Source organism: Gossypium hirsutum, chromosome A13, assembly GCF_007990345.1.
Source record: "Gossypium hirsutum isolate 1008001.06 chromosome A13, Gossypium_hirsutum_v2.1, whole genome shotgun sequence".
Lineage (NCBI taxonomy): Eukaryota > Viridiplantae > Streptophyta > Magnoliopsida > Malvales > Malvaceae > Gossypium > Gossypium hirsutum.
The window spans coordinates 49,006,887-49,151,065 of NC_053436.1; the positions used below are offsets into that span (position 1 = coordinate 49,006,887).

General features: G+C 34.3%; 2 protein-coding genes, 1 long non-coding RNA gene, 1 other non-coding gene and 1 pseudogene across 6 annotated transcripts in view; 3 read left to right on the forward strand and 2 right to left on the reverse strand.

The window, feature by feature from the left end:
• The first annotated feature begins 44,052 nt into the window (after positions 1-44,052).
• On the forward strand, positions 44,053-73,646 carry LOC107921472 (uncharacterized). The gene is made up of 4 exons (XM_041084759.1): positions 44,053-44,223; positions 44,313-44,382; positions 44,534-44,916; positions 73,506-73,646. The coding sequence occupies exons 1-4, from the start codon at positions 44,053-44,055 to the stop codon at positions 73,644-73,646; spliced, it is 765 nt and encodes a 254-aa protein (XP_040940693.1).
• LOC121212947 (small nucleolar RNA R71) lies at positions 69,961-70,066 on the reverse strand. The gene has a single exon (XR_005908318.1). It is a non-coding gene; the product is annotated as a small nucleolar RNA R71 (small nucleolar RNA).
• An 11,967-nt stretch (positions 73,647-85,613) lies between the features above and the next one.
• On the forward strand, positions 85,614-86,786 carry LOC107921390 (uncharacterized). Its single transcript, XR_001691050.2, has 2 exons — positions 85,614-85,987; positions 86,594-86,786. It is a non-coding gene; the product is annotated as an uncharacterized lncRNA (long non-coding RNA).
• A 43,548-nt stretch (positions 86,787-130,334) lies between these two features.
• Positions 130,335-135,023, reverse strand: LOC107922434 (probable protein phosphatase 2C 33; annotated as a pseudogene).
• Positions 135,024-142,789: 7,766 nt separating this feature from the next.
• The window catches only part of LOC107922580 (5-amino-6-(5-phospho-D-ribitylamino)uracil phosphatase, chloroplastic), a 2,445-nt gene continuing 1,055 nt past the window's right edge, over positions 142,790-144,179 (forward strand). The window contains exons 1-2 of one of the 3 annotated variants that reach the window (XM_016852672.2): positions 142,790-142,954; positions 143,400-144,179. The exon at positions 143,400-144,179 is cut by the window's right edge and continues 443 nt beyond it. In XM_016852672.2, the coding sequence (XP_016708161.1) occupies positions 143,484-144,179 (696 nt within the window). In that variant the 5' untranslated portion in view covers positions 142,790-142,954; positions 143,400-143,483. Of the gene's footprint in view, positions 142,955-143,291 lie in introns of all 3 variants that reach the window. The other 2 variants (XM_016852670.2, XM_016852671.2) reach the window with 2 other exon arrangements.

Genomic DNA, 144,179 nt, shown 5'->3' on the forward strand with positions numbered 1-144,179 from the left:
CGTGTGACCTATACTTCTTTGAAAAATGTTTAAGTTTTGAAAAAAAAATTGTATGTGTTCGGTTTAGTCCCGACCTATTTTTCAAGCATGTTTAAGGTTTCGATGACCTATATAAGGGACTCTATATTGATGTTGATCTCTGATGCTTTGATGATTATGAAATAAAAGTTAAATGTTTCGATTTGTCTAGTAATGCCTTTAACCCTAGTCCGGTGACGGATACGGGTTAGGGGTGTTACATGGATATTTTTGTTGAGTGATATGTATGATATGTAAGTGGGATGTATTAGGTAAATGGTTATGATTTGAATTATTGGTATTTGGTTATGTGATGAAGTAAATATGGATAATGATTATAAGTTTTTAATCATTAGTTATAAATGATGTGCATTCATATTCGGCTAATGATAGATAAATTAAATATGTGTGCATGTAACATGTTTGTTTGTGGTTTGATATTTAAAGGTCAAGATGATTAGTTTAATGTTTGATTCTTGTTATATGTATAAACAGTTAACGGTAAATTATAGAAATAATATGGCTATTTTGATTCGGTACTTATTAGTAAATAAAGAATATGTATGAGGTATGCTTTGTTAGCTAAACAGATAGTCATTAAGTGACAAGTTAATATTTGTATCGGATATGCAAATGGTAAATTTTAACTTAAGATTGAATGGTGGAATTGGTATGACTTTAATGGTTAATTTTTAATAGCCGAATAGGTGAGCAAATGAATTGATTATGTATTTGTAATTTTGTCATGATGTTAGTATATAAATTTTGGTATGTTTAGATTTGATAATTATGCTTAGAAATGGTTCGTAGATTCTTTGATAATATGATGGTTAGACATGCTATTTAGCTTGTGTATTAAGTGAGATTATCATGTTTAAATTTGGCATTCACACTTTATAGCATTAGACAAGAGTATGTTATGCTATATGTATAAATACAAACTTGTGATGTGTTTGATGAGAAAAGTAAATTTTGATTGACATATTGGTTTGGTTATATGAAATGTTATATGCGTGTATAGTAATAGAGAAAAATGAAAGTTGACATTGAATAAAGTATATGTATTTAGTATGTATTAATATTCAGTTATTGTATTGGAAATTGACCATATGAATAGTAATTCATGTAATAAGATACAAAATGGTTATATGTGAGTTTAATAAAATTGTTTTATGCTTTATGTATTAATGATTCAAGAATTGATAAACTGAAGTTACAAAAGTATACCTTCGAATATGATCTGAGTAATTGTTTGAATGTATGAAAGTTGTATCTTTTCCAGTAATGCCTCGTAACCCTATTTCGGCGGCGGATATGGGTTAGGGTGTTACAGCAATGGTCTCACACTATATAGCCTTCAGAATGCCATGGTAATTTTCTTTTAGATATTCATCTTTTTTATTCCCAATGAACCCCTTTACACAACTCTGAAGACATACACAGACATTTCATATAGACTCATACTTGGCAAACTCATTCACATCTAAATTATTCATGGTAGACTCTTTCACAACAGACTTGTTCATATAATCAAAACACACATATACACATTTTACTCATTCAGGCACATTATCCTCAAAGATCATATCCATATTTTGTACGAATCATTAATGCAAGTTCATCATATATACATTTCTCATAGAATCATCACATCATGCATTTCTTAGCTTATTTTCACAGAAGGTTCTAACATGCATAAAACATTTGCAGTAGTCAGCTTAAAGACTCACCTTATAACCTTAAAGACAGCTTAAACTTCAGATCTAGCCCTTTCTTCTTGAAATCAATAACTTAAGCACCAGATCCTTCATTCAACCAGATGTTATGGCTTCCTCACCTCGTCAAATAGAAACACTTTGTTATAGCTTATTCAAGTAAGCTTTCACCACTACTTTAACATAAACATATCACTAAGCCCTATTTCTTTAAGTATACTTACAGATCTGCGTTTCTTTAGCACACAGAGTCATGAAATGTACCTTGTTGAGAGGGAGCTTCTAGCAGAAATTAGAGGTTTCAGACTTATCTGATGAGAGGCATCCCTCATCTGCTCATCCTCCTCTTCCTTAAGAAGGAAGATAACCCCTTTAACTTAACTTGAGTGTCCTTTTAACTTAACCCAAGTGTTTATGGGAACTTGGTAAATATCACGTCAAGATTGAGTGGCTTATCAGAATCTGTCACGTCTAAAAGACTTACCTGATAATCCTTCAACCTTTGACTCTTCTGGTTCACACTTGGTTAGTTACTGTAAACCCCTAACCCGTATCCGTCGCCAGAATGGGTTACGAGATATTATCAGAGGAGACATAGCTTTTAGACAATCACAAACATGCTCACATTCTAATTCCATTTCAAATCAAATATATATATCATATATATACAAGCTAACCCAAATATTTATAAAAAATTTTACCATTTCAATAAACAAACCGAATCACCAATCTATATATACAAGTTTTAACTACAATAAGTGACACACCTTTCACTACTTACAATAAGTAATAATCACATCTAATTATACACATACATATTTCATAACCAAATATGCCAAACACATCTAAATATTTAGACCACATCATTTAATCAAAACATAAACCCATATTTAGCAAATGAACAAGCCATAGATAGCTCAAACAGAATTATTCATATCTCTTAACACATAATCGAATGACCTTACTTCATTTACAGATATTTAACTAACATACATACTTTCATATTAATAGTATATATATTTCCACATCAATTAAAAGCCATATCATGACAGAATTATTTCATGTTCAAACATAATAATCAACCTGTAAGCATTGAAACAATTTTAATTCATTGACTTAAAATAACCACCTCAATCACTTATAACATATTCTATAAATACCTTAGCTGAATCACTCATATATTCATTCAAGATCATTAACCATTTCCAAAACATAAAATACCTATAATGAACAACATCATTTTATATCACATAGTAATATAACCAAAACAGTTTCAAGTCATAACCAAACATAACTGAAATAAAGCATAGAAAATTAAGCCATTTTCGCATGGCCTTTATACAAGTTCAAATCAACACTTCAAAAGTATGTTCCAGCCTATACATGCCATAAGTTTGAATTTAAAACTTTGAAACATACCGAGAATAAACGATAGTGCGATTGACTTCACTAACGATCACTGAGCATGTAACGATCTCCAAAATCTATAAAACAAAGACAAATATATACACACAAAGTAAGCTAACTTAGCTTAGTAAGCTTTAAGCAAATTAAACAATTAGTGCAAAATAACATCTCAATTACTAATCATTTCAGTTAAATAAATCAATTTATGCATTTGTAATCACATTTAATTTCAAGCTTTTAACTCCATACATATTTAACATATTCTTTCATAGGACAATTTCTCCTTGGCCGAATATACATATATACATCATCAATATACCTCCAAATTTCGAAACCATGTTGTCTTATATAATCGAATATACATATATATTTATATACATATATTCATAACTCAAACTTTAACATTACATCATATACAACTATAAGGCCAAATATATTTCTCATATTAACACATATACAACAACAACTTCATATATCCTTTTTCATCACATATCAAGAAATTATTTCACTTTATTTTCAAATAAGTAACCAAATATCACGTACCTAATCATTTTAGCTCATTTAACGTATTCAATTACCACATCAGCATAAAGTCTTTTATGCATAAACTTATAATAATTCACCGGCATAAAGCCTGCTAGGCCTAAGCCTGTATCACACACCGACACAAGGCCTGCTAGACTCAAAGTCTGATTTCATACACTGGCAATAAGCCTGCAAGGCATAAAACCCGATCTAATTCACCAGCACAAAGCTTCCTAGGCTCAAAGCCTGAATATCACTATTATAAAGCTGTCTCTACATAATTCATATAACGAAAATTCTAGATATTCCATATAGTTCATATGGACTTTCAAACGTTATAACTCAGTTGAATTAAACTCAAATACATTATTTTCATGCTTAATCATATTCGGATAACTCTACTATAAATATATAAATTCCAAATCATCATATTAAATTAAATTACATTCAGAATTAACGATGTTTAATTGCTTAAAGACTTACCTCAGATATCGACGAACGATGTAAATCAACTATTCGACTATTTTTGCTTTTCCCCGATCCAAGTCTGATTTCTTTTGTTCTTGATCTATATAATTTCAAATTAATCTCATTCAAACACAATTTTATTCAATTTAATCCAACAACACATAAATGGGCAAATTACCATTTTACCCCTGATATTTCATACTTCTACAAATTAGTCCTAATTGCATAAAACACAAAATACACAAAATCTCCAAGCAACATGCTTAGGCCGAATGTTCCTTTGGTACATACAAATATACACATTTCATTTGTTTTTTATTTTATTCCTTCAATTTATTATTTTTACAATTTAGCCCTAATTACTCAAATTAGCAAAAATTCCAACACAAAACATATTAATCCAAAGCATATCTTTCATAATTTATCATCAAACATCATAAAACACAAATATTCATCAATGGCATAACTCAAAACATTCATCAAAATTAGAAATTCTAGCATGGGTCAGAAAGTATTCAAAGCAACGATCTCAAAAACATAAAAATTATCAAAAAAACGTAACCAAACTAACCTTGAATTTGAACCAACAATAGCTGAGTACCTAGCTTGTTATTTCTTTTCTTTCTAATTTTTATTTCGGTCAAAAGATGAACATTTAACATGGCTTTTTAATTGGTATAATAATATAACATATATATCACTTATTATTTTACACATTTAACCTTTCAAAATTAATTAGTAAACAATATCTATCATGTCCAAAACCGTCCACTTATTTATGAAATGGTCTAATATCACTTTAAATGCTTCATATTAATAAGACAAGTTCAATTCGGTCCCTACATATTTAACCACCAAATTTTTCACTTTACGTGATTAAGTCCTTTTATTTAATCGGGCACCTAAACGACAAAATTAAATCACGAAAATTTCACACATACTAATTCACACATAATAAACACAAAAAATAATATTTAAATATTTTTTTTACTCGGATTCGTGGTCTCGAAATCACCGTTCCAACTAGGGTCTAAATCGGGCTGTTACAGTTACCAACCAACTTTCCTTACAAATCAACTGGTATGGAATCACATTGGTCACTAGAGGTATTATGCCTTCTAGCGTGGCCTCATACCTCATAACCATCCTTTTTTGTAACCATCATTTTCGCTTCACTTATCATCCTAATCTGAATAGGAACCTTTGTCTACTTATTTCCACATCAGAGTCTGCCCATTCTATACGCCAAAAATGCATTTGGGCAACTACTACTATGTAACACCCCTAACCCGAATTCGTCACCAGAATAGGGTTATGGAGTATTATCAAAATTTACAGATTAAATACAGATATTTTATATTGTTTCCCGTTCATATCAGAAATTAATCAAAATCGTACGTGTAGTCCCTTACATGAGCCCTCGAGGCTCAAAACAAACATTAGAATTAGGTCGGGACTAAACCGGGTACTTAGAGAATTTTTCGCAAAATCTCAAAAAAAAATTCTAGGTGCACGGTTACATGCTTGTGTGGTCAGGTCGTGTGGCTCACATGGCCAAGGACACGCCTGTGTCTCAGGCCAACTAACTCTCTGACTTGGGTTACACTGCCAAGTGACACGCCCATGTGCTAGGCCATGTGATTAATTCTGAGCATTTTGTTTTGACATTTTAAAGATGCAAGGGACACACGGCCAAGTCACATGCCCATGTGCTAGGCGGTGTGTCACACACAGCTGAGACACATGCCCATGTGGAAAAAAATAGGTAATTTTCCAAGCCACATTTCTCACTCATTTTGTCTTCCTCCTACACCAATACTTTAACATATTCACAAGCCATTTTAAAACAATTAATTCAAGTCAAAACTGAGTCTCATGCATGACATATCATCACATGCAACCAATGTGCTCTTAAGCACCTCAGATGACACTTTACCATCATGTAACCAAATATACAAACTTACTTAACTTATCAAATTTTCCTATATGCATATTTTACCAAATATGCTAAAATTAATCATCAATATTGTAACAGCACGGTTTTTGTTTAAATCGGAATAGTGATTTTAGAACCACAAATCCAATGTTGGAAAATTATTTTAATATTATTTTAAGTGTTTACAACATGATAGCATGTATGTGTGAAAGTTTCATGATTTAATTTTATCTTTGGATGTTTAATTTGAAAAAAAAAGACTTAATCGCGTAAAATGCAAAAGTGGCATTCTATATGTTAAATATATTTATTTGTTATGGTTTATTAAACCAACGGTCCTTATGATGTTATTATGCCATTAATAATGTTGATGGACATTAATGGCCTTATATTTGATGATTAAATGGTTTAATAACCAAGGGTAAAATGGTAAACTATGTATTAATGTAATTAATAAATAAAACAAAAGCATTTTCATCTTATTTATCATCATCCATAACCGAAATAGAAGAAAGAAAAGAAGGTTGAGAGCATTTTAGGGTTTGGCTAGCATTTAGCTTGACTAAGTTATGTTTTGAGCTCAATTTTTAATGATTTCTATGTTTTTGTGATTGTTGCTTCGTGTTCTAACTAGCCCATGTCCTAATTTTTGAAATTGTTGATGATTCCATGAAGTGCCGTTGATGATAGCTTGATGTTTTTGAATGTTGATGATGGAAAATGAATAATTGTTGATAGATTTTCATGTTTTGTAAAGTGATTTTTGATGAAAATGCTTAAATAGGATTAAATTGTGAAATTTGTAAATTGAGGGATTGAAATGTGAAATAAATGTGAAATATGGACTACTGGGGCACTATGGTAATTCAGCTAAGCATGGACCTTACTGAAAGTTGTGAATTTTTTGTATTTATGAAAAAGGGACTAAATTGAATAAATGTGAAACTTTAGGGGCTAAAGTACAGTAATGCCCAATAGGTATTTTTGGGTGGAATTGAATGAATAGGTGATTAAATGAAGTAAATTTGAATTTATATAGATCAAGAAGGAAAGAAATCGGATTTAGATCGGGGGAACTCAAAAGTTGTCGAGTAGTCGATTCGATCCGTTCATTGTATATACGAGATAAGTTCATATGTAAATAAACGTCTTTAAATTGATTTATATATGTTTATTTGTTGTTGAATTGCTATGGATGTTGAACAAGCAATTACGAGTAAGAATCGATGAAGTTACGATATCCGAAAGTCCCATACGAACCTTAGGAAAAGTATAGGATACAAATGTCATGACATTAGGATTACTGAGATGTGATTACATGTAAGACCATGTCTGGGACAGTGGCATTGTATTGTATTACGTGTAAGACCATGTCTGGGACATTGGCATCGTTATATGATTTCGTGTAAGACCCTATGTGGGACAGTAGCATCGTGTAACACCCCTAACCCATATCCGTTGCCGGACTAGGGTTATGAGGCATTACCGGACATATCAGAACATTTAATAATCAATTCACTAGGCCATTTATGCACATCAAAACATTTCATTTTTTAACACAACTTATATACCAAAAACCATACCAAATAGCAACTTTAATCTAGCCATATCACATGGCATGATATACACTTCACAAATCATATTCAAATACTTCTAGCTTATACATGCCATACTTCAATATTCACATTTTCAAAAGGTACCAAAATAGAGTTCAATAGTGTGGTGATGACCCTCAACGATCCCCGAGCTCCCGGTAGCTTCGATATCTACAAATCAATTGTAAACACACACAAAGTAAGCTTTCAAAAGCTTAGTAAGCCATATACAAATAAACTTATCACATAACACATTTCTAAACCAATTCATTCATGTAGCTCATGGAAAAACACAATCACATATCCATATGTCTCATATAGCTTATTTGATCATGGTTCACTTACATATAACACATCTCATTCTCATGATAATTCATACATATATCATATATCCACAAATGTACATATACTTACCTTTCATTTTCAAACATGATATACATTTCAAACGTACCTACATTGGATACACATTCACTTAGCCATTTGTTTCTCGGAGTGCTAGTTGAACCGTACGGAATCAAATAGGATACGTGGATAGCTCGAAAAGCTCATACAATGCCAACTTCCCAAACGTGGTCTTACATATAATCAATTATTGATGCCACTATCCCAAACAGGGTCTTACACGTAAATCTCAAATCGATGCCAACATCTTAGACATGGTCTTATACGAAATCACATATCGAAATCCTATGTCATGACATATATATCCTAACTATTCCTATGGTTCATACGGGACTTTTCAGACGTCGTCACATTATCAGAACTTTCTCGGATTTCTCATATTCAACTCAAGTAGCCATTCATCACTATTCAATATCATATAAACAATAAAAATCAATTCAAAACACATTTATTAGTATATTGACTTACCTCGTACGGGAATGAACGGAAACAAACAGCTATTCAACTACGTTCAACTTTTCCTGATTTAATTCTATTTTCTTTGGTTCTTGATCTATACACATTCAAATTTAACTCTTTTATTCAACAATTCATTCAATTCAATCCAAAAACGTATAATTAGGGCATTTTACAATTTAGCCCTCACATTTTGACATTTTAGTCCCTAATGAACAAAATCACAAATTACACAAAATTTCCTTATACACATACTTAACCGAATATTGATGTAGTTCATATAATCTCATAACTTTCATTTATTTCACATTGTAGTCCCTCAATTTACAAATTTCATAATTTCGCCCATAATAATCAAATTCATCAAAAATCTCAATACAAAACATATTTATCTATCATCAAGCTTCCATATTTCATCAACTAACATTACAAAGCTCACAAAAGCATCAATGGCTCAACTCAAAATCTTCATCAATTTCTTAAATTGAGACATGGGCTTGATAGAATACTTGACAACGATTACGAAAACATAGAAATTATCAAAAATTAGCATAAATGGACTTACTAATGAATCATGCAATGGTCGAATGCTTCAAGGTATTTTAATGGCTTCTCCTTCTTCAATTTTTGGTCAAAAAAGATGAACAAATGAATATCATTTGTTTTGTTTTAATTTTATTAACTTAAATACCAAATTACCTACATAACCTTAATTATAAAACATGAAATCTATTTAATTCATGCCCATAATAGTCCACTCAAGCTAATAATGGTTTAATAACAACATAAGGACCTTTACTTTAATATCACATTGCATTTAAACACTTTAAACATGTAGAATGCAACTTTTACATTTTTTGTGATTAGGTCTTTTTTTATAATTCGACACACAAACGATAAATTTAAATCACAAAATTTTTACAGATATCAATTCACATATTATAAGCACGAAAAATAATATTAAAATATTTTTTAACTCATTTTGACTAGGGTCTAAACCAGGCTGTTACACATCGACATGTGATAACATGTAAGACCATATCTAGGATATGGCATTGTACGAGCTTTATGTGATTTTTAAGTATCTTTAACGAATCTGAATGTTTAATGGGTAAAGTCAAGTAAAGAAATAATGTGTGAATGAGTTAAGTGACTCAGGTACGTACGAGATTTATACAAGTATTTAAAAAGGAAGTATTTGATGAATTCACTTGTTATATTGAATATGTAAACATTGAGAAAGTTTGTGTATCTATATTTGCTTACTCATATTTTTCCTATTGTTGGAAATGACGTTGATTCATGTGGTTATTTATTTATGTCTGGTTTACTCAGCTTTTAAAGCTTAATTTGTGTGTTCTTTCTCTATTTTATAGATTATCGAATCTAGCTCGAACATCAGGGATCATCAAGAACATTGTCACACTATCAATTATCTTGTTGGTACTTTTGAAGTTTTATATATATGGTATATGGCATGTATAGGCTAGTGTTAAGATGATAAGTTGAGTTATGATTTTAGCCATGAGATTTGGCTTGCAAATGATGTAAATGTTGGTGTGAATTTGGCCATTTAAGTTGGCTTGAATTATGTGATGTATAGGTTTTCTTATGTTTTGGGCATGTTTGGTATGGTTTTATGATTGCTCTACTAGCCAGATGTTAATTGGTATATTATTGCTTGGAAGATGTATGTTATGGCTTGAGTTTGAGATGATGAAATGGTATGTTTTGAGGCATGAAATAGATGATAGATGATGAGAAAATGCATTTAGAAGTTACGTAAGTTTGATGATTTTGGGATATTGATTTGGTATGTTTTGGCTATAGAATTGAGTAGTTAAGAGAATGGTCTCTACATGGCATGAAATGTGGTGTTTTAGGTAAGCCTAAGGAGGGTAAGAAATGTGGCTTTAACCAAGCCTATTTTCACTCCACACGGCTGAGCACATGGGCATGTGGATCGATCGTGTGTGACACATGGCCTTAGTACACGGCTATGTGTCCCCTAGGGTTGCCCTTCGAATTAAGTTAGTATACCCTACAGGTTTGGCACGGCCTAGACACACGGGCATGTCTATCGGCCGTGTGACACACACGGGCTGGCACGTGGGCATGTGGTCAGCCGTGTGACCCAAGTTAGTAACCCCTCTAGTTTGCCCACGACCATGGCACATGGGCGTGTCTCCGGCCGTGTGGTGCAAGTCAGTATGTATGTCCTGTTTGCCCTGTTTTCACACGGCCTGTGACACGAGTGTGTCTGGTGGCCGTGTGCGGCACACGACTTGTTAACATAGGCATGTGACCATTAAATGCATGAAAATTTTTCTAAGTTTCCCAAAGTTTTCAAATGTTATCGATTTAGTCCCGAACCTCTTTTAATCATATTTTAAGGTCTCGCGGAGCCATATAAGGGACAATGTAAATGTGTTGGATGGATTTTAATTATGAATGCATAAATGTATGTGAATGATGTGTATTGATCGGTAATGCCTCATAATCCTATTCCGGCAATGGATACGAGTTAGGGGTGTTACAAATATGCCAACATGATTTTTATCAATCAACCATTTAAGCACACACCAAACATGTTATAGCCTCATTTATACATATCAAAACATATTCATCACAAGCCATTCCAATAGCTAGTTATAACCAGAACATTTACATGCCAACATTGGCTAATTAACCTATACATGCCATTATAACCATAATTGATTTACCATATATACCAAAATGGGCCGATGGACAGTGTGAGTTATCCCCGCCAAGCTTCCAATCCAATGAGCTCCTGAATTACTATAGAATAGAGGAAAATAAAACAGAGTAAGCATATAATGCTTAGTAAGTTCGTATAACCTGGTAATTTAATTACCACTAATTTAAATTCAATATGAACATACAAGGCACATTTAATCAATTTGATCACGAGCCCTAACACATATCCTCGTCACCTTTTTTAGTTATATATTTCATATAAAAACCAAGAGACATGTATGGGCTCAACAATAATTTGATTTCTATGTACATATACTTTCCACATTATGTATTCATATACCATATACAAATCATATCCTTGTATTTCAAGTACATTTTCATAATAATTCGTCTCAAGTTCAGATTATTTCATGTCGTAACTTTACTCATTAAATCATTTGAAATCTCAATGTCACACGGTAATACACTCAAGGTGTAACAGCCCGATTTTCGATCTAGTCAAAATAGTGGTTTTGGGACCACAAATCTGACGAAGAAATATTTGTTTTTATTATATTTTTATGGTCTACAATTTCCTGGAATAATTTTGTGAAAAATTTTTTCAAAATTTTTGACGTTTGGGCACTCAATTTAGTCAAAAGGACTAAATTATAATAAGTGCAAAATATGAATTCTATAGGTTAAAGGTGTCTAATTGTTATGAAATTTTAAATTGGACATTTGTAAATGGTAATTAGACCATTGGTTAAGTTGGTGGACAAAAATGGACATGGTTAGGTATGTTTCTAAAGTTTTTCATTAAGGGCATTTTAGTAATTTGGTAATTAAATGAATTAACAAGCCAAAATAAAAGCCAATTTTTGTCCATCTTCCTCCCATGGCCAAAATTTACAAGAGGAAACCTTGGCTAGGGTTTTTCAAGCTTCCAAGCTCAATTGTAAGTCCGTTCTAGCCCCATTTTTAATGATTTTTATGTTTTTGAAATCATTGTAACATGATCTGCCTATTTCTAGCACTAATTTGAGGACTGATTAAGGTCTAGGGTTTGAAAATGTTAGACATGTGTGTATTTTGATGTTTAAAGATATAAAATGCATATTAGTTGTTAGAAAAACGACTTTTGCTTAGTGATTTTCGATGAAAATGCCTAGAAGGACCTATTTGTAAAAAGTTGTAAAATGGGTGTTAAAGTGTGATTAAATGAAAATTTTGGGCTACTATAGGCATGTATAAGGTTTGGCTAGGCATGGGTATTGAACAAATTGAGTACATTTCATTTTACGAGCCTGGGGACTAAATTGTAAAAATGTGAAACTTTAGGAGCAAAAATGTAATTCTTGCCATAATCTGATTTTGAGCTGATTTGAATAGTATAATGATTAAATAAGTTAAATATGACATTATAGATCAAGAAAAACAAGGTTCAGAATTAGAACGGGGGAAAAACAAGTATTTGACGGTTTGGTTATTTTCTTCATTTTTATGCCGAGGTAAGTTCATATGTTTAATAAGCATTAAATTATATATGTATAAATGCTTAATCGATATAATTGTGGTAAACTCTATATTATTGAAATGAAATGTGAATGCTATTAAGTACGATACTACTAAAGTGACCGATAGAGATTCGATACAATGAAAGTCCCAGTTGAACCTTAGGAATAGATAGGATACAAATGTCATGACATTAAGGTTACTGAGATTGCGTGTAAGACCATATCTGGGATATGGCATCGATATGAGACTACGTGTAAGACCATAACTGGGCTATTAGCATCGATACGAGATGACATGTAAGACCATATCTAGGATATGGCCTTGGTACGGTATTGTGAGTACGAGATTCCCAAGTATCATTTAGTATTCCAAGTGGTTCAACGAGCAATTTAGTGGGTATCTCAAAGAAGAAAAAGAGCATATAAGTATTTCGAATTGGTACAGGTATGTACGTAAAGTTTATAAGCATTGACTTCATGAAATTGTGAGTTCATGATTTCCATGAGAATGATTTTGTGAAAACCATGTGATTATTGGTCTATATTTGTGATGTATAAAATTCATGATAAATTCGGTTGAAGATCATGTGATTAGCTTTTTCCAAATTGGGTTATGATATAACATGTTTTATTCACTTAAATTGTGATTTATCGGATATAAGAAAAAGAAAAGACTAGTATAATTGCCTATTAAAATGATTATGGGAAGATATGAGCTTTAAACAATTAAAAGATGTTAAAATATATGCTTGAAAGGTGAATACTAATAATTAATATGCATGCTTATTATGAGGTCTGAAATGATTTGTTTAATGTGGTAATCTATTATAATGGAGAGATTAAGGTTGTTAGGCTAATGTCAAGACATGTTATATTTTGCTTGCAAATTATTAGAGTAAACAATGTGACCGAATAAATTATAACTGTGAGTTTTATAGCAATTTATATTATCTTGTGTTTATATTGTTGGACTTAGTAAATGATTGGTAAGAGTTACTTATTATGTTCATACGGACTTACTAAGCTAAATAGCTTACCTCTTTCCTTTCCCATGTTTTATAGTGTCGTCAAGCTAGCTGGAGTTAGAGATCGCCAGAGATCCTATCACACTATCAAGCTATCATATGAGTATTGATGAATTCAAGTATTTTGAGTTTATGGCATGTATAGGGACTTGGTCTTTTAGTTATGTGCTTTAGCTTATAATGGTTCATGGTTCATTTTGTATATAGCCTTGGAAGTTGGCTAATGTTGGTTATTAGTGTATTTATATTAATGTCATTTGTGAACGTGAAATCTTGCATAATTTGATGTGGAAAGGTTGATGTTTTAAGTATGATTAATAATGGAATGAGAATGACATGTTAATTGTCTTGGTTGTGATTGTTTGGTTGCTCTTACATGCTTGAATTTGTGCCATGTGGTGTTGTGTGGATGTGTGCAAGTGAGGGTGGCAAAATGGCTTGGTAAATAGCCTTGTTTTTGTCCACACGGGTAGACAAATGGGCATGTGTCTAGGCCGTGTGTGACACACAGTCAACCACATGGGCGTGTGATCTGACCGTTTGTCCCCTGTACCTAACTTGTTGCAAAACAGAATGCTCAGTATCGAGCACACGAGTATGAGATACGACCGTGTGTCTCAGCTGTGTGAAGTACACGGCCTCAGGAGACGGGCGTGTGTCTTGGTCGTATGACTTCAATTTGTTCTTGAGTGACAAATAGAGAGTTACAAAGGTTAGGGACACAGGCATGGGTGACCACACGGCCTACCCATACGGGCGCGTGACCCTTAAAACATGAAAAAAAATTCTAAAGTTCACGGTTTAGTCCCGAATCACTTCCAAAGCATGTTTTAGGCCTCGTAGGCTCGATTTAGGGATGATACGATTGGTTGTTGAAAATTTTTAATTTAATGTCCAATTTATGACTCGAAATTGTATTTTTACTTGTGTTTAAGTCCGATAATGCCTCGTAAACTGTTCTGGTGTCGAATATGGGTAAGGGGTGTTATATTTAGTGGTATCAAAGCTATGATTTAGTCGATTCACAGACTAACCTACCATGTGTGAGAGTCTAGCTATACGTGTCATATATAACCTATGATAGTGTGATATCTCCTGACTCTGATGAAATTGTTTTGTTGAGACAGAGATGCTTTCCAACCGAGCTATTTTTTTTAAAACACTAAAAGTGATACTAAGATATTTAAAAATGTGTTTGCGATGAGTCGAAATTTGGAAAGGTATGAATAAGAGTTAATGATATGTATGTGATGATGTACAAAATGAAATAACCATAAGTTAAGAAATATGGGTAAAATGTCATTGTTCCGATTAAACGTTGTATTTCGATGGATTATGGTGATTTTGTTAAACGGATAAAATGTTATAAATGTTATGGATTGGATTTAGCTCGGACAGGTAATCCAGATAAAACTCTTTAGAGCATATGACATAAGAAGGATTTAGCCTGGACTGGCAATCCTATTAGATCATATGTGGCTCGGGAGTGTGCTCTATGAATATGTGCCAAAAGGGCACTTTCGAATATGAATTGATGGATTGTTGACATGTATACCTTGAGTATACTACCTGAATATCCATTGAAATTACACTGGTTCAATGGGAATTATTCTTGAAATATGGAAAAGTGAAACGAAATGAAAGTTTATATTGTGATAAGCATCCATGCTTGTTAGCATTCATATGATGTTATGTGCCTAACTTGTTTGATTAAGTGAATGCGATAAGTAAACTTACTCAAAATTTTGGAATGTATGTATAAGTGCACTTGTTTGAATAAGATAATCGGAAAGTTCGTGTAACATAGATATGTATGTTAATTTGCCAAAAGTAAATTGTATAACTGTGATGATATTATGATGATGATGAATGTTAAGTCACATATGTATATACGAAAGTCAAGTTAGAGGCTTTACGACCTCACCCCTTTACCAATATGGTATTTTATAACGAAATTTCACGAGATTTATGTTGAGTGAGCTCACAAGTGAGAGACTAAAGAGTTCAGTAGCGAAATACCTAATAATGTGGTAGAGTTGAGAATAGTTTGGCAAGTGAATACAGTTTTGGAAAAGAGGGCAGGTTAATCTAAAGATCATTCAGATTTCGCAATGTCACGGCTAAAGAAAAAGTTAATCTCAGCTAATTGACTCATTCAGGTATGATGTCTAAAGTATGTATTTCCTGGAATTTCTTCTGGATTGATTTTCGTTAGTGAATGGAATAATACGGGATTAGTGATGACAAAATTAGTCAGAGAAATGATGTTTGAATCATAAAGATGTTTGAGTGTAACAGTTGTAATTGAATAGATTATGATGATCTCTCCTAGATATTTTATATATTCATTTATCCTTATAGATATATGTGATTGTTCATTTTCTGATGAAATGGTTATCATATGAGAATGCTAGATGATTATAATGTTAGATGAAAACACTATTGGTCTGGTTGGTTGATGATCAGCATATCTTATCTCTCTTTTTGGGATTCTATTCTATTATGTTTGGAATAAAAGTTGATGGTGAAAATTTATATGCGGTTATTCTTCTGTTTCTATTGGATGTTGTTTTGTTTCATAGATATATTTGGAAAAATATATTATCTCTGTTACAATTGATTCCAGACGTGTTAGCATTGTTTTTCTTCTGGTTTTCTCTGAGGAATCATCAAGATCTTTATTAATTTCTTATAAGTTATGTTCTCAAACTTCTAGTATGGTTTTACATCTTAGATTTCTTTATCTCAGTCTTCTTATCATTTTTATTTCGTAAATTATCAATCATGGCTCATTTTTAAAGTGTGTTCTTTGGCTTGTGATAACTATGTCTATTATGGGTGTATTTCTGGTTCGATCATAGGAACATGGTGATTCTAGTATCAGGATTTCTCTAATTCTCGTGAAAGAAATTGACATCGAAAAAGGTATAGATAGTGGAAGCTCAAGCTAAAATTGTATGATGGTTCTCTTTTCTCAGGTAAGTTTGATTAAGGTCAATGAATTCAATCAGGATATTTTGTTTCCTTGAGCTGATGCAGTTGTAAAGATCTTCAATTAGCATGTTAAGGGAATTATAAAAGATTGTATGTTTAAGTTGTTTAACAGCATGAAGAAAGGAGTATTTTGATATGTTATTATTTGATAGTTGGGATCGACTCAGTTGTTTTGTTTTATCTGAGCAAGCTAGTCAATTGAAAGGTAATTTGAGTTATATGCATTTAAGTTTATCCTTAGGTAAGAAAATAAAATCTTGTAAATTCTTGGGATAGATAGACAGTTTGAAGGAATAATTCATATTCTAGAAAGTATGATACAGAGATATACTTATTAGATTTGTTCTAATCGAATGATGTCACTATGAGTTAAAGTTGATCCGATTGATAAAGTTATCACATTTGTGAAAGTTTGAATGGTCTATTGCATGTTAGCAAAGTTGAAAATAGTCGAGGGTGTTATTAACCGCAGCACTGGTTCTAGGATTCTGTTTGAATTGAGTAAAGAAATCGGGATTTTTCAGCGATGCACTATCGAACAGATTAGAATGTGTTTTAATACGAGAATGTAAAGTGACAGTTTATGCTTTCAGACGGTTAAAATCTCGTTAAAGAATTGTTCGACGAGAGACTTAGAGTTGGTCGCTAATATGTCGGTGTTGAGAAATTGATGACATCATTTGTTCGACGAAAAACGTCATATGCTTCTTGATTCCAAGAATATAAAGTATCTAATGTTATAGAAAAATCTAAAATTAAGACAATGTTGATGGCTTGAACTATTGAAAGACTATGATTAGTTAACGATTAACCTTTGGAAGAGTAAATACGGTACAGATGCTTGAATGTAAAGACTTTGTTCATTTTCTGAGTGTTGGTTACATGAATATCTTATTTGATGTAAGTCTAAATCTAGCTAAATTAAAAAGCTAAAGCGATGTTTTCTTTACAAGATTGAGAACCTCAGGAATGTTATAGTAAGTAATAAACTAAACGAGTACAGTGTAAGATGACCTTTGATTCTAATTTCTGTTATTACTACTCCGAGATAGATTTCCCGCAATGAATTATCCAGAGCTTATGCAGGAAATGTTGTACGAGACTCAATAGTAGCTTGTTTGTTATTCAGAGAGTATTCGAATCTTTGACGATATGCTCTGACACAGTGTTTCTGAGTTCAAAGGTGATTGGAAAGAGATGTACGAGGTGGAATTGATTTGTGATTTTGAGGAAAAAGGTGAAAGTGATTCATGAAAGTTGAAAGCAACTTCAAACTGACATTAGTAGTACATAGATTTGAATATTTTAGATATTGGATTCTAGATTAATGACAGAGTGCTTCTGGAAGTATTGCCCTCGAAGAGGACTCTTTGATGAGGTTTAGGAAACTACAAGAACATTACCCTAATCTTTTTTTGGTAAGATTTTCGGGGACGAAAATCCTTAAAGGGGGGAGAGTTGTAACAGCCCAATTTTGGGTCTAGTCGGAACAGTGGTTACGGGACCACAAATCTGACGTAGAAAAAAAATATTTTTATTATATTTTTATGGTCTACAATTTTATGGAATAATTCTGTGAAAATTTTATTCAAAAATTTTGACATTTGGGCACTTAATTTAGTCAAAATGATTAAATTATAATAAGTGCAAAATGTGAATTTTATAGGTTAAAGGAGTCTAATTGTTATGAAATTTTAAATTCGAGGTCCTTAAATGGTAATTAGACAATTGGTTAAGTTGGTGGACAAAAATGGACATGGTTAGATATGTTTCTAAAGTTTTTCATTGAAGGCATTTCAGTAATTTGGTAATTAAATGAATTAAAAAGCCAAAATAAAAGTCAATTTTTGTCCATCTTCCTCCCATGGCCAAAATTTACAAGAGGAAACCATGGCTAGGGTTTTTCAAGCTTCCAATCTCTATTGTAAGTCCGTTCTAGCCCTGTTTTTAATGATTTTTCTGTTTTTGAAATCCTTTTAACATGATCTACCTATTTATAATGCTAATTTGAGGAATGATTAAGGTCTAGGATTTGACCCATGTTAGGCATGTGTGTATTTTGATGTTTAATGATAGAAAATGCATGTTAGTTGTTAGATAAACGACTTTTGCTTAGTGATTTTCGATGAAAATGCCTAAAAGGACCTATTTGTAAAAAGTTGTAAAATGGGTGTTAAAGTGTGATTAAATGAAAAATGTGGGCTTCTATAAGCATGTATAAGGATCGGCTAGGCATGGGTGTTGAACAAATTGAGTACATTTCATTTTACGAGCCTAGGGACTAAATTGTAAAAATGTGAAACTTTAGGAGCAAAAATGTAATTCTTGCCATAATCTGATTTTGAGCTGATTTGAATAGTATAATGATTAAATAAGTTAAATGTGATATTATAGATCAAGAAAAACAAGGTTCAGAATTAGAACGGGAGAAAAACGAGTATTTGACGGTTTGGTCATTTTCTTCATTTTTATGCCGAAGTAAGTTCGTATGTTTAATAAGCATTAAATTATATATGTATAAATGCTTAATTGATATAATTGTGGTAAACTCTATATTATTGAAATGAAATGTGAACGCTATTGAGTACGATACTACTAAAGTGACCGATAGAGATTCGATACAATGAAAGTCCCAGTTGAACCTTAGGAATAGATAGGATATAAATGTCATGACATTAAGGTTATTGAGATTACGTGTAAGACCATATCTGGGATATGACATCGATATGAGACTTCATGTAAGAACATAGCTAGGTTATTGGCATCAATACAAGATTACATGTAAGACCATATCTGGAATATGGCCTTGGTACGGTACTATGAGTACGAGATTTCCGAGTATCCTTTAGTATTCCAAGTGGTTCAACGGGTAATTTAATGGATATGTCAAAGAAGAGAAAGAGCATGTACGTATTTCAAATTGGTATAGCTATGTACGTAAAGTTTATAAGCATTGACTTCATGAAATTGTGAGTTCATGATTTCCACGAGAATGATTTTGTGAAAACCTTGTAATTATTGGTCTATACTTGTGATGTATGAAATTCATGATAAATTCGATTGAAGATCATGTGATTGGCTTTTAGGCCAAATTGGGTTATGATATAGCGTGTTTTATTCATTTAAATTGAGATTTATCGAATATAAGAAAAAGGAAAGAGTGGTATAATTGTCTATTAAAATGATTATGGGAAGATATGAGCTTTAAACAGTTGAAAGATGTTAAAATATATGCTTGAAAGGTGAATACTAATAATTAATGTGCATGTTTATTATAAGGTCTGAAATGATTGGTTGAATGTGGTAATCTATTATAATGGAGAGATTAAGGTTGTTAGGCTAATGTCAAGACATGTTATATTTTGCTTGCAAATTATTAGAGTAAACAATGTGACCGAATAAATTATAACTGTGAGTTTTATAGCAATTTATATTATCTTGTATTTATATTGTTGGACTTAGTAAATGATTGGTAAGATTTGCTTATTATGTTCATACGAACTTACTAAGCTAAATAGGTTACCCCTTTCTTTTCCCATGTTTTACAGTGACATCAAACAAGCTCGGGTTGGAAATCGTCGGAGGTCCTATCACACTATCAAGCTATCATTTTGGGTATTGATGAATTCAAGTATTTTGAGTTTATGGCATGTATAGGGACTTGTTCTTTTGGTTATATGTGTTGGCTTATAATGGTTCATGGTTCATTTTGTATATAGCCTTGCAAGTTGGCTAATGTTGGTTATGAGTGTATTTATATTAATGTCATTTATGAATGTGGAATCTTGCATAATTTGATGTGGAGAGGTTGATGTTTTAAGTTTTATTAATAATGGAATGAGAATGACATGTTAATTGTCTTGGTTGTGATTGTTTGGTTGCTCTTACATGCTTGAATTTGTGCCATGTGGTGTTGTGGAGATGTGTGCAAGTGAGGGTGGAAAAATGGCTTGGTAAATAGTCTTGTTTTTGTCCACACGCGCATGTGTCTAAGCTGTGTGTGACACACGGTCAGCCCATGGGCATGTGATCTGGCCGTGTGTCCCCTGCACCTAACTTGTTGCAAAACAGAATGCTCAGTATCGAGCACACAGGTATGAGACATGGCCGTGTGTCTCAGCTACACGGGCATGTGTCTTGGCCGCGTGAATTCAATTTGCTCTCAAGTGACAAATAGAGAGTTACACGGTTTAGGGACACGAGCGTGTGTGACCACACGGCCTACCCACACGGGCGTGTCCCAAGCCACACAGGCGTGTCACCTTAAAGCATGAAAAAAATTTATAAAGTTCACGGTTTAGTCCCGAATCACTTCCAAAGCATGTTTTGGGCCTCGTAGGCTCGATTTAGGGATGATATGATTGGTTGTTGAAAAGTTTTAATTTGATACCAAATTTATGACTCGAAATTGTATGTTTACTTATGTTTAAGTCCGGTAATGCCTCGTACCCTGCTCTAGTGTCTAAAATGGGTAAGGGATGTTACACAAGGAGTACAAATCTATAATCATGGATGAACATATTCATCATACAAATTCCATGTTCATATATCATCATCTCATATTTCCATATATCATGTATCATCGTTTTCATGTATTTCAGGCAGATACGTGTAATAATTCATTTCGTGTTCATATCTTCTCATGTCAAGATTTTGCCCGTTGAATCATTGAAAAACATCAATGGCTACAAAAGTAGTACACTCGAAGTGTACAAATCAGAAACCATCAATTCATATTCGGGGGTGCTCATTAAAGCACATAATCGGCAAATCCTCTCTCGATCCATATAACAGGAAACTCATGTGAGTCATGTAATGGAAATCATATCTGGACTATATAACGGGAAGCTTATAAGAGAAATAATCAAAAAGTTCACGAAGAACTTTTAATCAGGAAGCTCACGAAGAGCCTATCGGGAAGCTCAAAATGTAACATCCCAATTTTGGGCCTAGTCAGAACAATGGTTTCGGGACCAAAAATTCGATGAGGAAAACTTTATTTTTATTATATTTTTATGGTCTACAATTTCACAGAATGATTTTCTGAAAATTTCGTTTGAAAATTTTGACGTTTGGACACTCAATTTAGTCAAAAGGACTAAATCATAAAAAATGCAAAAGTTGAGTTCTATATGCTAGAGGTGTCCAATTGTTATGAAATTTTAAATTGGAGGTTCTTATATGGTAATTAGACTATTGGTTCAGTTGGTGGACAAAAATGGACATGGTTAGGCATGTTTCCAAAGTTTTTCATTAAGGGTATTTTGGTCATTTAATTATTAAAATGAATTAAAAACAAAATTAAAAGCCAATTTTTGTCCATCTTCAACCTCTTGGCCGAAACTTGCATGGAGAAATCATGGCAAGGGTTTTTCAAGCTTCCAAGCTCGATTGTAAGTCCGTTCTATCCCCGTTTTTAATAATTTTTACGTTTTTGCAATCCACATAACAAGATCTATCTATTTCTACAATTAATTTGAGCTAGGGTTCATGTTTAAAAATTGACCGATGTGTGACATGCATGCATTTTTATGTCTAATCGTAGAAGATGAGTGTTAGGTGTTAAATAAACGACTTTTACAAAGTGATTTTCGATGAAAACGTCCGAAAGGACCATTTTGTAAAAGTTGTAAAAATGGAATAAAGGTGTTTTTTTATGAGAATTTTAGCTTTCTCTAGTTATGAAAATGATTCGGCTAGACTTAAAATGCAAGGAAATTGAATAAAAATCATTTTACGAGCCTAGGGGAAAAAGTGTAATTCTAACAAAGTTTAAGGGCAAAAATGTAATTTTTCCAAAATATGATTTTTGGGTCAATTTGAATAATGTGAGTCCTAAATGGGCTAAATTTTTAAATGATAGATCAAGGAAATTGAGATTCGGGCTTAAATCGAGAAAATACAAGGTTATGGACTAAATTGATAAATTTGTCATTTTCGTATTCGAGGTAAGTTCGTGTGATTTAATAAGCATGTTATTCATGTTGTTATCATTATACATAAAATATATCTTGCTATGATTGTGTTGAAATTGATGTTAATGGAAGTTTGATAGAACATGACATTTTAAATGAAATTAGTAAGTTGTATGGAAACAAGGTGCTATGCTATTTTCATTGTATAGTTTAATGCTTAATAAAAATGAAAATGAGTTGGTTTGAATGTACATTGCAAGGTCATATATAAATATTCTATACTTGATGAAAAGTGAAAACCCCGATTGAATGAAAGGAATATTCGATGGATCCGTAAAAAAGAATTGATGGAAAAAAGAATCTAGTTCGGACGGGTGTTCCTAAAGTGATCTAGCCTCCCGAAGAATAGGTGTGCAATATGGATTTAGCCCGGACGGGTGATACGTGATATTCGTGATAGGTTTTAAATATTTATAATGAATCGTTCTTGAAACTAACTTTTATCACGATGAAGGCAAGTGTACCTATCGAACAGTAGTATAGCTTTAGCAAGACCGAATTATCGAAACCAAAGGAACTAAAAGTACTAGCATCAACTTTCTTTTTATTATCTAGCCTAAAAAAATAAAAGGATTTTGTTTATCTAACTAATTAATTAAACTAAGAAATCACAGAAAATAAATTTGGGGAAAATACTTTTTGGAAAACTCGATTGATTGAGACAATACCTAAGGAAAAATCCACCGAGACTTCACTTGTTATTTGACTCTGAATCGGAAAATTATTCATCCAACTTGTTCCGTAGAGATCCCTAAGTTATACTATTATCTCTCTCGAGACTAACAACGTCTAACCCTAGATTGAATAATTGAAATCTCTTTCTAATTAACGCCCTAGGGTTGCATTAACTCGATCTATGGATCCCCTTATTAGGTTTCACCCTAATCTGGAAAAATCTTGTCACCCTATCTCTAGACGCGCAACCAACTCCGCTTAATTATGACAAATTTACTCTTAGACAGGGTCTATTCCTCCTCTGAATAAGAGCTTTAACTTGAATCAATATCCTGGAATATCAAAACAAGAATTAAGAACACATAATTAAGAACAAGTCAAATATTTATCATACAATTCAGATAATAATAACAAGATCCATCTTAGGTTTCATTCCCCTTAGGTATTTAGGGGTTTTAGTTCATACTAATGAAAGAAAACATCTCAAAAGAATAAAAATAACAAAACATAAGAAAACCCAAAACTCCTGAAAGAATTTAAAGGGAGATCTTCAGTCTTGATGGTGAATTCGGCTTCTGAGATGGATCGATCGGCTTTTCTTGAGCAATTCCTTGCTTCCTCCTGTGCGTCCCCTCTCTTCTCCTCTTCTAGGGTGTATTTATAGGCATTGGAATGCCTAAGAGCCCTGAAAAGTGGCCTTTTTCGAATAGGACTCTGCTTGGGCTCGACAGGGACACGCCCGTGTGCGATTACTCCAGGCCGTGGTCAAGCCTGTTAAAAAGGCACAGGCGTGTGGTCCACCGGTGTGAGTCGTGCTTCGACTCTGCCAAATTGACACGGTCGTGTGGTCTACCCATGTGAGGATGTAACATCCCGATTTTGGGCTTCGTTGGAACAGTGGTTTCAAGACCACAAATTTAATGAGAAAAATGCATTTTTATTATATTTTTGTGGTCTACGATTTCATGGAATGATTTTGTGAAAATTTCATTTGAAAATTTCGACATTTGGGCATTCAATTTGGTTAAAAGGACTAAATTATAAAAAGTGCAAAAGTTGAGTTCTACATGTTAGAAGTGTCTAATTGTTATGAGTTTTTAAATTAAAGGTCCTAAAATGGTAATTAGACCATTTTGAAGTTTGTGGACAAAAATGGACATGGTATGACAGGTTTTTAAAAGTTTTTCATTAAGGGCATTTTAGTAAATTGGTAATTAAATGAATTAAAAATGCCAAAATAAGCCAAATTTGCTCATCTTCTTTCTCATGGCCGAATTTTTCATGAAAAACACCATGGCTAGGGTTTTCAAGCTTTCCAAGCTCATTTGTAAGTGATTCCGAGCCCCGTTTTTAATGTTCTTTACATTTTTGAAGTCCCGGTAACATGTTCTAGCTATTTCTACCATTATTTTGAGCTAGGGTTTGTGTTTAAAAATTTACCCATGAATGATATGCATGTATTTTGATGTTTAATGGTAGAATATGAAGCTTGAAATTGTGTTAAACAACTTTTGCTAAGTGATTTTACGTGAAAACGAGTAAAACAGTATAATCGGTACAAATACCTAATGTTCATAAGTACATGTTAGAGTGAGAATTTGATGTTGCCATAGGAGGGAAAAATGATCAGCATGTCATAAAACATAAGAAAATAGGATGAAGTTTAATTTCTGAACCTTGGGGAAAAAGTGTAAATATGCAAAAGTTCAGGGGTCAAAATGAAAATTTGTAAAAATATGATTTTTGGACCCGTATGAATAATGCGACTAATTATTAGGCTAAATGTGATATTATAGATGAAGGAAATCGAGATTCGGGCTTAAATCGGGAAAATGCAAGATTACGGGCTAAAATGGTAAATTGCCGTTTCTGGATCGAGGTAAGTTCGTGTGTTAATAATAATGCAATACCATGCATGAATTGTAATTCTCTATTGATATGGCATAAATTGTATGATTTAATATGTTTAAGAGAAGTTGATGGATGGTATGTCTGATATGGAAAAATGTAATGTTTGTTGTGTCATGTGAAATTGAATGGCAAATTATTGTTACATGAATTGAGTGTTAAATTACTATTACCTGGGTTGTATGAATTGCTACACGGTTGTACCTGATGAGATTTCGACAAATTTGTACGTAAATAATTTATCGATTCTTTTTATTTTATTATATTTTGTTATCATATGAAATGTGGCTGCCTATAGAATAACTATTTGTTGTAAATTGCAAATTGAAGAAGGACTATGAATAAATTGTAACATGTTGGAAAGTAAGGAATTTCCCGGTTGAGCCTTCGGAATAGAAATGATACGAATGATCTATTGTGAGGTCACGTGTGTAGTACTAAGTGCAGGCTACTACGTGTACCAGATAATTGGTCGCATGTGTAGTACTAAGTGTAGGCTACTATGCGTACCCGATAACTTCGATCAAGTGTGTAGTACTAAGTGTAGGCTACTACGTGTATCAGATGGTTAGGTCACGTGTGTAGTACTAAGTGCAGGCTACTACGTGTACCGGATAATTGGTCGCATGTGTAGTACTAAGTGCAAGCTACTATACGTACCCGATAACTTCGATCACATGTGTAGTACTAAGTGCAGGCTACTATGTGTACCGGATAATTGGTCACATGTGTAGTACTAAGTGCAGGCTACTATGCGTACTAGATAGCCTTGTCTACAAGTGTGAAAATATGTGCAGGCAACTAAGTATCAGTTATTATTCCGAAGAGTTCAACGGGAAAATTGATTAAATAAAAATACATGTGAACATGATTATATGATGAATAAGTGCAGGTATATGCTTATGAAAATTATGAGCAATGTGCTCGATATTTGAGTGAACTTCGATAAGACAAAATGGATTAAGTGAAATTATGTAAGAGTGAATTTTAGTAGTAAAACAGTGTTGGACAGCAGCAGTTGCATGACTTTGAAAATTCACCAAAAATTGTGTAAGTTGAATTAAATTTCAAAAAAAATATGGAATTAAATATTAATTAGTCTATTTTCATATAAAATAAGCAGGGGGAGAAAAAAAGTTCTATATTATGTGATATTCTAATTTTTGTGAGACAGTGTCAGAATGAATTCAAGATCCCCTATTCTGACTTGAAAAAATTGTTAAAAATTGTACAAAAATAATAATGAGTTATAATTTATATGAATAGAATCTTAAATGAGTCTACTTTCATGAGGAATGGACAAGAACATCATCTGAGTCCTGAAATATGAGATAAATAATTTTTAGTGAAGAGAGGTCAAAATTGTTGGACAGCAAAATAGGGGAAACTTTAATGAATAAACTGTACTAATTGGCTAAACTACAAATTCTGGAAATTTTATTGGAGAAAATTATATGAATATAGTTTCAAGGAAAATTAACAAAACTAAATTTGGCGTTGTGTAGCTTCAGATATGAATGATTTAATAACTATAACTCGATAAAACAGTTTAACTTGAACATGTGTAATTATACAATTATAGTGTTTTATCTTGAAAAGCATGTTAGTGATTGCTTATTAATTTCATATGGACTTACTAAGCGTAAAGCTTACCCATCCTCTCCATTTCTTTAGTACTGGCAGGTCGGCTCGGGGTTGGAGATCGTCGGAGTCAAAATCACACTATCAAACTATCATTTTTAGGAGAATTAATTCAAATATTAGAAATATCAAGTGAGTGGCATGTATAGGAAGTTGGTTTGTGATATGTAGTATTATTATGATTTTGACCATACGTATCAGTCTGCATTGAGTTATCGTATATGATCATAAGATGTGGTCCTTACCCATTATGGTTTATAAGTTTAATTAATCATGCCATGTCCTATGTTTTGATGTGATGATATAGTTAGCTTTGTTTGTTATGCATGATTGGTAATACATCAGGTAAGTTAAATGCAGGCCAATGGATCATGAATTAAATGGAAATGAGTAATGTTTCCTTGAATATGGATGTTTAATGGACAAATTAGTAACTACGTTATGATGGTATAAAATGAGAATAAGATTTAGCATGTCTAGTTCTAGTTAATATAAGAATGTATATTATATACATGATGGTAAGCAAATATGTTCTAAGAATTTATATTATATACAGGATGGTAAGCAAATATGTTTAAAGTGAAAGACATGTTATTGCATGATTATGGATGTGTAAGTGCTCATTTATGCCACGTTATATGTCTTTAAATATAAGTCTATGCATGTGTTCGAAAAGTTTTGAATTAAATGTAATTTTATGGCCCGATTTTCGTCTATGTGTATGGTTAAGTCTGGTAATGCCTCGTACTCTGTTCCGGCCTTGGATTCGGGTAAGGGGTGTTACAGAGGAAGTCCAGGCCGTGTTGATTTCATATGTTGGCCCATTTTCTCCATTTTTGGCCCATTTCTCATTCCTTTCAGTCTCCTATGCTCACCTAAGTATAAAACATGAAATTAAGGCATTAGGAACATCGAATTCACCAAATCTAAGGAAAAATCATCCATAAAATGTGCTAAGCATGGGATAGAAATATGTATAAATTACGGTTTATCAACGGGTAATCTGATTAGGGTCTGAATTTAGCCTGGACTGGTAATTCAGATCTAAGCTCATGAGAGTAATTGTCGTTACAGGGGATTTAGCCTGGACTGGTAATCTCGACATTTACTCTATGAGTTTATACTACGGGGGATTTAGCCTGGACTGGTAATCCCGCCGTAAGATGCGAGGTTCGCAGGAGTGCGTACTTGAAATGATCACTTGTATGATTTGACGATACATGGGATATCCATTGAAAATTTCGAGAAAATTTAATGGGATTAATATGAGAAATGAATAAAAAGGGTTTTTGTCATGACAAACTTATTTATGTTATAAGATACTATTATGATGGATATGATTGTCACGTTTGGACGAGTGGTGGTGCTAAGAGATAACACAGGTATGTACTCGAAACCCATGAACATGTGTTGGACATGGGAAGTTAAATGGACTTGTGGTAAGAATGCAAATAAATGAGTGATACATATGAGAATAATTTTTATGGCAATCTTATGATGATTATCATTTTGTTGCTCTAAAACTGTCTGGACAGCAGCAATAGTCCAAATTTGAAAATCCACCAAAAATGGGGGAAATTAAGTTAGAGGTTGAATTAAATATGAAATTAAAGCTTATTGAGTCTAGTTTCATATAAATGAAACTTTGTAAGTAAAGGAATTTCATATTATGATATATTTGAATTTTTGTGAGATAGAGTCAGAATGAGTTCGGAATTGTTCTGATTTGGAAAAATCACTAGAAATTGTAAAAAAAAATAATTATGGGTTAGAATTCATATGACTAAGACCTTAATGAGTCTATTTTCAATAGAAACATACGGAACATTATCTGAATCCCGTACTAAGAGATAAATAATTTTTTGTGAAGAAAGGTCAAAGTTGTGAAACAGCAAAACAGGGGAGAATTTAAAGAATAAACTGTACTTATTGGCTAGACCAAAAATTCTAAAAATTTTATGGTAAGAAGATATGTGAGTCTAGTTTCAAGGAAAATTAGTGGATCTTAATTTGGAGTTCCGTAGCTCCAGATATAAATATATTGGTAAGTATGACTCGAGAAAACAACATGACCAGAATACTAGTAAAAGTATAATTATGGTTGTATTGTCTTAAGTAGCATGTTGGTATATGGCTTTGTAACACCCCTTACCCGAGACCGTCGCCGGAGTCGAGCACGAGGTATTACCTGACCTAACTTACTAATTCGGGGCATAAAATTTGCTTTTAAAATTAATTTATTTACATTCATTCAATATGTCCCTAAAATGACCCTCGAGACCCTAAAATATGCAATTGAAACGGTTCGGGACCAAACCGGGAACATTAAAAAAATTTCGAATTCTTAGACAAATCAAAACAATTTATTTCATTATTCCTTATAAAACTGTCCACCTACGTTATAGTCACTAAATAAATCATAACTCGAGTCACAAAATTCAAATTTTAAATTCGTGAATTTTCCCTAAAACCAGACTCATATATCTTCTTACTAATTTTTTTCCAGAATTTTTGGTCTAGCCAATTAGTACAGTTTATTAGTTAAAGTTTGTCCTATTGCACTATTCGACTACTCTGACCTCTCCTCACTACGAATCAATTTTCTCCCTGTACAAAATTCAAATAACCATGCTGTTTTTACTCTTCAAATCGGAATCTAGAAATATAAACTATAACTCCTAATTCTTTTTTGTACAATTTTTAGTGAATTTATAAATTCAGAATAGGGGATTCAGAAATTTCTTTGACCCTATCTCACTAAAATACAAATATCTCTTAATATACACATCTTTTGCTTACTCTATTTTTTTCATATGAAAATAGAATCAATAAGCTTTAATTCTATATCTCATTCATCAACTAATTTCATTTCTACTATTCTTGGTGATTTTTCAAGTTCACATCACTACTGTTGTTCAATACTGTTTTAATGCTAATTTCACTTTTTCATGATTTCTTTGTATTAACTACCATTTAGGCATACATAACACCGAAACATGTTCTTCATTAGCCATTTCAATAGCTAATAATTATCAAATATTTACATACCATTCTTTAGCCACATCATAAGGACATACACACAAAATGGCTAAGTCCCTATACATGCCATAAACTAGAATGTTTGTAAATGAAGATACCCATTTGGTAACTTAATAGTTGATAGTGTGAAGTGATCTCCGACGACCTCTAACCCGAGCTTGCTTTTAAGTACTCTGAATCATGGGAAAGTGAAAGAACTAAGCTTATAAAGCTTAGTAAGTTCACATGTAAAATAATAAACATTAGCAATCAATTTAGCTTACTACTATGCTGTCATAATTTGCTTAAATAATGTTTAGTTCTTACTTTCCCATCTTACTCATTGGTAACCTTACCAAATGCTCAAAATATAAAAGGCACCTTACTTAATAGCTTACTTGCATACCTGCAACATCTCACTTAACACATGAGTACTCTTTCATAATATAGCCATATTGTCAATCATGTCATAAAGTGTCACAAGCATAACTGAAAACTCATCACTTACTTAATACTTGATAATCTCAATTACTTACAATCTCAATACTAAATAAGCCTTAAATGCATACCTGTTCTCTTTCTTCATGTTCTCACCTTGTTGTTTCTTTAACTTATTCTTTGGATTACTCGGGAACCTTTTCCTTTTTGAACTTACCATTGCCATGTCTTGACATGGTCTTACGTGGTATCCTTGCCTTATGAACTCACCAATGCCATGCCATGCCAGCTGGTGTGTAGCGGATGGATAATTTGGATGGGTTTCTATTGCATGTTTGATGATTTTTCTTTGAATGCTTGTTTTTCATCGAGGGTTGTACACACTGAGTTTGCAAAAACTCACCCCCTCTTTTATTTTATTTTCAGGTGATGCTCAGTAGAAGGTTCGATGTTTAGAGGGACTCTGGGTGGTCAGCTAGCAAGATAATTCGGGCTTGGTTTTTTTTTAAGCATTTAAGTTTTTATTTTTTTTAGTGTGTTCAGACCAGATAGTAATAAGGTTTTAATTATGTTATTATTACTTGAATTATTATTATTATTATTATTATCATTGTAATCACGAGAGGTTGAACATGGATTTCTTAAATTATAATATGTTTTCTACGTTTCCGCAACTAATTTTTTTTTAGAAAATCAAATGTTTTAAACAAGGCTTTCGTAACAGAAAGGTTTTTTTTTAGTTAATTAGGGTTTCTTTTATTTTAAGAAGGGTTTTCAATGAAAACATGGTTTTCGCTAAAACACTTCAATATGACACACCAGATTCGGCCATAGCGTCTAGGCTGGGTTTGGGGTGTTATAGCTTGCTTACATACCTGCAACATCTCACTTAACACATGACTACTCTTTCATAATACAGGCATATTGCCAATCATGTCATAAAGTGTCACAAGCATAACTGAAAACTTATCACTTACTTAATACTTGATAATCTCAATTACTTACAATCTCAATATTAAATAAGTCTTAAATGCATACCTATACTCTTTCTTCATGTTCTCACCTTGTCGTTTCTTTGGCTTACTCTTTGGATTACTCGGGAACCTTTTCCTTTTTGAACTTACCATTGCCATGTCTTGACATGATCTTACGTGGTATCCTTGCCTTATGAACTCACCAATGCCATGCCTTGGCATGGTCTTACATGGGACCTTTGCCTTATAGTAACTCATCAATGCCATGTCTTGACATGGTCTTACATGATTTCCTTGCCTTATAGAACTTATCAATGTCATGCCTTGGCATGGTCTTACATGATATCCTTATCTTACCAAATGCCATGTTCCAAACATGGTCTTACATGGTATCCTTGTCTTACCAAATGACACGTTCCAAACATGGTCTTCCATGGTATCCTTGTCTTAGTTCCAATGCCACATCTTGATGTGGTCTTACATGGAGTCCTTAATCAATGCCGATGCCATGTCTTGACATGGTCTTACACGGGATCCTTGCCTTACCAATGCCATGTCTTGACATGGTCTTACATGGTATCCTTAACTGTCAATTCCTCCTTAATGCCATGTTATGTACATGGAATTTTTCGTCATTTCTTCCTTAATTTCCATGGTACAACCATGGACTTTGAGATATCAAAGTCTTATCAAGTCATAGCTGAAACATACTTGTTCAAAATTCTCAAGGTTAGTCACATAACTCAACAATAACAATACTAATAACAGTAATTGCATAATAATAAAATGCTACTCAACTTACATACTTACATTCTCAATCTCATCATATCATCAACTTAACTTATTCTCATCAAACTATGCTAGTCAATGCTTTCTTGTTATCGTACAAAGCCATAATACAAAATATGGTCTTACATATAAATTATACAAGTTCTCTTTTTAATATAGAATTATTATCGAACATTAATCATTATATCTGAAACTCAATACTAAATTATTTATGGCCAAAATATCAATCTACCATTCAAATATGCATAATTAAATGCTTATTAAACATATGAACTTACCTCGATACCAAAACGACCATTTTACCAACTTTCCCGATTTTCGATTTTTCTCTTGTTCTAGGTCCAAATCTCACTTTCTAAGATCTAAAATATCATATTTTACTTATTTAATTAATGTACTATTCAAAACATTCCCTAACTCAAATTTTAGAAAAATTACAATTTTGCCCCTAGGCTCGGAAATTGAAATTTATCCATTTTTCTTATGTTTTATGACACACTGAACATTTTTCCCTTCTATGGCAACATCAAATTCCCACTCTATCATGTACTTATGAACATTAGGTATTTTTACCGATTATGTCGTTTTACTCGTTTTCACTTAAAATCGCTTAGCAAAAGTTGTTTAACATAATTTCAAGCTTCATATTCTACCATAAAACATAAAAATAAACACATTTAACCTATGGGTATTTTTCCAAATATGAACCCTAGCATGAATTATTGCTAGAATAATCTAAATCAAGTTACCGGGACTCCAAAAACGTAAAGAACATTAAAAACAAGGCTAGAACGGACTTACTATTGAGCTTGGAAAGCTTGGAAACCCTAACAATGGCTTTCCCCCATGCTATATTTGGCCTCCATGAAGAAGATGGATAAATTTTGGCTTTATTTTCCCCTTTTAATTCTTTTAATTACTAAATGACCAAAATGCCCTTAAAGGTTTTTCTTTCAAATTTGTCCTACTTCCCATTTTTGTCCAAACTTCAATCTAATGGTCTAATTACTAAATAAGGACCTCCACTTTAAGAACCCATTTCAATTAAATCCCCTTTGTTATCTAGAACACACATTTTGCTAATTTTACAATTTAGTCCTAATTATCAAATTAGGCACTTATACATAAAATTTCTTCAAGAAATTTTCACACAATTATTCAATCAATGAATAAACCTTAAAACTTAATTGAAATAATTTTTTCACCTCAGATTCATGGTTTCACAACCACTATTCTATTTAGGCCCTATTTCGAGATGTTACATTTCTCTCCCCTTTAGGGATTTTCGTCCCCAAAAATCTTACCTACAAATGGATTCAAAATTGATTTCCAGCAACACTTTTAAATTCTACGAATTCCTCTTCCTCAATTTGACTATCAGTACAAAGGTGACATGCAGTAACTTTTAGCAATCTCATGGTCAAAACTTACTGTAGCTTTCTTCTGAAGTCACGGTGCAACCCTGGATTTCCAACCATAAAAACTAAAATTTACACTCTGAATGAATTGACAACATCAAAATGAATAACTCAGATAATCCTTCAATAGAAAAACTCATTCGTATTGAGAAGAATACACAATCTTCTTCGAGCAATCAACCATAGCTCATTTAACCTTTCGGTGATAATGCTAATTCTATTGCACAATTCTTCAAAATACCCTCACATTTTCACACAAACATCAATACTAACTGTAATAGCTTCTGAGATACTTGAAAATGAACTTTAACTCTCTAAAAGTTCAAGTATCGGATTCAAAGTCTGGTACATAACATTTCACACTCTTACTAGTATAACTAAATCTCTTGATTTCTTATTAACACATTTCTAGAAACCATAAACTCTTTATTCAAACCAAGCTGAATCGTAATGGATGCTTCAATTGTCAATATCTTCAACTTTTTATACTTTATTAGCATGAATTCAAGCCAAACTAAACTTCATACAATGAGAACTTTAACAATCAGACAACTTGGATTTGCAAAAATATACCTCTGATGCAACCATTCTGATATGCGTATACAACTCTGTACCATAACCTTTAGAATATTTACTATTTACTCAGGTCATTTATCCATTATACATGAAAAATCAGCATTTACCTCTGAAGCCATGAATAATTCAAACATACATATAACTCAATCAACTACTCAACTGAATTAGTCTCAACTAAAAGACAATAACTTTTCAAAAATTGTTCTTCTCTATGTTGTCATGATATCTCAAACATACATTCTATCGTGATTTCTTCAAAGAGCTAATCACAAATCATTATTACTACATATCTCGAAAGAACATAGCATTCGGTCTTTAACTCACTGATATATATATATCAAGATTATACGAAAAATGAAAATCAGTACACATGTCTGAACTGAACTACACTGAGGCCACAATACTCATACTACTCAAAAATAATAATGCCATAATAAGACTGACTTCTCAATTACTTTAGTAAATAATGTCCCGGGTGAAAATAAAACATCCTGATCATCTGAGAGATTTAAACACAAATTTCAATAACAACCAGTGAAAAAGTAGAATCTTTATACCTCTGATAACTATACCTCTGTACTTTCATTATCAGGTCTGAACTCGTAATCATCATAAACATACTCATAATAAGAAGAAACCATTTTCATCAATAGAGCATTTTCTGCTAATGTCTCATGGCTGATACTTTGAATAGTAATTTATTAATAAAATCGAGATAATAAAATCTCAGAACATGGAGCTGCACAGAATTCCTAGTAACCACATCTCATGTAGGACAGTTAAGGTTTCAATAGCGTCTCAGAAAATTTCCAAAAGGAAAGGATAATACTTACAAGCACTGGGAACAACTATGACAAAAGCTATAAAATTTTCCTTTACTTTCATAAAGAAATAGTTAACAATACAGATCACTAACATCATACAGATCTTACTGTCAACCTTCATCTGCACGTTGAAAAATAAAACTGGAATAGATAGAGCAATATCAATCACAGCTCAAACAAACTATAATGCTTTCATTTGTCTGTAAATTTAAATAACATTCTCATATTGCAGGAATTGTATCTATGATCTTGCATATATTTATATATATATCTGAAAGTAAATGTACACATATAATAGTCGTAAAAGATTTTTCTATGATTTCTCAACTATAAACTCTACATTCAACTATTAATACAGCTCAATTATCATTCCTCTGTTTAATTCTATCATTATTGAATTCACATTATCCCATTCACAATTGGAATTTATTCGAAAGAAAATTTAGCAATCATATACCTTACACATCATACTTGAATGAGTGCATTAGCTAAGCCTAACCTTTCTTTTACTGTGACATTCCAGTTATCCGAATGATTTTATTATTAACCTTGCATCTTTTCTGCAACTGTGTTCATTTGCTAAATCATTCTCGACTTTGATTACATCGTCAATAAATCTGTAACTGAACTATTTAGTTTTCCACTTTAGCCTATTCAATCTGAATATCATGAAATCTAATTCTGAATTACCTTGTTGATAAGGGGGATGAGGTTGTAACACCTCTGACTTACCTCTTACATACTTATGCATATAACTTAACACTCATCATATTAAAATATTATCACAATTATACAATTTGCTTCAAGCAACTTAACATGCATGTTCATAATACAATGACTTCATGATCATCTTATGCAAATTAGTGCACTTATACATGCATTCATAAATCTTGAGTAAAATTACTCATAGCATTCACTTAACTTCTCTAGTTATACATATAGCATCATACAAATGCCAATTTAACATGAACACTTATCTCAATATAAATTTTCCTTTCGTCTTATCACATCTTTCATATTTCCCGAACAATTCTTATTCACAATTTATTCATTATCACATAAACATCATGAACCATTATTCTTACATTTTATGAGCCTCAACTCATCATAAACATACTATTTGTACTATCAAACTTATCTCGATTGGAGTGCGCATCTGTCTGACAAAACATTTTATATCAGGGTCGAGAGTCGTCACACTATCAGAGTTCAATATGGCATGTATAGATAGACTCTTACTCATACTGAATATTTTTAGAATTGATTAAACCTTTGCTCTGATAACAATAAATGTAACACCCCTTACTAGAGACCGTCGCCGGAGTCGAGCACGAGGCGTTACCTGACTTAACTTACTAATTCGGGGCATAAAATTTGCTTTTAAAATTAATTTATTTAAATTCATTCAATATGTCCCTAAAAAGGGCCCTCGAGACCCTAAAACATGCAATTTAAATGGTTCGGGACCAAACCGGGAACATTAAAAATTTTCCGAATACTTAGACAAATCAAAACAATTTATTTCATTATTCCTTATAAAACTGTCCACCTGCATCATAGTCACTAAATAAATCATAACTTGAGTCACAAAACTCAAATTTTAAATTCGTGAACTTTTCCTGAAACTAGACTCATATACCTTCTTACTAATTTTTTTCCAAAATTTTTGGTCCAGCCAATTTGTACAGTTTTTTAGTTAAAGTTTCCCCTGTTGCACTATTCGACTACTCTGACCTCTCCTCACTATGAATCAATTTTCTCCCTGTACAGAATTCAACTAACCATGCTGTTTGTTTTTCTTCAAATTATATTCACTAAGGAATCTAGAAATATAAACTATGACTCATAATTCCTTTTTTTTACAATTTTTAGTGAATTTATAATTTCAAAGCAAGGGATTCAGAAATTTCTCTGACCCTATCTCACTAAAATTCAAATATCTCTTAATATACACTTCTTCTTCTTACTCTGTTTCTTTCACATGAAAATAAACTCAATAATATTTAATTCTATATCTCATTCATCAACTAATTCCATTTCTACTATTCTTGGTGATTTTTCAAGTTCACATCACTGCTGCTGTTCAATACTGTTTTAATGCTAATTTCACTTTTTCATGATTTCTTTGTATTAACTACCATTTAGGCATACATAACACCGAAACATGTTCTTCATTAGCCATTTCAATAGCTAATCATTGTCAAATATTTACATACCATTCTTTAGCCATATCATAAGGACATACACACAAAATGGCTAAGTCCCTATACATGCCATAAACTAGAATATTTGTAAACGAAGATACCCATTTGGTAAGTTGATAGTCGATAGTGTGAAGTGATCTCCGACGACCTCCAACCCGAGCTTGCTTTTAAGTACTCTGAAACATGGGAAAGTGAAAGAAGTAAGCTTATAAAGCTTAGTAAGTTCACATGTAAAATAATAAGCATTAGTAATCAATTTAGCTTACTACTATGCTGTCATAATTTAATTTGCTTAAATAATGTTTAGTTCTTACTTTCCTATCTTACTCATAGGTAACCTTACCAAAGGCTCAGAATATGAAAGGCACCTTACTTAATAGCTTGTGTAACACCCTAAAAAAATCCCGAAACCCAAAAATCCCGAAATCCTGAACTTTCTTTGTTTTCAATTTTGATAAAAATTGTGTTTTATATTCCTAGCCAGGTAATAATTATAGTAGGTCTTAATTTAGGTTTGAGTTCAGACCTAAGGGTAAATGAAATTATAGTTTAATAATTAATAGGACCTTGTTGGCAAGTAGTTGGGCTTCTAAATAAAGATAGGGGAAAATAGCATCAAAAAAGGCCTTGTGGATGAGTGGCTAAGTGACGCCACTTAGAGTGTAGGGAGGTGGCGTTAATAGCTAGCAAGGAGGTCCAAGGTTCGAATCCTAGCTTAGTGTTTTTAGAAGTTTAATTTTGGCCTTTTAGAAGGTTGGAAGTGGCGTGGAAATGAACTCCAAGGGAAGTGTTCAGGAGAGAAATCTGAGGAAAGGATCAAAGGGTTATCAGGGAGAAAAACAAGGAGATAAGAAGTGAGGAGCAAGTGGAGCCGAAATGGGGGCTTGGATCTGAGGAGTTCGGCCATAAGGTTATAAATAGGTACTGAATGTAAGGGTATGAGGCTAATGCCGAAATCTTTTTCTCACCTTGTTTCCAGAAACCTTCTTCAATAAAAGTCAAAAACCCTTTTGTTTTCTTCCTTTTCTTTCTGTCGATTTCTCCAAAAGCCAAAAACCCTTGTTCTCCTTTTTATTTTTCCTTGTGTCGATTTCTTTGTTTCACTTTTAGGTTTAGCTGATTCTTCTTCCTCTCTCCCTTGGTGCCGAATAAGCAATTGTTGCCATTCAAATCTCTAGAGCTGAATACTCTTTGACCGAATCTAGTGGAATTAGTATCGGATCTCAGATTTTAGCTCACTGCTAAATTGCTCCTTAGGTGTTGCAGTACTGATCTAGGGAGTACGTGTTCAAGGAAAGCTATTAAGGATTGGTGTTCAATGTTGGTGACTAAGGGAATTGTGGCAAGCTTGCTTACCAGGTGTTTACATACATTGCACACACACTATGAATTGGCAAAAGCCGAAATACCGAAATGCCGAAATGCCAAAATGCTGAAAAGCCGAAGGTTTGGCTACGGTAGTCTTGCGAGTGCGCGAACACTCGTAAAGGGGAGCCCAATAGCTTGCCTGAGACCCACGAGCGATTCCGTGGACTTGGGTTGTGATTTGGCCATACGGGCCAGAATCGGCTAAATGGGCCCGATGGGCTGTTGGGCCCATAATAGGCAAAAACTGAATATTGATGCTATGTGATAGGAATTTGTATGTGAGCATGAATATGAATGTGACTGGGCCTAACGGCCCATATAAATGTGATTTGGGCCTAATAAGCCATATGAATATGATTGGGCCTGATGGGCCAAATACAGGTATGTGAATTTGTTTGGGCTTTGTAAGGGGTTTTGGGCCTAGTATATGATAACTACATTAGACTGAATTAATATATTGCGACCGTGGACAAGTCAAAGGGTTAAGGGGTGGAAACGGGTATATGCATGTCTAGGATTGGATCTAGGGAGAGCTTGGTACTTAAGCGATCTTAATGGCCTACCTCCTCTTCTCTAGAATCCTACCTGGTGCATAGTATTCGTTCATCTTAGCTTGCGGGACTTGTTAATGGGTCAAGGCAAGTGAAATCCATAATTAAGGGAAAATCACTAAAATGCCCCTAAGGGCAAAAATAACCAAAATACCCTTAGGTGTTGAATGTAAGTTTTATGGATGTGACATGCATACATATGATGTTCTACTTAGGTTGCATATGGGGTGGGAACTATGGAACGGAGGAAGTATATGAGGATCGCATGGTTGCCTGACAATCGTGGATCCACCGATGGCTTTTAAAGCCTAATATGCAAATGAAGGTAGTTCCGCAACCGGGCTACCATTGGTGTGTGGGCTGGGTGGGTCGATATTTATATCCCCACATGGTGTGGCAGGGGACGGAGCTAGTGTGTAGCGGATGGATAATTTGGATGGGTTTGCATTGCATGCTTGATGATTTTTCTTTGAATGTTTGTTTTTCATCGAGGGTTGTACACACTGAGTTTGCAAAAACTCACCCCCTCTTTTATTTTATTTTCAGGTGATGCTCAGTAGAAGGTTCGATGTTTGGAGGGAGTCTGGGTGGCCAGCTAGCAAGATAATTCGAGCTTAGTTTTTTTTTAAGCATTTAAGTTTTTATTTTTTTTTAGTGTGTTCAGACCAGATTATAATAAGGTTTTCATTATGTTATTATTACTTGAATAATAATAATTATTATTATTATAATTATAATTATAATTATTATTATTATTATTATTATTATTATTTCCATTGTAATCACTAGAAGTTGAACATGGATTTCTTAAATTATAGTATGTTTTCTATGTTTCCGCAACTAATTTTTTAAAAAAAATAAAATTTTTTAAACAAGGCTTTCGTAACTAAAAGGTTTTTTTTAAGTAATTAGGGTTTCTTTTATTTTAAGAAGGGTTTTTGATGAAAACACGATTTTCGCTAAAACACTTCAATGTGACGCACTAAATTAGACCATAGCATGTGGACCAGGTTTGGGGTGTTACATTTAGTGGTATTAGAGCCCAAGTTGCAAAACTCGGGCTGTAAAGTGGGCCTTATTATTATTTGGTTTCTTTTTCTACTTATTACTTGGATTTTAAAATATTTTGAATCATAATCTTGCTGTGCAGCACACCGAGTCTCCGACGTCGAACCAAGTAAGTATTCTTATACTTAAGTTTGTTTAAATTGTTATATAGTAGATAGTTAGAGGGCTACAATATATGTTTTCGTTAGAATGGAACCAAAGCCCGTAGGAACTTGAAACTGTAGAGGATTTTCAAAAACAATCTTTTCTTTAAATATTTTCATAAAACATCGGTTTAATTATTAAACTAACTAAAACTTCATAAAAAATTTTAATCCAGAAAATGCGTGGATCGACGATGAGTGCTAGAAAAGGTATAAGAGGCCGTGGCCGAGGCCGTAAAAGTGTTAGGAATGAATCGTCGACATTGGGCCATATGCCCAATGTTGGAGTAGAAGAGGCTCCAGCCTCACCTGTGGCTGGGAATGGACCGTATGATCGGACCGTGGGAGAAGATGCATTGTCGCAGGTAATGCTGAGGATTTGGAAAGGGTCGTTAGGCCCAACAATGGCATTGGAAATTAGGGGTCCATTCCGGAGTGACTTCGATCGAACCGGTTGAGATCTTTAAGGGCGTGGCTGGCGTGGCTCCTAACGTGGCGGAATATTGGTTGGAGGCCACTGAAAGGATAATGGAGGACTTGGACTGCTCACCTGAGCAAAAGCTAAAATGGGCAGTGTCGCTAATTAGGGAAGAAGCCTACCAGTGGTGGCTGACAATGAAAGAGGGCACTCAACCCGAGCAGGTCACTTGGGAGTTCTTCAAAGCTGCATTCCAAGGGAAGTATGTGGGTGCAAGCTATGTGGATACTAGAGGGAAGGAGTTCCTGAACTTGACCTAGGGAAACAAATCTGTGGCGGAGTACGAGGTGGAATTTCTATTCTTTAGTAGGTATTCAAGAGTAATGGTGGCAACGGACTATGAGCGTTGCGTTTGGTTTGAGGACGGATTGAGAGATAGCCTTGATAGCTCCACAAAGGGAGAGAGTTTTCTCGGAATTGGTGGAGAAATCAAAGATAGCGGAGGAGGTAAAGCGCACTAAGCACTTAGATCGGGAGAAAAAAAAGAGGTAAGAATAAGAGGGAGGCTCAGAACCCAGTTATTGGACAGAGGCTTAGGGCTAGGGCTAGAAATAACGAGCCAGTTAAAGCAAGGCCCCTTGCTGCTAATCCAGGGGTGCCACCTTGTGCTGATTGTGGGAGAAGCACAGAGGTGGGTGTTGGAAGAGGATGGGAGCTTGTTTCGCTTGTGGGTCTATGGAGTATAAGATCAAGGATTGCCCCCGAACGCTAGGTCGAGAGCCAGTAGTGGGTCAAGGTGGTGCTCAGCTACCAAGGGGTAAACAGCTGCCACCAAGGGGTCGTAGGCAGGCCAGGGGCGGTAACGGCAATGGACGTGGACGTGGAGCTCCAGGCAAAAAATGCAGGCCATGCTGAGGTGAGACAGCCAACTTTGGTTTATGCTGCTCATCACTGAGAAGACGGAGATACCCCAGATGTGATAACGGGTATGTTCTTTATATATGAGTTACCTTACACAACATTGATTGATATTGGATCGACACATTCATATGTTGCATGCAATATGACTGAATCTTTGGGTGATATGTTTGAGATTACTGCGAATGAGATGACTGTGATAAGTCCGTTAGGTCAGTCTGTAGGAGTGAATAAGTTGTTTAAGGAGGTACCCTTAGTAGTCCATGGGGTTACCTTTTTAGCAGATTTGATGGAGCTGCTGTTCAGCGAGTTTGACTTAATCTTGTGTATGGATTGGCTGGTGAAGCATCGAGCCACCTTGGATTGCGCTGCAAAGCGAATGGTGTAAAGAACAGCAAAGGAAAAGGAGGTGGTGGTGATTGGTGAATGCCAGAATTATCTGTTGAATGTGATTTTGGCATTAAGAGTTGAGTGTTGAATGTGATTTCGGCATTAAGGGCTGAGAAGTTAGTACAAAAGGGATGCGAAGCCTTTTTGGCTTATATTAGTAATACGAAGGCTAAGAGCCCTAATGTTAAGAAGTTGAGAATAGTTAGAGAATTTCCAGATGTCTTTCCCGAGGAGCTGCCTGGGTTGCCACCCAGCAAAGAAGTGGAATTTGGAATAGATTTGTTACCTGGGACAGCTCCGATATCTATCGCTCATTATCGGATGGCACCAAAGGAGTTGGTGGAACTTAAGGCACAGATTCAGGAATTACTGGATCGAGGTTCCATATGACCAAGTGTGTCTCTATGGGGAGCACTGGTGTTATTCGTGAAGAAGATGGAACCTTGAGAATGTGCATCGACTATCAAAAGTTAAACAAGTTAACTGTTAAAAATAAGTACCCTTTACCGAGAATCGATGATTTTTTGATCAGTTTAGGGGAGCTTCTATTTTCTTGAAGATTGACCTGCGCTCGGGATATCACAAATTGAGGGTGAAGGAGGCGGATGTTCATAAGACGGCTTTCAGAACTCGTTATGGGCACTATGAGTTCTTGGTGATTTCATTCAGGCTGACGAACGCACCTGCCACTTTCATGGATCTCATAAATTGGGTCTTCCAGCCCTACTTAGATCGGTTCATGGTAGTCTTTATAGATGACATTTTGGTGTATTCAAAAGATGAGGATGAGCATGATGCACACTTAAGGATTGTGTTGCAGACTTTGAGGGAGAAACAGTTGTATTCCAAATTCAGTAAGTGTGAATTTTGGCTAAGGGAGGTTACTTTTCTAGGACATGTGGTGTCAGCCGAGGGGATCGAAGTGGATCTCCCGAAAATTGAAGCGGTGTTAGACTGGAAAACACCAAGTCAGTATCGAAAATCCGAAGTTATCTGGGCTTGGCAAGATACTGTAGGCCAGTTTTGGAGGGCTTTTTAGTAATTGCTGCACCCTTAACTAAGTTGTTGAGGAAGGGGGTACCGTTTGTTTGGACGGACAAGCAGGAAGAGAGTTTTGGAGAACTTAAGAAAGTTTTAACTGAGGCCCCTATGTTGGTTCAGCTATTGCCTGGGAAGGATTTTACGGTTTATAGTGACGTGTCGCATGTGGGCTTAGGTTGTGTATTGATGCAAGAAGGAAAGGTGGTTGCGTATGTGTCACAGCAACTTAAGACTCACAAGGTGAATTACCCAACCCATGATTTGGAGCTAGCTACGGTGGTTTTCACGCTTAAGATATGGAGGCATTACTTATACGGGGAGAAGTGCATAATTTATTCGGACCACAAGAGTTTGAAGTACGTCCTTACCCAAAAGGAGCTAAACCTTAGACAACGTAGGTGGGTGGAATTACTAAAGGATTATGACTGTACGATTGAATAGCACCCTGGCAAAGTGAATGTGGTAGCCGACGCGTTGAGTCGTAGGGCTAAGTCAGGCCTGAGGGCTATGCTCGCCCGTTTAAGCTTGTTGGATGATGGTAGCTTGTTAGTTGAGATTCAAGTAAAGCCGGTGTAGGTCAAGCAAATAAAGAGTAAGAAATTAGTGGATGAGACTTTGAGTGCTCATTTTAAACAAGTAGAGAGTGGGGAGACATCGAACTTTGGGATAAATAGTGAAGGAGTATTGTGTTTCCGTAGGAGGATGTGTATACCAAAGGACGATGGTCTAAGGCAGTCCATTCTGCAAGAAGCACATATTGGTCTCTACGCAATGCATCCTGGTGGAAACAAGATGTATCAAAATTTGCATGAGCTTTATTGGTGGCCTGGACTTAAGCGCGAGGTTATGGAGTTCGTAGGTAAATGCTTGGTTTGTCAAAAGGTGAAGGCGGAACATTAGTTGCCTTCGGGGTTGCTTCAGCCAGTAAAGATTCCACTCTAGAAGTGGGAAAGGATTACTATGGACTTTGTTAGTAGGCTACCCTTAACGCTTACTAAGAAAGACTCGATATGGGTTATAGTGTATCGGTTAACCAAGTCTACTCATTTTGTACCGCTTCGCACTGACTACTCGCTGCAAAAGCTGGCTAGGCTGTATGTGGCGGAGATTGCAAGATTGCATGGAGTGCCAGTATCCATAATATCTTATAGGGACCCACGTTTCACTTCGCAATTTTGGAAGAAGCTGTATGAGGCGTTGGGTACTAGGTTGAACTTCAGCACGGCATTCCACCCTCAAACTGGTGGGCGGTCAGAAAGGGTGATCCAAGTGTTGGAAGATATGTTAAGGGTATGCGTGATTGAGTTTCGAGGTAGTTAGGAGGACTATTTACCATTAACTGAATTCGCGTACAATAACAGTTATCAAGCAAGTATTGGGATGGCTCCATCCGAGGCACTATAGTATGGGCGAAGGTGTCGAACTCTAGCATGTTGGACAGAGTTGGGCGAACGAAGAGTTTTGGGCCCTGAGTTAGTAGCAGATACAGAGGATAAGGTAAGATTGATACGAGATCGGTTGAAGGAGGCCTCAGATAGGCAGAATTCGTATGCTGACCTTAAGCGTCGTGAAATAGAGTATGCAGTGGGTGACTTAGTTTTTCTGAAGGTCTCTCCGTGGAAGAAAGTGTTAAAGTTTGGACGAAAGGGGACGCTAAGCCCAAGGTTCGTTGGGCCATATCGGGTTCTAAGGCAGATTGAGCCAGTCGCTTATCAACTAGAATTACCTCCTGAACTGAGCCAGATCCATGACGTGTTCCATGTTTCCATGCTGAGACGGTATCGCTCGGATCCTTCACATGTCGTGGCTATTGAGGAAATCGAGGTCAGGCCAGACCTAACTTTCAAGGAAGAGCCCATACAAAAAATTGGTCGAGATGTCAAAGAACTGAGAAAGAAGTTCGTTCCATTAGTCAAAGTGCTTTGGCAGAATCACAAGGCTGAGGAGGCTACTTGGGAACCTGAGGAAGCGATGCGATGCCAATATTCTCAACTGTTTGAATCAGGTAAAATTTCAAGGACGAAATTTCTTTTAGGGGGCAGAGTTGTAACGCCCAAAAAAATCCCGAAACCCAAAAATCTCGAAATCTTGAACTTTCTATGTTTTCAATTTGATAAAAATTATGGTTTATATTCCTAGCCAAGTGATAATTATAGTAGGTCTTAATTAAGGTTTGAGTTCATACCTAGGGGTAAATGAAATTATAGTTTGATAATTAAAAGAACCTTGTTGGCAAGTAGTTGGGCTTTTAAATAAAGATAAGGGAAAATAGCATCAAAACAAGCCTTGTGGAGGAGTGGCTAAGTGACGCCACTTAGAGTGTAGGGAGGTGGCTTTAATAGCTAGCAAGGAGGTCCAAGGTTCGAATCCTAGCTTAGTGTTTTTAGAAGTTTAATTTTGGCCTTCTAGAAGGTTGGAAGTGGAGTGGAAATGGACTCCAAGGGAAGTGTTCAGGAGAGAAATCTGAGGAAAGGATCAATTGGTTATCAGGGAGAAAAACAAGCAGATAAAAAATGAGGAGCAAGTGGAGCTGAAATGGGGGCTTAGGCTTGAGGAGTTCGACCATAAGGGTTATAAATAGGTGCCAAATGCAAGGGTATGAGGCTAATGCCGAAATCTTTTTCTCACCTTGTTGCCAGAAACCCTCTTCCCTAAAAGTCGAAAACCCTTTTGTTTTCTTCCTTTTCTTTCTACCGATTTCTCCAAAAGCCGAAAACCCTTGTTCTCCTTTTTATTTTTCCTTGTGTCGATTTCTTTGTTTCAATTTTGGGTTTAGCGGATTCTTCTTCCTCTCTCCCTTGGTGTTGAATAAGCAATTGTTGCAATTCAAATCTCTAGAGTCGAATACTCTTTGACCAAATCTAATGGAATTAGTATCGGATCTCGGATCTTAGCTCATTGCCGAATTGCTCCTTAGGTGTTGCGGTATTGATCTAGGGAGTACGTGATCAAGGAAAGCTATTAAGGATTGGTTTTCAATGTTGGTGACTAAGGGAATCGTGGCACGTTTGCTTACCAGGTGTGTACATACACTGCACACACACTATGAATCGACAAATGCCGAAATGCCGAAATGCCAAAAAGCCGAAATGCCGAAAAGCCGAAGGTTTGGCTACGGTAGTCTTGCGAGTGTGCGAACACTCGTAAGGGGAAGACCAATAGGTTGCCTGAGACCCACGGGCGATTCCGTGGACTTGGGTTGTGATTTGGCCATACGGGCCAGAATCGGCTAAATGGGCCCGATGGGCTGTTGGGCCCATAATAGGCAAAAACTGATATTGATGCTATGTGATAGGAATTTGTATGTGAGCATGAATATGAATGTGACTGGGCCTAACGGACCATATAAATGTAATTTGGGCCTAATGGGCCATATACAGGTGATTTGGGCCTAATAGGCCATACGAATATGATTGGGCCTAATGGGCCAGATACACGTATGTGAATTTGTTTGGGCTTTTGAAGGGGTTTTGGGCCTAGTATATGATAACTACATAAGCCTTAATTAATATATTGTGACCGTGGATAAGTTAATGGGTTAAGGTGTGGCAACGGGTATATGCCTGTCTAGGATTGGATCTAGGGAAACCTTGGCACTTAAGCAGTCTTAATGACCCACCTCCTCTTCTCTGGAATCCCACCTGGTGCATAGTATTCGTTCATCTTAGCTTGCGGGACTTGTTAACTGGTCAAGGTAAGTGAAAACCATAATTAAGAGAAAATTACTAAAATGCCCCTAAGGGCGAAAATGACCAAAATACCCCTAGGGGTTGAATGTAAGTTTTATGGATGTGACAGGCATACATATGATGTTCTGCTTAGGTTGCATATGGGGTGGGAACTATGGAACGGAGGAAGTATATGAGGATCGCACGGTTGCTTGACAATCGTGGATCCACCGACGGCTTTTAAAGCCCAATATGTAAATGAAGGTAGTTCTGTAACCGGGCTACCATTGGTGTGTGGGCTGGGTGGGTCGATATTTATATCCCCACATGGTGTGGCAGGGGACGGAGCTGGTGTGTAGCGGATGGATAATTTGGATGGGTTTCTATTGCATGTTTGATGATTTTTCTTTGAATGCTTGTTTTTCATCGAGGGTTGTACACACTGAGTTTGCGAAAACTCACCCCCTCTTTTATTTTATTTTCAGGTGATGCTCAGTAGAAGGTTCGATGTTTGGAGGGACTCTGGGTGGTCAGCTAGCAAGATAATTCAGGCTTGGTTTTTTTTTAAGCATTTAAGTTTTTATTTTTTTTAGTGTGTTCAGACCAGAGAGTAATAAGGTTTTAATTATGTTGTTATTACTTGAATTATTATTATTATTATTATTATTATTATTATTATTATTATTATTATCATCATTGTAATCACGAGAGGTTGAACATGGATTTCTTAAATTATAATATGTTTTCTACGTTTCCGCAACTAATTTTTTTAAAAAAAAATCAAATGTTTTAAACAAGGCTTTCGTAACAGAAAGGTTTTTTTAGTTAATTAGGGTTTCTTTTATTTTAAGAAGGGTTTTCGATGAAAACATGGTTTTCGCTAAAACACTTCAATATGACACACCAGATTCGGCCATAGCGTCTAGGCTGGGTTTGGGGTGTTATAGCTTGCTTACATACCTGCAACATCTCACTTAACACATGAGTACTCTTTCATAATACAGGCATATTGCCAATCATGTCATAAAGTGTCACAAGCATAACTGAAAACTTATCACTTACTTAATACTTGATAATCTCAATTACTTACAATCTCAATATTAAATAAGTCTTAAATGCATACCTATACTCTTTCTTCATGTTCTCACCTTGTCGTTTCTTTGGCTTACTCTTTGGATTACTCGGGAACCTTTTCCTTTTTGAACTTACCATTGCCATGTCTTGACATGATCTTACGTGGTATCCTTGCCTTATGAACTCACCAATGCCATGCCTTGGCATGGTCTTACATGGGACCTTTTCCTTATAGTAACTCATCAATGCCATGTCTTGACATGGTCTTACATGATTTCCTTGCCTTATAGAACTTATCAATGTCATGCCTTGGCATGGTCTTATATGATATCCTTATCTTACCAAATGCCATGCTCCAAACATGGTCTTACATGGTATCCTTGTCTTACCAAATGCCATGTTCCAAACATGGTCTTACATGGTATCCTTGTCTTAGTGCCAATGCCACATCTTGAAGTGGTCTTACATGGAGTCCTTAATCAATGCCGATGCCATGTCTTGACATGGTCTTACACAGAATCCTTGCCTTACCAATGCCATGTCTTGACATGGTCTTACATGGTATCCTTAACCGTCAATTCCTCTTTAAATGCCATGTTATGAACAGGGACTTTTCCGTCCGTTCTTCCTTAATTTCCATGGTACAACCATGGACTTTGAGATATCAATGCCTTGTCAAGTCATAGTTGAAACATACTTGCTCAAATTCTCAAGGTTAGTTGCATAACTCAATAATAACAATACTAATAACAATAATTGCATAATAATAAAATGCTACTCAACTTACATACTTACATTCTCAATCTCATCATATCATCAACTTAACTTATTCTCATCAAACTATGCTAGTCAATACTTTCTTGTTATCGTACAAAGCCATAATACAAAATATGGTCTTACATATAAATTATACAAGTTGTCTTTCCAATTTCGAATTATTATCGAACATTAATCATTATATCTGAAACTCAATACTAAATTATTTATGGCCAAAATATCAATCTATCATTCAAATATGCATAATTAAATGCTTATTAAACATATGAACTTACCTCGATACCAAAATGACCATTTTACCAACTTCCCTGATTTTCAGTTTTTCTCCTGTTCTAGGTCCAAATCTCACTTTCCGGGATCTAAAACATCATATTTCACTTATTTAATTAATGTACTATTCAAAACATTCCCTAACTCAAACTTTGGAAAAATTACAATTTTACCCTAAACCTTTGTAGAATTATGATTTTGCCCCTAGGTTCAGAAATTAAAATTTATCCATTTTTTGTATGTTTTATGACACGATGAATTTTTTCCCTTCTATGGCAACATCAAATTCCCACTCTATCATGTGCTTATGAACATTAGGTATTTTTACCGATTATGTCGTTTTACTCGTTTTCACTTAAAATCGCTTAGAAAAAGTTGTTTAACATAATTTCAAGCTTCATATTCTACCATAAAACATAAAAATAAACACATTTAACCTATGGGTATTTTTCCAAATATGAACCCTAGCATGATTATTGCTAGAATAAGCTAAACCAAGTTATCGGAACTCCAAAAATGTAAAAAAACATTAAAAACGAGGCTAGAACTGACTTACTATTGAGCTCGAACCCTAACCATGGCTTCCCCCATGCTATATCCGACCTCCATGAAGAAGATGGACCAATTTTGGCTTTATTTTCCCTTTTTAATTATTTTAATTACTAAATGACCAAAATGCCCTTAAATGCTTTTCTTTCAACTTTGTCCTATTCTTGCCCATTTTTGTCCAAACTTCAATATAATGGTCTAATTGCTAAATAAGCACCTCCACTTTAAGAACCCATTTCAATTAAATCCTCTTTATTAATTGGAACACACATTTTGCTAATTTTTCAATTTAGTCCTAATTATCAAATTAGGCACTTATACATAAAATTTCGTCATGAAATTTTCACGCAATTATTCAATCAATGAATAAACCTTAAACCTTAATCAGAATAATTTTTTTGACCTCAGATTCGTGGTTTCGCAACCACTATTCCGTTTAGGCCCTATTTCGGGATGTTACAGGCTTATTATTTTCATATGGACTTACTAAGTGTAAAGCTTACTCCCTCATTTTCATTTCTTTAGTGTTTTCAGGTTAGCTCGAGGTTGGATATCGTCGGAGGCAGTATCACACTATCAAGCCATCACCTTTGAAGTGTTAACATGTATAAGTTAAGCGTACACAAGTGAGTGGCATGTATAGGGACTTACTTTTTATGATAGATGTTATTATGATTAGCCAAATGTATTGGTATATATTGATTTATTGTATATAGCCATGAGATGTGGCTTATAATGGTTATGGCTTGTAAGCCTGTTTATCCATGCTATGCTCGTAAGCTTATTTATCCATGCTATGTGTTAATACCTTGTGATGTGATTATGCTTATTAATATGAATGGGTAGTATATGGCATATGCACATGATGAATGCCCTAGGACTATACGAGGTGGTCATGGCCATGGAATAAATGTGTGGCATGGTAATAAGTTGATAATGATTGAACATGAAAATTGTTGATTAAGTAGAGATTAAGTGTTGGGTAAAATATTATGGTTAATTGTTAAAAATGGTCATCAATATGATAAGACTATTGAGCGTGAACTGGTAAGCCCAACTTGGTGTAACATGAGTATATGTGATAAACACATGTATGACAACATGCAAATGCTTTAATTGAATGTTACTAAAGGATGATTAACCATTAAATTGATGTTATAATTTGTTCCTATGACGTGTTTAAGTATGGGAGAGAATTAAAAGACAACAAAAGGCTTGGAAAATAGCCTAAGTGTTGGCCACACGGGCAGAGACTCGGCCATGTGTCTCAGCCGTGTAGAGGACACGGCCTAGTACATGGGCGTGTGGCTTGGCCATGTGGTTCATTTTGCAAGATGACGCCATAGTCAGAGAGTTACACGGCTTGAGGACACGGGCGTGTCCCTGTGTCCACACGGGCGTGTGAGTCTGCTTCATGGAAAAAATTTTATAAATTTTCCCGAACTTTCCAAAGTTTTCGATTTAGTCCCAAACCGCCTTTAATGTATGTTTAGAGCCTCGGTAGCTCATGTAAGGGACATTATGCATGTTATTAAATGTTTCTATCTTAAATGAAATTTTATGGCCCGGTTTTATAAAATGGTGTACGTTTAAGTTCGGTAACGCCTCGAACCCTGTCCCGGCAACGGATACGGGTAAGGGGTGTTACGCACAAAGAGCTATGTAACGGGAGCTCCATATGGCTATATATCGGAAAGTTTAAGCAAGCAATATCGAGAAGCTCCAGAGATCCATATAACAGGATGCTCATAAAGAGCTGCGGTATGTCCGCAACATATGCAGGATCACTACCGATCATATAACAGGACGCTTACAAAGAGCTACGGTATGTCCGCAACACATGCAGGATCACTATCGATCAGGATGCTCGTAGGAACCATATAACGAGAAGCTCAAGAGGGTTAATAACAGGAAGCTCGTAAGAGCTATGGTGTGTCCGCAACATATGCAGGACTACAACCAACACTGGAAATCCTATATCCATCGAATTTTTATTCAAATGGGACTTATCATTTATCGGGCATTTTCGGATATGTATTCAATTTCATATGCATGAAAACTACATAATTCTCATACACAACATTCAATTCAAGCATATAAATGTACAAATTTAGTTACATAAACTTACCTCAATAAATGTTCGTATACGTAAAATTTACTAATCCGACACTTTCTCTTTTCCTCGTTCTAACTCTTAATTTTGTCTATCTGGATCTATACGATTAAATTTAACATTAATTTAATACAATTCATACTCAATTCAGTCCAATTCACATCTTAGGAAAAATTACCGTTTTGCCCCTAAACTTTTAATTAATGATGATTTCGTCCCTAGGCTCGGAAAATTAAATTCATGCAATTTAATCATTATTCCAAGCCTAGCCGAATTTTACATGTAACATTTACAGCCCATGTTTTTCATAAAAATTCAAAATTTTCCATGAATTTTACAACTTTATAATTTAGTCCTAAAATTATAATTTCATCAAAAATCACTTTACAAAAGTTGTTTTTCTATCAACAACCTTTCATTTTCTACATAAGTTTCAAAATTTCAGCATACTAATCCATGGAAAAATCCTAGTACTTTGATAACTTTACAAATTAGTCCTCGAGATAGCTAAATTAAGCTATTAAAATCTCGGAAACATGAAAATTACTAAAAACAGGACTTGAATACTTACCCAATTTCGCCAAAATAGCTTGCTTGAGCTCAATTTCTCTTAGCTAGGGTTTCCATATTTATTTTGGAAAGATGATGATAAAATGATGGTATTTTTATTTTTTAATCATTTATCATCTTTTAAATTTTCACTTTCCAATTTCATCCTTTTCTTTATTTTATTTTCCATGGATGAATCATCATCCTTAACCACTAGGCATTTTTAAATGGTCTATTTACCATATAAGGACCTCCACTTTAAATTTCTATAGCTATTTAATCCCTTTAGCTATTAGAACTCAACTTTTGCACTTTGGGCAATTTGGTCCTTTATCAAATTAGACATGTAACCGGTAAAATTTCTTTACGAAATTTTCATATAACATTTCCATCATACTATAGACCATAAAATTAAATTAAATTAAATTTCCCTTCCAGAAATGGATTTGTGGTGCTGAAACCACTATTCCAATTTTATCGAAAATGAGCTATTACATACTACTCTATTAAACATTTCTCCTTATAGTTCCTTAATTGTTCCTATTACAGATGGTTGTATAAACAAAACACTCTTGGTTCACCTATTCTATATGCCAATATGGGCTTTTTTGGGTGAACACTTCTTCACCTATCATTTTTCTATATAATTATTCGCCTAAGGCTTATACACTCTTACCATTATTCTTTGACTAGTCGTACCTAACTTAGCTATAAGTTTCGTTCCTTCAGAATACGTTAGACTAAGGCGTCACTAACACACTCAGAAAGCAACTTATACATAATCCAACCCTAATGTTGGACAACTTAAAACTATCCTCTTAGGCCTTATTACTATTGACTATATTCCAAACTTTCAGAACTTCACCCAAAGGCGTACTCGTAAACTTTTATTTCTTAAATGAATCCATCACTTCCTTTATTCAGAACTCATTCTAAAAATGTTTCTTCTAAAAGAAAGTCTAAATACTAGGGCTTCTCCAGGCAGGATGTTACATCCAATATCACACTCACGCTTATACGACTAGAATCAGATATGTGATTTACTTCCAAAAGTCAAAGGTGGTCCAAGTTGTTAGCAATCGAACCATCAACACAAGAACAATATACAAGATGTTAATATTGAAGAAGAACAATGTCCTACACTACTACTACATTCAGCCATTAACAAAAAGATAAGAATGAAGAGATAAATTATACCCAATATCATCCCATACTTATGTTACTCCTTATCCAAATATTTGTTGAATCAACCAATCAAAAGGAGAGCAAAGATAAATCGAAGAAATAGTTTATATAAAATGATCTATTTGGGAAAAAACAATAAAATTCCAGCAAGGTTTTATCAAAATAAAAAATATATTAAGGTGGAAGTGGCGAGTTTTTTAGAAGAGAAAATAAAAATAGGAAAAATGGTGGTCATGGTAGTGGTCCAGCGGTACTGTGGTAGTGGTGTGGTTAACTAATGGTGGTGGAAAGTGGAGGAGGGTGGAGCAAAAGAAGTGAAATGGTGGCTTAAAGAAGAAGAAAATGGAAGAGAAATGAGGAGCAATTGAGGAATTAGGCAAGAGAGAATGAGAGTAACAAAATGAAAAAAAATGTGAGAATGGTGGCTATTTTGGTGGGATAGGTAGTTCAAGCTAGACAAGGAAGGAAAATTGGCAAGTGGGTGGAACATAAGAGTCAAAAGCGGATCATGAAAGGAATAAATGGGAATGATTTAAGGGTTGACCCCCAATCATCTCTTCCTTTCATTTGGGACGGCTTCTAGATGGATTGACCAAGAGAATAGTTGAAACTTTTAAAATTATATATGCCAAGGGGATCTGAACTTGGGTCACTTGAGAAACTCTACACAACTCCTTACTACTTAAATGTTAGGCCAATTCACTTGCTTGTTAACACTCCTACAACATTTTTTTAAAAATATGGCGTGAAACTTACTAAGGTTTGAAGCAGAATTGCACCAAATAGAAAATAATGTGAGGGAAAGGATCCAAACTCAAGTCTTCAAGGACAGATCCACCATTACTTAATCACTAGACTAGATACTTATTTATTATCAAATACGCAAAGACAACCTTTAAAAAAATTAGGGTGTGACCACTCTCGATTCACTAACCCGATTTTTGGAGTATGACAACTAATTTTTAAATGAACTACATTAATATTATATAATTCAAATTTAAAAAAATACATACATTCGCTTCCAATCGTTGTTCTAATAGAAGCCATATATCTTAAAGCTCATCTGGTAGTCCCACGTGACTCGGTCCATGGTTCCACCTATTGAAATAATATGTTAACACAATAATTTAAATTTTAAATAATTTTATTATTGTAAATATATTATCTAATGAATTTTCCCTTGTTACAAGTGGGAATGCATAAGGGTAGTCCGCTTGATGACATAAAAATGGCAGCTGGTATCGCACCCATGATTGTATTAGTAGCATGCAACCACCAATTTTGATTTTTTATGGTTCTGTCACCCGACACATCTTCCAGTACAACCTTGCCAACATGGCTGACCCCCAACTAAGTTTTCTCGCTTCTCTAAAGTTGACAAGTTTTAGAAGCCACCTTAAATGAACAAGATTTCATGACTTATCGGCCATTAAGAAACCCCCGATAATTATAAGAATGTATGCCCGAGCACGTTGTTCTCTTTGGACTTCAGTACAATCCTCATCGAGCCTACCAAAATTTCTTTTTAACCAATTCAGATCTATCCAGGCTCCATAAATCGTTTTCTAGAACACTCCCCAAAAGTTGCTCGCATATGCCTCTCCAATCGACTACATGAACTGGCCTAGTCACTACCGACCCATCCACTTATAACCCAAGCTATAAATGCATGTCCTCTAGAGTGATATACACTCGTCGTATGAAATGTGTGCGTCTCAGGTCTCCACCTTTCCACCAATGTACTTACAAGTGTGGGGTCCAATTTACACCCCCGACCAAGACCACATGCAAAAATCTGGCATCCTTCAAGTAAGGTTCAATTAGGGGTGAAGGAGGAGTAGGAAGATTACGAGTGTACATATCTAAAATTTGATCTTCTACCTATATATAAAAAAAATACAAAGTATTAAATTCCAATATAACAAGAAAATATTTAAATTAAATTACATTAAATATAATAAAAAAATCTTACCATTTGTAATTGAGTGACAGAAATGTGCTTGCCATCCAAACAAATTAGAGATTGTGCCATTGTTAATTTTTGAAAATACAAAATAAATTGTAATAGAAAAACTATTTCATGAAAATCTTAAGACAATTTAATAAAATAAAAAAAAGTTAGTTGGGAGATAAATAAATTATGAGTGAGAAATGAAAAGGGAATTGAGAGAAATTTGAGAGATATTTGAGAATGTGAGAGAAAGTTGAGATTGAATTGAAGTAAAAAAAATGAAATTGAGGGTATATAGAAAATAATATATGGCTATTGGGGGGTGAGGGGTCGTTGGGGAAAATAGTTGTCTGGGTGAGTAACCGTTGAGGGGAAACGCTTCCAACTGGAAGCGTTTTTAGCTTATGTGGCGAAAGCGCTTCCAGTTGGAAGCGTTTTCCTACAAATACGCTAAAAGCACTTCCAGCCAGAATCGCTTTTTTGCAAATCAGCTAAAAACGCTTCCAGTTGGAAGCGTTTTCGTAAAATCGGTCTAGTCTCGTAATTTTTCAAAAAAATGGCCGAATCTGGTAATTTTTCTAACTTTTGACATTTTTAGGTTATTTCACTCTTGTATGAGTGAGTATATATAACCTTCAATTACCTTAAATTTTCAATTCATTCATGATTTTAAAATAAAAATATACATGTTTTATCAATTGAGTCTTAGTTCGATTGGTATAGGTATTATTGTCAATGCAAGAGAATGTGAATTCGAGTATGCTGTAACGTGTTATCCCCCTATTTATGGATTGGAAATAAACTATTTCTTTTACAAATATTTATAATTGCATTATTTTTTTAATATATTTCATTTGCTCTCTCCTAAATTTTCCATCTCCAAACTCAGTAAGATTTTTATCTTTTATCTTTAATTCAATTTCTTTTTGTTTTTTTAAATAGGTTCTCAACTAATTTTTTATTGATTAATTTTTATCATCAATTGCGTGTTTAAATTCATTCAATTTTATTAATTAAATTGTAAATCTTATTCAAATTTTTATTTCAAATTCCGAGGTAGGAGAAGCAGTCTCATAATACTATGATTCAAACTATTTCAAAAACTTATAAATATTATAAAATACAAATAAAATCTAATAAATTATAAAAATAATTATAAAATTTATTTAAAATATTTAATTTTTTATTAAAAACATATTAGAATTCTTAAAAAAATAAAAATTTGTAAAAATATTATAAAAATATTTAAAATATTAAAACTGATATAAACTTATAAAAATTATAAAAAAATCATAAAAAAAATTAAATTGGACTAGATCAGTTGATTGGATCAGTTAGCCCAAAATTAGCAAGGGTAACAATCCGAAAAAAGCCATTAGACTGATTGATCTAAAAACCGTCCAATTAAATCGATTTTTTATTATTTTCATAATTTTTATCAAACTAAAATTTTACTATCCAATTATTAACAGAATATTCTCACTAACAAAAAAATGTCTTAATAGAGACAATTCTTTTCGTCACAGTTTTCTGTAGTATGTAACATATAAGTGACAAATTAGTGACAGAGCAATGACAAAAATAACATTTAATTCAGTGTAACAAAAGCTAGTGACGAATTTGGTTTGGAATTTTTTATTGGAAACAATTTGTGACGGAAATTTTCATCATAAATATTGAAATTATAGATTGTGACAATATTATGTGATGAATGTCTGACGGATTTTATTAATTAAGTTTTTTTTATAAAAATTATTGTAACAAATTGAAATTATAAATAGTGATTGATATTTCCATCATAAAGATTAAAATTATAAATAAAAATTTTCTTAAATAACCATCTTAAATAACCAATCACAAAATAGTTATAAATTAAATAAAATAATCCAAAAATATCACGTTCTAAATTAAATAAAGACTTTTTTACTTGAATAATATAAAAATAAAAATAATATACTAAAATGGTATGTCAGAATTATGTACCAAAATGGTACATTCATGCAAATGGAGGGTGGTGTATAGGCGGCACCACCTTAAAATTCTGACAGTCTTGACTAAAATATATATTATTTTAATAGTGGTGCCTACTTAATAGACGGCACCACATTTTTGTCGAGCTGGTATGAACCCATATATATATACGGATATAGTGCAGGAGTGTGATGCCTATCTGATAGGCGGCACCAGTGAGCCTTATCTGGTAGGCGACACCAGTGTATTAAATTTGCACTCCTATTTAATTGTTTGGTTCAAGAAGAAAGGCCAGTTAAAAAAAATAGCTGAAGATAAGAAAGAAGAGAAGGAGAAGAAAGAAAGAAAATGTATTTTTATTTTTTTTTAAATAGAATGGATTATGATGAGAATAAATTATTTTGTTAGTATTATATAGTTTGTTTATTTTTATTTTTATATATTTTTTAATTTATCTTGTTTATTGTGATTTGTTAGGTTATAAATGTAAATTTATATTAATTTTTAAGTTATTTTAAAGTTTTTTTGTTAGTAAGTTTTATGTTTAGGTTAATTATTTGTTTAGGGTTTATTGTGATTTTTTAGGTTATAAATATTATGTTTTAATATTTTTAATATATCTGAAAGTTATTTTCTTAGTAACTATTATAAAGTAATTGTTAGTTAGTGATAACACCAAAAAAAAAAGATAAATATTGAAAATCAAAATAAAAATATTTTCTGCCATAGATATTGGTAGAAATGGCAATAAATATGATATTGTCTAATGAGATAATAACTTCAGCACAAAAGGAGAAAGTTGATAAGATGATGCAAGAATTGCAATATTACATAATGAAACTAGAAGAAGACATCGTTCAACACCTTATTACCATAAATCAAAAGATGCAAGAAGTGTTATGGAAGGGTCATGAACTAATTAGAAAGAATAAAGTGCAATAATTGTATAACAGCCCGTTTTTGAGTCAAATCAGAACAGTAATTTCGGGACCACAAATCTGAGGTCAAAATATTTATTTTATTAATTTATTAAAGTTTACTTCATAATAGTATGTATGTGTGAAAGTTTCGTAAAGAAATTTTACTGTTTGAATGCTTAATTCGGTAAAAAGGACTAAATCGAGTAAAGTGTAAAATGCATGTTCTATTAGTTAAAGGTATTAAATAGCTATAGAACCTAAAAGCTAAGGCCCTTATGTTGTAATTAAACCATTATGTTGGTGATTGGATATTTATGGACATAAAATATGTGAATTTTAATGTTTTGAACCAAGGGTAATTTAGTAAATTATGAAATAAGTTATAATAAATAAATAAAATCATAAAACGTGTCCATCTTTCTTTCTTTCAACCGAAATTGGAGAATAAGAAAGCCATTGTTAGGGAATAAGAAAGCCATTGTTAGGGCTTTGAATATTCGGTCACTTTGGAGCTTAATTGTAAGTTCATTTTAGCTCGATTTTTAATGATTTTTACGTTTTTGAGATCATTGCTTTGTATTCTGGCTAGCCCGTACCTTAGATTTTGAAATTGTTAAAGATTTAACATGTTTCCATTGTTGAATGTTTGAGCAATTTGATGGTTGATGATAAATTTTTAATAATTGTTAATAGTTAAACTAGTTTTGTAAAGTGATTTTTGACAAAAATGTCAAAAAGGGATTAATTTGTAAAAATGTGAAATTATGTGGGTAAAAGTGTGTAAATAAAAGATATGGGCTACTAGGGACTCTACTAAATTTCGGCTAAGCTTGGGTTGTACTAAATTGCATGAATTTGCAATTTTATGTGATAAGGACTAAATTATAAAAAGAGTGAAAGTTTAGGGGCAAATGTGTAAATTTGCCAAAATATGAATTATGGGCTAAATTGAATAGATTGAATACTGAATGTAATGAATTTGATAATATATAGATTAAGATAAGTCGAGATCAGAATTAGATCGAGAAAAAAGAAAAGTGGACGAATAGTCGATATTTGTTATCTGAGTTATACGAGGTAGGTTCGTATAATTAGAATCGAACTTTTAAACATTAGTAATTATTTGAAATGTGTGTATATAATTGATTAATTGATATACTTGGAATATGAATGCCTTGTTGATATAGACTGATAGTTACCGAGCCCCGTTTGAACCGTATTAATTTGTAGGATACGAGTGACATGTCACTAGGATTACCGTTTTGGTCGAGACCCTGCATGTGTTGCAGACTCACAGAAATTCGAATGAGCTTACCGATATATCAGCTCGTAAGAGTTTACTATTTTTAGCTCGTTGGAGCTTACTGTTTCAGCTCATAAGAGCTTCCTATTTTTAACTTGTCAAAGCTTATCGTTTCAACTCAATAGAGCTTACTGTCCATCAGCTCAGGAGGAGCTTACTATTCATAGCTCAAAAAAGACAAAAATGATAATGAATTGACGGATTACTGATTTATACTTAATGTATATCACCTGAGTATCCCTCGATATTCTAATAGGTTCAACGGGCATAAATATTGTTTATATGGATTAAATATTGTTTGCAAATGGATTATTGTATTTATGATTGAGAATGAAATGTTACTAATGTTGTACATGATATATGAATTTGGTATAATGCAATGTATTGAGTATTGAATTGAAATAATGGATGGTTACATGTACATATATGGCTAACTTGTTGATGAATGTTTGTGTTTAGGCATTTGGAAATTGAATTGAGTATACCTTATTTATTGCCTTAATCGTATAAATGATAAGTTTAATTCTAAATTATATGGGCTTACTAAGCTATAAAGCTTACTCTGTTTCTTTTTCCATGTTTTATAGAGGTTCGATAGCTCGCTCGTTTCAGACAAGTTGGAGTTAGGCATTACATTATGCAGTTGCCAATTGGTACTTTTGAACTTATGAATATATGTAAATATGGCATGTATAGGCTAGCTATAAAGATGATAGTTATGATCACTTAAGATGGTGATTTTGGTTCATGTTCTGATAAGTCTAAGCTATATGATTTGGCTAAACTTGATATTATGTTTTGGTATGTTTTGGTAAGTATTATATGGAATGTAATTTTGCAAATGATGTATTGTTATATGATAGGTTTATGAATGAAAAATGTATGTTAATTAGGTATTTTAATACTATGTTGAATTGGTATCATGTGTGAATGAAATGTCAGGGAATGGTTGGTTATTGGGTTATAAAATGTTGAAATTTTATGCGTGGGTATGCAGGTGAAAATAGGGTGGCAAAATGGCTTTGCAAATAGCCAATTTTTGTCCACACGAGCATGTGTCTCAATCGTGTGCGACAAACGGTCATGTTACACGGTCGTATGTCCCCTAGTGTTGAATTAAAAATGAATTCAGTATGCTCCACACGGTCTCACACACAGGCGTGTGATTGGCTGTGTGGTACTAGTCAGTATACCCCCTATTTGGCACATAGCCTAGCACACATGCATGTGACTTGGCCGTATTGCATAAGTCAGTATACCCTATAGTTTTGGCATGGTCTGGCACACAGGCATGTGTGGCCATTTCGAAGGGCACACGGGCTAGACACACGAGCATATGGTCGATCGTGCAACCCAAGTCAGAATGTATGCCCTGTTTCCACACGGCCTAAGACACAGGCATGTCTACTAGTCATGTGAGGCACACGGCCTGTTCACACAGGTGTGTGACCCCTGTATGTTTGAAATTTTCCTAAGTTTCCAAAATTTTTATATGTTATCGGTTTAGTCCCGAACCAATTCTAAAGCATGCTTAAGGCCTTGTAGGCTATTATAAGAGACAAATTGATTGGAATTGAAAATTGATTGTATGATTTAATCGAACATATGAAAATAGTATAGTTATATGTGTTATAAGTCCGGCAATTCTTCGTAACCCTATTCTGGCATTGAAATTCTGGCATTGAATAGGGTGAGGGGTGTTACATTTATTGGTATAAGAGCTACGGTTTAGTTGATTCTAGGATTAATATAGCGTATGTGAGTCTAGCTAGACATGCCATATTTAAATTGTAATAGTGTGATGACTCCTGACATTTTCAAATGTGTTTTTATATAGTAATGGATCCCGAATAAGTTGTAGCAAATGATGTAGAGAGTAACGCGCCAGCTCCCGCTCAAGGGACAGTACCTTCTGAATCTAGACCAGTGTCTAATAGTCACGGGGGTAAGGCTAAAGAAGCTTTCTTTCAAATAATGAAGGAGTGGTTCACACAGTACATTCGTACAAACCTAGCTGTTCAGCAACCTCTACCCCCACCTATTCCCTAACCGATCCCTGTAATTCTTCAAGGTATAGATCCTTTGCAATTGAATAAGCCACTTGTTGATAAGATACGGAAACATGGGGCTAAGGAATTTAGAGCCACTATTAACGATGACCCTGAGAGAGCCAAGTTTTAGCTTGAGAACAAGATTCGGGTATTTGATTAACTGTCATACACACCTGAAGAATGTTTAAAATGTGTTGTATCACTGTTGAGAGACACTGCGTATCAGTGGTGGAATACCTTGATATCCGTAGTTCCACTAGAAAGATTTACTTGGGAGTTCTTTCAAGTTGAATTCAGAAAGAAATACATCAGCCAAAGGTTCATTTATCAGAAAAGAAAAGAATTTCTTGAATTGAAACAGGGTCGTATGTCAGTAATAGAATATGAAATAAAGTTTGTATGACTCAGCAAATATGCTCATGAATGTGTTTCTTCTGAAGCTATAACGTGTAAACGGTTCGAGGATGGATTAAATGAAGAAATCAAACTACTAGTTGGGATTCTTAAGCTTAAAGAGTTTTTCGTTCTATTTGACAGAGCTTGTAAAGCTGAAGAGCTTTGCAAAGAGAAAAGAAAAGCCGATTTTGAGGCTAGAGACTTCAGAAAGAAATTTACGGGCAAATCATATCAGTCAACATCAAAGAAATCTAAAGAATATCACCCTCGTTCTACTGCTTCCACGGGGATTTCGATCAGAGATAGAAATGTTAGACATTTTAGCTCTAAACCTCAGACGACATCTATTGCCAGCATGCGTAGTGTTAGAAATGCTGGACCTGAATGTAAGCACTACAATAAGTGACCTTATGGTGAATTAGATTAGTAAGCGGATCTTGTTTTAAATGTGGATCTCCTGATCATTATCTCCGAGACTGTCCAGAATAGTTTGTAGCTGAAAGAGATCAACTGGCGAAAGTAAGTAATATGGCTACTAGAGGGAGACGACCCCAAAACACTGGAAATACGAGTGGTAATAGAGGTGCTATGAAAGATTCTGTTGTGAGATTTTAGGCACAAGCACTTGCCTGAGCTTATGCTATCTGTGAACAGAAGGAGGCATCACCGCCAAACGTTATTACCGATACTTTTTCTCTTTTTAATACTGATATAATTACTTTGATAGATCCTAGATCAACCCATTCATATATCCGTATAAATTTAGCATTTAAAAAGAGTTTACATGTCGAGTCTACAAAGTTTGTAATTAAAGTATCGAACCCCTTAGGCAAGTTTGTTTTAGTTGATAAAATTTGTAAGAATTATCCTTTAGGGACTCGGGGTTACTATTTTTGGGTTGATTTGATGCTTCTACCATTCGATAAGTTTGATGTGATTCTGGGTATGAACTGGCTGACTAAGCATGATGCCGTAGTGAATTGTATACGAAAGATCATTGAATTGAAATGTCAAACAGTAAAATTCTTCGGATTGAGCCTAATGATTCGAGTGAAATACCTACTGTAATATCGTCAATGTTAGCTCAGAAATGTATGAAAAGGGGCTATGATGCATATTTTACACATGTATTGGATACTAAGGTGTCTGAATCAAAGATTAAATCTGTATCTGTTGTTTGTAAGTTTTTGGATGTATTTCCAGAAGAATTAGCGAGTTTGCCACTAATCAGATAGGTTGAATTTGGTATTGAATTAGTACCAGGAACAACACCGATATCGATAGCTCCGTACAGAATGGCTCCAACAGAATTAAAAGAGTTGAAAGCTCTGTTGCAAGAATTGATAGACAGAGGTTTTGCACGACCGAGTTATTCTCCCTAGGTGCACCGGTATTGTTTGTAAAAAAGAAAGATGGCACGATGAGAATGTGTATTGACTACAGACAGTTGCATAAAGCGACTATAAAGAACAAATACCCTCTACTGTGAATTGACGATTTATTTGATCAATTGAAAGGGGCTATAGTATTTTCAAAAATTGATTTGAGATCAGGCTATTACCAATTGCGAGTTAAAGAATCGAATGTACTGAAAATTGAGTTCAGAACGAGGTATGGACATTATGAATTCATGGTTATGCCTTTCGAATTAACTAATGCTCCTGTAGTTTTTATGGACTTACTGAATCGGATATTCAGACTGTATTTAGACAGATTTGTTGTTGTATTCATTGATGACATTCTGATCTATTCGTGAGATGAATCTGAACATACCGAGCACTTGAGAGTTGTGTTACAAACTCTACGTGATAAGCAATTATTTGCAAAGTTCAACAAATGTGAGTTTTGGCTCCGTGAGGTTGGATTTCTTGGGCATATTATTTCAGCTGACGGAATTAGAGTTGACCCGAGTAAGATTTCTGCTATTGTTGACTGGAAACCTCTGAGAAATATGTCTGAAGTCAGTAGTTTTCTGGGTTTAGCGGGCTATTATCAAAGACTTGTGAAAGGATTCTCGATGAGTGCGACAGCGATGACATGACTACTCCAAAAAGATGTGAAATTTGAATGGTCAGAAAAATGTCAGAAGAGTTTCGAATAGTTGAAAGTATTGTTAACTGAAGCACCAGTTTTGGATCAACCGGAATCGGGGAAATAATTTTTGATTTATAGCAACGCGTCATTAAATGGTCTGGGATGTGTTCTGATGCAAGAAGGAAAAGTTATAGCTTATGCTTCCTGACAATTCAAACTGCATGAAAAGAACTATCTGACGCATGACTTAGAGTAGGCTGCAATTGTGTTCGCATTGAAAACTTGGCGACATTATTTATACAGTGAGAAATGTCACATTTATACAGATCACAAAAGCTTAAAATATCTGATGTCACAAAACGATTTGAATCTGCGACAACTTAAATGGCTCAAGTTATTGAATGATTATGAATTTGTGATTGATTATCACCCGGGAAAAGCTAATGTTGTTGCTGATGCCCTGAGCCGAAAATCTTTGTTTACATTACGAGCAATTAATACCCGGTTGATGGTTTGTGATGATGGGTCTATTTTAGCTTAATTAAAGGCTAAACCGGTATTTCTTCAACAAATCTGTGAAGCTCATAAAGTTGATTGTATATTGCAAGTTAAACGAATTCAATGTGAGAATATCCTTGATTCAGAGTTTCAGATTGGAACCGATGATTGTTTAAGGTTCCGAAATAGAATTTGCATATCGAGAAATTCAAAACTCATTCAGAAGATTTTGCACGAAACGCACAGTAGTTGCTTATCTGTTCATCCGGGGATTACTAAAATGTATAACGATTTGAAACAATTATACTGGTGGCAAGGCATGAAACGAGATATTTCAGAATTTGTTTCTAAATGTTTAATTTGTCAACAAGTCAAAGCTGAACATCAAGTACCATTGGGTTTATTGTATCCTGTGATGATTCCTGAGTGGAAATAGGATAGAGTTACATTGGATTTTGAATCGGGATTGCCCCTAACTTCGAAAAAGAAAAAAGCTATCTGGGTTGTCGTTGAGCGATTAACAAAGTCTACTCATTTCATACCGGTACATATAGATTACTCACTTAACAGATTAGCTGAATTGTACATTTCTAAGATTGTTCGATTGCACAGGGTACCACTACCTATTATTTCTAATAGAGATTCGAGATTTACGTCGTGATTCTGGAAGAAATTGCAAGAAACTCTAGGTACGAAATTAAATTTCAGCACTGCTTTTCATCCTCAAACTGACGGTCAAACCGAGAGAGTTATACAGATTCAAGAAGACATGTTGAGATTGTATTCTAGAGTTTGAAAACAGTTGGGAAAAATACTTACCATTGATTGAATTCGCGTATAACAATAGTTTTCAAACGAGTATAAACATGGCATCGTACAAAGCTTTATATGGTTGCAAATGTCGAACTCTGCTATACTGGAGTAAACTAAGTGAGAAAAAGATTCACGGGGTTGAATTGATCAGAGAAACTGAAGAAAAAGTGAAAATGATTTGCAACAGTTTAAAAGCAGCTTCAGATCGACAAAAATCATACACGGATTTAAAACATAGAGAAATTGAGTTTCAAGTCGGGGACCAAGTGTTTCTAAAGGTATCACCATGCAAAAAAAGTTCGTTGATTCGGCCGTAAAAAGGAAGTTGAGTCCGCGTTTCATCGGGTCGTATGAGATTATTAAATGGATAGGGCCAGCGGCATATCGACTAGCTTTATTGTCAGAACTTGAAAAGATTCATAACATCTTTCACATTTCTATGCTACGTCGATATAGATTCGATCCTTCATGTAATTTCTCCGGTAGATGTTGAGATATAGGCTAATTTGACGTATAATGAAGAACCGATCAAAATTTTAGCTCGTGAAATCAAAGAATTGAGAAATAAACGCATAGCTCTGGTGAAGGTTCTTTGGCATAAACACGGGATTGAGGAAGCTACGTCAGAACCTGAGCAAGCTATGAGAAAACGGTACCCTAACCTATTCATTGGTAAGATTTTCGGGGACGAAAATCCCTAAGGAGAGAGACTTGTAGCAGCACGTTTTTGAGTCAAATTAGAATAGTGGTTTCGGGAACACAAATTTAAGGTCAAAATATTTATTTTATTAATTTATTAAAGTTTACTTCATGATAGTATGTATGTGTGAAAGTTTCGTAAACAAATTTTACTGTTTGAATGCTTAATTTGGTAAAAAGGACTAAATTACGTAAAATGTTAAATGCATGTTCAATTAGCTAAAGGTATTAAATAGCTATAGAACCTAAAAGTTAAGGTCCTTATGTTGTAATTAAACCATTATGTTGGTGAGTGGACATTTATGGACATAAAACATGTGAATTTTAATGTTTTGAACCAAGGGTAATTTAGTAAATTATGAAATAAGTTATAATAAATAAAAACAAAATCATAAAACGTGTCCATCTTTCTTTCTTTCAACCGAAATTAGAGAAGAAGAAAGCCATTGCTAGGGCTTTGAATATTCGGTCACTTTGGAGCTTAATTGTAAGTTCATTTTAGCTCGATTTTTAATGGTTTTTACGTTTTTTAGATCATTGCTTCGTATTCTGGCTAGCCCGTACCTTAGATTTTGAAATTGTTAAAGATTTAACATGTTTCCATTGTTGAATGTTTGAGTAATTTGATGGTTGATGATAAATTTTTAATAATTGTTAATAGTTAAACTAGTTTTGTAAAGTGATTTTTGACAAAAATGTCAAAAAGGGGTTAATTTGTGAAAATGTGAAATTATGTGGGTAAAAGTGTGTAAATAAAAGACATGGGATGCTAAGGACTCTATTAAAATTTGGCTAAGCTTGGGTTGTACTAAATTGCATAAATTTACAATTTTATGTGATAAGGACTAAATTTTAAAAAGAGTGAAAGTTTAGGGGCAAATGTGTAAATTTTCCAAAATATGAATTATGGGATAAATTGAATAGATTGAATACTGAATGTACTGAATTTGATAATATATAGATCAATCGTGTAAGACCGTACCTGGGCTATCGGCATCGATGTGTGATCCCATTTAAGACCACATCTGGGACATGGCTTTCGCATCCTATTATGTGTATGATGATTCTGAGTATCCTTTAATATTCCAAGTGGTTCAAATGGTAATTCAAAAATTATGTCAAATTTGTGATAATATATGATTAAGTTATGAAGTGGTACAGGTATGTGCACAAAGCTCATGAGAAATGATGTCGGTTTATGATGCACCTTTGGTAAGGATGCAAATAAGTAAGTCATGCCCATAAAAATGATTTTGTGATGACCTTGTGATTATGGGTTTATAATTATGATGTATAAATAGGTATTTTTACCATGATGGTTAAAATGATTTGTAAAGGTGTTATAAACTTAGTTATCATTATTTTACACTAAAATAGTTTTGGACAGCAGCAGTAGTCCGACTTTAAAAATCCACCGAGAATTTTGAAAATTGAGTTAAAGGTTGAATAAAATATGAAATTAAATCTTATTGAGTCTAGTTTCACATAGAGTAAATGGTGTAAGCAAAAGAATTTCATATTATGAGATATTTGAATTTTTGTGAGACAGGGTCAGAGTGATTTCGGGCTCCCCTATCTTAACTTTGGAAAATCATTAAAAATTGTATGAAAATAATTATCTGTTATAATTTATATGAATAAAATTCTTAATGAGTCTATTTTCAAGATAAATAGACAGGAATATCATCCAAATCCCATACTAAGAGATAATTAATTTTTAGTAAAGAAAAGTCGAAGCTACCAAACAGCAGAATAGGGGTAACTTTGAAGAATAAAATATACTTATTGGCCAATCCATAAATCCTGAAAATTTTATGGTAGAAAGATATATAAGTCTAGTTTCAAATTCTTTTAACAGATCTTAATTTAGAATTCTGTAGTTCAATATATTAATAATTTAGTTACTATGACGTGAGTAAACAGCTTGACATGAACATAAGTAAAAAGTGCAATTATGATTGTTTTACCTTGAGATCATGATGTGAGTATTGGTAGAAGTATGTTAATTGATAAACCATAATTTATACATATTTTTACCTCCTTCTTAGCATATTTTTGGATGAATTATCCTTAGATTTGGTGAATTAATGCTCCTAATCCTGTAATTTCATATTTTATACTTAGGTGAGCATAGGAGAGTAAAAAGAGCGAGAAACGGGCAAAAAATGGAGAAAACGGGTCAATGTGGGAAATCAGTACGGCCTGCAGTTCCTTACACGGGTAGACGATACGCTCGTGCCTATTTAACAGCCTTGAGCACGATCTTGAAGAAATCGCACACGAGCGTGTCCCTGTAGAGCCCAAGTTTAATCCTATTCGGAAAAGGCTACTTTTGAGGGCTTTTAGGCATTCTAAAGTCTATTTAAACACCTGAGGAGGCAATTAGAAGGGACACACAGAGTAGGAGGTAAGGAATTACTCAAGGAAAGCCGATTGATCCATCTCAGAAGTCGGATTTATCGTCAAGACTGAAAATCTCCCTTCAATTTCCTTCAGGAGTTTTGGGTTTTCTTTATGTTTTGTTATCTTTATTCTTTTGAGATGTTTTCTTTCATAATTATGAACTAAACCCCCTAAATACCTAAGGGGAATGAAACCTAAGACGGATCTTGTTATTATATCTGAATTGTATGATAAATATTTGACTTGTTCTTAATTATGTGTTCTTAATTCTTGTTTTAATATTCCAAGATATTGATTCAAGTTAATGAAGTTATTCAGAGGAGAAAAAGTCCCTGTCTAAGAGTAAATTTATCGTAATTAAGCGGAGTTGATTGCATGCCTAGAGATAGGGTGACAAGATTTTGCCGGATTAGGGTGAAACCTAATAAGGGAGTCCATAGATCGAGTTAATACAACACTAGGGTGTTAATTAGAAAGAGATTTCAATTAATCAACCTAGGGTTAGACGTTATTAGTCTCGAGAGAGATAATAATATAACTTAGGGATTTCTACAGATCAAGTCAAATGAATAAATCGTTTGATTCAGAGTCAAATAACAAGTGAAGTCTAGGTGGATTTTTCCTTGGGTATTGTCTTAATTAATCGAGTTTTCCTAAAAGCTTTTCCCCAATTTTCTCTCTATGCACCCTTAGTTTAGTTAATTAGTTTAGATAAACAAATCCCTTAATTTTTAGGCTAGATAATAAAAAGAAAGTAATTACTAGTACTCTTGGTTCCTTTGAGTTTGACAATCCGATCTTGCTAAAGCTATACTACTGTTCGATAGGTACACTTGCCTTCATCGTGATAATAGTTAGTTTTAAGAATGATTAATTATAAATTTTTAAAACCTGTCGCGAATATCACGTATCAAGTTTTTGGCACCGTTGCCGGGGAACTAAGATATTAGGAACACTCGATTTTTATTACTTTAGCCATTTTACTTAATTTGCAATTTAAATTTTTATTTTCTTTTCTAATTTTCTCTTTTATTCGCTTCTGGCAGGTTTTTTTTATAGTGTATGACTAGAAGAAACCTATTGGGACCATTACTTTTTGATAGTGAGATCAATCACACAGCTCGCAGAAACCGAAGAGAAATAAGGCGAAGCCTAAGATACACAGAGGAAGAGCAAGAGGACGACATTCAAATTACAACCGAGGAGATGGCTGAAAATCAAGAAAATCCGCTACCTCCTGCGATTGCTGCTAATCCAGTAAATCAGAATAATGCTCCACGCATTATGTATGATTATGCTAAACCAAATTTAACAGGAACTGAGTCAAGTATAGTTAGGCCTACTATTGCTGCAAATAATTTTCAACTGAAACCTAACACGATTCAAATGATACAGCTAATTGTTCAGTTTGATGGTTTGCAGGATGAGGATCCAAACACTCACTTGGTGAATTTTCTGGATCTCCGCGACACATTTAAAATCAATGGCATCTCGGATGATGTCATTCGTCTTCGGTTATTTCCATTTTCATTAAGGAATAAGGCTAAACAGTGGTTAAACTCGTTACCACGAGGATCAATCACTACTTGGGAACAAATGACCGAAAAGTTTTTACTAAAATATTTTTCGCCGGCTAAAATAGCTAAATTAAGGAATGATATCTCTTCTTTTGTGCAGATGGATCTAGAAACACTCTACTATGCATGGGAGAGATACAAGATCTATTGAGAAGGTGGCCTCACCATGGGCTACCACTCTAGCTACAGGTTCAAACTTTTCACAATGGCCTGAATTCTTCAACTAGACAGATGGTTGACGCAGCCGCTGGTGGCACTATCAATAATAAGACACCTGAGGATGCTTATGAATTTATAGAAAAGATGTCACTATCAGTGGCAAGTCATGAGGACAAAGCCAATGAAAGCATTCGACGTTTTTAACGTTGATTCGGTCACCATGCTCTCTAATCAGGTAGAATTTTTGAATAAAAAATTGACAGTTTCCTTGGTTCTTCACAGGTTCACCCAGTAATGCAATGCAATACAAGTGGAGGAGGGACGAGAAATTCAGAATACCCATCTTATGGCCACATCATGGAAAACGAGCAATTAAATTATATGGGTAATAATCCTCGACCTTAAAATAATCCTCATAGTAACACTTACAATGCAGGATGGAGGAACCACCCAAATTTCTCATAGGGAGACCAAGGGAATCAGAGACCACCACCACCTTCAGGCTTCCAACAACCACCTTACCAACAAGAGAAAAAGTCGAACCTTGAGGAGATGCTAACGAAGTTTATCTCAGTGTCAGAAACTCACCTTCAGAATACCGAAACAGCACTTAAGAATCAACAACCGTCGATCCAAGGGCTCGAAACTCAGATAGGTCAACTCACCAAATTGATTTCTAAATGACCACAAGGTAGCCTGCCGAGTAACACAGAATCTAACCCAAGGGAACAACTCAATGCAATTACTATACAAGACGAGGAAGGGTTAGTTGAACCTGAACCAGAACCGAGGCAAGAAATTCTGGTAAGTAAAGGTATAGGCGAGGTAGACCACAGTGAGCAGAAATCGGTAAGTAAAGAGTACAAACCACGAGTGTCATACCCCAATGCGACAAGGAAAGACCACACAGATGAACAATTTGGTAAATTCCTTAAACTATTAACGAAATTACACATTAACTTACCATTTATTGAAGCTCTTTCACAAATTCCAGATGCATTGAAATTCTTAAAGGAGCTTTTAGCAAATAAACAGAAGTTGGATGAAGCGTCACACGTAGAGTTAAATACAGTTTGCTCAGCCATTCTACAGAACAAGCTAGCCAACAAATTGAAAGATCCAGGGAGTTTTACGATTCCTTATTTAATTGGTAGCTTAAATGTTAAAATGCTTTGGCTGAGTTAGGGGCTAGTATTAATGTCATGCCCTACAAAATGTTTAAACAACTAGGTCTTGGGAAACCCAAACAAACTAGGATGAGTATTCAGTTAGCAGATAAAACTATCAGATTTCCTAGAGGTATCATTGAAGATGTACTTGTAAAAATTGATGAATTTATATTCTCAATCGACTTTGTTGTTCTAGACATAGAAGAGGATAGTGACGCACCTCTAATTTTAGGAAGGCCCTGTTTAGCAACTACTAGAACCGTTATTGATGCTGGTATAGGTGAACTCACACTTCGTGTGGGTGATGACTCAGTTACTCTTCAAGCTCGTAATCCTATTAATACTGACCATGTGGTGCAACCTTCTTTACAGGAAACACGTTCGAAGAGCACACATGAGCCTTATTCAAGTAACAACAAAGAACCCATCTATGAAGAATGAAGGCTACAAATCGAGGAACTAGATGAATTGCAAACACATAAACCAAGGACACACAATAAACAAAAACCACGCCATGACGAGCTCAATATTTCACCAAATCAACTTAAGGTTGGAGACAAAGTACTACTAGATGCAGCAGACCCTCGTATTGCCACTTCTGAACCTAACGGAGCAACCCTGCTTATGATACACAGCATTTTTCCATACAGTACAGTCGAGGTAATTCATCCCAAATTTGGCACTTTTAAGGTAAATAGTACTCGTTTAAAACCTTATTTTGATGAAATTGATAACAGGGATGAGGAGTGTAAACTCCTCGCACCACCATGATCACGCAAAAGAGAGGTAAGTCGAGCTTAGACTCTAAATAAGCGCTTCTCGTGAAGCAACCCGAGCACTAACAGTATTAATTTCTTTAAAATTTTAGTTTTGAACATCTAATCACTAACTGAGTCCTTGAAACACAAGTTTTATAATCCACACGGGCATGCCTTAGGCCATGCTCACACCACGGGCGAAGACACGGCCGTGTGATACGACCGTGTGAAAATAGGGCAAATTTTCTTCCCAACATGAGATGTGACAAGTTGCCACGGCAGTGCAACGTGGCCGTAGGCGAGTCTGCTAAAACAACACGGGCATACGACACGCCCGTATCTAGAAACCGTGGTTGAAACTGAAAATTTAGCACGGGCGTGAGACACACTCGTGCCCACCACCCGTACTTAAGACTGATAAAACAACAAGGGCATGCGCCTATACATACGGGCATGGGAGAAGCGAACGAAGTAGGAAACGGTCGTATGACACGACCGTGTGCACCAACACGCCCAAAGGACACAAGCATGGGAAGAATTTCAAGCACGCTAAAATTTGAAAATCATGATAAACATGGGCTGAAATAAGGGCACACGGGCGTACCCCACGGCCGTGTGCTCCCAAATCTATATAAACCCCTTACTATTCATCATCCCCTTCCACAAAATCCCTAACCCTAGCCACTGCAACTCCTTTACACACCCTTCCTGTCACGCCCGTGCGCCGACCACAACACCACCATCGACGACCCAAGCTCCTTCCTCTACCAAGCTCTTGCATTTGTTCATTCTTTTCTCTTCATTTCTTTTACTAATTTGATTTTGCTTGTTTTATTTTGATTGTTAATCTTCATAGTTCTAATAATAGCAATGCCTAAACCCTTTGTTTCTTACTAATCTAGTTGATGGATTATGGTTCATTCATTATTGTGTTACCATGGACTTCAATCTATTTCCCATATGCACCCATTCACTAGGCATTATTCATGTATTCCTATTCGTAGTAATGACTTAAAATATCTGATTGGGTTATCTTTCAGCATAATTATTTTTAGTACATGACTCCTATGAAGTATCTCTATTTAGTTCTAACATGCATTGCATATTTGTCCATGCTATTGTTGAGGAGTAATTTTATTTTTATTTCGTCTTACCATGCAAATATCATGTCAAATCATAGTAAGAAAACTGTCGCCCCCTCCTCGAAGAAGAGGAAAGGAGCAACATCATCCTCGGGTCCTACCGCTGAAATCAGGCACCCATTCCTCAAGTTCCCACTGAGACCACAGGAGAAACTTTTTCAAATACTGTGGACCCGACCCCTAGATGTGGGCCGTTGCATTGACTGGGCTGCACTTGAACAAATCCAACTAGCTGACGTGGTCCGAGCCTTCCTAACGACTGGCTTGTGGAGGCTATTCTTTTAGATCGTTGAGCCAACGTACCTTGAGCTCACACTCGAACTCTGTTCGACCTTTCACCACTAAGTAGTTATGACAGAGTTTGATGATCTCGGAATGGTCCAGTTCCGTCTCGGCGGTTTAGTCCTCCAGTTGAGCGTACCTGAGTTCGGCATCGCTTTGGGGCTCTATACGGAGGAGTTCATGGACGAAGATGATTTTGACACCCTCCATCGCCACATCCACTTGTCTCCCTCCAACTGCTAGAGGGCCCTCGTTCCTGCTTCGGCCACCTATGACCCTAGCCACTCCAAGGCATCGGCCCTCGCCCCATCCCTGAGGTACTTACACGACATCTTGGCCTACACTCTGACAGGGCAGCGGGAGAGCACCAGCGTCGTCAACACTCACGACACCTACTGTAATATCCCGAATTAGGGCCTAATCGGAATAGTGGTTTCGTGACCATAAATCTGAGATAGAAATAATTATTTTATAATTATTTTTAGGTTTATGATATGATTGCATGATTGTGTGAAAATTTCATGATGAAATTCTATGCCTAAAGTGCTTAAATTGAAAGTAGGGACTAAATCGAATAAGTTGCAAAACTTGCATTCTAGAAGTTTTTAGTATGAAATTGCTTGGAATATTAATGAGGAGGTCTTAAATAGAAATTTGACCAATTTTAAGTTCATGGACAAAATTAGGACATGGAAGGAATTTTTGGAAAGTTTAGTAGTAAGGGTATTTTGGTCATTTAGTTATTAAAATGAATTAAAAACAAAATTAAAAGCCAATTTTTGTCCATCTTCTTCATTAGGCCAAAATTTCAAGGGTTCTCCATAGCTAGGGTTTGTTTCAAGCTTCCAAACTCCATAGTAAGTGATTCCAAGCCCCGTTTTTAATGATTTTTACGTTTTTGAGATCCCGGTAACTCGATAAAGCTTATGTTAGCTATAATTTAACCTAGGGTTTATATTTGGAAAAATACCCATAGGTGAAATTTGTGTATTTTGATGTTTTATGATAAAATATGAAGTTTTAAATTATGTTAGACAACTTGTACTACTCGATTTTAAGCAAAAACGAGTAAAAGGGCTTAATCGGTAAAAATACCTAATAGTCACAAGTACATGTTAGAGTGAGAATTTGATGTTGCCATAGAAGAGAAAAGTGATCAGCATGTTGTAAAACATAAGAATAAGGAATAAATTTTAATCCCGAGCCTAGGGGAAAAAATGTAAATATGCAAAAGTTTAGGGGTAAAATTGTAATTTTGCCAAAATTTGAGTTAAGGATTAATTTGATAGTGTGAGTATTAAATAAGCTAAATGTGTTATTTTAGATCAAGAAAGACGTGGAATCGACCTCAATCGAGGAAAAGAAAAGATTGTGGACTAAATTGCAAAATCTTTATATTTTGGTACCAAGGTAAGTTCATGTGTAAATAATGTATCATAATGGTTATTTTTAAGTTATTGATGTTAATTATATGTTATGCTGAATTTTATTATGAAATGTATGCTTTGTGGTTAATTTCAAATAATATGTAAATTATGTGAACTACTTGTTAAATATAATTGTTACCGAGTATTGATTTCGGCATTCTACGGAAGACGGCAAGGATAAGTGTTCGAGGAAAAATCCCGTTTGAACCTTAGGAATAGATTAGGATACAAGTGACATGTCACTAGGATGATTGAGCATCCGAACTCGTTGAGTTGAGTCCGAGTTCACTTATGGATGCGAATGTCCGAACTCGTTGAGTTGAGTCTGAGTTCGTGAGATGTAACTAGGCATCCGAGCTCATTGAGTTGAGTCCGAGTTCACTTATGGATGCGAACGCCCAAGCTCGTTGAGTTGAGTCCGAGTTCGCTTATGGGCGGGTTACATGATTGCTTGATTGAATATGTGGCACTTATATGCAAATTATCCATGTATCCGAATTATATTCCGATGTGTTCAACGGGTAAAGTTTTACTCAAATGGAGGAATACTCGAGATGAAAAGAGACGTATTGGTAAGTGATGAGAAATGGATATTTTGGACAGGTATGTATTTAACCCTCGGGTTGAGTGTTGATTACAACCACGATAAGGTAATAAGATGATGAAAAATGATTAAAAAATGTGATAAGTGTGTTGATGATATATGCTAATGTTGATTAGTTTGATTGTTCGTTATGTTATTTATTATTTACATATGAACTTACTAAGCATTTATGCTTACTCCCTCCTTCTTACTCATTGTAGTTTTGGACAAGCCAGTTCAGGAGTCGGGATAGGTCGAAGGCTCAGTCACACTATCCGGAAGACTTTTGGTAATGGCTTGTAAATTTAAGTATGGCATGTATAGCAATATACTTTTTTTGTGTAAATGATCTTATGGTATGGTGATGGAATGGTTGAGGAAATGCTTGATAATGATAAATTATGAAAATATTTAGTTTAGATTATATTTGATGTTAAGGAAAATTATTAAGATACTTAGTGCATAAAAACTCATAAAAGGGATGAAATTTGCCATAAACAGAATACTGCAGCAACACTGGCGCAACTTTAAAAATTTACTAAAAATCATAGAAATTGAAATTGGTGATGGAATACATATCAAATTGAAGATTATTATGTCTAGTTTCACATGAAACAAATGAAACGGGTAAAGGAATTATATGTTACAAGATATTTGAATTTTAGTGAAACAGGGTCATAGCAGTTTCTGAAGTTTCTGAATCCCCTGTTCCAACTTTAGAAATTCACCATAAATTGTAAAGATATAATTAGGTAGTGTATTTTATATTCTCAGAATCCTTATTGAGTCTAGTTTCATTAGAAACAAACCTCATAGTCATATGGATTTTTTTACAGAGAGAAATGTGGTTCGTAGTAAACAGAGGTCAGACCAGTCAAGTCCTGAAACAGGGGTAACTTTAACTAATAAACTGTACTAATTGGCCCAACCAAAAATTCTAGAAAAAAATTAGTAGATAGGAATATTAGTCTAGATTTAGGGAAAATTTACGGATCTTGATTTTGAGTTTCGTAACTCGAGATATGATTTTTCTTGTGACTGTGATGCAAGTAGCTTAAAAGCTGTGAATGTAGAAATAAATAATCCAAAGTTCTAAATATGTTAAATTAAGCTTAGTAACACCTCATACTCGACTCCGGCGACGGTCTCGGGCGTGGGGGCGTTACACCTACTTTTTATGGAGTATGGAAAATGAGCACATCTTCGACCTTGCCTATTTCATTGCACTCGCCATTTGCCATCAAACAGAACGGCATAGGAGATGAGTCATTTCCATTGGCCTCTATGTGACTCGATTGGCACGGTATTTCGGTCTCCTCAACACAGTGACGCAAGCATCCTCCCTCACCCTCATTGGTCAAATGTCCCCACAGGGCATCTCGAGTATGCTACATATGAGGATGATCAAGCGACGGCGTAGAGTTGACCCTCCCCAGTACCGCCTAGTCCAGTCCACCGAGAAGGAGGACCCAGAGGACATTATGATAATGTCCCTCCACAGTACGAGAACCCACCGTCTCAGCCACCACCCATCCATCGTCCAGTTCATGCAGCGGCTTCATACTCTGACATCTCTGAGCGTCTTACTCGATTTGAGCAGCAGTGTTTTCAATGCTTTGATCACATTGATGCTACCCTATATCATATTTGTCAGCACCTTCACATCTCATCACCACCACCACCTCGCGAACCATCCGACGATGACGATGTTTAAAAACTTTTTATTTATTATTTCTATTTTCACTTTTATCTTTATTTATCTTTATTTATCTTCTTAAAGTACTTTTTACTTTCTTTTAATACTATTTCATTTTTAGGTTTTATAATTTTTATTGAACAATTTATAGTTTCGGCTATTTCATTATGAGTAATTATGCTTCCTTATATTTCCTAAAAAGTTCTTGACTTTATCACCGTTATAAAGAGCTCCAAAGCTCATCATCACTTAGGAACTTGAAACTCCACTGGAAAATAATATTCTTTTGGTGTAGGACTTATGGACTAATGAACCTCTACCACCACCAGAGTATCCTCCTCCACTCTTATCATTGCCTTAGCCGATTATTCTCCATAACTCCAATTCAAGGAGTCCATTCATCATTCAGGAGGTTTCACTTTTCTCACTATCTTATGATTATATATTTATATTTTTCAGTATATCTATCATTGTACATTGAGGACAATGTACATCTCAAGTGTGGGGGGGTCATTTCTATCATTATCAGAAAATCCCTTAATTTTGTCTTGTTCTCAAATAATTTTTTCATATCATCATTAGAATGAATTTTGATTAATTTATGATTTTTATTAATATGTCTTGAATTAAAATATAGGCATTTATGCATTGTTTAAACCTTAAGGAATCAGAGAATCAAGCATGATAAGTTGATTTTTGAGAATTAAAAATTTTTTAGGTTGTTTCCCCAAGTTTAGGTATTATCTTGAGTTGAAGTTCACAGGTTTAAACATCAAAAAGCCATAATTTTTGTGAGATATTGAGCCTTTAGAGCATCTATTATTTCTTTCATGCTCACTTTTATTGTTGCTTTGAGTACGTCAATATTGATCTGTTATTCTAGAACTTGCTTGATTATACATGTTAAGACCACACCTTTGATTTGATATGTCAAGATGGTAAAAGCACTTAGGTTTAACCCACTCACTCCATAAAAGCCTACCTTCATAATTAACCCTTAGTGAACCCTTTGAGCCTAACAAGCCATTCATTGATTTACCCTCAATATTAACCCATAACCTATTATTGTTGAAATCCCCTAATTTGATCCTTATTTTTGTTGAGAATTGATTTTAATTAATTGCTTAACTATGTTTTATTTTTCGTTGTAAAAATTAGCAAAGGTCTATGTTATTTGACTTGTTCTTAAAAAAAAAGGCATTCATATTAGTAGTAATTCTTTGTTTTTGAGCTTAAGTTTTTAAATTCCTTATCCTATGAAGAAAAGCTCAATTCTAGGATTTTCTAATTAAAAATGTAATTTATCAAGTTGTAGTATTTTTCTAGTTAGGAAATTTTTCAATTTAATCTCAATTCTAACCTTTTCTTTCAGCTTGTAACCACACCCCCTAACCAAAGCCACGTTACAACCCTCTAAAGACCTTTTAATTGATGAATCATCTTAATATATAATGGTGGAGATTTGATTTTCACGCAAGCCTATGGTAATAACTTTTCATATTGACTGTTGAGTGCTAAATTTTCTTATCCTTAAACACCTCGAGTGATTTGAGTGAATCTTTAGTGAAGAGGTTAAACTTTTTGATATTTTGAATCAAAGGTAATCACTTAGATGAGGGAAGACACCTATGTTTTCGTGATAAAATGCTCAACTTGGAATGTTTGAAACTTTGATGTTCTTCTAGTTGAATTCTCAATGTGTGATTACTTATGGTTTATTTTGAGAGACTATTGATGAGAATTATAAGTTGAGAAGAATTTATTTTGATTGTGAGTTGAGGATTTTGCTTGAGGATAAGTAAAATTTTTGGATGAATTATCATAATTTATACATATTTTTACCTCATGCTTAGCATATTTTTGGATGAATTATCCTTAGATTTGGTGAATTCGATGCTCCTAATCCTTTAATTTCATGTTTTATACTTAGGTGAGCATAGGAATGTAAAAAGAGCGAGAAACGGGCAAAAACGGAGAAAACAGGCCAAAAACGGAGAAAACAGGCCAACGTAGGAAATCAGCATGGCCTAGAGTTCCTTACACGGGTAGACCACACGCCCATGCCTATTTAATAGCCTTGAGCATTGTCTTGAAGAAATCGCACACGGGCGTGTCACACGGGCGTGTCACACGGGCATGTCCCTATCGAGCCCAAGTTTAGTCCTATTAGGAAAAGGCTACTTTTGACGGCTTTTAGGTATTCTAAAGCCTATTGAAACACCTGATGAGGCAATTAGAAGGGACACACAGAGTAGGAGGCAAGGAATTACTCAAGGAAAGCCGATTGATCCATCTCAGAAGCCGGATTCATCGTCAAGGCTGAAAATCTTCCTTCAATTTCCTTCAGGAGTTTTGGATTTTCTTTATGTTTTGTTATCTTTATTCTTTTAAGATGTTTTCTTTCATAATTATGAACTAAACCCCCTAAATACCTAAGGGGAGTGAAACCTAAGACGGATCTTGTTATTATTATCTGAATTGTATGATAAATATTTGACTTGTTCTTAATTATGTGTTCTTAATTATTATTTTAATATTCCAGGATATTGATTCAAGTTAATGCGCTTATTCAAATGAGCAAAAGTCCCTGTCTAAGAGTAAATTTATCGTAATTAAGCAGAGTTGATTGCACGCCTAGAGATAAGGTGACAAGATTTTGCCGGATTAGGGTGAAACCTAATAAGGGAATCCATAGATCGAGTTAATGCAACACTAGGGTGTTAATTAGAAAGAGGTTTCAATTAATCAACCTAGGGTTAGACATTATTAGTCTCGAGAGAGATAATAATATAACTTAAGGATTTCTACTGATCAAGTCAAATGAATAAATCGTCTGATTCAGAGTCAAATAACAAGTGAAGTCTAGGTGGATTTTTCATTGGGTATTGTCTTAATCAATCGAGTTTTCCCAAAAGCTTTTCCCCAATTTTCTCTCTGTGCACCCTTCGTTTAGTTAATTAGTTTAGATAAACAAATCCCTTAATTTTTAGGCTAGATAATAAAAAGAAAGTAATTACTAGTACTCTTGGTTCCTTTGAGTTCGACAATCCAATCTTGCTAAAGCTATACTGCTGTTCGATAGGTACACTTGCCTTCATCGTGATAATAGTTAGTTTCAAGTACGATTAATTATAAATTTTTAAAACCTGTCACGAATATCACGTATCATTAATAAATTACTTAGTATTTTTATACTGACTTACTAAGATTTATAGCTTACCCCCTCCTTTTCATTTCTTTAGTGTTGCAAGGTTAGCTCGGGGTTGGAGATCGTCGGAGGCAGCATCACACTATCAAATTATCAATTTTGGTGTATCGATAAACCTTAAGTGTTTTCAAGTGAGTGGCATGTATAGAGACTTAGTCCTTTGTGTTATATGTTTAAAGTCCTTTGTGTTATGTGTTTAATGGTTTGGCCAAATGTATTGGCTTATAATGATTTAAGTGTATATAGCCATGAGATGTGGCTTATATTGGTTATGGGTTTGTAAACCTATTTATCCATATGCAATGTGTTAACACCTTGAAATGTGATCATGTGCTTATATGTACCAAGATCTTGTGTGATGTAGTTGTACTTGTTTGCTATAATTAAGTTGAAGTTAATTAGTATGATGATAACCATGGTATAAAAGTATAAGTGGTATTATAATAGACAAGGCCAAATGAGTATGAGAAACACAAGTATGATGACATGCAAATGTTATGGGTTTGTAAACCTATTTATCCATGTGCAATGTGTTAACACCTTGAAATGTGATCATGTGCTTATATGTACCAAGATCTTGTGTGATGTGGTTATACTTGTTTGCTATAATTAAGTTGAAGTTAATTAGTATGATGATAATCGTGGTATAAAAGTATAAGTGGTATTATAATTGACAAGGTTAAATGAGTATGAGAAACACAAGTATGATGACATGCAAGTGTTATGTTTGTAACTTAATTGAGGATGTTTAATCTTTAATTGGATACTATGTTCTATTCCTTTGATGTCGTATAAGTGTGTGAGGGATTAAGGTTGACCAAGGATTGGAAAATAGCCTAAGTGTTGGCCACATAGACAGAGACACGGCCATGTGTCTCAGCTGTGTGGAAGACACGGCCTTTCACACGGGCGTGTGTCTTGGCCGTGTGACCTTAAAATATTGCTGACGTCATGAACAGAGAGTTACACAGGCTGAGAACACGGGCGTGTCTGAGCCATACAAGCGTGTGACTCTCCAAAACTAGAAAATTTTCTAAGTGTTGTAAAAAGTTCGTAAGTTCTCGGTTTAGTCCCGAACCAACCTCGATGTATGTTTTGGGCCTCGTAAGCCTGTATAAGGGACATTATGAATATGAATGAATGTTTTTAATTTGAACGAAATTTTTTTCTGGCCTGGTTTTACATATTTGTGTACGTTTAAGTCCGGTAATGCCTCGTACCCTATCCCAGCCTCGGACTCGGGTAAGGGGTGTTACATTATGTGCAAGTTTTCTCGAGTATCTGAAATTTTTATTCCGAGTGGTTCATTGGGTATGCCAAAGATGAGAATTGAATATGAAACTATTACGAGACGGTTCAGGTATGTGCTTAAAACTTACGACTATTAAATTCATGAAATGATGAATCCGAGGTAAGTTTGTGATAGAATGAATTATGATTATGATATTATGGTAAATTACATTGTGTTGTATTAAATTATTTAAATGTTAAATGTATGGTAAGGTTTACTTATTTCTTACATACAAGTTTACTAAGCTATATAGCTTACTCCATTTATTTTTCATGTTTTATAGTGCCGCCAAGCTAGCTCGGACTGGGGATAGTTGGAGATTCGCCTCACACTATCAAAACTATCATTTTGGGTATTGATGAAATTTAACATTTGAAGTATATGGCATGTATAGGGACTTGGTCATTTTGTTATATGTTTCATTATGAATTTGGCAAAATGTATTGGCTTGTAATTGTCAAAGGTTTGATGTGGCCTTTGGCCATGTAACTTGGTTCAGTTTGGTTGAATTGGTTGTAAGCTTATATGTTATATATATGCATGTATGTGCCATTGCCTTGTTGGTGATATGGTTTTTCAATGCTTAGTAAATGGTTGAATGTGGCTCTTTGGTTTTTTTGTTGAATGGTTAAGTTGGTAATTTGATATGTTAGAAGACTCAAACAAAATGTTGCTTAAAGAAGGTATAGGTGTTGATACTTGTGGTTGTGAGATTGGTATGATTTAGTTTGGTGAAATATGATGTTGTAAGATTGTTAAGTGTTAACAATGAAATGATATACTCTAGCTATGATTGTGGATGTTTTGGTTGCTTAAGTGTGCCATAAATTGTGCCATTGAATTGGTGTAAGTGTAGGTGTAAATGAGGGTGGCAAATGGCTTGGTAAATAGCCTTTATTTTGTCCACACGGACGTGTCTAGGCCGTGTGTGACACACGGTCTACCCCATGGGCATGTGTTCTGGCCATATGTCCCTTGCACCTTAATTTTGAGAAACAGAATGCTCAGAATTGAGCACACGGGCAGAGACACGGGCGTGTGTCTCAGCCGTGTGAGGGACACGGCCTCAAGCACAGGCGTGTGTCCTGACCATGTGAAGTCTGTACCTATTTTATGAAAATTAAATTAACCACAAGGCCTAGCACACGGACGTGTGACTTGGCCGTGTGACCTCAATTTGTTCATGCTTTGCAAAACAAAGAGTTACACGGGTTAGGGACACGGGCATGTGTTACCACACGGCCTGCCTACACGGGCGTGTCCCAAACCACACGGGCGTGTGACCCCTGTTTATGGCAAAAAAATTTTAAGTTTTGTAAAATTTTCTTAAGTGCTCAATTTAGTCCCGAATCAATTCCAAAGCATGTTTGGGCCTCGTAGGCTCATATTAGGGACTTTATGATTGAATACAAATGGTTTTAATTTGGTTGGAAATTTATGACTCGATTTGTATGTTTGTTTGTGATGTAAGTCCGGTAATGCCTCGTATCATGTTTCGGCGTTGAATACGGGTAAGGGGTGTTACAAAGAAGATCCTGAGAAATTTCTAAATTAGATTGTAGAAGATGAATTTGAAGAGAATTCAGAATTTAATATAGAGAATTTTCCAGAGCAAGATACAAAACCGGAGATGGAAGAAAACGTAGAAATGAATTTAAGTGGTTAAATATAAAGATAAAAATTATTCATGTACAAAATGAGAACTGAAAAACTCTGAGCTTACGAATGAAAAATTTTACAAATTGATATAATTTTGATCTCTTTTTATTCATTAAATTTTTTATGTAAGTAATTTTTTGTTGTTCGAAATTGTTTTCAGAATTTTTATTTCTTTTCTAATAGATTGAGTATTGAATATGGATAATTAATTTTTCGTATGCATTTATTTCGATGGAGTAATCTTGACAACAACCGTTGGATGTATATTTGAATGTCTCCGACAAATAGCAATGATATTTAATAGAAATGTCTCGTTTGATGATATGAAGGAAATGATTAGTGCAAAAATTGTTAGACATTGTGGGAGAAAGCTCTCAAAACTTTTCTACAAGTTTCTAGTTTCGACAAATCCCATCAAATTGACCGAAATGGAACTTGTAGACAATGAAGATGTGGAGACAATGGTCACTCTTTATTGTGGGAATTGGAGTGACCAAAATGCATCGATTCAGTTATTTGCTGAGTTAGCTGGTGTAGAGCCAACTGAAGATTTCACTCCATTAGGCGAAGAATATAGAGCTCAAGAACCGTGTATAGTGGCTTCGATATTGTACGTTGATAGTCAATCGACTGTACGCTGGAGCGACGTTGATCTTAATGTTACACCCGATATTGATGTGGTTGGTGATGATAGATACGATAGTAGTGATCCTTGTGATCACGAGGTCGATAGTGATAGTGATCCTGATGTGGACGAGGTTCGGTTGATATTGACGACGAAGGTGTGAATGACGATGTAAACATTAACGCGTCTTCAGTCGGGAACCAGATTCGACGTATTGTGATACACAATAATCCAACTTAATTATAATAACATGCCAACTTAATTATTGTCAAAAAAATAGAATTTTTTTTCATAGAATGATTCAAAAGAAATTTCAATTATAATATTTATAAAAAACATAAAATAAAATTTAGAGCACGTAAACTCTTATTCCCAATTATAAAATCTAAAAAATTTAGAGCACGTAAACTCTTATTCCTAATTTATCTCATAAATTCTAACTCAATGGTCCCATTCCTAAATTCCATTTCAATGGTCACATCTTTTACTTATATAAAAAACAAAAAATTTATATTAAAATAATAAAAATAACATGTCAATCAAAAAATATAACAGAAATATAACATAAACAATCTCAACATAATAAACCTACTAAATACGAATATTGTTATTATTATTATTTTTAAAAAACATAATAAATATAATAAACCTAAAACACACATGACAAATAAATTACATAAAAATAAAATATAAAAGATTCTACATAAATAGGCTTTTTTACTTGAATAAACATAAAAAAAAACTTATGAATGACAATATAAAATAAATAAACATATACTAAACACATACCTTAATAGCTCTTTTAAACTAAATAATACATTACAAAAATAAAAATAAATTTTGAAATAAATAAAAACAACAAAAAAATTAACATTTATTTATTACAAAAAAAATTTACTAAATAAAAAAAATAACTTTATGATTTTTTTAAACACCAAATCCTTCTAACCCCAAATATAACCTCTTAATTTTTTTTCAAACCCTAAACACAACCCTAATTCTTTTCTCAAATCTCAAACACAACCCTCTTCTCCTCCCCTTTCTCCTTTCTTTTTCTCTCTTCTATTTTTTTCTTCCCCTTCTTTCTCTAGTCTGCTCCTCTTTTTTTTCTCTTCCCCTCTCTCTCTAGCTTGCTTCTCTTTTTTTTCTTTCTTCCTTCCCTTCCCGTTCTCTTCTTCTTCTCTTCTTCTAATCTTTTTTTCTTTCATCCACTTTGAAGGCAAAATAGGGACATTAGGAACCATTATAAGGTCCCGAAAACACAATTCATGGGACCATGGTCTCGTCCCATCGCAACCACCATTGGAGGGGACTATTGTTTGCAGTCTAGTGCTGCCTATGAAGTTGGCTTCACTAGCCCAATGTCGCCTATCTATTGGGCATGACTTAGGGGTGTGCCTCCTATTTGTTGGACATCGCCAGTGGTCCTGTCACCTCAATGTTAGTGGGTCAGATTTTGGTGATATAAGGGTGTATAATCCCTCAAACAAACCATTTTAGTATATTATTTTTATTTTTATATTATTCAAATAAAAAAGACTTAAATAAAACATGTTTGATTTCACCAAAAAAATAAATAAAACATTGTGAAATTCGTCAAAATAAAATAAAATAAAATTATTTAAAAATTATAAATAAAAATCATGAATAACCAATAAAAATTGACAATATCCCCCAAAAAAATTGTAAATTAGATAATTATATATATAAAACCTTTGTTCGAATTTCATCAACTTAAAATAAAATAAAATGTGTTTTCAAAAAGTAAAACTTAAAACACAGTAAAAAAAAAAACTCTTTTCCCCCACTCCAATCATTTGCTCTAAACTAAAGCGTGCCAAAGATTCCAGCAAGCAGCGCCTCCCTCCCTGGCACTTGTAAATATTTTTTTTTTTCCTTTTCTCAGCAGAATCGAAGCTTTGCGCCAACAGTTGTGGGATTTTCGGCACGGCGGCGAATATGAATCTCTGCTCCAAGTGTTACCTGGACTTCTGGGCTGGGGAAGAGCAAGCGAAAAAGGCGAAAGCTGCCATGTAGACGTTTAAGCCCGTTTAGAAGCTGCCTCCTCTTTTTGAGAATTATATCAGATTTTAAGGTCAGTTTGCCTTCTTCTTTTTTTGCCCTCTCATCTTTTTGAGAGTTATGTTAGATTTTAAGGTCAGCGGGTCAGCGAAAAATTGGGTGTTTCTAATGTTCTTGCTAGTGTTTTCTGGTAAGATGATTGGGAGGATATTAGGGTGCGGCTTAGGTTGATTCTTAATAAAATAGATCAATGAATATTTCTTGTATGATCTTAAAAAAAAAAAAGAGACCCGAAGCTGTTTAGTATCAAGGTAGCAAGAGGGAAGAAGGCTCTTGCATCGCAGTTTAGGTGACTTACAAAACTAGTTCAAAGCATAAATTACTTATTTTAAAGGAATTTTTGTTTTTTATTTATATTCTAATTAATTAATTCGTTTCTTCTTCTTTTTCCCCCTATTTTAATCTTGATTCCTTAGCGATTTTCACTTGCTACTTTGAGTTTCTTTCTTTTCTATGACACAATGAACTTGCTTATATTTCTCTAGATTTCTTCTAGTGCTTGTAGCTTTAATCTAATGCTTTTAATTTTGCGTAGTTATTTTAAATTTAATTCGTTAGGATATTTAATTTTCTTGGGAAAAGTAGCTTCACTGACTCACTTTTTTTTTTTCATTGTTAGGAAATTTTCATTGCTCACTCCAATGAATTTTATTTTAAAGCTAGTTTATGAGGTAAATGCTTTTATTTGAAGCTGAGCTATGATTGCTATTAAAGCCAATTGGCTAAAATCTGTAGTTGGCTGGATTGCTTTCTAGAGTGACGTAATGAACATTCACTTGTGAAATTAGTGAAATAAGTTCAACTTTTGATGCTTTCCTGTTGAACTATTAAGCTTTCGCTCAAAATGTGATCGTCTTTGTCATGGTTATATCGCATAAAAAGCAGATTTCCAAGGGTTAGACGTTTTCTAGAAAGATAAAGTTTGTAATTATTTTGGGCTGGTAACTTATTTAGACCATATTTACATGCTTTGCAGGATTGAGCACTAGTCCAAGAAAGCTTGCCCTATTCTGCAGGTTGTCGAAACTATATTTTTTTGTTTTTTTATTTAAAAATGATGAATCGACTTTTTGGAAAGCGAAAATGGAGTCGCCACCAATCTTTTCTTGTTTAAGTGTGATCAGATCACCTAGAAATTTGAGTTGTTTTAATAAAACATTTTGGTTTACTAAAACAATGATTTTGGTCTACGAAAATATGAGAAAATAGGCTTGGGAGTCGGTTACGTATGAGAAAGGATTAGCACCCTCATTACGCCCAAAATTGGTACCAAATCGATTAAATACTGTCTTTTTGTCTAAAATTAAAAATGTTTTTGAAATGTGGTTCTTGTTAATAACATTTGAATAACCCGAGTCCTTTGTCAAAAATCTTTTTGTTTCGACGTTCAAAAATTTATAATTCGAAAATAACAAAAGGATGCCCAACTATTTGGTCTAATGAAAAATCGATACCCAGCTCAGTAGGGCACGATTCCTCAAATTTCCAAATATTGACCATTGCCTCACCTTGGAAGACATGAGTGAAATTCCGAAGAGACATTCGATTATTTTGAACAAACGGGAGATTGCAACCCAACACGATAGGGCACTATTCCTCGAATTGCCAAACATCGAATATTTTTTTCATTTTAAAGAGTTTTTAAAAAACGTAAGTGAAATTCCAAAGGGATCTTCGATTGTTTTGAACAAATGAAAAAGCGCAACCCAGCACGATAGGACACAACATTTCAAATTCTCGATACAAGATCATTTTATAATTTCCAAAACTCATGCTTTTGAAATTTCAAAAGGATATTTAGTTATTTAGGTTAAACAAGAAAAATTGAAACCTAGTAAGTTAGGGTACTATTTTCTTGAATTTCCTAAATTCGAAATATTGCCTTATTTTTAATTTGAAAAAAACATGGACGAAATCTCGAGAGAATATTTATTTGGTCAAATAGAAAATCGAAACCCAACACGTTAGGGCACAATTTCTCGAATTACCAAACACGAAATATTACCTCGCTTTGAAATTTTATTTTTTATTTTTTTTTAAAAGGGAGTGATTATGGAAACAAACTTGCAACGTATTTATTCGATTCATTTGAAGCAAAGAAAATGAAACGAATAATTTCAGGCAAATAGGTTGATTTCAAGCAAATAGGTTGGCAATCTCAATCATAATATAATACATGGGGATGCAAAACAAAGTAACAAATATGGAAAACATATATCAATAATATATTACACAATTTTTGAAAAGTACAAACACGAAAATTGAAACATGCCCAATGATAATAATCTTACCACATACACTATTTAACGTTTCTAACTAATGGTTAAATAAAAATCTATTTTAAGAAAAATATTTTAAAAGGTAATAAAAAATGTTAAAACAAATAAACTTGGAATGAACAATTTAAAAGTAGCTAAATTATATGTATATATATACATGAACAGATAATACATGCAAAAAATTTACAATAGATCGTAAAATAAATAAAAAATAAAAATAAATAATACATAAAGTATATAAAGTTTAACATATAAATGAGCTTCAAAATAAGTATTATAAGAGGAAATTTAAAGTTAGTGTTATGCAAAATAATTTAAAAACCAATATTCAAAAAATGTATATATGTATATAATATATATTATGTGCATAGCAATAGTAATGTGTACCTATATAAAATTATAAAACGAATAATGTACATATTAACAAGTTGTAACATAGACGAATTATATAAATGCAACAATGTAAGAATATACAAAAGAATATAAGAATGACATACTATATAATATAAATCAATAATTATACAAAATAATTTGAAACAAGATTTACTTACCAACAATTAACAAGACATATAAAGCATAAAACTTAATATAAACATTGTATATAAAAAATAGTAATATAGGCAAGTGTTTGAAATAAACAAAGTATAATTTAAAATTGGGGAATAAATGGTATACATAAATAGATTTAAAGGGAAAATATAAACATGTTTGCAAGGGAATTCAAATAAGTAATTCAATTAAATTATGTATATATATATATAAAATAAAGAAAATAAAATAAAATAACAAAAATGAAAAATGAACAAAGGGAATACAAGAAATTAAAATCAACCTTTTTTTGCTTTGGATTTTTTATCTCTATGTGAAAATACAATTTTTTTTATCCCTCCTTCCCTTTTACATTTGGTTTTATGATGGCTTTTATAGCCTTGTTACAACATTTTTTTTATTTACTATCTTTTCTTTTTACAAGTGGTAGACAAAAGAGGACTAGGGCGGCGCTTAAGGCGGCACATAGGTTGAAGAGGTTAAGTTTTTTTCTTTTTCTTCATTTTTTTATTTTTTATTTTTTATTTTGGGTTGTATTTGGGCTTGGGGTATTTTGGGTTTTAGTTGAGTTTTGGTATTTGGGCTGTGATTTTATTAGGCCCCGGGCAAAATTTGGGTCTTACAGCTGTCCCTCTTTGCTCATTGCTGTGTTAACAGGAATAGAGGAAAGACTATAAAAAAACCAATTTTGCCCGGGCTCACCGAGTCTTGAGTTCTTGATCCTTGATCTTCTTTAAATGGCCTCTTGACGGCTTCAATCTGCTTCACTGCAACTCAGGAAGGCGATATGTGCTATCTTTGATCTGCTCCCCATCTAATACAGAGACGCCAAATCCGTTATCTTCGATCTGCTCTCCGCCGTTACAAAGACGCCAAATCTGTTATCTTTGATCTGCTATCCGCCGTTACAGAGACGCCAAATCTGTTATCTTCGATCTGCTCTCTGCCGCTACGGAGACGCCAAATCTGTTATCTTCGATCTGCTCTTCGCCGCTACAGAGACGCCAAATATGTTATCTTCGATCTGCTCTCAGCCGCTACAGAGATGCCAAATCATCTTCGATCTGCTCTTCGCTGCTACAGAGACATCAAATCTGTTATCTTCGATCTGCTCTCCGCCGCTACAGAGACGCCAAATCTGTTATCTTCGATCTGCTCTCTACCGCTACAGAGACGCCAAATCTGTTATCTTTGACCTGCTCTCCGCCGCTACACAGACGCCAAATCTGTTATCTTCGATCTGCTCTCCGTCGCTACAGAGACGCCAAATATGTTATCTTCGATCTGCTCTCTGTCGCTACAGAGACGCCAAATCATCTTGGATTTGCTTCAACGTAAACACGTGAAAGCCAAATCAGCTATGTCTTCGATCTGCTCCCTGCTTGATACAGAGATGCCAAATCATCTTGGATCTGCTTCAACGTAAACACGTGAAAGCCAAATCAGCTATGTCTTCGATCTGCTCCCCGCCTGATAAAGAAATGCCAAATCATCTTGGATATATTCAGCTTGTTGCCCCACTGCTTAGGGGGTTAAGACTTGTGAATTCACCGATTCTACTGTACTGTCCTCTGAGGAACATGATCTGTAAAATCAGTTTCATGTATCCATGCTTATGCCAAATAATTAGGATGCTATGATTGAAATGAATCAAATGCTCCTAACTAAATGTGATGCTTTATGTCAAATAATTAGGATGTTATGAAATGAATCAAATGTTCCTAACTAAATGAATGATTATGAATGTAGAAATGTTATTAGAGTGATTCCTTTTTAAACGCTTAAAGTATCATTGCTCATAGTTCATGCGGGTTCCCTCATTGATGTACTATCGCGTCTTCTTGCTTAGCTGTTATCTCTGACAGAAAATTTGAAGAAATAGTCATAATTTGGACTACTCTTTTCCCAATGTTTTCCACTTTTGAATCTGGTTAGTTCTGACTAGTGGCCCTGTTTCAGGTCCTTGTACTATTTAGAGACTTTCCAGCGTAATATGCGTAACTTCTTTTGTGTGAATATGATAAGTCCAAAAATCATGATTTCAACAAAAATGCTCGAAAGAGATTATCATAATGGACAAATAGAATTTTATTAAGTAAAATTTGATGTGAATATATAGGATAATAAATCTGATAAGGTGCAAAAAAAAGGTGCCCCAGATATCGCAACACGAGCTTCACTATTCTAATTTTTCGAAGACTCTTTGAGCTAAATGTGTATTCAAGAGATCCCCCGTATTTTGTTGATGCCCCAAGATGTACTGTTCTTCCTCTTTGAGGATAAGACTACCACATGCCCCATATTTAAAAATTTAGCTACCCGATTTTGGGTTTTCAACTCAAAAACCCCTTTAGTCTCAAAGTGCCCTTTTTTGCGGGTTTTCACCTTGGCCTTTCCATCTTTTTTTTTGTCTCAAAGCGCCCTTTGCGGGTTTTCACCTCGGCCTTTCCTTTTTTAGGTAAAATACTTCTTAACGGTATCCGAATTTACGGGATGGGGTAGGTTTTTACCATTCATCTCGGCTAGAATTAATGCTCCTCCGGAGAAAGCTTTCTTCACCACGTAAGGCCCCTCCCAATTAGGCATCCATTTTCTTCAAAAATCTTTCTGTATGGGAAGAATCTTTTTCAAAACCAGGTCTCCCTCGTGGAATTCTCTAAGGTGAACCTTTTTTTCATAAGACCGCATCATTCGTTTTTGGTACATCTGACCATGACGGATAGCTCTTAGCCTCTTTTCCTCAATCAAGTTCAATTGATCATATCGAGACTGGATCCATTCTGTTTCGTCCAACTTTAACTCCGATAGCACTCGAAGGGATGAGATCTCGACTTCGATTGGCAAAACTGCTTCCATTCCGTAAACTAAAGAGAAAGGCGTTGCCCCAGTTGAGGTTCTGACTAATGTTTGATAAGTAAAGAGGGCAAATGGTAACTTCTTTGTAGGTCTCAGTCATCTTCCCCATAATCTTCTTAATGTTTTTATTGGCCGCTTCCACTGCCCCATTCATTTTCGGGCGATACGGTGATGAATTGTGATATTTGATCTTGAATTGACTGCAGACTTCCACTATCATACTATTGTTCAAGTTTAAGGCATTGTCAGATATAATCCTCTCCGGCATTCCGTATCGACATATGATCTCCTTTTTTAGAAATTTGTTCACTGCCGACTTTGTCACGTTGGCATATGAAGCGGCTTTTACCCATTTGGTGAAGTAGTCAATAACCACAAAGATGAACCGATGCCCATTGGAAGCCTTAGGTGATATCGGTCCAATCACATCTATACCCCACATAAAGAATTGCCATGGGGAGACCATGAGATGTAGCGGTGAAGGAGGCACATAAATTTTGTCTCCGTAGATTTGGCATTTATGACACCTCTTGGCGTAATTGATACAGTCTCCTTCCATAGTGGACCAATAATACCCGAATCTCATAATTTGCCTGGCCATTGTAAAGCCATTAGCGTGTGTCCCGCAGATGCCTTCATGGACTTCTTCCAAGATTCTCTTAGCCTCTACAGCATCTACGCATCTTAATAGCACTTGATCATTTCTTCTTTTGTATAGGATCTCACCATCTAAGACGTAGTCGATGGCTAATCTTCTCAGCGTCCTTTTGACATTCTCGCCTGCCTGGTCCGGGTACTCACGATTCTTCACGTATTGTAATATATTGTGATACCAAGGGTGATCATCTTTTTCCTCATCCTCCTCAATACTGTAACAGTGGGCCGGAGTTTCATAAATGCTCATCCGGATGGGTTTGACATCTTCTTGTTTGTTCACCTTGATTATGGAAGCTAAGGTGGCCAAAGCATCGGCCATCTGATTTTCATCTCGTGGCAGGTAACAGAAGGTAATGTCATCAAACTCTTTGACCAATTCAAGGACCAGTTTCCGATAGTCGATCAACTTGGGGTCTTTGGTCTCCCATTCTCCCTTGAGTTGATAAATCACTAGCGCAGAATCCTCATACACCTCTAGTACTTTAATCTTACGTTCTATGGCTACACGGATACCCATGATGCACGCTTCGTATTCCGCCATGTTATTTGTACAATCAAAATCCAATTTACTAGTGAATGGATAATGATTTCCTCTTGGGGATACCAAGACTGCCCCGATTCCATTACCCACAGCATTTGATGCCCCATCAAAGTTTAGTTTCCAAAGAAGCTCTTCTGGGTCATCTTCTTCAGTGGTAGCAACACACATTAGGTCTTCATTTGGAAAGTCAAAGTTCAAAGGCTTGTAGTCTTCCAAGGCTCTACTGGCCAGAAAATCTGCTATTGCACTCCCTTTTACTGCTTTCTGATTCACATAGACTATGTCGAATTCAGAAAGTAGAATCTGCCATCGGGCCATCCTTCCATTCAAAGCTGTTGACTCCATCATATACTTCAAGGGGTCCAATTTTGAGATAAGCCAAGGGGTTTGATATAACATATACTGTCTCAGTCTTCGGGTTGTCCAAATTAGGGCACAACACAACTTCTCTATCGGCGGGTACCTTGCCTCACATTTTGTGAACAATTTACTGAGATAGTAAATAGCTTTTTCTTTCCTCCCCGACTCGTCATGCTGACCCAATACGCATCCTATGGAGTTTTCGAATACTGCCAAATACAGTATCAATGGCTTATCGGGGTTAGGTGGCATCAGCACCGGGGCGTTGGATAAATACTGTTTGACCTTATCGAAAGCCCTTTGGCATTCTTTATCCCATTCACCTGGGTTATGTTTCTTGAGGAGGCAAAATACAGGGTCACATTTCTCGGTCAATTGTGAAATGAACCGAGCAATGTAATTTAATCTTCCTAGAAAGCCTCGAACTTCTTTCTGAGTGCACAGCGGGGATAGCTCTTGTATGGCTTTAACTTTGTCTGGATCAATCTCGATCCCTTTCTCACTAACCACGAATCTGAGCAACTTTCCAGACTTGGCTCCAAAGGTACATTTGGCGGGGTTGAGTTTTAGCTGAAACTTCCTCAACCTCAAAAACAATTTTCCCAAGACTTGTATGTGCTTCTTCTCTGTTCGAGACTTAGCTATCATGTCATCCACATAGACCTCGATTTCTTTATGCATCATGTCATGAAAAAGGGTTACCATGGCTCTTTGATAAGTTGCCCCCTGCATTCTTCAGTCCAAACAGCATCACCTTGTAACAGAACGTGCCCCACATAGTTACAAATATGGTTTTCTCCATATCTTCAGGATGCATCTTGATCTGGTTATATCCCGAAAAACCGTCCATGAATGAAAACAGTGAGTGTCCCGCCGTGTTGTCCACTAGGGTGTTAATATGTGGTAGTGGGAAATTGTCTTTTGGACTGGCTTTATTCAAATCTCTGTAGTCCACACACATTCGTACTTTTCCATATTTCTTAGGGACAGGGACGATGTTGGCTACCCAATCTGAGTATTTTACCACCTTCAGGAATCCAGCGTCAAACTGCTTTCGAACTTCTTCATTTATTTTTAGCAAGACGTCGGGCCTCATTCTTCAGAGTTTTTGCTGAACAGGCTTACACTCTTCTTTTATGGGGAGTCGGTGCACCACAATGTCAGTGTCCAACCCGGGCATAACTTGGTATGACCATACGAAGACATATTTGAATTCTTGAAGTAATTCAATAAGGTCTCGCTTCATCTCCGCAGTAATACATGTTCCGATCTTCACCTTTTGTCCTTCTCCTAAGCTCACAATTTCGACTGATTCTTTGTGAGGTAGGATTTTTTTCTCATCTTGTTCTACCAACCTCAACAAATCAGGAGATAGGTTACAGCCTTAGTCATCTTCAAAATCCTGAGAATCATCCATACACACATCTTGCTCGAAAGGAAATTCTGAGTCGCTAGCGGTGTCACTCGTATTATTAATATCTGGGGACCTGTTATGAGGACGAAGGCAGATACAAAGAATCAAAAGAATTCGAAACATTTATTTGCGTGATATGATTATGAATGACGAATGAAAGAATATTTAGAAGAATGTTTCAAGAATAAAAGAATTCGAAAGTAATCATTTGTATGGTTATGAATAGAATTGAAAGGACGAGATAACATTTGCTCAAAAATGATAATAACCGTGCATTTTATTGAAATGTCGTTTTTAAACATCGGCCTATTTCTCAAAAGATTCCTATTACTCTAGGCCTAGAGCAATAAGTGTGTTTTGGACATTACTCTGAATCCGTTCTAAAAGCTACAGGAATCTCTTCCGCAGTTCAGTTGTCCAGAACACTTCCAGGCGTACAGAGGCAAATGCCCGACAAATTCTCTCCTCCGGTCTCCTCTTCGCACATGACGTTGATGTCCAAGCTTTCCAGCCTTTCTTCTATAGCTCCCGTCATTGGTGTGTCTCTCTCGGGATGAATGATTCCCCTGGACACAAATGTTTTCGATATATGGGGGAATGTCATTGGTTCCTACTTGATTTCCTCCCCCGTTAATCGAGCTCTTCTTCTTTCTTGCTTCTTTCCCAGCTCACTTCTCCTTTGTTTCACATCCGGCTTAAATCCTAAATCGAAGCGGTCTCTCTTGTCTTTCGGCATTGGCGTTTTAACCATTCCTTGCAGATGTCTCCCAAGTCCTCTTCCGAGTAGGGCTCCTTTTTCAATCGTTAACTGGAGGCTCATCCTCATGGTTTTGGACAATTTTGGCACTAGAATTTTACTTCCCTCAGCGATGAAGGTTGCATTAACAAATTCTAAAGATCGAAATGAACATTCGATTGTTTCGTCATCTGTCTTCAAATAGGGCGCATTATTGCTCACAGTTGCAATGATATCCTCTTCATCATTGATCGTTATCAACCTCCCCTCTGATACCAGCTTCAACTTTTGATGCAACGAAGAAGGCACTGCCCCAACTGAATGTATCCAGGGCCTCCCCAATAAGCAATTATATGAGGGCTTGATATCTATTACTAGGAAATCCATATCATATATGTTTGGCCCAATCTGAAGAGGTACCTCGATTCTGCCCATCACCTTTCTCTCTGTGCCGTTAAATGCCTTCACTATGTTTTGGCACTCCTTCATGTGAGAGCTGTCTACAGGTAATCTGTTTAGTGTGGTTAATGGCAGGACGTTCAAAGCTGATCCATTGTCAATCAGTACGACTGGCAGCGTATACCCTTTACAGCGCGTGGTAATGTGCAATGCTTTAGTCGACCCCATACCACCGGGTGGTATCTCATCGTCATTGAAGAAGATATAGTTGTTGGCACTTATGTTACTAACCAATCGGTCCAGTTTGTTAACGGAGATATTAGCAACATACGTTTCATTCAAGACCTTCATTAGGGCGCTGCGATGAACTTCCGAGCTTAGAAGTAAGGCCAGCACTGAGATACGAGCTGGTTGTTTACGTAGCTATTCCACCACGCTGTATTCACTATGCTTTAGGAATTTTAAAAACTCCTTAGCCTCTTCTTCGTTAACTAGCTCACTAACAAGAAGTTCAGATTTGGTCGCTTTTTCTTTCACCCCTTCGACCACTAGGGCTTTTCCTTTTACGGGCTGTGCCTTCTCACTCGCTGTATCGTAATGTCTCCCGCTACGTGTATAGGAGCCCCTATCTTGGTCCTCTTTTAAAGTGTCAACCAGACTTTCCTTCCCCGGAATTGTCACATTACAATCATAATTTCATGGGACCCTTTTGCTATCTTTGTAAGGAAAGACTGCAAGTCTCTGAATTATGACCCTTGGTGGTAGTTGAACTCTAGCTTCATTATTTCTGGGTCTCGATATGATAACCACGGGGTAGTTAACTGTTTGATTTTGTACCGTTGACTCTCCTTCCGACGCACATATGTCTTCCTCTACGGGGTTTTTAGTCTCTTCATAGAATTTCATTTCCTTATTGTTCATCATGCTTTGCACTAGGGCCCTGAACTCTACACACTCTTGGATTTCATGCCCCACCTCATTGTGGAACTCGCAGTAATTCCTTTCTTCTTTGGATTCTCTTCCCAAATCCAACGCTATCAAACCTCTCATGACCATCTCCCTCTACACTTGTCTCAACGGAGTCCTGACTTTCTCAACCTCACACTTAATCTTCTTGTTTTTACATTCGCTTATCCCGTTCACTCCTTGGTAGGTGTGATTGGGGAGTAAGTTTCCTGCTACATTGGGCATGGCTGAGTCATCAAATCTCACGCTTCCCACCTTAATGAGTCTTTCAACCACTTTCTTGAATGCAGTGCAATTTTCGATTGAATGCCCGGTAATTCCCGCGTGGTATTCACATTGGGCGTTTGTGTCATACCATTTGGGATACGGGGGCTGCAGTGGCTCCAGGTAGAAAGGGGATACCACATGAGCGTTGAACAGGTTCTGGTACAACTCCCTATACGTCATAGGTATAGGGGTGAATTGTGGCCTTTTTGTGTTCTTCCTTGCATTGGATTCAGGGCTTTGTTGATTGGTGGTCACCATTTTGGGTTGATTTACGGTAAATGATTTGGACTGCCCCTTGTTGAATGTGCTCGTGTTGTTCACTTCATTATCCATTTTCCTCGGGATTGATTTCTTAGCACTCACTCCCAATTCTATCTTGCCGCTCCTTATAGCATTTTCGATCATTTCTCCTGTCATCACTATGTCAGAGAAGCTCTTGGTGGCGCTTCCCAACATATGAGTGATAAAAGGGGCTTTCAAGGTGTTAATAAAGAGCATCGTTGTCTCTTTTTCTAGAAGTGGCAGCTGAACTTGTATGGCCACCTCTCTCCACCTTTGTGCATACTGTCTGAAACTTTCATTTGACTTTTTTTCCATATTCTGGAGAGTGATCCTGTCGGGGGTCATGTCCGTCACATGATTGTATTGCTTCATAAAGGCCTGAGCCAGGTCCTTCCATGAGTTAATCTTGGCTCGACTCAGTTGGTTGTACCACTTAGACGCCGCTCCAACCAGACTATCTTGAAAGCAGTGGATTAGTAGCTGGTCATTGTTAACATATCCCGTCATTCGCCTGCAAAACATGGTGATGTGGGCTTCAGGGCAGCTTGTTCCATTGTATTTCTCGAATTCAGGCATTTTGAATTTAGAGGGGAGAACTAAATCTGGGACCAGGCTCAGATCCTTGGCATCAATCCTTTGATGATGATCCGCGCTCTCCATGGCTTTGAATTTTTCTTCAAGCCATCTACACCGTTCTTCTAATTGTTTTTGCGAATCCATCCTTGCTTTTTCCTCTTTAGACACTTCATCCAAGTCGGGAACAGGCAGATAGTTTGGGTTGTTGACAAAGTTAGAGCCTGAGCCGATTTGGAAGTTCATCGGAATTGAAGCTCCGGCCTGAACTTGCTGGAGCATGATTGTGACCGATGGTTTTTGTAGGTTAATCTCGGGCTTCATCGGTATATGCATTAGAGTAAAGCCAGGGGGTATTGGAGATCTTCATTGATTTCCTCAACTTGGTCCATGGAACCCTTTCCCTTATTTATTCCTCTTAACAGTAATTTGGATAACTGGGACATCATCTCTCTCTGAGACTCCATCATTTGCTCCTTCATCTCTCGTTGAATTTTGGCTAGCTGCTCTTCCATCTAGGACTGCATTTGTTCTTGCATGTCCTTTTGCATTTGCTCCAATTTCTCGAGTTTCTTATCCATTGATTTTTTTCTTGTACCGTAGGGGTGCGTGGTTGGTTGGTTTTCGTTGGTTTCCAGGTTACTGAAATAATTTTTAATTAATTAGAAAACTCTTATGGCCTTTAATGCATGATGATATGATGTAATGAAAATGTATGAATGCAAAGGAGGCATCAATTTTGATTCAATTGCCCTTAGAAAATTTCACTTTGAAAATAAAATCTTTTACATAAGGTCGAGTTACAGATAACATCTTGCACTAACACTCAAAATCCTAATTTTTCTAAGCAACGAGGCCAGCTCTTGTCTGCGATCTGACTCCAACTCATACTTCACGCTCAGTGTGTCCGTCTGAACCGCTAAAGTTTGCAAGTAGTCTGCTACTTCCCGAATCTGGGTTATGGCTTCCCCCATAAGGTAATCTCTATTTCTGACTTGGTCTTGCGCATGGTGAAGCTGCTCTTTCCAACGATCCTCGTTTACCTCGAAAAACTGGATCCGCATCTTGCAGTTCTGCAGTGACGCTTCTAACTCTTCTATCCTTCCTTTCATTTCTTCTATCTTGCTCAAGCTTGCCCTCAACTCTATTGCGGTGTTGCGGTTTCGATACTGATGCAGAGACTTCTCGAGTTCTGCCACTCTAGCACTTAATTCCCCTCGCTCATTTCTTCTTACCGACAAACTTTTCTCCAAATCTTCGTTTCGTGATTGAGCTTCTCGAAATTTTCTTTCCCACCGATCGGTATTGGCTTTTTCTTCTCGAATTTCGTGGCGCCATTGTTCGGAAGTCTTACCTAAACCCGTAGTCCTCATAGATAGGCGCAGCTTCTTGTAGTTTGTCTTCAAGCTGTTTAGGTCTTCTTTCGGCCTTAGTTTTTCCTTTTCTCCATTTCTCAGCCTCTGACCTCTGAGCATCAGCGTCTAACCTTAGATGCATCTTCTCTTCTTCTAACTGTTCGATCTTCTTCCCGAGCTCCGAATTCTTCTTCTCGAAATCTTGCCTTATAATTTCCAATTCTGATGGGGCGACATGTAATTGTTCCCTGATAGGTCGAGCATTCTCCAAGCTGGGCCTAGGAATATTATCATTAATCCTCTTCTTAAACCACTCGCTATACTCGGGCATTACCATGGAACTGACGGCTAACCTCTTCATCCAACAAGTTTGCTTCCAAGCATCCGATAACTCCCGAACTCTCTTCTTATAATGAGCACCTTTAAATGAGAATTCACTCTGAGCAAGCCCATAGGTCGTGGGTATAAACTGTCTCGACTTATATTGTCTCAAGGCTAACAGTGGAGTATACTCGGTAGCTCCCTAAATTCCTAACAATGGCACCCAATCAAAGTTACCACATCGGTACATGATCTCGTCAGGAACCATCCAATAAGCTCTCCACTCGATATCCCCCTTATTGAGGTTCTGAAGAATGTCCATCCACTTCTCCTCTGAGATATCCTCTCTCCTCTGTATAGCTGCTTCTTCTTTTAACGGGAAATAACCCTCGGAGAAGACTCGATAGGAAACTTTGTCTACATTCCAAAAGTGCCCGTGGAACCATGCCATCAATAATTGTGCACATCCAATGAATCGCCCCTTGCCTGTCTTCCGGCATGAGCTCAAAGATCTGAACGTTTCTGCCAATATTGCCGGTACCGGTGTGATTCGCTTTTCAAGGCGATCAAACAAGTCAATGACTGCCTCGTCTACGTGTCTCAAAGCCTTAGGAAAGATCACTAATCCATAGATGCTTAAGGCAAATATATCAACCCTCTTTCTTTCATCTGGATGTGTCAAGATCAAATCTGGCAAATTCTCCCAAGGGATACATTTGCTATCTCCTTTTTGCTAAATCTGAGTACTGACCCAAGGCTCGCTCATCCCAGGAATGCTCATTAGTTTCTTCACGAAAGTATGACTACTAAAAACCCAAGCATAAGTCTTCCGGACCTGAATTTTGGGACACCTAAGCAAAGTAATGTATTCCTCCATGGTAGGTACCAAATCCGTTTCTCCAAAAGTGAAACACTTGTACGCAGAATTCCAAAACTGTACCTAGGCTCAGAACAAATTCTTATCCACTCTAATGTCTAGCAGGTAGGATACGTCACCATAATTTTGGTAAAACAATTGCTTGATTCCTTCATTCCAACTAGCCCAAATGTCTCTCAACTCTTGCAGCTCGTTCTGTACTACATTGACGCGAGTGAAATCTTGCAGCTTTGATACATACCCTTCTGCCAAGCTATCCCCTCTCTCCGATTGCAGCCTCTCTGGCCATTTACGAACGGCCGCATTATCCTTAACTTTACTAAGAAATTCATTCTCCATGCCAAATTTTCTAACTTAGTAATTGAATACGGATTAACGCATCATTTAGTATGCAATGTTATGTAAAAAAGACAAAACAAAACAAAACACCAGTTAGTGTCAATAATAGTTATTATGACGCATATACGGGTAAGTACTAAGGCTCGGCGCGGCTTTACCCAAGGATGGTTCCTAAGGTTCACTATATGCGGTTTAGTTCTAGAGATAAGGTACCCGAACCAGCAGATTCCTCAATCCTCACCCATAATAGGCTCATATAGATCGAGTTCGGCTCGGGGGGATACATTTCTCTATGACCATGCGAAGATGAAAATCTCACGAAATCATAGGTACAGATATACCCCGGAAGCAATCCACTAGCCCATGCGGAGGTGAAAACCTCACGAAAGCATAGTTTCTTACTCCCAACTTAGAAGGTGTGACCACAGTGGTCATGCAATGCCATGCAATATTATTCTATGGGACTTGAACCGAAACGAATGAAGTAAAAGGATTGTCTATTAAAAACCAAATTTTAAATTTTCAACAAAAGGACAGAAAATAATCTATTTTGCGGCTTGACTCTCTTATTGTCCCCAGTGGAGTCGCCAAGCTGTCGAAACCATTTTTTTTGTTTTTTTTTTCGATTTAAAAATGATGGATCGACTTTTTGGAAAGCGAAAATGGAGTCGCCACCAATCTTTTCTTGTTTAGGTGTGATCGGATCACCTAGAAATTTGGGTTGTTTTAATAAAACATTTTGGTTTACTAAAACAATGATTTTGGTCTACGAAAATATGAGAAAATAGGCTCAGGAGTCGGTTACGTATGAGGAAGGATTAGCACCCTCATTACGCCCAAAATTGGTACCAAATCGATTAAATACTGTCCTTTTGTCTAAAATTAAAAATGTTTTTGAAATGTGGTTCTTGTTAATAACATTTGAATAACCCGAGTCCTTTGCCAAAAATCTTCTTGTTTCGACGTTCGAAAATTTATAATTCGAAAATAACAAAAGGATGCCCAACTATTTGGTCCAACGAAAAATCGATACCCAGTTCAGTAGGGCACGATTCCTCGAATTTCCAAATATTGACCATTGCCTCACCTTGGAAGACATGAGTAAAATTCCGAAGAGACATTCGATTATTTTGAACAAACGGGAGATTGCAACCCAACACGATAGGGCACTATTCCTCGAATTGCCAAACATCGAACATTTCTTTCATTTTAAAGAGTTTTTAGAAAATTTGAGTGAAATTCCAAAGGGATCTTCGATTGTTTTGAACAAATAAAAAAGCGCAACCCAGCACGATAGGACACAACATTTCAAATCCTCGATACAAGATCATTTTATAATTTCCAAAACTCATGCTTTTGAAATTTCAAAAGGATATTTAGTTATTTAGGTTAAACAAGAAAAATTGAAACCTAGTAAGTTAGGGTACTATTTTCTTGAATTTCCTAAATTCGAAATATTGCCTTATTTTTAATTTGAAAAAAACATGGACGAAATCTCGAGAGAATATTTATTTGGTCAAATAGAAAATCGAAACCCAACACGTTAGGGCACAATTTCTCGAATAACCAAACACGAAATATTACCTCGCTTTGAAATTTTATTTTTTATTTTTTTTTAAAAGGGAGTGATTATGGAAACAAACTTGCAACGTATTTATTCGATTCATTTGAAGCAAAGAAAATGAAATGAATAATTTCAGGCAAATAGGTTGATTTCAAGCAAATAGGTTGGCAATCTCAATCATAATATAATACATGGGGATGCAAAACAAAGTAACAAATATGGAAAACATATATCAATAATATATTACACAATTTTTTGAAAAGTACAAACACGAAAATTGAAACATGCCCAATGATAATAATCTTACCACATACACTATTTAACGTTTCTAACTAATGGTTAAATAAAAATCTATTTTAAGAAAAATATTTTAAAAGGTAATAAAAAATGTTAAAACAAATAAACTTGGAATGAACAATTTAAAAGTAGCTAAATTATAAGTATATATATACATAAACAGATAATACATGCAAAAAATTTACAATAGATCGTAAAATAAATAAAAAATAAAAATAAATAATACATAAAGTATATAAAGTTTAACATATAAATGAGCTTCAAAATAAGTATTATAAGAGGAAATTTAAAGTTAGTGTTATGCAAAATAATTTAAAAACCAATATTCAAAAAATGTATATATGTATATAATATATATTATGTGCATAGCAATAGTAATGTGTACCTATATAAAATTATAAAACGAATAATGTACATATTAACAAGTTGTAACATAGATGAATTATATAAATGCAACAATGTAAGAATATACAAAAGAATATAAGAATGACATACTATATAATATAAATCAATAATTATACAAAATAATTTGAAACAAGATTTACTTACCAACAATTAACAAGACACATAAAGCATAAAACTTAATATAAACATTGTATATAAAAAATAGTAATATAGGCAAGTGTTTGAAATAAACAAAGTATAATTTAAAATTGGGGAATAAATGGTATACATAAATAGATTTAAAGGGAAAAATATAAACATGTTTGCAAAGGAATTCAAATAAGTAACTCAATTAAATTATGTATATATATATAAAATAAAGAAAATAAAATAAAATAACAAAAATGAAAAATGAACAAAGGGAATACAAGAAATTAAAATCAACCTTTTTTTGCTTTGGATTTTTGATCTCTATGTGAAAATACAATTTTTTTTTATCCCTCCTTCCCCTTTACATTTGGTTTTATGATGGCTTTTATAGCCTTGTTACAACATTTTTTTTATTATTTACTATCTTTTCTTTTTACAAGTGGTAGACAAAAAAGGACTAGAGCGGCGCTTAGGGCGGCACATAGGTTGAAGAGGTTAAATTTTTTTCTTTTTCTTCATTTTTTTATTTTTTTTATTTTTTATTTTGGGTTGTATTTGGGCTTGGGTTATTTTGAGTTTTAGTTGAGTTTTGGTATTTGGGCTGTGATTTTATTAGGCCCCGGGCAAAATTTGGGTCTTACACAGGTATAACTAATAATTTTGTCTTACATTCAAAAGACATGTTTCAAACATTAATAATTTCATCTTACATTCAAAAGACATGTTTCAAGCATATATGTGATTTCCTTATTCTTTTGAGTTGTTTATTAGGTGGAGAATCACATTGTAGGAGCCCCGTGTGGTGTTATGGACCAAATGACTTCAGCATGTGGTGAGGCAAATAAACTACTTGCAATGGTTTGTTACCCTAGCAGAATAAATCTATGCAGAAGTTGTGTTTCTGCTTAATTGACATTCAAAATCAATGGTTGTCTTATGCAGCCTGCTAAGATAATTGGTCTTGTAACAATTCCAAGTCATATGATTTTTGGGGAATTGATTCAAGAATATGACACAGGCATCATCGTCATCGTTGTGGGTTAGCCTGTAGTAGCAATAAACATTGTTTACGTTACATGCTTGTTTTCCTTGGATGGTTATGCTAAGGTGAATGTGATTGCATTAATCAGTTTTTTTATTGTAAAATAAGATTAAGAGTGTCAACTTGAATGAAGCTACTTAGAGTGTTTGATCATGCTTTTAATATGTAAATTTAAGATATTCACTACTTTTGAATTTCTCTTTGGACCTTAAAATATAGTTGTTTTTAGTTTGATTACTGTAATGTTTTATGGAACATCATTGTCTTGTAACATGGGTACTTTTTTGTTGCTGATTTTTCTTATTTCTTATGTATCATTGTTGAACTTTTCGGACATGGCTAATTAACATTATGCAAGGCTTGTTGCTCCTCCACTTAGGTTACTAACGCTCAAACACATGACATGTTTAGCTTAATCTCTCTTTTCACACGTGCAATTAAATAGTTTCTCTTAACTGCTCTGTGAAGTTTTGATCCATAGCTTTGGTTATTAAATTTAATTTAATGAACATGCTATATTCTTTTACAATTTTATTTTTTTAGTTACTTTGTAATTTTTTTTTTGTAACTAAGAAAATTACCATTTAATTATGTAACATATTTTTATTTGAATGTGCAGGAGATACGGATTAAGAAATTTGGATTAATGTCAGTATTTTTCATATTTGCATGTCCATAAAAATTACAGAAGTTTTCTTTATAGTTTCTGTTCTATTTATAACTCCGTAGCATTACCCGTGTCTTTCATGGAAACAACTTGTGATAGAAATAAATTTCCGACAGAACTAGTCAAAAGATTTATACAGAAATATGAAGTTAGAAAATTTTGACGATATTAAAATTTTGACAAAATTTAGTGGTTGAAATAGTGACGGGAATTAAGACTAGTGACAGAGTATCGTGACGGCTTTTTTATAAAATTAACTAAAAATTTTTAATTAATTTGACTCATTTTTTTTATTAAATACGTAAATGACTTAAAATCTCTAGTGAAAATAGGTGGAGCTAAGGAATTTGGCGTCATTAATAGGTCATGTCAGCAATTGAAATAAAAAATTAATTTTTTGGTGGAGTCATATAAAATGGTGTTATTTGTATAAATATTATAAATATTAGAGAAATATTATAATTTCCTAAAAATAGGGGGATTTTAATAAAAAAATTTTATTTTCTGGTAAAGCTAAATAAATTGGCGCCATCAGTTCTCAATGCGATTTTTTTAAATTTTTTTAAAATTTTAAATATATTAAAAAATCTTTTTTTCTTTACCTATTAAAAAATATATTAGAAATTTAAAATTTAAAATTTGCTTATACTTAAAAGAATTTTAATATGTTTCAAAATTTTAATATATTTAAATATATTAAATATATTAAATATTTAAAATTGATGATGCTTAACATTTTCTTTAACATATTTAAAATTTTAATATATTTAAATTTTTCTAAATTTTTTTAAAATTTTAAATATATAAAAAAATATTTTTCTCTTTACCTATTAAAAAATATATTAAATATATTAAAATTTAAAATTATATTTTAAAAAAATATATTGAATATATTAAAATTTTAAAATTGGTTGTACTTAACTTTTTTAATATATTTAGTTTTTTAAAAATATATTTAAAATATTAAAATATTAAAATTAGTTATACTTAACATTTTTTAATATATTTAAATTTTTAAGTTTTTTAAAATTTTAAATATATTAAGAATTTTTTTATCTTTACTTATTAAAAATATATATTAAGTATATTAAAATTTTAAATATATTAAACTTTTAAAATTAATTATACTTAACATTTTTTAATATATTTAAAATTTTAGAAAATTTAAAAAAAATCACATTGGGAACTGGTGGCACCAGTTTATTTGGCTCTACCAAAAAATGAATTTTTTTTATTAAAGTCCCCTCATTTTTCAGAAATTACAATATTTTTCTGATATTTATACAGGCGGCGCCATTTTACATGGCTCTGCTAAAAAAATAATTTTTTTATCTCGATTGTTGATGTGGCATGTTGGTGGCGCCAAACTCTTTAGTTCCACCAACTTTTACTAGAGATTTTAGGTCATTTATGTGTTTAATAAAAAAAAGTCATTTATGTAATTAATTAAATTTTTGTGTTAATTTTCTAAAAAAATGGTATGGTGACGGACAGTTGCCCGATTTGACAAATTATAGACAGAAAATATTAAAGGTTATGACGGTACTTCTGTCATCGGTTTAGTGTTGGAAGTTGTCAACTTTGTGATGGACCTTAATAGTGGTAGGATGTCCGACAGTGATGGATTTATAACATTCTGTTAAAACAATTTGTGTTAGTTTTTTAACCAAAGTTTTTCAAAATTGGGCTAATGGATGAATTCATCAGATTATCGATTTATTAATATGATTAGTTTATTTAATTCAATTAAATAAAAATTGGTTTAACCATCCTATTTTTAGGTCAATTGATCTAGAAGTTTTCTTAGATTAATATCCTTTTCGATTTTAATTTAATCAGTTTAATTGATTGATTTATTTTATAACTTTTATAAGTTTATATCAATTTTAATATTTTTATGATTTTTATAGAATTTTAATATACTTTTATAAAATTTTAAATATTTTATGATTTTTATAATTTATTAGAGTTTAATAGATTTTTTATATTTTCTATATTTAATAATATTTATATTTTTTATAATTTTTTTCTGATATTTTATATTTTTTATGTGAAAAATATTAAATTAAATAAAAAAGTGTCATGTATCACCATCTAATTAGTTTGTTAATTTATTTTAGTGGTCAGTGATAGAAATTATTAACAAAAGAGCTTGATTGATTATTTTAATTAACGATAGAGGATTAATTAGATGTGAATTTAATACAAGGACTAATTAAATTTTTTTTTTTACATTTTCGTAAGGTTATTTTTAACATCTAATCCTTTAATAAACAACTATCAAACAAATTTGAGAAAGTTGAAAAGCAAAAAGTCAGTTTGTAATATTTTCATTTAAGTTTTTTTTTTAAGGATACAAAAGTAATTCATTATCTTAAAGTGGTTACCTAAAATAATAAAGGAAGTATAATTAAGAACACTTTAATAAACAACAATCTCGTGTTTTAATTAGATTTTTTTTATCTATAAATACTCTCATTTGATGACTTGGAGTGAGAGGATGTTGTGATAAAGTACGATGATTATTAATTATTAATAGTAATTTCATTTTAATATTTTGTAAATAGTTTCAAATAATAATTTTCTATTATAAATCATAAATGTTAACTATGAAATAATAACATAATTTAAAGATTGTTCAAGTAAATAAAAGAAAATTAAATATAATTTGAGTAAAGATAGATTAAGATTTTAATACTTTTAGTAATACTCGTGAAATTTTAATTTATTTTAAAAATGTATTATATGAAAAGAAAAATAAATAAAAACAATGTGATAAAAAAACAAGGAAGGTGAAAAGCCAAAAGTCTTCACAATAGGAAAAAGAATAATATTTCATCTATTTATGACGTTTTCTCTTTTTGTTTTTTTCAATGAGATATTTATGACATTTTCTCCTTTAAATAAAAAAAAAACAATTATACTATACATTCTCAGTTAACAGCTCAGTTTAATTTTAGAGGTTAGCAATATAAAAAAAATACTTTTTTTATTTTTAAAATATTTAAATGAAACTATTGTAAGAAATTAAAAACTTGGTATCTATGTAGAAAGATAAATTGCAGTCTCAATTTTTTTTTAAAATGCAAAAATTTAAAAAAATAAAATATAATTAATTAGAGGTAAATTGATATGGTTTATTTGGACATGAAATATAATAATTTAATTAAGTAATTAACATTGTTAAAATACATTTTAATGGGGTTTATTAGGTAAATTTGTTATTAGGTGTATTAAAGAGAATAAAATGGGAAAAATTACAAAAAAAAAAAGTTATTAATTTAAATTTGTAATATCTAAATTGACCTATTGACTTCTATTAGGAGCTTTTTATATGTTATATATTATACATATTTGTTTTTCACTTTGAGAAAGAAAATGAAAGTTAAATTGATTTCAAATTATATTTTAAGATAAACTATATAGATATTCACCCAATTATTAATTTTTTTTTATTTTGGGAACCCAAAATAAAAAGTTTACGATTTAAGCATTAATATTATATATTTCGATCATTTTGGTCACTCTCACTAAAATCACAAACGGAAAAATAAAATTAGCCCTTAATTTTTACATATTATATCAATTTAATCATGATTTTTTTAAAAAATAAGCATTAAAATTTACAAATAATTTCAATTTGATCATAATTCAAAAAAAATTAAATATATATACATAAATATGTTCAAAAAATATATAATAATAAATTTCAATTTTATATTAATACTAAATAAATATAATTATATTAATATTAAATAAAATAAAAATCCCCCACCTTGTCCCTCTCACTCTTTCCCATTGAACCTCCCCACCACCGTCTCCATCCCTCCCCTCTTTGCTTTGAGGTTTCGATATGGTTACCATTAGTTTTCCGAGAACCTCGAGTATCACCAGCAGCACCATGGGGTTTTCTTATTGGTTTTCCCCTTTTTAGGCCCATGACCTCTTCTGCTTACCTTTTGGATTGTTGTTTTGCTTCAATTAATCTAATTACATCTTTAAATTTGCTTTATTATATATTTGATTAAATTAATTACGCTTTATATTTTATTTTTAATTATAAACTTTAATTCTCTTTATATATAATATTAATTTATAATTTCAATTATTGAACATGTAGTTTGTATTTCATTCATATGTGATTGAATGCATTAGAATTAGTTGAGCGATCCTAACCAGATGACGACTAATAGATGCAATAATTGAAAAGTGAATGTTTAATTTAGATCCTAACCCGACTAAATTGAAGGTTCATAATAACTCAAAAGAGCTCTATTAACTTGCATAATTTTTAGGTTTATGTGATTAAATTGTTTCAAACTTAACCTATCTCTGTGATATGATCTCGTACTCGTTGGATGATTCGAGCCACTTGTGTTCCCGATCGTAAAATTAAGTAATATTCGGACTAGCATGTCGAAAGGCTGATTATGAAAGTAGTTGGTTTAAAATAACAAAATGGGTGTTTTGTAGATAGGATATGGATGGAATAGGTTCGACTTAAGGTTGAAAAGTGAACCAATATTATAAATAAATATTGACTCGAATCTTATGTCAACACTTAAGGTGGAAAAGATAGATAAACCGTGACCCCACTATCTATGTTGAGATAGGAACCAATCGGTATAAAGCTGAACGCCACACTTTGAGAAGTGATAAGTTCACAAGAATCAGATTGATGCCACTAGATTAGCTAGATAAGTCAATTTGAGTCACAAAATAACAAAGAGAGTTGAACAACTCACAAATATTTTTTAATTCATCAAAGGTGCAAAAAGTCTGTTCTACATGTTTTAAGCCTAATATTTACAGGCTGTATAAGGTCCAGCCGAATGGACATGTTTGCAATCAACTTAATTGAGGTAAAATGGCTGTTGAATTATCCAAGGAGTCTTTTGGAAACTCCTAGGTATGGCTGATTCCAACAGCCATGCCATTTACAATTCCCAATCAGTCAAACCATGTGGACTTTAAAGTTGAGCTGAATATGCAAGTATATGATCGGTCAAGGAGGTGTGAACATGGTTTGATTCCATCTTGGGAAGTCGAATGTGCATCTAACATTTTAATCCTGATTGTGGCGCATGAACAGCCTCCTGGTGTGAACATGTAGATTTGGATGGTCACCTTGGTGTGAACTTGGCAGCCAATCGGTCAATCAAGTGTGAAAGCACTTGATGCTTTGCTGAACACGAAATGGCTCTTGGGAGGTTATGTTCAGCTCATAATTGTGCCATATGAACAGCCTAAAGGAAGCTTCCTAGCAGCAGCCAATGTGAACACCTACAAGACACATTAAACTCGGCTTAAATATGCTAATAACACAATTTAATTTGTATAAACATTAGACACAATCATGATGTCTGAACTAAGACCAATTTAAAAACATATATTAATGCTGTACTAAATAGGACATAATTAATAGACTTAAGACATATTAAAGATGTTCAGATTATTGCATATTTAAACTCAAATTAATGATGCTTAATTTATGACACAATTAAAGACTCAAACTATAAAAAATAACATAACTAAAGCAACTTAATGTCCTTATTTCAGCAACTGAAAATAGCAAATAGCAAGTTGAAAATAGAAAAATAGCAAGTTGAAAATTAAAGCTCAGCTTGCAGCAAGCTGCATGGAACGCATGCAGAGCTTGTCCAAGATTGATCGATAAGCCCTGCAACAGCTTCTCCCTATATTCGATCAATGAGGCCTAAGATAGCTTCCTTAAATCTCTTGGCTCGAGAGCGAGTGATCGGCCCCATTAGTAACTTAATTGGTTCGGTAGTAGCCTTGGTCTTGATCGCATCACTCTATTACTTCACATGAATTTTGAGGAACCCTTAGTTGAATATGACCAGTAAAATGCATTTTTTTCTAAGTAAAAGATTTTGAAAGGACTTAATTTTGGTTTCAAACTCATGAAAGATCAAGTTACCTTGAATTATTTTTCCGAAACATTGTAAGCATGATGAAAATGAACTAAGTTAAATAATGTAATTATTCTAGACCATGCAAGTTATCATTGTTAAAATCTTGTGAATCCTGTTGCTAAATCCATCCCATCCATTTTAACCATTCATTTCATTTGCATTTAGGTTAACTTGCATTAAGGATCACTTTGTATCTAGTCATTTATTTTTTTTCCAACACTCAAAATTATTGTGTCTCTTACCAAATTGTTAATATTAATTTTTCAAAATATTGATTAACATATACAATCCCTGTGGAGACGATAACTGTATCACTCCTAACCCGTATCCATTGTCGGAGTAGGGTTACAAGACATTACCGATCAATATACAACATTTAGCTTACATTTATTAACCTCAAACATTCATTCTCATTTATCATTCAAAACAATCACATTGTCCCTTATAAGGGCCTTCGAGGCCTTAATCATGCTTTAGAAGTGGTTAGGGACTAAACCGATAACATACGAAAATTTAAAAAAAAAACTTAGAAAATTTTCAATCATACAAGGGTCACCCGCCCGTGTGAACATGCCATGTGCCTCACACGGCTAGTAGACACGCCAGTGTCCTAGGCCGTGTGAAAATAGGGCATACATACTGACTTGTATCACATGGCTGAGGACACGCCCATGTGCCAGGCCGTGTGAAAACTGGAGAGTATACTGACTTGGGTCACACGGCCAACCACACCCCCGTGTGCCTTTTAGGGGTATACTGACTTATACCACACGGTCAGTCACACGCCCGTGTGTGAGACAGTGTTGAGTATACTGACTTCAATTCAATTTCAACACCAGGGGACACATGGCTGTGTAGTATAACCGTGTGTCGCACATGGCTGAGACACACGCCCGTGTGGACAAAAATAGGTCATTTGCAAAGCCAATTTGCCACCCTTTTTGCACATACTTACACAAGCTCATATGGTATCATTTTAAGACACAATTAAGCAGCCAAAATTCATCAACCAATACATAATCATACCATATCCATTTTAACTAAATTCAATACTCAATTCCATATCATTTACCTATTCAAATACCAAACAATTTATTTTGCTTTCTTAAGCTTAATTCACATATATAATTCATTTAGCAAAACTAATCCAAACATACATAATCACATTAACCACATTCATTCATTATAGGTCTTTTACCAAACATTAAAAGTAGAACTATTTGCACATTCATAAAACATCATTAAGTTTATCATTTTATGCCATCTCAAATGGCCAAAATACACATCCATCAAACAAACCAAATTGACATAAGCCTATACATGCCATATACAATATATACATAACTTCAAAAGTACCAAAAATAGATGATCAATAGTGCGATGAAGTCTTTGACGATCCCCGATCTGAGCTAGCTTTGTAGAACTACAAAACATAAAAAATTAAACAAAGTAATCTATAAAACTTAGTAAGTTCATATGTGAACATGAAATAATCACTACATTCATATAGTAATTCAAAATAGATAATATCATCAACATTTAAAGCATCAATTCATGAGCTAACATAAAATTTATTCATATCCTCTTTCATGAGTTCTCAACTTTATCTATCTCGATACATGAATAGTTTTTCGTACGTACCTGTACCGATACATTTCTATTTCTCATTAATACTCTTATCAAACTGTCTCGGTTTATAAGTGCTTACTATACAAATTCATCGATTTTCTGATGCTATAGTCCAACTATGGTCTTACACATACATTGCCAAGGCCCTGCCGTGATCTTTCATTCAGATGCCATAACCCAGTTATGGTCTTATTATTCGATAGCCATAGCCCGGTTATGGTCTTATTCTGTAACTTACCTTACTCAATTCATACATTTCATTTAATATATCAACATTTATCCAATAAAATAATTACTATCTCAATTTCATCCATCAAATAGATAGGTACACATTTTAGTTCAATTATACAAACTTACCTCGTATACGAAATTGTCGTATCGGGTGAACTACTCAATAACCTTGCTTTTCACCCAATCTAAATCCGAATTCTTTCTTTCTTTCTTGATCTATATGAATTCAAAATTGACTTATTCAATCACATATTCTTTCAATTTAGTCCAAAAATACACACTTGGGCATTTTTCACATTAGCCCCTAAACTTAGACATTTAATCAATTTAGTCCCTACTTTACAAATACACAAAATTCACATAATTTCTTTAAACCCAAGCTTGGCCAAATTACATATAGTCTCTAGAAGCCCAAAACTTTCATTTATTTCACATTTCAACCACTCAAATTGCATATTTCACAATTTAATCCTTATTTGACATTTTTGTCAAAAATCACTTTACAAAACATGAAAATCTATCATCAAAAATTCATATTTCATCTTCATACACCAAAAAAACATGAACTCATCAATGGAAACTCTTCAAACCTTTAACAATTTTGAAATCTATAGTTCGGGCTAGCTAAAATACGAAGCAACAATCTCAAAAATGTAGAAATCATAAAAAATCGAGCTCAAAACACTTACCAATTGAGCTATGAAGATGTTGAACCCTAAAACACAACCATGAAGATTTATTCTTCTTCTATATTTGGCCAAAAGATGATAATGAAGCATAATTTTGGTTTTTTATTTTGTTTATTAAAACATTTATTAACTAATTACATTATTAACCTTTAATAAATAAATTCAAATTCATTTAATGGTTGTCCAAAATTGTCCACTATCATTTAAAATGGTCTAATTACCAATTAAGACCATCATATTTCAAATCCAAAATCAATTGACACCTTTAATAAGTAGAATGCAACTTTTACATTTTACGCGATTTAGTCCTTTTTCTCAAATTGAGCAATTAAACGATAAAATTAGCTCACGAAATTTTCACACATATCAAATAACATGTTGTAAACACATAAAATAATATTAAAATAATTTTCCAACATCGGATTTGTGGTTCCGAAACCACTATTCTAATTTAGCTAAAATCGGGTTGTTACAACTCTCCCCCTTAGGGATTTTCGTCCTTGAAAATCTTACCAGTGAATAGGTTAGAGTATTGTTTTCTCATAGTATCCACGAGTTCCCATGTAGCTTCTTCAACTTCGTGCCGATGCCACAATACTTTCACTAACGCTATTATCTTATTTCTCAGCTCTTTGATATCGCGAGCTAAAATTCGAATAGATTCTTCAGCATATGACATATCAAACTGAATTTTAACCTCGGTCATCGATATCGTTGAAGCATTGATACAAGAAACACATTATGTATTTTCTCTAACTCAGATGGTAAAGACAAACGATATGCTACTACCCCAATTTACTTGATAATCTCATATGGTCCGATGAATCGCGGACTCAATTTCCCTTTCCGACCGAACTGTAATATCTTTTTCCATGGAGACACTTTCAAAAACACTTTATCCCCGATCTGAAACTTGATATCTTTCCATTTCAAGTCTACATACAATTTCTGTCTATCTAAAGCTGCTTTTAAACTATCACGAATTATTTTCACTTTCTCTTTTGTTTCTTTGATCAAATCAACCTCATGAATTTTATTCTCAATAAGCTCAGTCAGTACAACGGTGTTTGAAATTTACGATCGTATAGACCTTCGTACGGTTCCATTTTAATACTCGATTGAAACCTACTATTGTAAACAAATTCAATCAACGGTAGATATTTCTCCCAGCTATCTTCAAACTCAAGAATGCAACATCGCAACATATCCTCAAGTATCTGAATAACTCGCTTAGATTGACCATTCATTTGGGGATTAAATGCAGTGCTAAAATGCAGCTTTGTACCTAAAGCTTCTTGCAATTTCTTCTAAAATCGTGAAGTAAATCTCTGATCCCTATCCGATACAATAGATAGTGGCACTCCGTGCAAACGAACAATCTCTGAGATATATAACTTAGCCAATTTATCAAGTGAATAATTCGTATGTGTAGGAATGAAATGAGTTGATTTCGTCAATCTGTCAACAACAACCCAGATCGCATCTTTCTTTCTCGGAGATAAAGGCAAACCCAATACAAATCCATTGTTACTCTATCCCACTTCCACTCAGGAATCATAATAGGCTGTAATAAACCTAACGACACTTGATGTTTAGCTTTGACTTGTTGACAAATCAAACATTTTGAAACAAATTCTGAGATATCGCGTTTCATGCCGTGCCACCAATAAAGCTATTTCAAATCGTTATACATTTTCGTGCTTCCAAGATGTACTCATAAACGACTACTGTGTGCTTCATTCAGAATCTTTGAATGAGCTCAAAATTTCTTGGTACACATATTCTATCACGAAACATCAAATAGTCATCAGGCCCTATTTGAAACTCAGAATCAGAATTCGACTCACACTGAACCCATTTTACTTGCAATTCATTATCAAAATTTTGAGCCTCACTAATTAGCTGTAGAAATAACGATCTTGCTTTCAGCTCAGCTACTATCAAACCGTCTTCAGACAAAGCTAATTGTGTGCTTAAAACACGTAAAGAAAATAAAGACTTTTGGCTCAAAGCATCAGCAACTACATTCACTTTCCCTGGATGATAGTCAATTACTAATTCATAGTCTTTTAGCAATTCTAACAATCTCCACTGTCGCAAATTCAAATCTTTCTGAGTCATCAGATATTTCAAACTTTTGTAATCAATATAAATATGGCATTTTTCACCAAACAAGTAATGACGCCAAATTTTCAATGCAAACACTGTCATGGCTAACTCAAGATCGTGCGTAGGATAATTCTTTTCGTGCGGTTTCAATTGTCTCAAAGAATAAGCTACAACTTTGCCTTCCTACATTGAAACACAACCCAGGCCATTTAACGATGCATCACTGAAGATTATTGTAACACCCCAAACTCGGCCCGGACGCTATGGCCGTATCTGGTGCGTCACATTGAAGTGTTTTAGCGAAAATCTTGTTTTCATTGAAAACCCTTCCTCAAGATATAAAACCCTAGTTAAACTTATGAAAACTCTCTTTTCGGTTGCGAAAACTTTGTTTAAAACATTTGATTTAAGAAAACTTATCGTTTTAAAAAAAAATTAGTTGCGGAAATGTAGAATAACACGTTTAACCAAATAATAATAAAAAGGAAGCCTTATTACAGTCTGGACTAAAAAGTATTTAGTAAAATAGAATCTCGTATGCTTTTTAAAAAAAAACAAAACAAAAGTCCATGTTGTCTTGCTAGTTGGCCATCCAGAGTCCCTCCAAACATCGAACCTTCTACTGAGCATCACCTGAAAATAAAATAAAAGAGGGGGTGAGTTTTCGCAAACTCAGTGTGTACAACCCTCTACGAAAAACAAGCATTCAAAAATCATCATACATCAAACATGCAATGAAATCCCATCCTAATAATCCATCCGCTACACACCAGCTCCATCCCTCATCACATCATGTGGGGATATAAATATCGACCCACCCAACTGACACATCAATGGTAGCCCGGTTGCGGAACTACCTTTATTTACATATTAGGCTTAAAAGCCGTCGGTGGATCCACGATTGTCAAGCAACCATGCGATCCTCATATACTTCCTCCGTTCCATACTTCCCAACCCGTATGCAACCTAAGTAGAATATCATATGTATGCAGCAGATATGCGTGTCACATCCATAAAATTTATATTCAACGCCTAGGGGTATTTTGGTCATTTTCGCCCTTAGGGGCATTTCGATAGTTTTTCCTTAATTATGGTTTCCACTGACCTTGGCCTGTTAACAAGTCCCGCAAGCTAAGATGAACGAATACTATGCACCATGTAGGATTCCAGAGAAGAGAAGGTGGGTCATTAAGACCGCTTAAGTACCAAGCTCTCCCTAGATCCAGTCCTAGACATGCATATACCTGTTGCCATACCTTAACCCTTTGACTTGTCCAGTCGCCATATGTTAATTAAGTTTTATGTAGTTGTCATATACTAGGCCCAAAACCCCTTACAACGCCTAAACAAATTTACATACCTATATCTGGCCCATTAAGCCCAATCATATTCATATGGCCCATTAGGCCCAAATCACATGTATATGGTTCATTAGGCCCAAATCACATTTATATGGCTTGTTAGGCCCAGTTACATTCATATTCATGCTCACATACAAATTCCTATCACATAGCATCAATATTCAATTTTTGCCTATTATGGGCCCAACAGCCCATCAGGCCCATTTAGCCCATTCTGACCCGATGGCCAAATCACAACCCAAGTCAACGGAATCGCCCGTGAGTCTCAGGCAACCTATTGGTCTCCCTCTCACGAGTGTTCGCGCACTAGCAAGACTACCGTAGCCAAAGTTTCGACTTTTCGGCATTTCGACATTTCGGCTTTTGCCGATTCATAGTGTGTGTGTAGTGTATGTACGCACCTGGTAAGCAAGCGTGCCACGACTCCCTTAGTCAACAACCTACAATGATATCACTCTTCCATTAATCGTATGTTTAATCCGTATTCTACCCAAAAACTGAAACCTCACCTTAACCTTACCTTGAACACCAATCCTTAATAGCTTTCCTTGATCACGTACTCCCTAGATCTGCATTAATCTTACTCATTAAAACCATAAAAATAGATGACTCGTATCCAACACAAGTCCCCTTACCTTAACTATGAACATTCGGCCACCTTAGCCAATGGGAGAGGAATACTTACCAATATCGCAACACCTAAGGAGCAAGTCGGTAATGAGCTAAGATCTGAGATCCGATACTAATTCCTTACCACAGTTGATTAGAAAGAGTGAGGGACAATATTCGATACTTAGCAAAGAAAACCGATTGGAAGAATAACACTTACACTAGATTTGGTCAAAGAGTATTCGGCTCTAGAGATTTGAATGGAAACAATTGCTTGTTCGGCACCAAGGGAGAGAGGAAGAAGAATCAGCTAAACCCAAAAGTGAAACAAAGAAATCGGCACAAGGAAAGTAAAAAGGAGAACAAAGGTTTCAACTTTTGGAGAAATCGGCAGAAAGAAAAGGAAGAAAACCGAAGGGTTTTCAACTTTTAGGGAAGAGGGTTTCTAGCAACAAGGTGAGAAAAAGATTTTAGCATTAGCCTCATACCCTTGCAATCGACACCTATTTATATCCCTTATGGCCGAACTCCTCAGGCCCCAGTTCCTATTTCGGCTCCACTTGCTCCTCACTTCTTATCTCCTCGTTTTTTTCCCTGATAACCCCTTGATCTTTTCCTCAGATTTCTCTCCTGAACACTTCCCTTGGAGTCCATTTCCATGCCACTTCCAACCTTCTAAAAGGCCAAAATTAAACTTCTAAAAACAACAAGTTAGGATTCAAAACTTGGACCTCCTTGTTAGCTATTAACGCCACCTCCCTACACTCTAAGTGGCGTCACTTAGCCACTCCTCCACAAGGCTTTTTGATGCTATTTTCCTCTATCTTTATTTAAAAGCCCAACTACTCCTAACCCTGATTCTTTTAATAATTAAATTAAAATTCCTCCACCACAAAACTCGAACCCAGAACTTCTCCAACAAACCTAGACACTTCAAATTCCTTAAACCCTTAAAGCCAACATGTCTTTTGTCATTTTCTTACTTAAAAATTTTATGAAACCCAAAGCCCAAAGCCCAATTCATCTAGGCCCAAAATTCGGGGCGTTACAATTACGAATTCTTTACCCGACTCAGGCTGAACTAACACTAGTGCATCTGTCAATAATGTTTTCAACTGTTCGAAGCTCTATTGACATTTTTCTGACCACTCAAATTTAACAACTTTTTGAAGTAATCTTGTCATCGGAGTCGCAATCATCGAGAAGCCTTTCACAAATCTTTTATAATAACTAGCTAGTCCCAAAAAACTATGGACTTCGGATACGTTTCTCGGAGGTTTCCAATCTATAATCACAGAAATTTTACTCAGTTCAACTCGAATACCCTTGGCTGAAACTATATGTACCAGAAAACCTCTCGTAGCCAAAACTCATATTTTTTGAACTTTGCAAACAACTATTTATCTCTTAGAGTTTGTAACACGATTCTCAAATGCTCAGCATGCTCAGATTCATCACGAGAGTAAATTAAAATGTCATCAATAAACACAACTACAAATCGGTCTAAATACAGCCTGAAAATTTGGCTCATCAAATCCATAAAAATAGCAGGTGCATTTGTTAGTCCGAAAGGCATAACAAGAAATTCGTAGTGTCTGTACCTTGTTTTAAATGCAGTCTTTGGCACATTTGAGTCTTTAACTCACAACTCATAATAACCTAATCTTAAATCAATTTTCAAAAACATTGTTGCCCCTTTTAACTAATCAAACAAATCATCTATTCGTGGCAGAGAGTATTTATTCTTGATCATCCATTTGTTGAGCTGTCGATAGTCTATACACATTCTCATCGTGCCGTCTTTCTTTTTCACAAATAACACCAGTGCACTCCAAGGACAAAAACTCGGTCTAGCAAAACCTCTATCTGTCAATTCTTGCAACTGAGCATTTAATTCTTTTAACTCTGTCAGAGCCATTTTGTACAGAGCTATTGATATTGACATTGTACCCAGTACTAATTCAATACCAAACTTGACCTCTCTAATAGGTGGTAAACCCGGTAACTCTTCGAGAAATACATCTGGATACTCGCACACAACTAGTATTGATTCAATCTTTCTTTCTATCACTTTCGTCTCAAGTAAATAAGCAAGATAAGCTTCACACCCCTTTCTCACAAATCTCTGAGCTAACATAGATGAGATCACAACTGGCAAACTATTCAGGTCATCAGATTCAATTCTAATAGTCTCATTATTTTGACATTTCAGTTCTATTATCTTTCGTCTACAATCCACTATAGCATCATGCATCACTAACCAATCCATACCTAAAATCATATCAAATTCATCGAATGTCAAAAACATCAGATTAGCCGAAAAACAGAAATCCCGATGCATTAACGGACAATTCTTGTAGACTTTGTCAACCAAAACACATTTACCTAAGGGGTTCGATACTCTAATTATAAATTTAGTAGACTTTACAGGCAAAGTCTTACTAGATATTAAATTCATAAATATATAGGAATAAGTTGATCCTGGATCTATCAATGCAATCACATTAGTATCATAAAGAGTGAAAGTACTAGTGATAACATCTGGACATGACGCTTTTTCACGAGCGCGAATAGCGTAGGCTCTGGTAGGTGCTCTAGCATCGGATCTCACAGCAGTATCTCGAGTTGCATCTATATCACCACTCACATTTCCAACATTACAGAATGGTCTTCCTCTCATAGTAAGGTTGTTCAATCTTACATTCTGAGACTTATCTTTCTCATCTAGATCAGGACAATCCCGGATAAAATGTTCATGCGAGCCACATCTAAAATAGGTTTTATCATTTAATCTACACTCTCCAAAATGTCATTTTCCACATCGTCCACATTCAGATTTATTTAATCGAACATTACCCACACTTGCTACTGACACAGCTAGATTTTTTAAACTCGTAATTTGCTTCCCACGATCTCTATTAGAGTATTCCACTAGTGTATTTAATCGACTAAACAAATCTCGAGATTTCTTTAATGAAGAGTGATACGACTTACTTATTGATCTTTTTCTCGAGTCTCTAGCTTTAGAATCTGCTTTTCTCTTTTCTTTACTAAGATCCTCGGCTTTACAAGCCCTTTCAACCAGAACTACAAATTCTTTCAACTCTAGAATTCCAACTAGTAGTTTTATATTTCATTCAACCCGTCAACAAACCATTTACACATAATCTCCTCAGTAGATACATACTCTCGAGCATACTTTCTTAACCGTACGAACTCTCTTTCAAACTCGGTGATAGTCATGCAACCTTATTTTAACTCTAAGAACTCTTTATGCGTTTGATCAAGGAATCGCCGACTTATGTATTTCTTTCGGAACTCCGTCTGGAAAAATTATCAAGTCACTTGTTCACTCGATCCTACAGACACCTAAGTATTCCACCATTGATATGTAATGTCTCTCAGCAAAGATACATCACATTTAATACATTCTTCAAGAGTACAAGACAATTCGTCGAATACTCAAATCGTATTTTTAAGCCAGAACTCAGCTCTTTCAGCATCATTATCAACAGTAGCCCGAAACTCTTTAGCTCCATGTTTACTAATTTTATCCACTAACGACTTGGTCAATCGTATCGGATCTACAACTTAAGGAACAACAAGGATTTGTTGAGGCATAGGTGGGAGTGGATGTTGTTGAGCAGCCGGATTAGTACGAATGTATTGCGTAAACCATTTGTTCATCATCTAAAAAAAAGGCTTCTTTAGCCTCACCTCCGTGACTACTCGACACGAGTCTAAATTCAGTAGACGCTGTCCTTTGAGTGGAAACACGCGCGTTACTTTCTACATCGTCAGCTACAACTCGTTCGGGATCCATTACTATATGAAAACACAGTTTAAGCTGTCAGGAATCATCACACTATCACAAAGTATATATGGCATGTATAGCTAGACTCTCATACACGCTACGTTAATCCTAAAATCGACTAACCCGTAGCTCTGATACCAATAAAATGCAACACCCTTAACCCGTATCCATTGCCGGAGTAGGGTTACAAGGCATTATCGATCAATATACAACATTTAACTTACATTTATTAACCTCAAGCATTCATTCTCATATATCATTCAAATCAATCACATTGTCCCTTATAAGGGCCTACGAGGCCTTAATCATGCTTTAGAAATGGCTAGGGACTAAACCGATAACATACGAAAATTTCAAAAAAACTTAGAAAATTTTAAATCATACAAGGGTCACACACTCGTGTGAACAGGCTGTGTGCCTCATACGGCTAGTAGACATTTTCGTGTCCTAGGCCGTGTGAAAATAGGACATACATACTGACATGCATCACACGGCTGAGGACACACCCGTATGTCGGGCCGTGTGAAAACTGGAGAGTATATTGATTTGGGTCACACGGCCAACCACACGCCCGTGTGTCCAGACCGTGTGTCTTTTAGGAGTATACTGACTTATACCACCAGGCCAGTCACACACTTGTGTGTGAGACCATGTGGAGCATACTGACTTCAATTCAATTTCAACACCAGGGGACACACGGCCGTGTAGTATAACCATGTGTCGCACAGGCTGAGACACACACCCATGTCTCTACCCGTGTGGACAAAAATAGGCCATTTGTAAAGCCAATTTGCCACCCTTTTTGTACATACTTATACGAACTCATATGGTATCATTTTAAAACACAATCAAACAGCCAAAAGTCATCAACCAATACATAATCATACCATATCCATTTCAACTAAATTTAATACTCAATTCCATATCGTTTACCTATTCAAATACTAAACAATTTAACTTACTTTCCTAAGCATGATTCACATGTATAATTCATTTAGCAAAACTAATCCAATCACATTAACCACATTCATTCATTATAGGTCTCTTACCAAACAGTAAAAGTAGAACCATTTGCACATTCATAAAACATCATCAAGTTTATCATTTTATGTCATCTCAAATGGCCAAAATACACATCCATCAAACAAACCAAATTGACACAAGCCTATACATGCCATATACAATATATACATAACTTCAAAAGTACCAAAAATAGATGATCGATAGTGCGATGAAGTCTCTGGCGAACCCCGGATCCGAGCTAGCTTTGCAGAACTATAAAACATAAAAAATTAAATAAAGTAAGCTATAAAGCTTAGTAAGTTCGAATGTGAACATGAAATAATCACAACTTATAGCAAATCAAAATAGATAATATCATCAACATTTAAAGCATCAATTCATGAGCTAACATAAAATTTATTCATATCCTCTTTCATGATTTCTCAACTTCATCTATATCGATACTTGAATAGTTTTCCGTACATACCTGTACCGATACATTTCTATTTCTCATTAATACTCTTATCAAACCACCTCGGCTTATAAGTGCTTACTATACAAATTCATCGGTTTTCCGATGCCATAGTCCAACTATGGTTTTACACATACATTGCCAAGGCCCTGTCGTGGTCTTTCATTCACATGTCATAACCCGGTTATGGTCTTATTATTCGATAGCCATAGCCCGGCTATGGTCTTATTCGACAACTTGCCTTACTCAATTCATACATTTTATTTAATATATCAACATTTATCCAATAGAATAATTACTATCTCAATTTCATCCATCAAATAGATAGGTACACATTTAAGTTCAATGATACGAACTTACCTCGTATACGGAATTGTCGTATCGGGTCAACTACTCGATAACCTTACTTTTCCCCCCGATATAAATTCGAATTCTTTCTTTCTTGATCTATATGAATTAAAAATTAACTTATTCAATCATATATTCTTTCAATTTAGTTGAAAAATACACACTTAGGCATTTTTTCACATTAACCTCTAAACTTACACATTTAATCAATTTAGTCTCTACTTCACAAAGACACAAAATTCACATAATTTTTTAAACCCAAGCTTGGTTGAATTACATATAGGTCCCTAGCAGCCTAAAACTTTCATTTATTTCACATTTCAACCACTCAAATTGCATATTTCACAATTTAATCCTTATTTGACATTTTTGTCAAAAATCACTTTACAAAACATGAAAATCTATCATCAAAAATTCATATTTCACCTTCAAACACCAAAAAACACATGAAATCATCAATGGAAACTCTTAATACCTTTAACAATTTCAAAATCTATAGTACGGACTAGCTAGAATACGAAGCAACGATTTCAAAAACATAAAAATCATTAAAAATCAAGCTCATAACACTTACCAATTGAGCTATGAAGATGCTGAACCCTAAAACACAACCATGAAGCTTTCTTATTCTTCTATATTCAGCCAAAAGATGATAATGAAGCATAATTTTTATTTTTATTTTGTTTATTAAAACATTTATTAACTAATTACATTATTAACCTTTAATAAATAACTTAAAATTCATTTAATGGTTGTCAAAAATTGTCCACTATCATTTAAAATGTTCTAATTACCATTTAAGGCCATCATATGTAAAATCCAAAATCAATTGACACCTTTAATAAGTACAATGCAACTTTTGCATTTTACGCGATTTAGTCCTTTTTCTCAAATTGAGCAATTAAACGATCAAATTAGCTCACGAAATTTTCACACATGTCAAATAACATGCTTTAAACACATAAAATAATATTAAAATAACTTTCCAATAACAAATTTGTGGTTCCAAAACCACTGTTCCGATTTAGCTAAAATTGGGCTGTTACAATAACTCTTATACTTACTTATTACTTGATAATGACTGTGTAAACTTGCACAAGCCACACATCATAGTTATCAACTTAATAATTTAAAAGGTCTAGCGACCGTTTTTAATTCTCTCTGAAAAGTTCAAGAGAAAATGGTTGTTAATTTTTTACAGGGTGGACTACGTAGAGGCCAAGATGTTTTTCGTTCTGGCTTGGAATCGACATCGAATTAGCAGCATCGTTTCAATTTTTTCAATAAAGAAGGTATATTTTCAACCCTATTTCAACCCAATTCGTTCCTCGTACATGGATCCTTGGTTGTCCATCTCCAAAATAATTTTCTCGTTGCGCCACGGGGCGTACCAGCAGTCCTAACACATTGCTACTGGCGAACCCCCTTTTCTAATACTCAATTGGTGAATACCAAGTTCGCCTAAACTTTGGCAAACACCGTGTTCACCTAAACACTAGCGAACCCTTCACTTGCAAGGTCAAGGCTTTAAGGTCCCTATGTGGGGTGTTATAGTTACTCTACCAAAAAATAGAGAGAATTTATTCTCAACTATCAAATATATTTTTCAAGAATAACAGTTCTATCGATTTCTATTAAAAAAGAGAGAATTTTTGTTTTCACCCCAAATAAAAGCAAAAAAACTTTTTTTAGTTCTATGTTTCTATTCAATTGGTTCGAGCCCATACTCGAAGTAGTTCGTGGTACTAGAATAATAGAGAAGATCATTTGTTGAAAGTCAGAAACAATGAATGTTCGCTAAGCCAAAAACACAGGTATGAATTCGGTTAGGGTTTATTGCTATAAATATCACAAACCAAGCTGATTTTCAAAATTTTAATTTTTCGCTGTGTAAGAAAATCGTTTTCAAACCGGATTTTTTCCCAACAAAATGAATTGAGTATAATATCTTTGACATGTATGTGATTGTATTATCCTTTAATTGAATGAGCTTTTGAGATTAATTATCTAAAATGACACTATTTGGCATGTTCAGTAATTGTGGCATCATATGGTTTTGATTATAAGTTAATGCTCACCTTATTGATGTTTTAATTTGTCATGTCTAGCGAAACTATGCCAAGTTAATGTAGCTTGTATTATCTAGATAAAAAGATAAGGTAAATTCTGTATTATACATATGAACTTACTAAGCATACCATATTCTTAGTTTGTTTGTTTTCTCTTTTCCTTGTAGATCGTCACCTTGCAGAACTCATCAAGTCTGAGCATCTCGAGGCTCATACTATCACCAAATCAGTAGTTATATGATCGTTTTGAGTCTAGGATTTTGGCATGTATATAAATGCATTTTGGTGTAACTTATTATGTGAATGTGTTTATTACTCAGGAAGTTTGACTTAACCTTTACCTATAATATGTTGATTTGATGCGCTGCTTCACATTTGGTATTGGACATATAGGTATTATATGCTATAAAATGTGATGATCTAAAATCAAATTATATGTTTGGTATGTGGATTGACATAGATTGAGTAGAAATTGAAATGGTAGCTTGGTTAATGAATGAAATGAATTGAATAGGTATTTAGAAATTAGTGCTTTGAAATGTGCTTGTGATATGGGACTTAACCTTGATTGCTAATATTTATGCTTAAGGTCTATAAGCCTTTGATATCTATAATGTACATAAGTGTTTGTAATGAAAGTGAAATGGCATGTTTCAATGTGGTATGGCATAGGTAAAGATTAGTAATTGAATGGCTTGGTTGGTAGATGGTTCATGACATTGAAATGTTTAAATCTAATTGATGAATAGGTATTGAATATTTGATATGAAGTTGAATTTGTATATTTGAACTTATTTGGCATGTTTTGGTAGGTTTTGAGTCAAATGGAAATGGCATTTAGGTGTACATATTGAATAGTTGTAGTTAGAAGTTATGAAATAAGTACCAAAATGTGCATTTTGCCAAAAATAGGGGCAACGTCGCCATTACAGTGAGTGACATCGTGACAAACATATGTATGTAGTCACCATGTGATATACTGTGATGGCCACGTCATGGCAAGAACATGACGAAGTCGTAACGTTGATCAATACATTTTAAAATCCTTACATTTTGGCCTTAATTCGAAAGTGAACAGATATAAGAGCATTCTTAAGCCTATGTAAGTCCTATTATTAGTTATATATTGCATTATATTCCTATCTTGCTTGCATCTATGTGTATAATATCATAAATTGAATTTTTATTTGATAATTGATACTTTGGTATCTAAAGTAGCATCCTATAGATCGAACCCAACAATCGGATCAGGCATTGGGTGTTACAAACACCCTTTTGAATATTATTGAGTTTGATTACTTTTTAAAAGCTGCAAGGAGAAAATCTTAACTTCTTTTTTTTGCCTCCTAAAGTTGTTTATTTTTTATTGCAAGTGTATAATGGTAAGGTTTAAATTTCCTTGACCAACTTTTCTTGTTTAAGTATTTTTTATTTCAACCTCTAATAATGGTATGCACACATAGTATGGAAGAGGAGAATAATAGGCGGGACATAGATGTCATATTTGTAAAAAAAATCAACCTTCTATTGTTTCCAATGTCGTTCCACCTTCTATTGTTCATGGACTTGTCAAGAAAGACATTGGCACAAAACACATAGCTAATTTTGCGAGCTTAAACAACTTATAGCAAAGTAAAGAGAACGAGCTAACAACTGCATATGGTGTAATACGAAGGATCACAAAGACTCTAAATGTCTAACAAATTCAATGTTCTATATATTTGATTCAATGATAGGATTCATACGATCCTTGCAAGTCAAGGTATGTAAGTATGACACAAAGCCTATTGAGTCTTCTTCTACTGCTATCATAAACGATGATGATATAAATGAATAGGAAACTTCGACTGAAACCATTTGTGAAGACGGTAAATATGATTTTGTGTCTATTGTTGATACTATATCTAGCATTGAACCTTGTTTCAAAGATGATGTCAAAGAAGTTGATAGTAATAGTGGGAATTGTGATGATAGTGATAGTGCACTTTGCGAACCAAAAAAAGTTAATTGTGCAAATTGTTTCCTAAAGTCTAGAAATTTTGATGAGTTAGACCTTTATTGTCCTCCTAAAGATTCCTATTTTGATGAATTCAATGTTTAAAACTTTTTTCAAGGTTTAAAGGGAAGTGAGAATGATTCATGTAAAAAGACTGAGACTAAAAAGACCTTGAGCGATAAAAGTCAATTTGATGGTCCAACTTTGCTAAGTGAAAATTCCTACGATGTAAAATTAGAGAATTCAATTCACATTGAAAAAAAAGGATGCAAAGAAAGAGAGAACTTATCCAAAATATAGGAATCATTATGTTTTCACTAACCTCAACTTGAATTTATCTATTGGACTTGTTTCATTCTTTTAGGAGTTTGTTGGTCTTTTGAAAGGAGCTCAATTAATTTGTTCCACCTATGATAAAGATTCTCTCTTATTCAACCAAAAAAAAGATAAGTTAACGAATCTTTACGATGAAGGGGGAATTATACATGCATGGATTGGGTGAAATTTATTAAATTCCATTCACTGAAGGTGCCAATTTTCAAGCTCAGAAAATGAATTGACAAGAGATGACTTTTTGGATGGGATCTAAGAATTTTTGGGTTGAGATGTCTTCATAGCGCTCAAATATCTATCTCTTAGCTTCAAAATGCACTTTGAATAACTTGATTTTGAGTTCGAGAGCTCAAATTATGCTCATTTTAGTGAAGATTGTGGGAGCAAAATTTCTAGACGGGATTATTACAGAAATTACAAGTTTTAGGCTTTTAATTCGAGTTTAAATCATATTGGGTTCAATTTCTATGCTTGATTTTTATTATATATAAGTCCAATATTGTATTTATTAGGTTTTATTATTTTATTATTTATTTATTTCAAATTTTTCATTTTTTAAAAGTATTTTAAGTTATTTAGGAGTTTTATGTTTCTTAGTCAACAAGAAAATTTAGTTTAAAACTACTTCTTGTTTAGATTAATTAGAGTTTCAGTATATCTAAGTGTTTTATTTGAATGTTCTTAGCTAGCTTATATAAAGAACTCTTCATTGTTCATTAGATACACAATTGTTTTTGTTTATTAATAAAATTTTCAATTCTAAGAGTTAGTTCCTTTGTGCAAGATTGCTTTCTTGTGATTTTTAGAAGCAGTGTTCTTCTTGATTTTCTTTAAGGAGTCATGAGAATTCATTCTTCATCTTCAATTTGCTAAAGATTATTTTTTGGAGGGTTGATTAAAGTCATTAATTGAGTTTGTTGAGGTTTATATCTTAAAGGGTTCAATTGAACATTTATTCGTCTATCCATCAGTTTATTCGATCCATTTTTCACTTTGTATTCTATTGTTTATTTATTATTTTAAATAATTATTCTTTATTTGTAAATTTCTTATTTTAGTTATTTTCTTTGTTTTACTTGTTTTCCTAAATCTATTTAGTTTTTTCTTTTCAAGTGATATACGAATTTTTATTTCTCAATTTGAATAACTTGGATACAATCTTTTTCTGTTGCCCCTTATTAAAGTATTAAAATCAAAGCAAAGACCTAATTCTGGATAACTCTCCCTAGGGTAATAGTAATTGGAGTACTTTACCAAAAATATCTCGTTGTAAAGACATTAAACTATAAGAAAATCTGATCATAAATTGAAACATTTTATACACACAATGAATCGGTAAGAGGTCTAGCCAACATAAGCTGTAAGAGGTATAGCCCCAAGAAAAATAATAGTTACTATGCCAACTGTCCAAAAATGAAGCTGCGGCAGAAAGAGTCAATGGACTCCAATAAAGGCGTGGAACATCCATAAGAGGAGATCCAAGCCACCTCATCCTAGGAAAATGACAAAAATAGTCAAACCTAGGTCATTATTTTGCAAAAAGGGAGAGGGAGACGAGAGACAATAACAAGGGTATCGGAAATAGATGAGTGGTAATCAACCGTTCAAGTTACAGTTAGGTTTTATGTTTCCAAGAGGCTAGATAGTTTTTCGAAAGCAATTTTGCCATATTTTTGCTTTCAACTTATCTTTTAGCATATTTTTATATTTTTTTAACAATATTGGACACTTGATAGAATTTTTAAATTTATAAATAAGGTTGGACGATAGCAAGTGTATTATAGAGTATAATAAATATTAAAATAAATAAATAAAAGGAATGAGACATAAGGCAAGATAATTTTTTAAGTATATTTGTGGAATTAAAAAGCTTCATAGATAATGTATCAAATAATTTTTTATATCACAGTCTTCAAAAAAATTAATATAATTTTTAACCCTAAACTTAACAATTAAGTTTACTTTGATTTTGTCAAAAAAAAAGTTTACTTTGGTTTTGTCAAAAAAAAATTACTTTGGTATTTGTACTTTTGTTTATTCACTTTGATAATTAAACTTAACAACTAGATCTATTTTTATCTCTAAACTTGAAAAATACAAAAGTTTGTTGATGTAATATTATGAGATTGCGTCAAATCATCACTTGCATGTTTAAAAAAATTATATAAATTTTCATATGATAACGTAATATAATTTCAAATTGTCGTATTCAATATTTTAATAATTGAACCGATGATTGAACTAGTCAGACCACTGATTCTTAATTTAATCAATTCGAACACCAACCAACAAAAATAATTAATTAATTAAGGATTCATAAAAATCTAAATAATAATAAAAATAAAATTATTAAACCAGTTCAACTATCAATTTTTATCTTAATTTTCCATTTTTATCAATTTCTAACAATTTTCAAGTCAATTTGTTGAACTCCTTTGTTTGGACAATTACATCGATGAATTCTCAATCCATCCAATCCTACTCTAATAACACTAATCACATCATCAGAAATCTTGACAAAATTCAAATTCATAAGTCAAAATAAATTTAGTTGTGAATTTGAAAGACCAAAGTAGACAAAAAAAATACAAATACCAAAATGGACCTAATTGTTAAATGTTAAGGTAAAAAATTATATTATCCCTTTCCAAAATTACAAATATTACCAAGATTAGTTTCGTCGTAGAAATTTTAAACAATAAAGTCAAGCATAGAAACGGAGACGAAGTTATAGGTAAAAGGTTTGCATACGAATACGATAGGCATCCACTTAAGTTTCCATCAAATATTCAAGTTGAATTAGCTAGTCATCAACAGATTAATTTGATGCAACAAAATATGTTGTTGCAAATAATAAATATCCACAGAAATGCTAAAGGTCCAAATCTGAACAAACACAAAATAAATAAATAAAATAAAATAACTAGATGAAATACAATCATGCTCAAGCCCTTCAAGTTGAAACCTAAAGAGGCTTCACTGTCGAAAATTTTATTATCCACATACGGTTGCCAACAAACCACACATGAAATTAGAAGGGAAAAAAAATATAGAATAATATATACTAAGGAAACAAAAATAGACGGTGAACTGGATTTACGAAAATTCCAATTCTACCCACACTAGACTGGAGAATAAGGACAAATTCCCGGACTCACTAATACAACCGGGCTCACCTCTCCGACCCAAAATTTTCAACATCAATCAATCTTCTATAGAAAGACCAACATAAAAGAAGCGAAGCAAAGCAAAATTTAATGAAAAAAATTAAAAAGACGAAAAAAGTACTGACCAGACCTCATTTCCAAGCCTTCTCATCCTCCTTTCCAGGAACAAACCTTGGCAGATTCAAAAGTGTATCGACACGAGATACTCCTTCAAGGGCAGACCATTCTAACCCTAATTCTGAATTCACTTCTTCCTGCTTAAACTTCGAGGAATCTTCTTCTTTGTCAGTTCGCACAGTTCCAGACCAGTTGAGACTGGTTAAGACATTGAGACTATCGACATTCTCAGTCTCATTGTTAATGTGATCCATTGAAGTTAGCTGCACTTTTGCCTTGGTATTGGAAGCATAAGATAAATTGCTTAAGTTAGAATCAAGGAAGAGGCATACAACAGCACAGTCATCAACTTTTGAAGTCGGATATTTGTATCTCCATGCTTGAACTGCTGTTTGAACCAAGGTTCGAGCAGCAGACGAACAAGCTGGGGCAGATGCTATAATATCTATCATTTCTTTGTTTGAAAGAACATCCCAAATCTGCAAGATATTGAAGCAAACCTTAGATATTGAGAAAAGGGATCAAATGTCAGTATTTTTAATAAGAATCCATGTTGGCTCCTTTATCCCGTCTGTTGCCAAGACAATAAATTCATCCTCCTCCGATAGGCATCTATAAGAAATTTCGGGCACGGAGATCAGACCAAAATCCTTGACGCAAAAGTCTCCAAAAGCCCGTGCCATGGCAAGGCCAGGTGCATCATTGTTTGGCAGCCAAACTCTGGCAACTGTAGGTTCATCATGAAGAGCAAAGACACGACCTTTACAATTTCGAATTCTCTCCACCTCCGCTGTAAAGGTTAAAAAAACAGTATTTAACGTGACCTTGATGTTAAAAGTATAAAAATAGGTAATAGAAGAAAGCAATCAGATTAGAACAGGAAATTAAATTTTGATTTTATTCTCTGTTGAAGGTCAAAGGTAGTATATACAAGCAATTTGAACCAACAATCCTAACCAACAGTTTTGATCTTCACCAGACTCCTTTACGATCATATGCAACTGGTTTAGAAGCTGAAACATATTCTTAGAACTTCTAAGATATTTCAGCCACGCATTGCCTAACAACTTGAACCAATTTTATGATGCATGTATACGTAAAAAGTGAAATTATACCTAAAATATGTCAACAAACATATAGGAGAGAATTTTCTAGGCTGGCAAGCCAATTAAGACTACAATTAATATTACATTATGTCATCTGCTGAAATCTTCTCTCAACAGCTTCCAGTAAGTAATGACAACTGTATTGAGAATGGACAAGGAAAACATAAAGAAAACCGAGGAAAAATCAGATAGACAGCAGGGGGACCTTCTGTTGCAGTCATGATGCAGAAGACAACAATTATTTTATGTGCTGATAGCACAAGATGAACAATACAAATAGCATTTTGTATTGCCACAATTACACTTTTTTTCTCCTTTCCTAACAATAAAATATAAAACCTACAGATAGGTTCACTCAGGGCAGTATACAGAAGGAATCTCAAATGATAGAGAAGACATAGCATAAAAAGTCTAAATCATCAAAAGTTCCAAAATGAGAATCACTGTTTCTTTTACCTATCATAAGTTTTAGTCTGAAACTCAGCACAAAACAATAAAATAAAGAGCATGAATATAGTTGAACATATGGATGCGGTTCATATAGACTAAAACAAACAAACACACCTGGAAGATTTGGTTTGAGATCAACAGTCAACTGAACTGCTTTAAGTGAATTGTCTTTGTCCCTTGTGGCCAGGACAGCTCTGGAGTTCCCAACATTTCCAACAACAAGATATGGACCCTATACAAAGAGCAAAGAGAATTACAATGAAACATAACATAACATAGTTTTTAAAATAATGCTTTTAAAAGTTGCAGCTGCTTACCTTCTTGACCAAAGTTACAGCTGTTGTCCCACTACAGAAGCAATCAATATTAGCATGCAATATGCAATCTAAGTTCCCTATCCATCACCTTAAAAGCCTTCAGAAAAGACTCTTTAAAGGTCTTAAATACCTCTGGGTTCTTTTCTGTTACATCAAGATCTACAGAGGCCCTAGACTCCTCATCAGCAGATATAAGAGCAGTTTCTTCAGAGTTCACACTTCCTGCAGTGTTCAAACTGATCCCTCTGAGAACATCCTCACTGGATATATTAACTTCCCAGTGAGCACTCAGTTTTAAGGGAAGATGGTCCCTCACTTTCTTTGCTACCATATGACCATAGGGACAATGGCCATCAAATACACCACAGAAAACCATATCTGTTCTAGAACCAAAATTCTGGAAACAACAGCCATAGATGGTGAGAAATGGAACGTGATAATGCAGAAGAAAAATATTAGTAACCGTATTATCAGTATGTAATACAAAGATCAAGGAGCCTTTTTCCCATTAAATGCATTACATGTTCCAGGTAAAAAAAAATTCAATGTCTTGGCCTTCTTCACCAGCAAATGCCCAACTGCAGAAAAGAGTTAAAAACCTTCTGGCATTATCCAGTCTAAAGGCCTTACCATAATCAATGTTTACGCTCCTATAAACAACAACAAAAACATTTCCCCAGTATAGGGTCAGGTACATGGATTATAATGCACCACCATACTCTATCTTTGACCATACTGTCAATAAGCTTAGTAAAATTCATGTTTTTTCTAGTTTTCAGTCATATCCTTTTTGGCCTTTCTCTCCCTCTGTTGACATTGGAGTCCTCTCCATCAAGAAAATAAAGATAACTAGCCTAAAATGATTTCCAAGGTGTGTTAAAACATAGAGTACCCAAACAGAGACATGTAGAAAGTTCAAACTAGAAAAACAATGATAGAATTTCACCACCACGGAAGTATCACTGCATATAGAAACTAAATGATTAAATAATATCCTAAAAGAAAGTGGAGAAGTTCGGTCAATTAATATGAAGATGTTCCTTTCCCTCTAATTTTACATTACTTTCAAGTTGTTTTTGTAAGTTTTATGTTACTGCAGTACCAGCGAGTGAAAAGCAACCAGAGAAAAAGGGAAAGTTTGTTCATCCAGTAAATATTACACTCCTATCATAAGATATATTGATTGTTTCAAAGCTACCAAGAAAACAAGACACAAAATCAAATACATTAAACTACAATTGGTTGACCAGTTTGATAGAAACAGGATTCATGTGAAAATGGATAAAAGGAGCTAACCTCCCAAACAATCATGGCATCTTGGTTGGTTCCTTTCTTGCCTTGTTGAGTATAAAGGGAAGCAACACCACTGGAGCCATTCAAGAACAACCTCCCTGGAATCCTATGCAATTGTTCTTCCTTTCTGAAGTCAACAGACCCTGATTTCTTCCTTGAATTCCTCTTCTTCCGGTAGTCAAAAGCTGGATGAGGGGACAAAGGCGAACCAGAGAGAGGACTCCTGCTTTCAGCAGAAAAGCAGGACCCCATTTGGAGGGCCCTGATAATGCTTAATATGCACTCCAGAACAGCTAGACAGCCACAACCCTGTTTTCAGTAGATGGATCCGTCAGAACTTGCTTACTTTAAGAAACTTTTCCAACTTCCAGATAGCTAATGTGCAGATTAATCTACCAATATCCTTCAACCGTAGAATTCCTTTTCACCAAATCTAATCAATTCCTTCCGAATTCATAGGCAAGAATCATATTACCAATTCACATTGCCTTGATTGGTTTTTCAATCTCTTAAATTTCTCATCTGAAAACAACCCTTTTGAAATCACAGCCTTGAAATAACTATTCCTTTGGAGTTTCATTTCAAATCACTTGAATAATTTACCTTAAATAAAAATTGCCCAATACACTTTGCCACTTCCAATCTAACGATCAGACCACTCCATGAATACAATTCTTAAACTGCTTCCAACAAAAAAAAAAAGACACTCAGAATTAACTAACAAAGCCCAAAAAATGGAAATTCTTGGTTTCAACTTTCTAAAGCCTTCTAATCTATAAAAGAATAAAAGCAAACCTTTGGTTGATACAAATAATTCATAAAAAGAATCAGAAAAAAGAAAAGCTGCAAAGGGTAGAAAAAGGAGATCTATATATGCGAATAGAAAAAACCGAACCATTAATTCTACATTTAAAAACTCCACCAGAAAGCAACACCCTTTTCAATGAACAATGCCAAAAGTTGTTTGAGAGTCCTGTAATTCCAAAAAGAAACCACCCAAAAGTGCAAACCTTTTCAGCAGAAAAGATGATCAAAGATAAGAAAAGGGCGAGCACGGGGTTAGTGAAAATGGATAAATGAAAGAAATTTGAGGAGAAACCCAAGATTAGAGGTGGGTCGAGTCGTGTTTGAGTCGATTTTAATTAAAAATTTAGGCTTGTTTATTAGGAATTGGTCCCGCCTAAAAAATGGCTCTAATACAAATTATTCGGGTTTTTTTTCAAAATTATTAATGGTAAATTCTCTAATTTGTCATGAGAAGAACCACATTTTCGTCGATCAATTGTAAATGGTAAGAATATTTTTTTTTATATTTTAATATTGTATAATTTTTATATTTTTTTGTTATATTTGAATTTAAATTTTATATTTTTTTCCCTTTAATAGGTGGAAGATCGAATTTTGCAATCCAACATTTGTAATTTATCAGCTCCTCCATCACCCTTGATCGAACAATACTTGGGAGAATTGGTTTTTCGTAGATGGCCCTCGTAGGTAGGGGGTGTAAGTTGGACCCAACACTCTTAAGTGCATTGGTGGAAAGGTGAAGACTCGAGATGCACATTCTCCGTATTTCATGTGGCGAGTGTATTATAACTCTGGAAGACATGCAGTTAAGGCTTGGGTTAGAAATGGATGGGCATGTAGTGATCGAGACTGTTCACACTAATTGGAAAGTCATATGTGACGAAGTTTTAAGGATAGTTTCGAAGACAATTTTTGGAGGCCGGATAGAAATGGCTTGGTTAAGAAGAATTTTCGGTGAGCTCGATAAGGATTCGACTGAAGTCAAAAAAGATAACACGCTCAGGCTTACATCCTTATGATAACCGGGGTTATCCTAATGTTAGATAAGTTACGAAATCTGGTCCATTTAAGGTGGCTGCTGAAACTCGTCAACTTTAAAGAAGCAGACGAACTCAATTGGAGGTCTACCGTGTTGGCAACCTTGTACCGGGAGATATGTCGGGCAACTCAACTATGGAAAATTAAAATTGATGGTTGCATGCTACTACTGTAGTCATGGGCGCAGTATCAATTGCCATTTTTACTTCTTGAAGCAAACTATCCTTTCACGTCCCCACTCATAACAAGGTAAAATTAATTAGATAATCTATTTACCGTGATAAAATAATTTAAAGTTTAAATTATTTTGTTAACAAATTATTTCGATAATTGGAATTATGGGCCAAGTTACGTGAGACTATTAAAGGAGCTGCGAGATATACGACTTCTGTTAGACCAATGATTTGAAGTGAAGGTAAGTATTTTTTTTAAAATTTGAATGATTTTATTACGATATTTGATTTGAGATTTAATAGTATATAAGAAACTAATTTTTTTTTTATTTTAATATAGTTTGTATGGACACCATACTAGGATTCAGTAATTAGAGAATACAATTGTAATGACACGAAAGTCAGTGGTGCCAAAAAGTTTGGTTTCGAGATCTCGTCCCGTGAACCAGGCTTGTAAAGATTTTTATTAAATATTTGTAGAGTTATGCTAGAAACTAATTGAATCTCGAATCGGAGCTTTTGGTCGAATTAGTTTTAAATTAATGTATAGGGACTTAATTGCTTAAGTAATAAAAATGTAATTATTATTAAATTATAATATAATTCATAACTAAAGGACTTAAAAAGCAATTATACCCTTGTTGCTTAAATAAGTGGTCGGTCATGGCATAAGTATATGTATATAATATATATGTATTATGTTAAGTAATATATATGGGTGGTATGTTAATACTATTATAATAAAAAAAATAAAACAAAGATGTTTAACAGCTAGTGGATAGGAAGAGAAAACTTGATAAAAAAAAAGAAAAGAAAAAGAAAAAGTGGTCATTTTCTTTAATGTTTTCTTCTTGACCGAAAAGCACCATAGGAGGGGGAGAACTCAAACTTTTGTTGTTGAATGCCTTGCATGTAAGTATTTTATGCCTTCGTTTTTAATAGATTTTACATTTTTAGAACCCTTGGAGCTAGACCAAGCTAGTTGGGGGACTAAATTAATAAATTATGTTAAGTATAGGGACTGATTTTTGGGACTGCTCATGGTGCTAGAAATGTTGATTGAGTTATTAATTTTAATGGTTTGAAAAAGGTTTACCTTGTGTAGTGTTTTTTGCTTGTGTTAGCTTTCAAGGATTTAAACATGGTTTAAATTAAAGAATTGTGCTATTTAGGGAACTGTTTTGGGGACCTTATAATTTTGGTTAGTTATATATGGAATTTAAAAATGCTAATTGACTAAATGTGAAGAAAGGATTAAATTAAATGAGATTGAATTGTTGAGGGTAAATGTGTGAAAATTTTATTATTAAGATAAATTTTTGAATTGTTGTGATTATGAGGTAGTTAATTCAATTGAATTATTATACTTAGATCAAGAAACAAGTAGAGCGATTGTTAATCAAGGGAAAGAGAAAGTCGTCGAGTAATAGACATTGATCATCAAAAGCAATGTAACTTTTTGGTAAGTTCGTAGTCCCTGACTCGAACTATTTATTTTAATTAAATTAGTCAGTTGTATGTAATATTGAATTACATCTTTTAATATAATCGATTAATTCGATTGAATGGAGTATTATAGAATAATATGAAAATGAGTATGAAAAAGATTAACGATGCCTTTTGGTTATTGTTGTGATTGATTAGATTATGAATGGTGGTATTAAGGACTTTATATAAGATGAACAAATCGTTGTCAGTTAATCCAACTAGCGCTGGGCGCAAAAATCTTGTTGATTACTCGACTAGTGCTGGGCTTTACATGAAGTGTGCCTTTACATAACCATAACCTTTCTTTACATTATTGCTCACACGAGTTGTGAAATGGGCTTACTCACACGAGCTGTGAAATGGGCTCACACAGCTTCGAGTTTGGGTCTAGTCAAAATAGTGGTTTCGGGACCACAAATTTGATGTAGAAAATTTTATTTTTATTATATTTTTATGGTCTACAATTTTATCGAATGATTTCTCAAAAATTTCGTTCGAAAATTTTGACGTTTGGGCACTAAATTTAGTCAAAATGACTAAATTATAAAAAGTGTAAAAGTTGAGTTTTACATGTTAGAGGTGTCTAATTGCTATGAAATTTTAAATTGGAGGTCCTTAAATGGTAATTACACCATTGGTTAAGTTTTTGGACAAAAATGGACATGGTTAGGTATGTTTCTAAAGTTTTTCATTAAAGGCATTTTAGTAATTTGGTAATTAAATGAATTAAAAAGCCAAATTAAAAGCCAATTTTTGCTCATCTTCTACCCCATCGCCGAATGTACCTAGAAGAAACAATGTCTAGGGTTTTTCAAGCTTCCAAGCTCGATTGTAAGTCCGTTCTAGCCATTTTTAATGATTTTTATGATTTTGGAATCCTCGTAACATGATCTATCAATTTCTACCACTAATTTAAGAAATAATCAAGGTCTAAAATTTTACCCATGATGGATATTTGTGTATTTTGATGTCTAATGGTAGGAAATGTATGTTTGGTGTATGATAAACGACTTTTGCTAAGTGATTTTCGATGAAAATGCCTAAAAGGACCTATTTGTAAAATATTGTAAAATAGGTGTTAAAGTGAAAATAAAAGAAAGCTTTAGGCTGCTATAAGCATGTATAAGGTTTGGCTAGGCATGGCTGTTGAAGAAATTGAGTACATTTCATTTTACGAGCCTAGGGACTAAATTGTAAAAATGTCAAACTTTAGGGAAAAATGTAATTTTTTCATAATGTGATTTTGGGCTGATTTGAATATTATAATGATTAAATAAGTCAAATGTATATTATAGATCAAGAAAAACGAGGTTCGAAATTAGAACGGGGAAAAAATAAGTATTTGACGGTTAGGCCCTTTTTGCCATTTTTATGCCGAGTTAAGTTCGTATATAAATAATGTATTGTTTTAATCATGTTTAAATGCTTTATTATTGTATGAATTGTGATTGACCTATGGACGTATTCGACAAAGTTATGACAAGCGTGAAAATCCCAGTTGAACCTTAGGAATAGATAGGATATAAATGTCATGACATTAGGGTTACTAAGACTACGTGTAAGACCATATCTGGGATATGGCACCAATATGAGACTACATGTAAGACCATATCTGGGATATGGAATCGATATGAGACTTTGTGTAAGACCATAGCTGGGCTATTGGCATTGATACGAGATTACATGTAAGACTATAACTAGGATATGGCATTGGTACGGTACTGTGAGTACGCGATTCCCGAGTACCCTTTAGTATTCCAAGTGGTTCAATAGGTAATTTAATGGGTATGTCAAAGAAGAAAAAGAGCATGTAAGTATTACGAATTAGTATAGGTATGTACATAAAGTTTATAAGCATTGACTTCATGATATTGTGAATTCATGGTTTTCATGAGAATGTTTTTGTGAAAGCCTTGTGATTATTGGTCTATATTTGTGATGTATGAAATACATGGTAAATTCGGTTGGCGATTGTGTAATTGGTTTCCAGGCCAAATTGAGTTATGATATAACATGTTTTATTCACACGAATTGTGATTCGTCGAATATGAGAAAGAGGAAAGATTGGCATAATTGCCTATTAAAATGATTATGGGAAGATATGAGCTTTAAATAATTGAAAGATGTTAAAATATATGCTTGAAATGTGAATACTCATTATTAATGTGCATGTTATTATGAGGTTTGAAATGATTGGTTGATTGTGGTAATCTGTTATAATGGAAAGATTACGATTGTTAGGCTAATGTCAAGACATGTTAAATTATGCTTGCAAATTGATAGAGCAAATAATGTGACTGAATAAGTTATAACTGTGGGTTTTAATGCAATTTATATTATCTTGTGTTTATATTATTGGACTTGGTAAATGATTGGTAAGAGTTGTTTATTATTTTCATACGGACTCACTAAGCTATATAGCTTACCCCCTTCCTTTCCCATGTTTTATAGTGCCGTCAAGCTAGCTCGAGTTGGAGATCGCCGGAGATCCTATCACACTATCAAGCTATCATTTTGGGTATTGATAAATTCAAGTATTTTGAGTTATGGCATGTATATGGACTTGGTCATTTTGTTATATACGTCATATGATTTTAGCCAATGTAATGGCTTGTAATCGTCAAAGGCTTGTTTTTCTATTTGGCCGTGTAAGTTGGCTTATAGTGGCAACATGGTTGTAACCTAAGAATATTCATATATGTGTCAATATCTATGGTGATATGATCATGATATACTTGGTGAATATGAAATATTTGGAAATGTGATTTATGGCATAATTGTGTAATGTTTGGAATTGTGACCTATTGATGAGATGATGAATTTGAGTATAATTTGGTAACTAGATAGTAATTGAATAAAACCTAATGAATGTGAGATTTGTATGTTTGATTTAGGGCTTAATAAATGTAGTTAATATGTTAGATAAAGATATAAAGTTGATATGTTTTAACCATGAATGTGGATGTTTTGGTTGCCTAAGTATGTATTGTTTTGTGCCTTTGAATTAGGGTAAGTGTATGTGTGAATAAGGGTGGCCAATGGCTTGGTAAATAGCCTTATTATAGTCCACACGGGTAGACACATGGGCATGTGTCTAGGCTATGTGTGACACATGGTCAGCCCCATGGACGTGTGATTTGGCCATGTCCCCTGCACCTAAATTTGTTGCAAAATAGAATGCTCAGAATTGAGCACACGGGCAGAGGCACGGGCGTGTGTCCCCTGTGTAAAGGACAAGGCCTCGGGACACAGGCACGTGTCTTAGCCGTGTGACTTCAATTTTTTCTTAGGTGACAAAAAGAAAGTTACACGGGTTAGGGACAAGGGCATGTGTGACTACACGGCCTGCCCATATGGGCGTACCCCAAGCCACAAGGGCGTGTGACCCCTGTTTAGGCAAAAAAATTTCTAAGTGTTGTAAAATTTTCTAAATTTCTCGGTTTAGTCCCGAACCACCTCCAATGCATGTTTTGGGCCTCGTAGGCTCGTAATAGGGACTTTATGATTAATTGTAAAAAGATTTAATTTGATGCCAAATTTATGGCTCGAAATTGTATGTTTACTTGTGTTTAAGTCTGGTAATGCCTCGTACCCTGTTCCGGCGTTGAATACGGGTAAGGGGTGTTACACTGTGGGTCAGAATGTAAGCTACACGATGCTGCTCATATGAGCTGTGGAGTATCTGCAACAAATACAGTACCTCAGCCATCGATAGGACATTTAAGACCAGCACTCGAAACATGAAATCCCTAATGACATGTCATTTGTATCCTGCGAATTCCTAAGGTTCAATCGAGACTCAATAACCGTCATAGCATTGATTTGTTTATACATCGATCAATTCGCATTATAAATAACATAATAACATATGATTTGAAATAGCTTTAATTCGATAACCAATTATACGAACTTACCTTGACGACTAGGGCGTAGAAGTTAAATCGAGCTATTCTGAAGCTTTTGCTTTGCCTTGATCTAGGTCTGAACATGGTCTATCTTGATCTAAATAGAAAATTTCAATCCCTTTAAAACTTATAGTATTCAATTTAATCCATAGTTCATATTTATGCAAAATTATTATTTTACCCCTAAAATTTTAATTTTTTCACAATTTAGTCCTTAGACTAATAACTTAAAATCTAACCATTTTAATAAAAATCCATGTTAACTAAACATGCAAGGGAGCTTGAAACAACCCATATTTGTCATCATTTCACAATAAAACCCTAGAATTTATGCATTTAACAAATTAATCCCTAATTTCAAATTTTGAAGTGTTACATATGTAGAAATGCATTAAACCCATTTGCAAGAACCACTTGCAAATAGAGATTGAAGTAGTGGAGAGCCTTAGGCTTGGGCTTTGTCTTGGGCATGGTGAAGGGCTTGATTTAGTCATTCTAGGGCTTGATCTAGTCATTCTTATTTCTCCCATGATCAGTTTGCTTGTCATGTTATTAAGAGATTATCTCGAGTATCATAATTTGTTTTTTCAGATTTACTCTCACCGGAACAACAAAGCTTCAATATATATAAGAAATTAAGTACATGCGCATCTAACTTGTAAAAGATAAAATATTATCATTAAGGTTTTGCTCATATCAATTACCATTAGAGCATGGAAAATATTAAGATAAGAAAATATTAGTTTCCTTCCAGGTAACAAAAAGCAGGTCTAATTTGTTGCACAATCTCCTAAAAATCTCCAACCAAAATTATATACACAAAATAGACAAAAACTTGCACCAATGAATAATGGCATATCAACTCAAAATTTTAACAGAGTTAAGTTTTTTAGCAGGGGCAAAGCCAGAATAATATTTAAGAAGGGCCGAATGAAATTTTAATTTTTTATAGTTTATATCTTTATAATTTGTAAAGAATTAAATTAAATTTTTATAATTTTAAAAGAATCAAAATATAATTTTACCTTTACTAATTTAAAACTTTTAAAAAATTTTAAGAGTCTAAATAATAATTTTATATTTTAGGGAGTCGGGGCCGGGGCCATGTCAGCCCCTAGCTTCGCCACTTGTCTTGGGACATATTATGACACAAAATTTCAAATATTACATTGAAATATTTTGGTACAGATTTCATATTACTCATTCAGATAAATTTTAGGGAACATTAACCTTAATTTTTTAAAAAAAGAGGAATACGAATGGGACATGAAACTGTTCGGAAAATGTGGCTGGCTGGGACGAGCTAATCAAAAACAGTTTTTTAAGTGAAATGAAAATGGTCCGTTGAAACCACGTAGCAAAAGAGATGATTACAATTTGCAAGTCTAAAAAGTGGATCCCACTTTGAACCGTTGACACTCTTCCACGGCCATCACCGGTCTTCTTTTCCTTCCATAAATTTATTTATTTCAAACCACACACCGAAAAAGTAATTTCTAAGAAAATAAAAATAGTAAAATCTTTTTTCTTCTTTAACAAGTACAAGAGGAAAGGAGATTGACAAATTATTCTTAGGAGGAGAATCTATTCTCTCTCTTTGTCATAACAGCCGTAGCATCTTTCGTCAACAACTCTTTCCTTCCGAGGTTCTTCAGCTGCTTCTTTCATTTTCATATTTATTCTCTATTTACATGTCATTTGAGCTGAATTATTTTTAATTTTTTTTGTTGATTGTTGGATATTTTCAGCGTTTTTCTGTCTGTGCTTCTTTTTAATATGCCGTTGTTTAACGTTAATGGGTCATCTTTCATTTTCCTTAAAAGAGGACTTCTTTCTTCTGTTTTTATTTTTATTTTTAATTTTTATGATTGAGATTTTTAATTTGACAAAGTTGTTTTAATTATTCGCCTTTATTTTTGGTGATAAAGAATCACTTTAGGGTTTTCTTCGTGCAGCGTTCTTACAATAGCTTGGTGTTTTTAGTAAATTGTTTTAGGGTTTATCTGGATGGCTGATGGGAGAATTGGATGTATCTTGACGAAAGTTTGAATCTTTGTTATCTAATCTCAATCGTTTCTTTCGATTCAGCAGAGTTCACAGGGATTTGAAGCGTAAATAAGATCTTATTAAGATATAGTTTGGGGGTGTAGATATTGCTACCTGTTTTGTTTAAACATGGTGATGGTAGAGTCGATTGCAACAACTTCACTTCTTGGACACCGCCCTTTATGTGGAAGATTTTCCGCTAGGGATGTCTCCTGCAAACAAAAATCTTTGAGTAACTGCCTGTCTCCTTTCAAAGAATTTATTGGCAAAACGATCGTTGTTCCTCCTTCGCCAAGATTGAGAGTGGAAAGGTTAGTTAATTCATCCATCAAGGCGCTTGCAATGGAGCTGACAAAAGAGGTTTATGCATATGAAGGAAAAGCACCAAGAAACTGGAGTTATCTGCTTGATACTAGTGTAGAGCAAAAGCCTCGCTTATGGTCGCCGGAGAATAGAGCTGATAATCCTTCTTTACACAATCCCTTGCTTCGACAAGAAAGGATGGGCTGTGGTTGGTTAGGCGCTTTATTTGAATGGGAAGGAGTTATAGTTGAAGATAATCCTCAGCTTGAGAAGCAAGCCTGGCTGGCTCTTGCTGAGGAAGAAGGAAAATCTCCTCCCCCTGCCTTTATCCTCAGAAGAATAGAAGGGATGAAAAATGAGCAAGCAATTTCGGAAGTTTTGTGCTGGTCAAGAGATCCAGCACAATTGAGAAGAATGGCTGCAAGGAGGGAAGAAGTTTACCAAGCTCTGCAAGGTGGGATATATAGATTACGTAATGGTTCCCAAGAGTTTCTACATGCCTTGACACGTTACAAGATACCA

Coding starts and splice junctions, on each gene's coding strand:
- LOC107921472 (XM_041084759.1), top strand. CDS start 44,053: ATGGACTTTGTTAGTAGGCTACCCTTAACGCTTACTAAGAAAGACTCG. Junction 44,224..44,312: donor CAAGATTGCATGGAGTGCCA/GTATCCATAATA, acceptor GTTGAACTTCAG/CACGGCATTCCACCCTCAAA. Junction 44,383..44,533: donor TGTTGGAAGATATGTTAAGG/GTATGCGTGATT, acceptor CATGTTGGACAG/AGTTGGGCGAACGAAGAGTT.